This window comes from Malaclemys terrapin, chromosome 10 (genome assembly GCF_027887155.1).
Source record: "Malaclemys terrapin pileata isolate rMalTer1 chromosome 10, rMalTer1.hap1, whole genome shotgun sequence".
Classification (NCBI taxonomy): domain Eukaryota; kingdom Metazoa; phylum Chordata; order Testudines; family Emydidae; genus Malaclemys; species Malaclemys terrapin.
The window spans coordinates 26599237-26743415 of NC_071514.1; the positions used below are offsets into that span (position 1 = coordinate 26599237).

General features: G+C 42.5%; 1 protein-coding gene across 1 annotated transcript; it reads left to right on the top strand.

The window, feature by feature from the left end:
* The first annotated feature begins 18043 nt into the window (after nt 1-18043).
* On the top strand, nt 18044-115459 carry MYZAP (myocardial zonula adherens protein). The gene is made up of 15 exons (XM_054041419.1): nt 18044-18237; nt 26322-26411; nt 52445-52603; nt 58496-58588; nt 61837-61950; nt 62893-63045; nt 65446-65571; nt 66470-66598; nt 69190-69275; nt 70209-70314; nt 93210-93293; nt 93806-93906; nt 110090-110800; nt 113401-113623; nt 114740-115459. The coding sequence occupies exons 1-15, from the start codon at nt 18154-18156 to the stop codon at nt 114878-114880; spliced, it is 2400 nt and encodes a 799-aa protein (XP_053897394.1). The 5' UTR covers nt 18044-18153; the 3' UTR covers nt 114881-115459.
* The last annotated feature ends 28720 nt before the right edge of the window (nt 115460-144179 follow it).

Consider the following 144179-nt stretch of genomic DNA (forward strand, 5'->3'; position numbering starts at 1 on the left):
ATACCCAAACATAGTGGAATGATGATAGCAAAAAGATCTACAAGGGAAATTACAATGGTAAAGTGGGGGAGGGAATTTAATGTTTTTTTGTTGTTGCTTAGATTGGTTTTCCCAGTTGATGCTACAGAAAATGTTATCTGTAGCCTAAATCTTGTAAAATGTGTGATTTTTTTTATTTTTTGTATTTTAGGGATTATTGTTAATGCTCTGTCAAAGAAGTGGATTTTAAGGATAGCTTTGGCCAATAAGGGTGACCCACTGCACAGAGAGAACGGGAGTACCATAAGGAGAAAATGGTTGTAATCATAAGAGGCTGTATGGATAACCACAAAGATGAGGATGGGAGATTCATACAGAGGGAGAAATTAGTTCAGAGACTTGAGCGGAGCAAAGGCGTGAGAGGGAGTAAGGAGTGGATTTCTCTAGACCAGTGTTTCCCAAACTTGGGACACCCCTTGTGTAGGGAAAGCCCCTCGTGGGCCGGGCCGGTTAGTTTACCTGCTGCGTCCGCAGATCCAGCTGATCGTGGCTCGCACTGGCCGTGGCTCGCTGCTCTAGGCCAATGGGAACTGCAGGAAGCGGGGTGGGCCGAGGGACGTACTGGCCGCCAGTTTGGGAAACACTGCTCTAGACTGTTGAAGAAGAGGGTATGAAGTCTGAATTTTAGGAATTGTCATTGGATAGTGTCAGGGCCAGATTTAGGGGCAGGTGACCCATGCGACCGTCTTGGGTGCTGAGCTTGAGGGGTGCTGGGCTCAGGGTGCTGTTCATGTTGTTAGTGACAAAAGGGAAAATAGAATGTTTGAAGCAACATGTTTCAGGTATTCCGTATGTGGCTTCATTTTTCACTAACCTCCTAGAACAGGGGTCGGCAACCTTTCAGAAGTGGTGTCTTCATTTCATTTCTTTTTGTCTTCATTTATTCACTCTAATGTAAGGTTTTGTGTGCCAGTAATACATTTTAACGTTTTTAGAAAGGCTCTTTCTATAAGGTCTATAATATATAACTAAACTATTGTTGTATGGAAAGTAAATAAGGTTTTTAAAATGTTTAAGAAGCTTCATTTAAAATTAAATTAAAATGCAGAGCCCCCCAGACCTGTGGCCAGGACCCGTGCAGTGTGAGTGCCACTGAAAATCAGCTCGTGTGCTGCCTTTGGCCATAGTTTGCCTGCCCTGTCCTAGAATGTTCTGTACCTTTGTAGAATCTCATAGGATATTCAAAAGTTGAACAAATGGAGCAGGGAGGCGGTGACGAAGATGTTCCTCGCCTGGGGCACCATTTGGTCTAGGGTCAGCTCTGGATAGTGTTATCTTTTAGATGCCCTGGTCAGCACTTGATACTGATTTGAATGTTTGCTGTTGTTTCCGTGTTACACTTGGATCCAGTGCACTTTCTCATGGACTCACTTATCCTGTGTCTCCATCATAATAACATTTTGGAATGTGAGATGGAGGAAGAAGCTTGGTGGTTGGGAGGGCTGGGAACAAACTGAGGACATGATCTAAAGCCTGTTGAAGTCCAATAGCAGTCTTTCTACTTATTTTGATAGGTTTTAGATCAGGCCTTCATTGTTTGTTCCTGAGGCCTTGTCTACATGTTGAAATTGACCAGAATAATTACTGTTTCATTAATTAGTCCAGAATAAAATAGCTATTGTGCAATAGCTTATTCCACAACAGCTGTTTTGGTCAATTTCCCTATGTAGACAAACCCTGTGTCATTTTCAGAAAGTAATATTTTATCTATGCGTACCTCAGACTTATCTGGATCTTGTGGCATCTCCAGGCCTATGTATGTTAGAAATCCTATCCTACTGGTTTGATGGCTGCTGTTGGCTGGACCCTTATCAGAGTGTGGGATACGGCTTGAAGGTGAACGACTGGGTCTTGTACTATGTTACCTGGTCTCAGAAGCAGGGTGGTTCTACCCACAATTGGCTTCCTGCTAATTGGGTGATGCGCTGTAATGCTGAAAGAGGTAGGTGAAAGAGAAATAAACCTAACCCATGTGCTGAGGAGATGGACAAGCGAGGATGATGCACTGGAAATCCTGGGAGTGGTTGATCAGGTTTACGGGTAAAACATATGGCAAAGTTTCAAATTATTTGGGCGTGTGATCTCATTTCCTGGATCTCTCATTAAAGGTGCATTTCCCCATGTAACTTGTTTACTCACTAAATTGCACTATTGGTAAATTATTTGTTGATTATTTAGTCTCCCTTCTGACCATGCTTCAGATTACATTGCAATCAAACACAAACTTTTTCACAATTGAAAATATTTTTGAAGGAGACCAAAACCATGGCATCAACCCCACCTTAACTTTGTGCAAGTCCAGATATGAATTTGGGGGCTAAGCCCCATCTATGTAGTGGGATGAACTGAAATCCCAGCTACATATCCAAACATCTCCAAAGCTTGGGAGCATTTGTATCTGTTCTGTGAGGCTCCCCATATCTCTGCTAAGTACAACTTTGAAACTGGGTTATAGTGTATGGGGGAAATAAATGCCTCAGTAGGCAAAACTCTTGCAATGGAAAGTATTTCTAGTTAATGCCTCTCCAGACAAAGCTACTCGTAGGTGTTTCTCCCTGAAATTCCAAAATAAGGCAGAACCCAAACAATCCCCTGGTGAACTGCCCTCCAATTACTGCACACCAGTTAGGTCCAATGAGATATTTTCTTCTGTGATAGTCATAGTTTAATTTATTAACCATGTTCCTCTTTCTATTATTGCAGTGACTTATTTATTGGGGAAGCCAGGGAAATCTTGGTCTTGTGACCTTTTGGGAATTTTGGGGATTTCTTTGAATCTTTGATAAAGATGGGAATTCCTGCTACATTTTCTTCTAGAATCACTGGGCCAAGCTTATTCCGATGGGACTCCTGTGATATCAGGGGACTTAAACCAAGGTGAATATGGCTCATTATACTGTAGTGAATTTCTCTTGTAGGACTGGTTATTCTTTTTGGTGTATAAAAAGAGGATAAAGACAATGGGCCAGATTCTTTTGCTGGCTAAGGCCAATTTGCTTATATAGCACAAATGCCAGATTCATTCATTACTAGTGTAAGGGGGAGTAGAGGGAGGGCTGACCTCCACTATACTTGACCTTCAACTGGTGTATGCTCTGTTACAGCAATTAGAATAGGCTCCTTGCTGCTTTAACTACAGGCAGAGGTGGGCACCCCAGGAGCAGGGAGCTGCACCTTGACGCATGTGGTGGAGATGTGAACCAACGAGTTAGATCCTCAGTTGCTGTAATCGATGTAGCTTCATTGCCTGCACTGGAGCAAAGCTAGCTTACACCAGCTGAGGGTCTAGCCCAATATCACAAAACAAAGCTAGAAGGGAACTGAGGAATGCCATTCTGTCTCCTTTGTCCCCTTTCCTATGGAGAAGCAGAAGGAAAATACTTCTTCAATGTCCCTTGTTCCCCAAAACTATTACATACAGTATGTACATATAAACACATTAGCTTTCCTTCCTCACGCTATCATTTTTAAAGCATACTCTACTCTGGTACATGTGTATGATGCACGTTCCATGCCCGTTTCTGCCTTCACAACTTCCAAACCTCACTTGACAAGAAAAATACTGAAGCCATGTAGCTTTTTGGAAGTGATCTAACCTTTGAAATCTCTGAAGTACAAGGGCAAATTCACATGCTTCAAAATATATATCAAGTTGAAAAGTATGCCTTTCAGACAGCTTATAGAGTATCCACCTTATGTACTAAGTATGATGTATTGTGTTATATGACTAAGACTACAACAACCCCATCATATTATCGCTATGGAATGTTATTGCTTGTGTTGTTGTTAGCTAGTGTAGGAGTATGTTATTGTTGTTGTTGTAAAGGACGTAATAATAGTAATACGTTTCATGTCCATGCTCATCATGCATTGTTATTACATCCAATCAAAACCCCTAAGGTTGAAGCATCTGATGTAGAATCTGAATTCCGAGATTTAATGCAAATAGAGATTTGAAAATGTTTGTTGTACTAGTAGTACAAAAGAGAGGGTTGTGGAAGCAGAGGAAAAAACTGACAGGAAGGGGATGCAATGCATGACAGTTCATTAGCAAGAGTTAGGCTAACTGTAACCCTAATAACGCGACATTTGTAGAAGCGAGGAATGTGTGAGGCGAGTGGGAAAGAACTGTGTGAAGTTGTTGCGACCTTGTGTAGATAATGTGTAGATAATATGGAATGTAGACTAAGAGTCTACATTAGTGAGCAAAACAAGATATCAGAATGACCTATGTATAAACAAAATGCAGCTGTTGCTCATTATTGTCTGTAACAAAAGGTATAAATGCTTGCTGTAATTGTTTACCTGTTGAGAGACCTGTTTAGCTCTCTCCCTCTACGCAATTGATAGAGAGAAAATAAAGCATCTGACTTGCTGTACCCAAACAAAAAGTGAGAACTCTGTTATTCTCTGACATACCTAGCAGTATACTTAGTGGAGGGATAGCTTAGTGGTTTGAATATTGGCATGCTAAACCCAGAGTTGTGAGTTCAATCCTTGAGGGGGCCATTTAGGAATTTTGGGGATTGGTCCTGCTTTGAGCAGGGGGTTGGACTAGAAGTATGGGGAATAAGCAGGAAGAACTGGAAGTGCTAATAAATAAATACAACTATGACATTGTTGGCATCACTGAAACTTGGTGGGATAATACACATGATTGGAATGTTGGTGTGGATGGGTACAGCTTGCTCAGGAAGGATAGACAGGGGAAAAAGGGAGGAGGTGTTGCCTTATATATTAAAAATGCACACACTTGGACTGAGGTAGAGATGGACATAGGAGATGGAAGTGTTGAGAGTCTCTGGGTTAGGCTAAAAGGGGCAAAAAACAAGGGAGATGTCATGCTAGGAGTCTATTACAGGCCACCTAACCAGGTGGAAGAGGTGGATGAGGCTTTTTTCAAGCAACTAACAAAATCATCCAAAGCCCAAGATTTGGTGGTGATGGGAGACTTCAACTATCCGGATATATGTTGGGAAAATAACACAGCAGGGCACAGACTATCCAACAAATTCTTGGACTGCATTGGAGACAACTTTTTATTTCAGAAGGTTGAAAAAGCTACTAGGGGGGAAGCTGTTCTAGACTTGATTTTAACAAATAGGGAGGAACTCGTTGAGAATTTGAAAGTAGAAGGCAGCCTGGGTGAAAGTGATCATGAAATCATAGAGTTTGCAATTCTAAGGAAGGGTAGAAGGGAGAACAGCAAAATAGAGACAATGGATTTCAGGAAGGCAGATTTTGGTAAGCTCAGAGAGCTGATAGGTAAGGTCCCATGGGAATCAAGACTGAGGGGAAAAACAACTGAGGAGAGTTGGCAGTTTTTCAAGGGGACACTATTAAGGGCCCAAAAGCAAGCTATTCCACTGGTTAGGAAAGATAGAAAATGTGGCAAAAGACCACCTTGGCTTAACCACGAGATCTTGCACGATCTAAAAAATAAAAAGGAGTCATATAAAAAATGGAAACTAGGACAGATTACAAAGGATGAATATAGGCAAACAACACAGGAATGCAGGGGCAAGATTAGAAAGGCAAAGGCACAAAATGAGCTCAAACTAGCTACAGGAATAAAAGGAAACAAGAAGACTTTTTATCAATACATTAGAAGCAAGAGGAAGACCAAAGACAGGGTAGGCCCACTTCTTAGTGAAGAGGGAGAAACAGTAACAGGAAACTTGGAAATGGCAGAGATGCTTAATGACTTCTTTGTTTCGGTCTTCACCGAGAAGTCTGAAGGAATGCCTAACATAGTGAATGCTAATGGGAAGGGGGTAGGTTTAGCAGATAAAATAAAAAAAGAACAAGTTAAAAATCACTTAGAAAAGTTAGATGCCTGCAAGTCATCCGGGCCTGATGAAATGCATACTAGAATACTCAAGGAGCTAATAGAGGAGGTATCTGAGCCTCTAGCTATTATCTTTGGAAAATCATGGGAGACGGGAGAGATTCCAGAAGACTGGAAAAGGGCAAATATAGTGCCCATCTATAAAAAGGGAAATAAAAACCACCCAGGAAACTACAGACCAGTTAGTTTAACTTCTGTGCCAGGGAAGATAATGGAGCAAGTAATTAAGGAAATCATCTGCAAACACTTGGAAGGTGGTAAGGTGATAGGGAACAGCCAGCATGGATTTGTGAAGAACAAATCATGTCAAACCAATCTGATAGCTTTCTTCGATAGGATAACGAGTCTTGTGGATAAGGGAGAAGCTGTGGATGTGGTATACCTAGACTTTAGTAAGGCATTTGATACAGTCTCGCATGATATTCTTATCGATAAACTGCGCAAATACAATTTAGATGGGGCTACTATAAGGTGGGTGCATAACTGGCTGGATAACCGTACTCAGAGAGTTGTTATTAATGGTTCCCAATCCTGCTGGAAAGGCGTAACGAGTGGGGTACCGCAGGGGTCTGTTTTGGGACCGGCTCTGTTCAATATCTTCATCAACGACTTAGATATTGGCATAGAAAGTATGCTTATTAAGTTTGCGGATGATACCAAACTGGGAGGGATTGCAACTGCTTTGGAGGACAGGGTCATAATTCAAAATGATCTGGACAAATTGGAGAAATGGTCTGAATTAAACAGGATGAAGTTTAACAAAGACAAATGCAAAGTGCTCCACTTAGGAAGGAAAAATCAGTTTCACACATACAGAATGGGAAGAGACTGTCTAGGAAGGAGTACGGCAGAAAGAGATCTAGGGGTTATAGTGGACCACAAGCTAAATATGAGTCAACAGTGTGATGCTGTTGCAAAAAAAGCAAACATGATCCTGGGATGTATTAACAGGTGTGTGGTGAGCAAGACACGAGAAGTCATTCTTCCGCTCTACTCTGCTCTGGTTAGGCCTCAGCTGGAGTATTGTGTCCAGTTCTGGGCGCCGCATTTTAAAAAAGATGTGGAGAAATTGGAAAGGGTCCAGAGAAGAGCAACAAGAATGATTAAAGGTCTAGAGAACATGACCTATGAAGGAAGGCTGAAAGAATTGGGTTTGTTTAGTTTGGAAAAGAGAAGACTGAGAGGGGACATGATAGCAGTTTTCAGGTATCTAAAAGGGTGTCATAAGGAGGAGGGAGAAAACTTGTTCACCTTAGCCTCTAAGGATAGAACCAGAAGCAATGGGTTTAAACTGCAGCAAGGGAGGTCTAGGTTGGACATTAGGAAAAAGTTCCTAACTGTCAGGGTGGTTAAACACTGGAATAAATTGCCTAGGGAGGTTGTGGAATCTCCATCTCTGGAGATATTTAAGAGTAGGTTAGATAAATGTCTATCAGGGATGGTCTAGACAGTATTTGGTCCTGCCATGCGGGCAGGGGACTGGACTCGATGACCTCTCGAGGTCCCTTCCAGTCCTAGAATCTATGAATCTATGATCTCCTGAGATCCCTTCCAACCCTGATATTCTATGACTTCTCTTGAATAACTGTAGTAGTAGCAATGGGTGTGTCTATTGTTTTCTGCTCCGCTACCTGTCTTAATTAGCTCACTTGCACAGCAGTCATGAGACCTGCCCCTTGTTCAGTAATGTTGCTATTCGTGTCATTCATTTTTAAAATGACATGCATTCTTCTAAATAAGGCTGTTGATTAATTGCAGTTAACTCACATAATTAACTCAAAAAAATTAACTGCGATTAAAAAAAATTAATCACGATTAATCGCACTGTTAAATAATGGAATACCAATTGAAATTTACTAAATATTTTTTATATCTTTCTACATTTTCAAATATTTTGATTTCTATTACAACACAGAATACAACGTGTACAGTGCTCTCTTTATATTATTTTTATTACAAATATTTGCACTGTAAAAATGATAAACAAAAGAGATCGTATTCAATTCACCTCATACAAGTACTTTAGGGCAATCTCTTTATCATGAAAGTGTAACTTACAACTGTAGATTTTGTTGTTGTTGTTTTTGGTTACATACCTGCACTCAAAAACAAAACAGTGTAAAACTTTAGAGCCTACAAGTCTACTCAGTACTACTACTTCTTGTTCAACCAATTGCCAAGACAAACAAGTTTGTTTACATTTACGGGAGATACTGCTGCCTGCTTCTTATTTACAATGTCACCTGAAAGTGAGAACAGGTGTTTGCATGGCACTTTTGTAGCCAGCGTTGCAAGGTATTTACGTGCCAGATATGCTAAACATTCAAACATTCATTCCAAAGGACATGCTTCCATGCTGATGATGCTCATTAAAAAAATCATGTGTTAATGAAATTTGACTGAACTCTTTGGGGGAGAATTGTATGTCTCCTGTTCTAACTACATTCTGCCATATATTTCATGTTATAGCAGTCTCGGATGATGACCAAGAACATATTCGTTTTAAGAACACTTTCACAGCAGATTTGACAAAACTCAGAGAAGGAGTTGTGTGAGATTTCTAAGGATAGCTACATCACTCAACCCAAGGTTTAAGGATCTGAAGTGCCTTCTAAAATCTGAGAGGGATGAAGGGTGAAGCATGCTTTCAGAAGTTTTAAAAGAGCAACACTCCGATGCGGAAACTACAGAACCCGAACTACCAAAAAAAGAAAATCAACCTTCTGCTGGTGGCATCTGACTCAGATGATGAAAATGAACATGCTCGGTCCACTCTGCTTCGGAGACAAAGACATTTACAAGACAAACTTTGCCTCTCTACAAAGGAAAAAGGACACTAAACTATCTAAACTGCTACATGCCACAAGGAGCCACAACAGCAGTTCCCTTAACCCACCCAGCAATATTGTTAATCTTTCCAGCTATACTCTTAGCCCAGCAGAAGAGTCTGTCCTATCTCGGGGCCTCTCCTTTTGTGCCTCCAGACCCATGAACATGGTACAGTTCTGCGGTGCCCTAGAATCCTACTTTTGATGTCTCCGACTCAAAGAATATTTCCAACATACCTCTGAACAGCATACTAACCCACAGAATCCCCCCTACCAGCACTACAAAAAAAAGGATTCTGCATGGACTCCTCCGGACGGTCGAAACAACAGACTGGATTTCTACATAGATTGCTTCCGTCAACGTGCAAAGGCTGAAATTGTGGAAAAGCAACATCACTTGCCCCATAACCTCAGCCATGCTGAACATAACGCCATCTACAGCCTCAGAAACAACCCTGACATCATAATCAAAAAGGCTGACAAAGGAGGTGCTGTCGTCATCATGAATAAATTGGAATATGACCAAGAGGCTGCTAGACAACTCTCTAACACCACATTCTACAGGCCATTATCCTCTGATCCCACTGAGGATTACCTAAAGAAACTACACCATCTGCTAAAAAAACTCCCTGACAAAGCACAGAAACAAATCTGTACAGACACATGCCTAGAACCCTGACCAGGGGTATTCTATTTGCTACCCAAGATCCATAAACCTGGAAATCCTGGACGCCCCATCATCTCAGGCATTGGCACCCTAACATCATGCTTGTCTGGTTATGTGGACTCTCTCCTCAGACCCTACGCTACCAGCATTCCCACCTATCTTCAAGACACCACTGACTTCCTGAGGAAACTACAATCCATCGGTGATTTTCCAGAAAACACCATCCTGGCCACTATGGATGTAGAAGCCTTCTACACCAATATTCCACACAAAGATGGACTACAAGCTATCAGGAACAGTATCCCCGATAATGTCACAGCTAACCTGGTGGCTGAAGTTTGTGACTTTGTCCTCACCTCACATTTGGGGACAATATATACCTTCAAGTCAGCGGCACTGCTATGGGTACCCGCATGGCCCCACAGTATGCCACAGTATTTTTATGGCTGACTTAGAACAACGTTTCCTTAGCTCTCGTCCCTTAACGCCCCTACTCTACTTGCGCTACATTGATGACATCTTCATCATCTGGACCCAGGGAAAAGAAGACCTTGAGGAATTCCACCATGATTTCAATAATTTCCATCCCACCATCAACCTCAGCCTAGATCAATCCACACAAGCGGTCCATTTCCTGGACACTACTGTGCTAATAAGCGATGGTCACATAAATACCACCCTATACCGGAAACCTACACTTACCTACATGCCTCCAGCTTCCATCCAGGACACACCACACGATCCACTGTCCACAGCCAAGCTCTAAGATATAACTGCATTTGCTCCAATCCCTCAGATAGAGACAAGCACCTACAAGATCTCTATCAAGCATTCTTAAAGCTACAATACCCACCTGCTGAGGTGAAAAAACAGATTGACAGAGCCAGACGAGTACCCAGAAGTCACCTCCTACAAGACAGGCCCAACAAAGAAAATAACAGAACACCACTAGCTGTCACCTTCAGCCCCCAACTAAAACCTCTCCAGCGCATCATCAGAGGTCTACAACCTATCCTGAAAGATGATCCTTTACTCTTACAGATCTTGGGAGACAGACCTGTCCTCACTTACAGACAACCCCCAACCTAAAGCAAATACTCACCAGCAACCACACATCACTGAACAAAAACACTGACCCAGGAACCTATCCTTGTAACAAAGCCCGATGCCAACTCTGTCCACATATCTATTCAAGTGACATCATCATAGGACCTAATCGCATCAGCCATACCATCAGGGGCTCGTTCACCTGCACATGTACCAATGTGATATATGCCATCATGTGCCAGCAATGCCCCTCTGCCATGTACATTGGCCAAACCGGACAATCTCTACGCAAAAGAATTACTGGATACAAATCTGACATCAGGAATCATAATACTCAAAAACCAGTGGGAGAACACTTTAACCTGTCTGGCCATTCAATGACAGACCTGCGGGTGGCTATCTTACAACAGAAAAACTTCAAAAACAGACTCCAACGAGAGACTGCTGAGCTGGAGAGTGGGCTGTAGTCCACGAAAGCTTATGCTCTAATAAATTTGTTAGTCTCTAAGGTGCCACAAGTACTCCTGTTCTTTGAGCTGGAATTGATATGCAAACTAGATACAATCAACTCAGGATTGAAATAAGGACTGGGAATGGCTGAGCCATTACAAACATTGAATCTATCTCCCCTTGTAAGTATTCCCACACTTCTTATCAAACTGTCTGTACTGGGCTATCTTGATTATCACGTCAAAAGTTTTTTTTTTCTCTTACTTAATTGGCTTCTCAGAGTTGGTAAGACAACTCCCACCTGTTCATGCTCTCTGTATGTGTGTGTATATATCTCCTCAATATATGTTCCACTCTATTTGCATCCGAAGAAGTGGGCTGTAGCCCACGAAAGCTTATGCTCTAATAAATTTGTTAGTCTCTAAGGTGCTACAAGTACTCCTGTTCTTTTTGCGGATACAGACTAACACGGCTGCTACTCTGAAATCTGCTTCGGATTGTTATTGAGCAAAACCTGTCATCAGCATGAACGCATGTATTCTGGAATGGTGGTTAAAGCACGAAGGGACATATGAATCTTTAGCGCATCTGGCACATAAATATCTTGCGATGCCAGTTACAACAGTACCATGCAAACGCCTGTTCTCACTTTCAGGTGACATTGTAAATAAGAAGCAGTCAGCAGTATCTCCTACAAATTGTAACCAAACTTGTTTGTCTGAGCGATTGGCTAAAGTAGGACTGAGTGGACTTGTAGGTTCTAAAGTTTTACATTGTTTTATTTTTGAATGCAGTTATTTTTTGTATATAATTCTACATTTGTAAGTTCAACTTTCATTATAAAGAGATTGCACTACAGTACTTGTATTAGGTGAATTGAAATATACTATTTCTTTTGTTTTTTACAGTGCAAATATTTGTAATCAAAAATAAAAGTGAGCACTGTACACTTTGTATTCTGTGTTGTAATTAAAATCAATATTTGAAAATGTAAAAAACGTCAAAAAATATTTAAATAAATGATATTGTATTATTGTTTAACAGTGCGATTAATCTTCTAAACTGTCCTACCACCTCTGTTTTGTGTATGCTTATGGGAGTAAATCTATTACTCATTTATTTATACTTCAGTATCTTCTATCATTGCATTGTACTCTTCAACTTATCACCATCGTCTGTGACCTTTTCACTTCTTACAGCTAAGCAGGTTGTCAGGCCTGGTTGTACTTAGAGGAGAGAACTACATGGATAATCTAAATGCTACAGGAAAAAGAAGTGGAGATGGTGAATCTGCAGGTGTTAATCTTCCTGTTGAGTCAGTACTGAAACAATGCCACAGTGTGGTGGGAATGGGCACCGTGCTGTGATGGGTTCCCCCCGAGGTGCCACCTGGAACTAGGGTACCACTGAGCCCCCAGACCCACCAGCCTGGGCTCCCTCTTACACTACTGCTGTGACAAGCTGCAAATCCCTCCAGCCTGCATTTTCACCAGCATTCATACAGGTAAGGACACACCCAGCTGCAGTTATACACAGGCTTTCTAACCACCAGCTTCCCAGCCTGGGATCCCAGAGCAGTACCGTCTTGTCCTGGTTAAATCTGGCCAATATATGGGTTTAATACCTGGTCTGCTTCTCCCTCAATGTGAAGAGAACAATGCATACTTGTGGTAACCAAGCAGAGATTTTCCCCAAACACTCCCGTCAAAGCTCACTGGTTTAGATTAAAACATAAAATAAGTTTATTAATCATTTAAAAATCTATCCTTTTGTAGTTATCAGTGATAGCAAACTGATCAAAGCAGATTACCTAGTAAATAAACAAATCCGCAAACTGAGCTTAGCATACTAGATAGTTAGGATATGAATTAGCAAATTCTCACCCTGAGTAATAAACAGCCTGGCAGATTCTTAAGGCACAAGCTGCCTTGGCGTTGCAGCTTGGGTTTCCCAGGTTTTCATACACAGGCTGTAAAGCCCTTTAGCCTGGGACCATCACTTCCCCCCTGTTCAGTCTTTGTTCTAGGTGTGTGTTGTTGTAGGGAGAGTGAGGTCCCAGCATGATGCCATTTTCCCCCTTTTATAGCTTCTTCACACTTGCTGAAAAGCTCTTTTGCGGTGACCTGGGTCAAACAGTTCCCATTGTGTAGTGCTATCTCTGAGAGGTTTCTATTGTACACAATTCCTGGGGTAATCCTTGTGCTTGTGTGCATTTCCTCAATAAGCCATTAACATTGTTTGGCCTTTTTACTGTTGTATCTGAAAGGCTACTTTGTGGGTGTTTTCAACTTCACAACATATTTCAGTAACACATACATAGCCAAACTTCAAAACTTCACATACATGATAGCACATACAATCCAACAAGATATTAATGTCTAGCAGGTCAAGACTTTTAGAATGATACTTCCCATGGCATACTTTGTATAAAACATATCCTAATTACATGATAGTGGTGAATACTGGGATGTCAGGGTGTCACACATGTCACTAGAGATTTCATCTTCTGGATAGAACATAAAACCTGAAGCCCTAAGAACTTGTAGCATTATGCTTTTTGACCACATTGCCCCCAGGAGGTGGCCACATATCCGTGATGGATGAAGTTGCACATGTATATCTATATACTTCTATAAGTTACACTTTTAAATGTTATTAAATCTATCTAACCAGTGCTCTGTGTGTATGTACAATTGCTATATACACAGAGAGAGAGTGTGTGTTAATGTCCAATAGCAAAATCTTCCCAAAATTAAAATCTTTAGTGGACTAAGAACTTTAAAGCTGCTTGATTTTTTTTCAGAGGGTGTATGCCAAGCACTGATAATTGGGTTTCTGATAATTGGGTCTCTTCAAAATATCACATATTGGGCAACCAAAAACACTAGTCATGCTTTAAAACCTTTGCTGTATTTCTTGTTAGACTGCATGTTGCTCAAGAATGATCATTAAGGACCAGATCCTGAAAACATCTACCTGATGCAGTGTTTCCTGCTCTGAGTAGTCCCACAAACACACACTGTGAAAGTGTGTACAATTACATGTACGCACAACTGCATGCAGTTGAATCCCATTTCTATTGGCATTGTCGTTTGGTTAGGTGAGTTGCAGGTGCTCAGACCCACTCCAGATGAGGCTTTGAGCGACTAATCCTTTGTGGGACATTCTCTTTTCTGGTTCCTATCTCTCACACAGGAAATCACTCACTACAATATCATTGTGTTATTATTCTTCACCTATCTAACAGAAGTGTTTTGAGCCTTTATTAATGCTTATAAAGCACTCCGAGAACCTCAGCAGAAAGGTTCTGTGTAAGTTTAAAGTAGTATGATTGTTAAAAGTACAGTAGATAATGAGAAATCATGCAATCCTGTTACACAATTCCATATTCTCATTAATATTTTCATATAAATATGAAAAGTATCATATAAATAGAGATTAACCCCAGGAATTCCTTCTTAGATTGAACCCTACAATAACTGAAAATAATTTCAATAAGCTAGAGAAGGGGTAGTGAGAACTGAGCAAAATGAAATACGTATACAGAAATACTTTCCACTATTACATTTGAAGTCAGTGGGGCTACTCACATGCTTAAATATCTTGTTGAGTTGGGGTCTTAAATACCTTACATGAGTCTATTCATTTGATAGTCTTTGCTGTAAATGAATTTCAGGGCTAAGGGACAATGAAGGCTGCATATCCTTTAATCTCACTGGCAAGTGAAGGCTCTTCAGAAACTTAAGTATAACACTTCACCCTTTGGACTTGTACATACTGGCGTTTGCTTCGGTATAACCTAAGTCACTCAGGGCTGTGGAAAAGTGATGCAAGTTACACAGACCTAAGCACTGGTGTGGACAGCAAGAGAAACTCGACCATTGACATAGCTAACATCACTTGGAGAGGTGGAGTAATTATGCTGATGGGAAAGCTGTCTCCCATCCGCATAGAGTGTCTGCTCTCACAGTGCTACAGTGGAGCAGCTATATCAGTACAGCTGCACCGCTGTAGTGATTCTAGTGTAGAATAGTCCTTTGTGTAGCAATAAAAAATGGGATTTTGTTTGGCTTCATAACCCACGTGTGTGTCCATGCTTTGATGTGGATCCTACAGCATTATAATTCCATTTGACACGGCATTGCCAAACAATCACTCCTCCTTCCACAGCTTACTTCCTTCACACCTTGCCAGTGACTTGCCTTTCTTTCCTGAAATATGGGTGGCGCTTCTTTGCTGAAGAAGAATCCAGCCTTTTAAAATGCCTACACAGACATATACACTTCACAGCATCGTAAACTCTGCCTTTGTTAATTCAAGGCTTGATTGCCCTTTCCTGCAGAAACGCCCATGGGAGGTGAGCTGGAAGGATTTCTTTGCAGTTGTCTCCTCATTAATCAGAGAAGGAAGTTTTACTTGCTCCTTGTGTGGGAAGAGCCATTGGTCTGGCCTTCAAACCTGCTTATTCACAGGAACCCAAGGCCATTTGTATGGAGGCCTTGTAGGTCCCCTCCCTCACAGCACAGCTCCTCTGATCACCTTGAAGAGAGTTTCCCATTCTGGAGGGACTCTGAAGAAGTTATATTATCTTTTTCAGGGAATATGTGTGAGGATGGGGAGAGGATGGGATGGCTCCTCCCTAGCCCACTTCTACCAACCTGAGACCTTCACTACTCCTTATCAAAAGCCTGTGCAACTCCTCTCCGTCCACATGGTTCCCAGCTCTGCAGATGGCTCTCCATATCGGGCTAGGGAAGGGTGATGGTGGGCAGGGGGACACTCGAGGCAGAAGGGGTGAAACCTTGATAGTTCACTGCAAACTTTTCCTTTTTCCATTTCAGATTAGTTCCACTTCTTTAGCATTCTTGAAATCAGAAAACACCAAATCTAATGATATCCTTAAATATATTATTACATACATCTCAAATACAGTATATTTTTCTGCAACTTTTGCCCCTCAGTGTATCATCCTATTATCATGATTACACTGCATATGGCAGACACACAGAGCCTAAGGGTAGGTCTACACTTACCTCCGGGTCCGGCGGTAAGCAATCACTCTTCTGGGATCAATCCCGGAAGTACTCACCATCGACGCCGGTACTCCAGCTCGGCGAGAGGAGTACGCGGCATCGACGGGGGAGCCTGCCTGCCGCGTCTGGACCCGCGGTAAGTTCGAACTAAGGTACTTCATTTGCGTACCTTAGTTCGAAGTGGGGGGTTAGTGTGGACCAGGCCTAAGAAAGTAACTGTGTGTATACATACACAAAGTTACATGGTGAATGAGACAGGGGTTTTGCAGTTCCCTTGTCTCATTTGCTGTGCACCCTACTATTGACAGTTAATATGTCGGTGTTTGTCCAGCCTATATAATTGCTTCAATTCTATTCTCACAAGCACAGAGAGGGAGAATAAGAAAGAAGTCAGAAAGAGGAAACAGGAAAAACAAGAATCAAAGACTTTAAGCTAAATAAGTTTAAAAGACCAAACTAACCGCTAACCTGGGATTACAACAACCCACTGTATGTATATAAACCTTATTATTGTCTCTCTCTCTTCCCTCTCCTCCTTTGTTAGAATCTAAACTCTTTGGGGAATGGGCCATATCTTATTTGTCAGTAAAATGCTATATCATTTTATGGGACTACATAAATAATTCATGAGACACAAAAACCAGATGAGGTAATATCTTTCATTGGGTCAACTTCTATTGGTGAAAGAAACAAGAGAAGAGCTCTGTGGAATCCCAAAGCATCCTCTTTCACCAAGAGATAGTGGTTCAATAATAAAAAAAAATACCTCACCCACCTTCCCCCCGCCCCCAGATCCTGGGACCAACACACCTACAACACTGTAAGTAAATAACTTATGTCCTTTATACTGTTTACTAAGTGTAAAAGATGGAATGCTTGGCTATCTGTCACAAATAAATATAATACATGCAAGCAAGTATATGCACACTGTATATATTCAAACAGCCACACAATGCATATATATTTATATACTGTGCATTCACAATATCCACATCCATACACACAAGCACTCACTCTGCATACATGCACTATGCTTCCATACTATATGCATACAAATACTTATGCACTATGAACAATCACTGTATGCAAATATGATATAAATCTATGGTAGGTCCATGAGTGGGGCTTCTAGATGCTATTGCAATACAAGTAATAACTAACAGACAAAACACATGTGCATGCTACACACTTGCATGCATCTGGCAGCACAGTAAGTAGATGCAATATTTATGCACATACTAACACTTTAAATATACACATGCAATGTCCACAATAATGCACTAATCAGTTATTAAACACACACTGACAATGTAGTCACACAAGCCTGCCATACATGCAGCATACACACTACACAACTGTTGCATACTGACATGCAGCATACACACTACACAACTGTTGCATACTGGAACACACCCATAATTGCATTACACGCCAGACATATGCATGCAGAGATGGACATACTCATCACCCTGACACCATACATGTGACACACACTGCTAGGCACACATGTGCACACACAAATACCCTGTGCATAAATGGTGTGCACACAAATAACTTGTGCACACACAGGAATAACTTGTGTACATGAGCTGTGCACACACTAATACCCTTGCAGTGCATAGATGCTATGCACATACCTGGGCACACCCAGCCACAAATATCCAGTGCACACACCTACTGACCCATGCACACCCACAAATACCCAGTGCACACACCTGCTGTGTGTGCGCACACCAACAAATACCTAGTGCGCACCCTTGCTGTGCAAACACCAATACCCAGTATGCACACACTCACACTACCCAGTGTCCACACCTGGTGTGCATGCACACACCCACAAATGCCTACTGCACACACCTGCTGTGTGCGCACACACACCCACAAATGCCTACTGCACACAAAGTAGAGCTGTACATACACCCACAACTACCCCGTGCGCACACCTGCTGTGCACAGACCCACTCATGCCCCGTGGCACCTGTGCACACAGCTGCAGTACACACCAATGCCCCGAGCACACACACACACACACACACCCCTACGCTAACACGCCGGGCACACGCCCCGCGGCATTGCTGGCTAGACACCGGCCGAGCGATAAAACGCTGGTTGCCTGACGAGTCCGGGGAGCACCGTGCTCGTTCCGCCGGCCCCTCCCCGGGGCGTTGGCTGGAGCCGCACCTGCCGCCCCTGGCCGGAGCGCGGCCGCGAGTCAGTGAGAGGGGAAGGCGGCCAAGGAAGATGCTGCGCTACAGCTCCGCGCTCACCGTCACCGCCACCGTCCCCAGGCCGCCCGCCGGCGAGAGCGGCCCCGGCAAGAAGCGGGTGAGTCACCCGGGAGCCCTCTCCCCGCTGCGGCCCCTCAGCCTGCCCAGCTCGGCCGCGGGGTCCGCCCCGGGCTGCTTCCCGTGCGGTGCTGCTGACCCCGAGCTGGGGGAGAAGCCGGGCCTGGGGCCGCTCCTCGGGATAACTGTGCCACTGGCACTGAGCAGGCACCGGGTGGGTCAGACTCCGTCTGTGGCATGGTGCGGGGGCTGCCCCCCGCTTGGCTTAGCTGGGATTTCGGGTAGAGCTGGGTGCATGGCCTTAAACTCGCCTTTGCTTAGGGAACTTTCTGCTGTTTCACCCTCATCCCACCTCAATCGGCTGCCCAAATCCTGACTCTCCAATAACCGCGAGCCCTAGAGTGTGGGGTCCGGTTAGCAACCCCAGGCTCGGCCAGCGCTGGCGCTGAGGAATGCAGAGACTACAGGCATTCTGCTCTCTGGAGAGCGCAACTGAAGTCCACGACTCTCTTCTTCTTCCCCATTCGCTAAAGGAGTTTTTACAATGTAGGGCAAAAGTCCAATTCCCCATTTCTATTCCGTGTAGCTAGCAGGCTTAGACAAAGACTACAGAAGAGAGCAAATGACAGAAAGAAGTGTGATTTGGTTTAATGGACATAATTTAATAAGGCTTGTTTTTAAAGGGCAGAACATATATTTGCCCAGCAGTGTTTGGCCTCTAGCTATACATGGTTAGAGGAAGATGTAGTTTACTAATGATTTCCTTTTTGACTAGAGGAAAAATGTGCGAAAATATATTTTAATCCACGGCAAAGACTAGAGCTGTAAAAGAAAGCGTATTGGTCTCAAGAGAAACACCCACTGTGCCCCAGATCCTCAAAGGTATTTAGGAGTATAACTCCCTTTGAGGATCTGGACCTGTGCTTTTCTTTTTTATGTTATGTTTTTTTCAAAATTAATGTTTCTACTTTAGAGAGAGAACACACTTGACAGCAAGATCAAGGTTGACAATGCACAATTTCCAAGAACAGTTCAAAGAAAATATTGCAGGATACTGCAAAATAATGGTGTGTGTTGTGTTTTTGTTTTAATCTTAGTTTAGTTAATTAGTTAATTAGTTTAGAGCACAAACTTTCCCTCTCTGTATTTTGGCAGACTTCTCTCCCCCTGCCCCCATCTGTGCTTCATCTTTGTTTCTGTTCCAATCTAAAACAGGGTCAAATTTTGTGGGCTCTACAATGAGGTTTTCTTTTACTAGTCATAATATTGTGGCTCTAGTTTTTCCAGGAGGGGAGGTGTGCCATTCTGTGTGTGGTTGTTTGTAAACATCCAGCTGGATTTAAAGAATCAAGGACTTTCACATTCAGATGACTACAGATTAAGGATGCTTAAATGAATGCCTTAGATGATGTAGCTAGCTATTTAAAAGGCTCATTTAAACCCATGAGTCTTTTAAATAGAACAATATTTAAATATGTTGGAATGTTTCACAATCAAGATAAGATCAGTAATGATGATGTATGAATCTGCTTGGCAACTCTTCTAAATGTTGTTAAAATTCTGGCAGATATAGTGACAAGAATGTTCCCACGCCCACCCTACTTTAAATAGCTTTTTCAGTAGTATAACAACAAATGTTGTTATCATGAGAGGACACACATTCTTTACCTGCTGTAGTGGCAATAAAAACAACAAGGATCAGGTGATGAGCTTGTCATTACAAACCAGTGTTGTGTGACTGTAATGTTTTTAGAGAGACAAGGTGGGTGAGGTAATGGGTATGTCTACACTACAGACCTTACAGCAGCACAGCTGTACGGTCTCCTGTGTAGCCGCTCTATGCCAATGGGAGAGACCTCTCCTGCTGGCATCATTAAACCACCCTCAACGAGTGGCAGTAGCTATATCGGTGGTAAATGCTCTCCCAGTGACATAGGGCTGTCCTCACCGGTGCTTTTGACAGTGAAACTTATGTCGGTCAGGGGGGTGTTTTTTCACACCTTTGGTCAATAAAGGTTTTGCTGACAAAAGTGCTAGTGTAGGCAAAGCTGATATCTTTTAATGGACCAACTTCTGTTGATGAGAGAGATAAGCTTTTGAGCTTACACAGAGCTCTTCTTCAAGTCTGTACTGTTTTTGGAATACATAATAGTTCTCTGTTCATCTAACAGCAACACCCACCTGTTCATCAGAGGAAAACAAAACCAGTGAGGAATGTTATCATGACACCTGTTGCATACAGTAACCAGTGAGACTGGTGAAGTTGCTGTAACAAAGTCATCTGCCTTTGTATGCTGGGAGCCAGTTAACTCTCTGAATTCACTCTTCATCACAAATATAAGGAGAACACAAACTTAGACTCATGGTGGGTGAGAAGCAAAGTTGTTAAAACTGAAAATTAGAAAGCTTTGAAAACTGCAATTATTATTATAGTAATAATAAGGAAATTAGATATTTTAATGGAGAGTTACATAGTATAATGTGGCCTTATTTCCTAATTCTTTAGAATAAAGTGATTCTCATCCTCACTATTCATAATAAGTTTCATGTTTGATATCTTTCTTCTAAACAGGTTAATAGAGAGAGTATATTTTAGAATACAAGTTTTTTTTTTTTTTTTTTTTTTAACAATCTACTCTAGCACACATTACAGGACAAAGGAAACATACGTAGTTCTGGTAGTTTGTAAGAATACAGTACCTTTTTCTAGTGGGAATAACAGAATTAATTTGCAAGTAAAACTCTTTAGAATAGTACCTTTCTCTTTTGTAGTGAAATGTTAGCTCCCAAACATGGTTATTGAAACAAGGAAATGAAAACACTTAGAATAACAAATTAAGTAAAATTACACCCAAGACAAGATGTCCTAGTCCCATCTATCACAGGAAAATGTGATATCATCAATCATATTATTTTAGAGATGAATCTAAGATGGCTATAATTACATTTTTTCCACAGATTGTCTGTCAGTTGTCCCTTATCACCAGATTAATCTTTTTGCACTGACTGAAATTAGAGACTTGTTTCTTGTCTTGTCTTCAGAAGTTTAGAATAACTTCCGACCCCATGCAGAGTGAGTGGTTCTTAAGCTTCAACCATTAAGTAAAGATTAAATATATAATGCTATGGAGGCAAGCAGCAGGCAATTACTCGACAAAATTCCAGTCCCCAAACCACTTGAGTGCCAGAAGCAATTGTATCTTTGCTGGCATAATTGAAAACCTCTCCAGCTTTTTGATCCCACACCCTCTAAAGTCAGTGGGAATTTTGCCATTTTCAGTAGCTGGGTCAATATTGAGCATCTTACTCCAGTGGGAGCAGTATGGAGATTTTAGGATAGGACAGATTATCAATAGACAAATATTAATTATTTTGCTTAAAAAAAATATCATTTTGGTCATTCTAACCCTATTGCTGGCATTCTGGCTCTACATATTTCACTAGTATTTTTCTTTTTTTAAAAAAAAGTCTGCAGAACATTTGTCAAAATAATCGTTCAGGGTTTGCATCAGTTACTCTTACTTGTGTAAAGCAGACCCCTGCTTATTCAAGGAGTATGCTGCTCAATGTGAATAAGGATTGTGGAAGTGGGGCCCTATATATTTTTTAATATACTCTAAAATTTTAAACTAACCTTCAGTGTTTTCTTTTTAAATTCTATATTGCAACAAACTATCATTGGTGATAACCTACTAGCTTCTTAGAAGCTGATAAGCATGTCTCCAATTGTTAACTTCCATTCCATTTGGCAAACTAATGTTAAGAGCTGGAGTGAACCAGTCTTTGCTTCCCTGTGTGTGCATCAGTTTCACAGATGACATCCAGAGTAGCTCTGGGAATGTCGCTCATGGGTTGGTGGTTATCACAGAGTAAACAGTGGGCACATAGTATTGGTCAAATTGGGATTACTTTAATCATTGAGTAGTTTCTTAAAACTGTGGTCACTGCTAATTATAAAGTTTATAAGTTATGGATTTTTTTTTAGATTGTTCCTGATTCTTTATAAAACCAAAGTTACACCCCTACATCTACCAGGAGTTCAGTAATAGCATGATACGATCAATGTAATTCTAACCTGTTGTTGATGACCTGGAGGTAGATGGGCCAGTGCTTCCAGTCCCTAACTTGGCTGCCTACTCAGAGTATGTCTAAGCTACAAGCTCTACAGCAACACAGTACTTGTTATAACAACTGAAAGGGTCTTTCCACATAACCCCAGTGTTTCTGTCCATTTCTTCTTCAGCTCAGTGATATTTCTCCCCCCTTCACCCAGCACTTAGGTCAGTCTCTCCCTAGTCTTTATCTGAGGTACCCCGTCCTTTTCTGAGGAATTTCTGCAACCATCCCTACAGCTGAAGAGTGCTGGGGTTGATTCCCTCTGGAGCCCATCACAGTTGTTCCTTCTTTTGGCCAATAAATTTGCGAACAAATGATGCAAAGCACTACCTCCCTAAGAGGCAACATCAGCTGAGGATCTGGCTGCATGTGTATGTAGCTGTGTGAAAAATCTTTCAATTACATTTTCTATTAAAATTGAATGGAGAGTTGGTTCAATGCTTTGTGGCATCTGGGATCCCAAGTGAAATTTGTGTGAGTATATACCCAATCTGTTTTATGGCACCATGCAGCTACTTCTTTCGTGTGCCCCTTGAGACAAACCCTCAGGCTGGTGTTCCTCCAAAAGGCTAGTGACTGGTTCTGTTTGAAAATGTGTGCTTGTTTTCTGTGGCATTTGCAGAGATGTTGGGATTGGTGCATGGGTTCTGATTTAATTGGGGATTTATGGTGATTGTGAAAGTCTGAGTACAGTCCTGTTTGGTAAAATTCCATTTCTGCAGGGTGATGACGTGCAGTTTCTTCATCTATGTCTCCTAAAGGGTCTGTAGAATTTGATGGAGGATCCCAGTCTTGTCAACTGACAAACTCTACAACAGTCTGGCCTTTAGTATTCTGTGAGCATTACAAGCTGAAATGCGAAACAGTAAAGTTTGTTTCACTTTGCTGCTTGCAGTACTCATGGCAGAAATACTGATGAAAATATGATCTCCTGGAGTGTGTGTGCATATGCGTACTGCTATGAGGCTGAGGGGATAGAGAAGTGAAGGGCAAAGAAAAGAAGGGCTCCTAGGTGTTATGGTAAGATAAATACAGTAATGTTTTGGGGGGATAATAGAGAATGAAGTATGAAAAGGGTGCTACATTGAATTTTTTTTAAACTTAAAGAAAAAGAGGGGAGGAGAAAGAAAAATATAAATACCAAAGTGGAATGGTCTCAGCCAACCAAAGAGCCAATGAAAGAACCAGTCAAAGAGCTGGGGATGCTGTACATTTGCTAACCCTAATTTATTACTCTTCCCAGTTACTCAGTTTCCTGCACTCTGATTGTGGGTCTGCATAATTATTGTTTGGGTGCAGTAACCAAATAGCATGTGAATCCCATTACCTGTACTCTGTCAGACAGTCACTGTTCACTAATCAGTGTACGGGGACTTGTACAATTTCAGTATGATTACTGACAAATAACTGTACTGTGAATATTTAAATCAACTTCTATAATCTCTCTATGCTCACTGGCGCCTGTGTTGAATGCCAAGCTCTTTGCCTGTTTCAAAGATGGTGTATGCTTCTGTTTCTCGTTCTCTTGTCAGTGAACAAGAAAAATAGCTAAAATCAAAGAAATACAGGTTGTCAGATCACTGAAAGGGAGATTGCATTCAATGCTGTCTGGTCCAGTTCTGCTCCCACTGAAATCAGTGGGAGCAAGATTTGGCCTCCTTTCTTTCATCACCTTCCCTTGCAACCCCCTAAATTCCCTTGTCTTCCCTTGTTGTCCTACAAGTTAGGAAGGTGCTTGTCTCCACAAGAACAATCATAAATGTTTGTCTTTGTTTGCTTATATTGGAAGACTGCCAACCTCTCCCTTCTGGTTCATGCTTGTAAACAAATATGTATTAGGGAGAAGAACCTTGCTAAGTTGATGGGAGGAAAGAACAGTGGAAAGTGAAAATTAAAGGGATGGGGGAAAAAGGGGTGAGAAGAAGTGTATAATGGGCTTCCTGATAATCGTATTTTGTGCCAATAAACTCCAAAGTCAAGGAGTTCAGTAGCGTAGCATATGGTTATTAACTTATAAACAGGAAGTGCCCTAAAATTCTCTGTTATAATGGCTGAAAGGAAGAATCTGGAATTCTCTTCTAATGACAGTTTCAGATACCACCTAATCAATGTCAAAAGCCAGTGTATGTGGACACAGTCAAGGTTGTATTCATCATTAAAAATAAATCACATTGTTTATTATAATTCCTTTGGAAACTGGAAATTAAAATGTTTCCTTACCAAATTTAACATCCTCCATCACATACACTTTGGCTTCTTGTTGTAGGTTTGGTATTGAATGCTGATTAATGGCATTGAGCTCTTTTTGTGTTTTAAAAAATATATATATAAATTTTGCAAATGGATCTAAAGATCTAAATCAGTGATACTCGGACTGAGGCTCGCTTGCGAGCCACAAGCGGCTATTTAATGTGTCTCCTGCAGCTCTTTGCAGCACATGATGATATAAAACACTGTGATTTAATTATTAACCAATCAGGATGTTTTTACAATATTATTAATCAACTGTAGTTGATAAAATAATACATGGTCAGTCATTTTGCTGAGAGCAAAAACTAAATATTTCCCGTCATACTGTTGAAATATGAATATATAGCACTATAGTAAATTAAACAATGAATTCACGCTACGGTGTCTCTTCTGGGTAATGTTGATTGCTAATTTGGCTCCTGAACCACTGAGGTCTGAGTATCACTGATCTAAATGGATCTAAAGGGCCTTGAAAGTGAAGACAAGTAGCTTATGTTCATAGTGACAGAGCATGGGGGGTTAATGGAGGGATGCAAAGAGGGATGAAATGGTCAAAGCAACAGTCTGGGAAAATGATCTGTGCAGCAGCAATTTCAGTGGATATGAGTGAAACAGGATTGCATTTGTCAATGCTAGAGAAAAGGATGTTGCAGTAATTGAGGCATGAGGGCCTGGAGGAACATTTTAGCTGTGTGGATGGATAGGAAAGGCTGTATCTTAGACATGTTATGCACAAAGAATTGTGAAGAATTAGACATAGAGGTCAGAGTTCAAGATGATACCCACATTATGGGCCTGAGTGACAGGTAGGACTGTAGTGGTGTCCATAGTGGCTGAGAGAGAGGGGGAGGATTTTTTAGGGGGAAATTTAAGAGCTCTCTTTTAGCCGTGTTGAGCTTGAGCTGACAGCTAGACATCCACAAGGAGATGTCAGAGAGAGTGTCTGGGATTTTAGTTTGAACAGAGTGTTTTGCATTTCAGCAGTTTGATTCCTAAGCAATAGATACCTTCTTGCTTTTTATTGTAGCACCTAAAGGCTCCAGCCAAGACTGGGGCCCTGTCATGCTAGGCACTGAACAAACTCGTAGTAAAAGACAGCCCCTGCCTCAAAGAGCTTACAATCTAAACAGACAACAAAGGGAAACAATGTGAGGGGAAAACAGTATTATTAACCCCATTTCACCAAAGAGGAAGTGGTTTTTCCAAGGTCACGTAGGAAGAGGGACCTTGATTACACTTTTTTATGAAAGAGTTTATGAACTTTTAGCCATGTTCATAATTTACCCATGTGATTAATCTCATTGAATTCAGTGGAACTAAATTCATGAGTGTTTCCAGGATCAAGCTATTGGTATGTCCTCAACATAAAAACAGGGTCTGTTCTAGAAAGCATTTTGTGTTCTTGGATACTGAATCTCCCATTTTAAAGATCAAAGATGTGCCAAATTGCAATCAAAGCAGAGAAACTGAAGAAAACTATTTTCAGTGTTAGTGTATTTCAATTCTCAATGTCATTTGGGTGAACATAGCAAAACCCCATTTCAGTCAACAGCATGTTATTATTTCAGGTATGTAATGTTCTCCTTGAATTAGTTCTTGCCAGCTAAAAAACCCAGCCATTAAAAAGTAACTTTTTCCATTGTTTGTGGCATGGATGAAAACTCGAAAGCTAGTACATCTTATTTTACAGAGGAGTCTATTAAAATGATTTTGCTTAGCATTCTTAAAACTGAAAGAAAACCTTTGTTTCCTTTCTAGATGAATGTCTGTAGATTACGCCTAACAGTGCCACCTGATGAAGGCTCATTTTCTGAACAAGGAGCAAATAAACTGGAAAGAACAAAAAAAGTAAGTGCATTGCATGTAGGCTGGCATTTACCAGCATGCAATTGGTAACAATCAGAATGTGTTAGTTTCTGTGGAAGGGATGAAACAGAGATTAATATTGATGGGAATTTCAACATCTTTGCAAATTTAAGAAAAGAAAATTGATATTTCACATAAAAGTTATATCGTGCCCAAAACTGAGGTATGGGTGAGCTCTGAAGTTGGGGGCAGCAAAATTGTGCCTGGAGATAAAAGGGTTAGAACAGCTTTGCAGCACATAGGCTCTAGGTGATGGACAGCTGAGGTACTTTCAAGATTTTATTATTTAATATTTGTAACAGGGGCCCAAATCAAAATCAGGGCCCCATTGTGTTAGGTACCATACTAGTGCATGCAAAGACAAGATCCTTGTCTCAAAGAGTTTAGCATCTTAGGGTTTGATCCTGCAAAGTCTTAAACGTATGAATGTCCCCACTGGTTTCAGTGGGACTACTTGTGTGTAAAGTTATGCACATGCTTAAGTTTTTGCAAGATTGGGGCTTTAAAAATGTGTATTTGAACTGGCCTTCCTATGACCTTTGAAGAAAAAAAAAAGTGAAGTGCAAGTTGTTAACTATATTACCCAGAGGAGATAGACCAATACTGATGGGGGAAAATACAAAAGAAGGAAATCAAGGTTCTTCTGGAAAGAAAATAGTATGAGAGCAGTGTGGTGAGAAAGAGACAAAGGGTCCAGTTCTGTTCCTACAGAAGCAGTGGCAAAACTTTGTGAGTTTAGGGGTGCAAGACCAAGCTGTAAGGGCCAGATTTTTACAGTTATTTAGGCACCTAAACACGTTTTTAAAAAGTACTTGGCGCCACATTTTTAGTGCCATAAATATATTTATCCTGTCTTAAGCCAGGATTAAAAAGGAAAGCTGGGCATCTTTTACTATTTGACCACATGAACACTTTAATAAACCAAACTGAAACAAGAAATCAGCAGAATAATGCTTGAATTGTGATGCGGCACTAGGATCACCTCAAAAACCAACTACTTAATAGTATCTCTAAATTAACGTAACTGTAGCCTGATTCAGCAAGAGACAAATGTTTCCCTACTTTCAATTTTGTTCAAAATTGTCAAAATATAAGGGGTTTATCAAATATCAGTTGAGCAAAGATACAGGCTTGGATTCTTACTTACTAAGCCCCTTGACATCACTCTGGTGCTGTTAAAGGGGTCTTAAAGTGGCTATAAGTGTGACTTACACTCACTCGAAGATGGGTTAGTGTCAATTAGAATCAAACCCATAATATTTAAACTGAGTAGTTGTAGCATGTGGAATACTTTTTGCCATTTTAAATCCTCTCCTCATTTGTATCTGATACCCAAGGAATTTCTACTAATTAATTAGGGCAATGGATGTAAGGTCCACCCACATTAAGAGTAGTTCTAGTTTGTTTTTGAGCAGGATATATGTTAACTGTAGTATGTAGGAAACAATAATGAAAAGAAGTGTCAGGGGCCCATGAATGATCAGAGCTGAGACAGTTTTTATTTCTGACAGTCTTTTTCACTGGAGGGCCTTGAATTTAAAGGAAGCAAATGAGATTTCCCACCTTCTCCCTCTACAACTGTAAATTCAAATTGCAAATTTAACACAAATTGAGGCTGTCAGTTTTATACCAGAGAATGTATTAAGGGGGAGCAACTGTATTAATCCTCTGTATAGTCTAGAAGGCAAAGTGGTAAGTTTGTTTACTCATATTCCTAAGACACTGGATTCTTCCTACATATTGTTTTATGATTTATATTAGTTAAGTTCAGAATTATCTACCAGCTGTGTGATCTTATTGCATTGAGTTATAACAGTCTGATAGTTTTTCAAAGGTAAGTAATTCTTGTCAATAATAATTGATAATATTCAAGAGTATATATCTAGTTGGCAGTGGGCATTGCAATTAAATATTTAAAAACATGAGGAGCATTTTACACCTCATGCCATCAGATTGTATCTGGTGGCCATTGTAGATAGATAAATGCATATCACCATATAAACAAACAACTGCAACAGATTATTGACTGTGAATCGATTTTCACCTAATACCTTCAAGAGAATTTTGTAATTTATTACTGATGGATTTTATTGTCACTGTAATGATTGCTTGTATAAACCCTATCTGGTTGCATATTAACTGGGAATGCAGACAGGGCTCTATTTATTCTTTTTTTAAAATTTTATTTGAAGAATGATAAGATACTTTTATATATCTCAAGATATCATGATCAAATATCTGAGATGATCCTCCCATATTGGACTGACTCAACTTTATTCTTAAAGTGTCTTACAAACATTAACTAATCCTCAGAACGCCTTTGTGAGACAGGGAACTATAGCCTTTTATAAATGGGGGATAATAGAGACAGGAGTTAGGTGACTGTTCAGTTTGCAGGCTTGCATTTAACAATTTAACAATTAAAGTATGCAAATACAGCTGTGCAGTGCCAAGAACCGAAAGGAACAGCATGATAGTCACTGGACAGCAAAGCTGTATGAGCACAATGTTGTATTGTCTTTAAATACTGGATATTGTGAAAAAACATTCAGAAAAATACTAGTGTTGGATATGAAAGTAAGGCAGCTTTTGTCGACAAAATAGGGGAGGTGTACACACTACAATGCCACTTTTACTGACAAAATTCTCCTGTTTGGCAACAAAATAAAATCACTTCGATGAGAGGCATGGAGCTTTTTGCGGCAAAGTTTTTGTCGACAAAATGTCAGTGTGGACACCGTGCTTGGTTTTGTCACTGTAATTGGCCTCCAGGAGGTCCCACAATGCCCATCCTGACTGCTCAGGTCAGCAGTTCGAACGGTCCGCTGCCCTGCAGCTAGGTAAACAAGCATCCATCCCTCCATCTTTAAAGGCCATTTTTGAAATTCCACTTCCTGTTTGCTCAGTGTGGAGAGCTCACATCACAGTCTCCCAGCTGACCATGGTGACTCCATGGGTCAAATGGTCTCCCGTTTGGACCACAGTTGGAGCAGTTGGATCTGCTGAGTATATGGGGAGAGGAGACTGTCCAGTCCCAGCTCCGCTCCAGCTGAAGGAATTTCAACACCTATGGGCAGATTTCTTATGGCTTGTGCAATAAGAGCTACGATCGGGACACTGCGCAGTTCCGGGTGAAGATAAAGGAGCTGAGGCAGGTCTACCATAAGGTGAGGGAGGCAAACAGTTGCTCAAGTGTTGCAGCTGAAGACCTGCTGCTTCTATAAGGAGCTGGACGCCATCCCCCCCGGGGACCCCATCTCCACTGCCAAGAGCCCTGTGGATCCTTCGACAGGGCTGGAGGTGGTGAACAGTGGACCTAACCCTGAGGACGAAGTCATGGACGTAGAGGTGGAGTTGGAGGATGATGTGGAGCCCATGGCAGGGTTATCTGGTGGTGCTGCAAATCAGGAACTCTTCTCCATGCAGGAGGTGTCTAGCTAGTCCCAGCACTCCGTCTCCGGCGAGCAAGATGCTGGAGAGCAGACTCCTGGTAAGTGATCTTTTTCAGCTGATGCCGCTCGCTTATTTGACATATAGGTGTCCTTGTATCCTGTAGAAGTGGGTGAAGGGATAGAAATGTGGAAGACAAGTGTGTTTGAGTGTGTTTCTCATTCCCTGTGCAGCTAAGCAGTGTGATGGAACAGTCTGTTGAGGCACACTGAGATTTCATAGGAATCTTCCAGAGAGATTGCTAGGAAACTTTCCTGAAGGTATTTGCCAATTCTCTGTCGAAGGTTCTTTGGCAGAGCTGCTTTGTTCCTTTCCCTGTGGTAGGAAACTTTCCCGGGCCAATCGACAATCACTGGTGCAGGGACCAAAGTGGCACACAGGCAAACAGCATAGTAGCCAGATCTGAAGCTGCATGCATGAAGTAGATGCTGTTGTACTTAAAGTACTGCACAGGATCTTTTCAGGGGGAATAAGGCAAAATGCCACATTTATTAGTAATACATGTATTCATTAACACTGTATTATATGCATATAATATATTACACTTACACTCACACACACACACACAAACCCATTCCGTCTTGTTGTTACCAATTAGTTGCTCCCCTTAACTTCACTGGCCAGGTGAGTTAGATGGGGGAGGGGGTGGAGCCGGGCTTCTGCCGATCCGGATCGATGCTCCCATGTTGACAAGACGAGACCCGGGGTCCTCTGCAAGACACCTCACTTTTATAGCAGCTTTCCTTTTATGCAAATCTATACTGGATTCAAACTCTGTGTCTGTGTCCATTGGTCCTTTGTGCTGCTTTCTTTTGAGTGTTGTCCCAATGCTGCAAAGAGGGTGTTTCCAAAAGAATGTGCTTGCTTCTAACCCCCGAGGCCGTCAGTATGTCTGCTTGTCTTTAATGAGCCCACTTGACACGTTTTATTGTCCTTGGGTCTGGCTCCCAGCCCCTCTCCAACAGTTGAGGCTGTCTGGAGGTGCTGCCTTCCATGCCTTCCTCATTCACACCTCACTCATTCAACAGGGCAATTGATTAAGAGTGGGGGAGTGGGGGGAGAGCTCTTGTTCTACTGCTAGCAAACAGAAATTTTTCTTCTATCTTATTCTATCCTTAGGGGCTATAATATTATACCAAGGGCAATGCAAAGTTTCTAAATGAAGCTTTGATACAAAGTCCCATGAAAACAGAGGTCACACGTGGGTAGACCCACCACAAGGTTATATGAAGAGGCACAATGTAAAGTCATATGAAAATTATCAGAGATTGATCTACATTGTCCCCCTTTTGACCTCTCAAGAACAATTCTTGAGTGGTCACCATATAAATCTTTTATATTTGTTGCAAACAAACCAAACAATTATAACCAGGTGAATATAACTAAAACCATTACAATTGACTAAACACCAGATATAACATAAACACAAATGCAAACAATTATAATTATAATAATTGGACTTAAACTAACATTCAGTTGCTAAAATGTTGTAGAATTCCCTATTTTTAACAGTTGTTCTCAGAGGTTTCTGGGGACCTGAAAGATGGGGCCCTACAATTATGGGCCAAGGTCTTACAGGTTATGGGGGCCCAAGAATTACCCTTTAGGGCTTGGGGAAATAGAACCAGAGTGCATAGAGGAAAGTGTGGAATTAATAATAATACAAGCAAATGTAACTAACAATACAAATGTATCAAGAACAAAAATCAACAACAAAATGATTATTAGAGAACCTAACAAAACAAAATAACCCTGATGCACTGGGGACCCAAGTCTTTTGGATACAAGGGGTGATTGATAAGTTGGATGGAGATGGGGGAAGTAGAGAGAGGAAAAGACATTTACCCTGTCTAGTGTAGTATCCCCTTTCATTCTGGACTTAATGCTAACACAGGACACCACTAGAGACAGACACAGAACATGCAACACAGAACACTGAACACAGACTTTGTCATGACACTATAACCATGGTATTTTATAACTCTTCAGCTGGTACCAGCTCTCCTGATGTTCTGGTTCAGAGCCTGAAAGATAGAAGCTTGGAAATAAATTAGCACAGTGCTTCCACCATGGCAGAACCTGCTTAGTCCCTGCCACAGTGTGTTTGGTACTTGGGGCTGCACAAATGCTAATTAAGTGGTGCATTTTTTGTGAGTATAAATCCTCCCTTTCTCTCAGTAAAAGGGCGTTAACACTTCATCTAGAAAAAAATTTCTATTTTAAAATCTCCAGCCATTTTGCCATGGCCTGGAGATCTGAGGCAGAAGCAGGCACTATTGTTAACTGTTTCAATGGCATTTTGGCCCTGGGAGGAGGAATTTACCCAAATATCCCCCTTCCCAATCTCCAGAGGGGTCCCAAAGGTCTGCCCCCCTTCTGGGGTCTCAAATGTTTCTTCTCCTGATGTTACTGCTGCTGTAAGATTTGAGAGTGCTGTTTTAACTCTCTGTACCCAACCTGTTTTTAGTTTCTTTATCTGTTGCTTGCCTGGGCCCGATCCTGCTTTTTTTAATAAACAGTTTCTTTCCATGGGCACAAGCCTTGTTCCACTACCAATTTAGCAAGGAGGGTGGGTTTTTTAACTAGCCCCCACCCTTCCTGGTTCCGTTTCTTAAACATTTTCTTCTAAATTGTGAAATTACCACAATATTACTTACAAAAAACAAAACAAAACAAACAAACATAAACCACACTACACTGCCCAAACTCCTATATCCTTCAGAGTTTGGTTTAACAGAACAAGATTTGTATCTTATGTTTTTAACCCACTCTGGGCCAGAGGGAGAGACGCTAAGCCTCCCTCTGTATTACTCGGTCTGCTACCACCGAGGGTTCATACACCAATTATACAAATCCTTCCCCGGATCAGAGTGAGAAACACTAAGTTCTCCTCTTTAGCTCAGTCTTGCTACGGCTGAGGGTGTATGTACCTCTATTACACAATTTAAACCTAAACTCCTATATCCTTCAGAGTTTGGTTAATTAACTGAAAGTTTACGCTCTTTTTCCTATAGTGCCAGGCTTGCTAAAGCTGGCGGTGTGCACACCAGTTTTGTAATAACTGTGGATTCTATGCTTGCTGCCCCTTTCGCATTCTCCACCAAAATGTTGTACTTAAAGTACTGCACAGGATCTTTTCAGGGGGAATAAGGCAAAATGCCACATTTATTAGTAATACATGTATTCATTAACACTGTATTATATGCATATAATATATTACACTTACACTCACACACACACACACACACAAACCCATTCCGTCTTGTTGTTACCAATTAGTTGCTCCCCTTAACTTCACTGGCCAGGTGAGTTAGATGGGGGAGGGGGTGGAGCCGGGCTTCTGCCGATCCGGATCGATGCTCCCATGTTGACAAGACGAGACCCGGGGTCCTCTGCAAGACACCTCACTTTTATAGCAGCTTTCCTCTTATGCAAATCTATACTGGATTCAAACTCTGTGTCTGTGTCCATTGGTCCTTTGTGCTGCTTTCTTTTGAGTGTTGTCCCAATGCTGCAAAGAGGGTGTTTCCAAAAGAAGGTGCTTGCTTCTAACCCCCGAGGCCGTCAGTATGTCTGCTTGTCTTTAATGAGCCCACTTGACACGTTTTATTGTCCTTGGGTCTGGCTCCCAGCCCCTCTCCAACAGTTGAGGTTGTCTGGAGGTGCTGCCTTCCATGCCTTCCTCATTCACACCTCACTCATTCAACAGGGCAATTGATTAAGAGTGGGGGAGTGGGGGGAGAGCTCTTGTTCTACTGCTAGCAAACAGAAATTTTTCTTCTATCTTATTCTATCCTTAGGGGCTATAATATTATACCAAGGGCAATGCAAAGTTTCTAAATGAAGCTTTGATACAAAGTCCCATGAAAACAGAGGTCACACGTGGGTAGACCCACCACAAGGTTATATGAAGAGGCACAATGTAAAGTCATATGAAAATTATCAGAGATTGATCTACAATGCACCCTTGTTTACCATCAGGAGTGAGATATCTGCTTCAGTGATCCCCACCTGTGGAAAATGGTGGCAGAATTTACACTATTGTCCCTACTCGCCTCCAGTGATCACCTTAAAAAAGAGCTTAGATCCTTTGCCCCATCTTGAATGCCCAACCCCCCACCTCCGGGCCAAACTCACCATGTTTAGAGTATTCACCAAGCTGTTGCTTGCCAGGGACAGTGAGAAACAATTCATATGTGAAAAGAGATGTATTTTAACGTAATGATTTAGTGCTGCGCATGCACTAACAATCATGCTTCTGTGTATTATTGTTTCTTGTGTTTATGCAGATGTGGCCTTCAGGGGAACCACCTACACACTGGCGGAGCGCCTCCATCCGATAAGGAAGTGACCAAGGTGGAGCAAGGAGAACATGTTCTGCGGGGTGCTCCAATCATCTGAGGCAGAAAAAAGAGAACACAGGGAGAGAAATGGAAAGATGGGATAGAAAGGAGAGTGTGGAGCACATTCAAAAGGCCCATGAGCAGATGATAAGTTATGGAGAAGCAAACAGAGATGCTGAAGTTCCTCATCATACTTCAGTCAGAACGGATGCGTGCTCACGTTCCCTTCCCCCCCGCCTCCCCCGCAGCCAACACAGAACTGTTTTCCATGTCCTCTCCAAACTCCTCCCACACATTCCTTCCAACTTTTTGGAACATCTCACTCCACCCCTTTGGACAGCTTCCAAAATGAAAGCTGGACTTGAGCACAGCTATGAGAGCATCCACTGCCTTGCATTGCTAACTCCCTTCCCACCAAGCCTTTTGAATATGTTAATTGGTATTTAATAAAAACAAAATCTCTGAAAGATAACCAGTCTTTATTTGTGTCCCACATGTAGTGATAGCTGCTGGTAGTAAAACATATGCATGCAGTTTAATCATTTGCTTATGGTAAATCCCACTCAGGAAACATCACAAGTGTTAGGCAAAATAAGAAAACTCAAAATAATGAACAGATTAGTGAACAGAAATATACATTACTGGTTCTCATTATCAGAATGTTGCCTCAAAGCCTCCCTGATTCGAATTGCCATCTGTTGTGCCCTTCTAATATCCCTGGTATCAGGCTGCTCAAAATCAGCAGCCAGGTGATCTGCCTCTGCGCTCTACCCCTGGTCAAACTTTTCACCCTTCTCCTCGCAAAGATTAGGTAGAAGGTAGCTATGACTATGGGAATGTTTTCCTCACTTAGATCTAATCTGCCATAAAGATGCACTTTTAATCTGCCAAATATATATATTTCATGGTCATTCTGCACCTACTCAGCCTGTTGGTGAAGTGCTTCTGGCTGCTGTCCAGGTTTCCCTTGTAAGGCTTCATGAGCCATGGGAGTAAGGGGTATGCTGGATCTCCCAGGATCACCGTGGGCATTTCAACATCGCCCTCTTTCCTCCCCTCCCCCCGCAAATCTTCTGGTTTGGAACGAAAGTCCCTGCTTGCAGCTTTCTTTACAGGCCAGTGTTCCTGAAGATACGTGCGCCATGTACCTTCCCGGACCAGCCTGCGTTGATGTGGATCACCATGGGCATTTCACTGACAAGAGCCTGCAATACCATAGAGAAGTACCTCTTTCTATTGATGCACTCTGTTGCTAGATGGTTCAGGGCCAAAATTGGAATATGCATTCCATCTATTGCCCCTCCACAATTAGGGAATTCCATTGCTGCAACGCCATCCACTGGTTCACACACATTGTCAAGAGTCTCAGTACTTTGTAGCAGGATGTGATTAATGGTCCTGTTCACTCTCATGTTAACGTGACACCCATGATCGACTTCCAAACTGATTCACGACCGACTGGTAGCAGACTGGAGTCGCCAGTTTCCACTCTGTGATCTCCATGCACTTCTCCACCGAGAGGGCAGCTCTCATTTTGGTGTCCTTGTACTGTAGTGCTGGGGTGAGCTCCGCACATAGTTCCAGGAAGGTGGCTTTCCACATCTAAAAGTTCTGTAGCCACTGTTCATCATCCCACCACTCAGTGTTTGTTTCCTGAGCTCAAAAGCTCAGGAGTCCACTGTGTGCAGCTGCTCCGTGAATGCCAAAAGTTAATCTGGTGTTTCTTTCCATGGCACACAGCAGGTCACACAACTCTGATTCCTGTTCAGATTGGGAGCTTGTGATATAATGCATGACCATCCACGATGTGTTCATAACAGTGACCACAACAGGAGCAGTGCAGGATCCATCCTTTCACACCGAGATGGCGGGCGCATAGTAAACAGAGGCCAATGAAAAATGTCACAAAATGCAGTTGGAAGACCATGGAATGCTGGGACGGAAATAATGCATCATGGGATGTTGAACCTGCCCCCATGATGTGCTGCGATCCACTCCGCCTTCCCACAAGTCCTAGCTGCAGAAATGGGATAGCTACCCACAATGCTAGAGCACCAACTGTGGACGTGCTCTGATGACAGAGGGAGTGTAGTGTGAACATGCAATAACAATCTTGTTTATAGCGCTTTTTGATCGCCAACAAACTTCTGTTGGCAAAACTCTATAGTGTAGACAAGACCTTATTTTGAGCACTTACTGAATTTTATACCCATCTTTGTTCCATACTGTAGCATCTAAGGGTTTGTCTTTACTGCAGTTAGTACACTCAACTTGCTCCACTCAAGCCTACTGAGAGTGATCACACTGCAAAACAATACCTTCACAGAGGCTATGTCTACACAGTAATGTACACCGAGTGGGACTTAAGTCAGCTGACCTGTGGCAAGGAATCCTGGGCTTGACCATCTACATTGCATTTTTAATCCAACATCTCAGTGACAGGGAGCCACCTCCTCCCTGTCAACTTTGCTCCCTGTTCGGGGCAAGCTCTACACAGCAGTGAGGAGGAGTCAGAGCCGCTGCTGCGGGAGGAGCTGAAAGGGGTAGCATGCTTGGCCAGATAGTAATGGCGCTCCCTGGCTGCATGCTCCTCTGCTGCCAGGAACTCTGGGATACGCAGGAGCACTTCTAGGACCCAAGTCAAGCTGAAGCCATATGCACACAGGAAACCAATAGGACTCAGACCATAGGTCCCAACTTACTATGGGCTCAGACCCTCCAGCCCTGAAGGGTCTTGGCCTGTGTACCCTCTAAGCCGCGCAGCCTCCCAGGAGTGATTCAAGTGCCGCGCACTTGATTAGCAGAGCACGTCTGGCAGTGTGTGTTCAGATGCCCCTCCCCGCTGCTGTTTTGCAGCCACGTTGCTCATGCAGCTGCTCCTGGGACCCTCCTGCTGGCTGTGCAAAGTGGGGGGGAGGAGGATGCTGATGTCAGGGTGTCCCCTTCCCCCCTCACCCCTGTACCCCATCACCACAGAGCAGGGGAGAGGGGACAGGGCTCAGGACTCAGAGCAGGAGAGAGTGCTGCGATCTGAGGTCTCAACGAGCCTTCTGGGTGGTGTGAGTGCCTTAAAGAGACAGCACATGGTGTCTCAGAGACTTCTCCAGCAGCCAGTGTGCGTGTGCATGCACGCGTGCTCTCTCTCTCTCTCTCTCCCCCTCCCTTGCCCGTGTCCCCCAATCTCTGCAGAGCCGGGGAGAGGGGACAGGGCTCAGGAGCAGAAGAGCTTTTCAGTGAGTGCTTTAAAGAGACAGTGCACAGTGTCTCTCAGAAACTTCCTCAGCAGCCAGCACATACACTGTGTGTGTGTGCAATTTTACTCTTTCAAAGTGTGTTATTTTAGTTTTTTGACTGGTCTGTGCATTTCATAATTTTTATTTCTCTGACACTTAAATTTAATTCTTTGAGTAGTGAGATCTAAAATGCCTAACCTGTCCTGGCTGGAGTAATTATACCTATAGTAACTTTTTAAAAATATATTTTTAAATTTTTTGTTTCTACTAGTGGCGCACATCACCACGGTGCACATAACAAAATTTATTCTGCACATGGATGGAAAAAAATAGAGGGAACATTGCCTGGGACCCTGGGAATGAGCCCTAGGTTAGCACATTTGCTGTGTGGATACAAGGTGGAGGTTAGATTGATCCTGGACTTAAATTGCTGTGTAAACATACCCAGAGTGATTGGATTAGTAGTTGATGACTTGTTGTAATTCAAGATACTGCATTCCCATTCTAACTTGCATGAGCTTCAAGCACCATTTAAATTGAGCTAGAGATTTTTGTGTGGACTGTAGTCAGGTTAGGTGCAAAACTCAAGTTACAGCTCAAGCTAACAATGCAGTGAGAAGGCCTAAGAACCTGTGATTAGTTTAAGGTTGACTCATCCCTCTATGCAATTTGCAAATATCCCCACATGGGCCAAATTGAGGAGATAATTGGTTAGGGACTGGATGACTAAACAACTAACAAGGTGATTCAGCTCATCAGCTGGGACATTTAAAAAAACAGGAAGAGAGGGGCAAAGGCTGGAAGGAAGGGCGAAGAAGATCAGGATCTCAAAAGTGAGACAATCACCCCTCGGTCAAGGAGTACATTGAAGATTGGGTAAAGCCTTATGGTGATGGAACATGAAACTGCATGAGACATAAATAAAATATGCTATTGTGAACTTAAGAGTGTGTGAGGACTGCTTGCAAAGAGAAAGGGTGAGGTCGCATGCCCTGTGACACTGCCCTACTCTGATCTATGAAGCTCCACCTGACCGTTGAACCACATGTAACTCTTGTGGAGTCTACAGATCTGATTTGGAGCTCTTAGAGCAAACACAACAGTTGCATCAGCAGAATGCTTTCCATGTGACAAGGCAACAGAAATATTGATGAGCAAATGGATAATTCCCAGGTTCCCTTCCCATCTCTGCCAGCTGCTTGGGAATGATAAGTGTTAGAGGGGTAGTATTGTGTCAAAGGCAGTGCCAGAGAGTTATAAAAATACCGTAGGATGGCACTGGGTTGTAGACTTCTCTACCTGATACTCCTTTAATAAGAAGTGGTTTTGAGTTGCACTAATATGATCTCATGATGTGTCTCTGACTATTTTTGGGTTTTTGCACCTCCTTTGGATGAGACATAGACTCTCCAGGGTTGAGCACCACTAAAGTAGACTTTGTGATGCACTTTGAGATCTACTGATGACAAGCAGTATGTAATAGCTAGGTACTACTAGGCTACAGTATATGTTATAAAATCAGCTACTTCACTGGTAGATAAATATGTGATAGTTTTTGCTAATTGTGGTACTCTTTGAATTTTCAACAGTTCCTGGAAATGGTATAGAATCATAGAAGTTAACTTGTATATTTCTTTCAGTCTATATTTAATATAGGCTGCATTTCAAGAAATAATGCTTGAAGAGATATGTATTTGCACATTTTCCATATCAATAATGCATTTAAAAATATAATGTAGCATCTGCAAAGGAGGCTGAATGTAACATGAGTTTCATGAACACCAAAGTAATATCAAGAAAAATAATAATCTCTCATCACAGTAGAGCAATGTTGGCTGATGGAATAGATATATTAAAGATGCTATTCTTCTTTACAGGAAATCTGTAACTTAATCAACTGTGTGAACATTATCACTGTCCTATATCATTGGTAACTTGTATTATAAACAAAAGGGAGACAGAACTGATATAGCAGATACTCTGATAGCTCTGGGAATAGGAAGAAATAAGAAACATATCTTAACTACTTTTACTAGCTACCAAAGGAATTGATTTGAGATATTACAGGTAATTAACAATTAGGTTTTGCTAAAACTTTTAAGTTCTTATTTACCCCACCCACCCCTACATGATTCTGTTGTTGTTGTGTATCCAAACCAGTGGTTCTCAACCTGTGGTCCATGTGACATCCTCAGGGCCACATAGGTAGCATTGGATGCAGCCAACAATGATAAATAGGTTGAGAACCACTGATCCAAACACACCAAGATGTGTCTTAATCATTAAATTAGATGGGTTTACTCTTTTTTAAAAAAGGATGCCTAGAGTGTACTTTGAGCTCTTGTTTAGGAGGAATGTGGAGTGATAAGAATGTCTTGAATGTATCTTTTGATTTTAAAATGGAATATTGGATATGGATTGGGGGAAAATCTCTCCTTGGCACGTGTTTCTTATTGTACATGTAGATTAATAGGCATCATGCCTGCCTATAAAAGAGGAAGCAAAAAGCAGTACTTATGCTTTGAGGAGAACTTTATTGCACCTTGTCACGGAGTATTGGGGGACTCAGGGCCCTGCACCCCCGGCTTCCTGCGATTCACCATGACTCTCAGCCAGCCAGTAAAGCAGAAGGTTTATTTGGATGACAGGAATACAGTCCAAGACAGGTCTTGCAGGCACAGACAACAGGGCCCCCCTCAGTTAGGTCCAGCTTGGGGTCCCAGGGCATGCCAGCCCACCCCCCTTTGGGGGGTCAGAGCCATCTCTGCCTCCCAGCCATCTCTCCAGCCTCCCTCCAGCCTGCTTCCAGCCCTCTGCCTTCAGCGACCCCTCCCACAGCCTTTGTTCAGTTTCCCGGGCTAAGGAGTCGCCTCGCCTTCAACCCCTTCCTGGGTTCTCATGTTACACACTCAGGTATGCGCCCTCGGGCAGATCCCATCCTGCAATGCAGACTATCCCAGCACACTCTCCTGTCAGCATTCACAGACCACAGTGAGAACAGGCCCAGTTCTTCACATCTCTCCCCCCTTCGAGACCGAACTGAGCGGGGCCACTTTAGCCAGTGACCCGGGGAAGTTCGAACCTACCCCCGTTCCCCTGGATGCCCCCGCATCCCTCCCATTCCTTGGTGAGAATTACACCAGGCCCCTCCAGTTTCACGCTCCCCCTTAGGTTGGGGGTGCTTGATGGCACTCGCAGTTCGCATGTGGGAAGGTTTATGCGGCCTGCGCCCTTTTCCCACCCCCATACCTCTGGGGCTCCAACTGGGCTGTGGTCTTCTCCCAGCGCTCCAGTCTGGAGGTCTGTGCTTTGGGCTCTCTTGGTTTAGAGCCGCCCTTTTTACCTTGGCCACCCTCCGAAAAGGCTCCTCTATGCTGGGCAAGGGTCCTAAAGCTGTTTTCCCCTTGTCCCAGGCCTTCCTCCCCCTCTGACAGGGGTCACAGGATCCGCAGTACTGTCGGACAGTAACAAAGACCCCAGGCCAGTAAAAGCTCCGTAGCAGCCTCTGCTGGGTACGCCAGGTTCCCTGGTGCCCTGAGAGGGGAATGTCATGGGCCCGGCACAGCAGCTGGCGGCGATACTTCTGGGGTACCACCAGCTGCCTCCTGATCCCCCCTGACTCCATTTTCCCTGGGGGAGCCCATTCTCGGTACAGGAACCCCTTCTCCCACAGGAATCTTTTCCGGCCACCTCGTCCCATGGTCTGTACCGCATTGAGGTCGGCCAGGTCCCTTATCTTCCGCAAGGAGGGATCTCTCTGTAACTCGGCCTGGAACTCAGCAGCTGGGACAGGGATGGCCACCTGCTCTTTCTCGCCTGCTGGGTCCGAAGCTGCAGCCTCCCTGAGCCGCGTCCCTGGGCGTTCCCTCCCCACCAGGTTAGGGTCCCGCGCCTCAGGCAAGGCACCCCCCCCAAGGCCAGGGCGCAGTGCCCCTCGCCGGCTCTGACCGCGGGTCACAACTAAAGCGGTCTGGGGGCTGCTGGGCCAGTCCTCTAGGTCCCCCCCCATCAACACCTCGGTGGGCAAATGGTGGTGCACTCCCACGTCCTTGGGGCCCTCCTTGGCCCCCCATTTCAGGTGTACCCTCGCTACGGGAACCTTGAATGGGGTCCCGCCCACCCCGGTCAGGGTCAGGAAGGTGTTGGGCACCACCCGATCTGGGGCCACCACCTCGGGCCGGGCCAGTGTCACCTCTGCGCCCATGTCCCAGTAACCATAAACTTCCTTCCCATCCACCTCCAGGGGAACAAGGCACTCGCTCCGCAGGGACAGCCCCGCGCCAACCCTGTAAACGGAGAACTTTGAATCCGGAGCATCTGGCCCCCCAGAGAAGCTAGCCTGGGGCTCTCCTCCCTCCTTAGCAGGTGGTACCCTGCCAGCTCCCCTTCCCTGGGAATGCTGCCTCTCGCCGGGCTGGGTCTCTACCCAGTCAACCCTCTGTGGGTTCGGCCTGCTCAGTCTGTCCCTGAGCCTGGGGCACTGGGCCCGTATGTGGCCCTTTTGGCCACAGTGGTAGCAGCCCATGTCCCATGGGTCCCCTTGAGTGGGTCGGATGGTCCTGATGCCGGATGTTCCCCTCTGATGGGGTTTTTCTGTATTTTCCCACGGGGAGGTCCCATGGTGACTCTCTCTCTGCGTTGTGGTGGGATTGCTCCTTTGGGACTCCTCCCTTTTATCTCCTGACCGGCTCTTTACGAACTCATCGGCCAGCCGGCCTGCCTGTCGCGGGTTCTCTGGCTTTCTGTCCACCAACCACAGCCTCAGGTCAGATGGGCACCGCTCATACAGTTGCTCCAGTACCAGCAGTTTGACCAGGTCCTCCTTCGTCTGGGCCCCATCAGCCCACTTGCTGGCGTATCCTTCCATGCGGGCGGCTAGTTGTAGATATGAGATCTCAGGGGTTTTATCCTGACTCCGGAACCTTTCCCGGTACATCTCAGGAGTCAGCCCAAACTCTCGTAGCAGGGCCTTTTTGAATAGTTCGTAGTCCCCTTTCTCTGCCTCTTCCAGTTGGCGGTACAATGCCACGGCTTTGGGGTCCAGTAAGGGGGTAAGGACCCGGAGTCTGTCCGCGGGATCAACCCGGTGCAGCTCGCAGGCCGTCTCAAAGGCCTCCAGGAAGTCATCCATGTCCTCCCCCTCCTTGTATGGGGCCATGATGCACTTATCAAAGCTCCGTGCAATCCTGGGTCCCCCCTCACTCACCGCAGCCGGGGGTTCGCTGCCCTTCAATCTCGCCAGTTCCAGTTCATGCTGACGCTGTCTCTCATTCTCCTGTCTCTGTCTCTCATTCTCCTCCCATTCATGCTGTCTCTGTCTCTCTTCACGCTGATGCTGTCTCTCTTTCTCCTCCCGTTCACGCTGATGCTGTCTCTCTTTCTCCTCCCGTTCACGCTGATGCTGTCTCTCTTTCTCCTCCTGTTCACGCTGACGCTGTCTCTCTTCATGCTGTCTCTGTTGTTCACGATCCTCCAGCTCCCTCAGTTTTAGCTCTTTCTCCCATTCCAGCCAATTCCGCTCCCCGGATGCCGAACGTCGCCGGGAGGATCCTCTGCTGGCCGGCGGCCTTCGCCGGGGGGACCCCCTGCTGGCCGGGGGGGTCACGGCGCCTTCGGTATTTGCTGGGCTCCTCCCCACCCTTCCCCTAGGCATAGGAAGGAGGGGTCTCGGGAAGCCCTCAGCAGCCGGCTGACCACTCCCAGCTGGGACAGACACTGGTGCCTGCGCTGCATTTGCCAGGCTGCTTTCCTGAGACACAGGGATCAGTTCATTCGCGCGATCTTCCGCCTCCAGCTGGGCAATGAGCTGTTCTTTGGTGAGCCTCCCAATGCGCAGCCGCCTCTGCTTGCACAGCTCCACCAGGTCGCTCTTAAGCCGCTTGGCATACATCTTCCTGCTGGCCACTCACCGGCCTGTGTGCTCACAGCTCCCCACAGTTCCCAGGGGGACCCCTAGTGTGCCAGCCCTTCTCGAGGTCACCGCCTCTCTGCCAGGGTCGAGCTGCAGACTCCTCCGCCCCTGGGACCACTCGCTGCGATCCCCCCGGGGGACCCTGTTACTGCAAAAGTCCTTCTCGCTGGTCACACACTCCCAGGGGTAATAACCGTCTCTCTCCCACTCTTCAGCCGGCCTGGTCCCCGTCAATCCCCCTTCGTTTTACTGCTCCCCAGTCACTTACCGCAGGAAGCGCCGTCCACGGGGTGCAGTACATCCCACCGCTGCCACCAGTTGTCACGGAGTATTGGGGGACTCAGGGCCCTGCACCCCCGGCTTCCTGCGATTCACCATGACTCTCAGCCAGCCAGTAAAGCAGAAGGTTTATTTGGATGACAGGAATACAGTCCAAGACAGGTCTTGCAGGCACAGACAACAGGGCCCCCCTCAGTTAGGTCCAGCTTGGGGTCCCAGGGCATGCCAGCCCACCCCCCTTTGGGGGGTCAGAGCCATCTCTGCCTCCCAGCCATCTCTCCAGCCTCCCTCCAGCCTGCTTCCAGCCCTCTGCCTTCAGCGACCCCTCCCACAGCCTTTGTTCAGTTTCCCGGGCTAAGGAGTCGCCTCGCCTTCAACCCCTTCCTGGGTTCTCATGTTACACACTCAGGTATGCGCCCTCGGGCAGATCCCATCCTGCAATGCAGACTATCCCAGCACACTCTCCTGTCAGCATTCACAGACCACAGTGAGAACAGGCCCAGTTCTTCACACACCTCATACTGTTTTTTATGGTGGCTCTGCTTCATACCAACTGTCTATTATTTGGGTTGAGAGATAAACTGGACATCTGGTAATTAGCAGGAATTTTGCAACATCTTGGGTGTCTGTCTATTTAAAATAGTGCAAGGAACTGAATAATAATAAATAATTATCTGCTTTTCTTTGGGATATGCTATGAGACATAACCTGACGTATTGTGTCTGTGCTACTGCACATTGAGTCAAAGCACGTCCCTGGAAGCTACTGTAGATAGATTCATGTAGCATTTGCTGTGCATGAAAATGGTATATTCTCACTACTAACTTACATTGCAGCACAGACTCAGAAATCACTCAAAATAAGCCTGTAATTTTAAGTCAGCAGCTAGCATGTTAGAATAGTTTTTAAATAAAATTCAGCGCTTTTTCTGTAGTGTCTGCTCAGGGAAGTGCTCTGATATCACAGTGATGAGTGTGTGGCAATGCCGTGGTAGCTAAAACTCTTTCCTTTACATTTCTCTAGCAGTAGTTGATGATTTTGAACAGAAATGGGGGCGGTTAGACTGGATCTTGGCTTTAAAGTCCACTAGCATTGACAACTTTGCTTAGCTAGCTCAGCAGCTGAGTGCAATGATCCTAGCCAGTGCTCATCTGGTCCTGAACATTTTGAAGCCACTCACTGACTTTTAATATCACTAACTGAGAGATCTATCGCTTGCCTCACCGTTGACCATGCAGCAGAGAGAGGTGGTGATTACCATTTCCACCCCTTTATCACTGAATACATGAACGGGGGAGAGGATCTACTAGCCTGGCTCCCTTCTGCATTGGAATAGGGAACAGGTGTGGCTGTAAACACGTGTTAAACAGATTTTACTGCCTGTGAAGGCTCTAGTGCTCTATGAGGCTAGGTTGGGGAGTGGGGGACACTGGGGATTTGGGAGAAAGAGAATATGGTAGGGAGCAGGTATGACAGGGCAACAAGAAAGAAAGGGGGAGAAAAAAAGATAAAATATTGATGGAGAAACACAGACCAGAGGTGGGGGTAAGTAAGTGATCAGAGAACGCAAATTGGAAGAGGTGTTTAATGTCAGGTGCATGCTGGTGGAATAACATGAGGAAAAAATAGTTGCAGTCAGCAAGATCCTCTCCTTTAATGTGGCAAGTGTTTATAGCAAGAATGTAAAATAAGTCAAGATAATCGGTAAGACATTCTCTGACCCCTGGGTGTGAACCTGAACTTCCCCAAGGAATTTTTTCCTTTCTGCCTTCCAAGTGGCCACTCCACTAGCCCTTCCCCTGAGTAGCTGTGCAAGTGAAACAGGCAGCTGAATTGTGATTAACACAATGGCCAGGTAGTGCCCTTATACCCTGCTACAAGTAGTTTAGAAAAAATAAACTTTAAATGATAGAACTACCAACTTCTTTGTGGGAGGTGGGAAAGGCAGGGGTGGAAAGAGATTTGAGTGGAGGGAAAAGACCAGAGAAAAATGACAGTAAAAGAGAATGTAACCTAGATAGTGCTGTCAATTTGTACAGCATTGAACAATGGGAAAACTGTGCCAAAACTGTAACCGATCCTTGCCCTTGGGAGTTCACAATATGAAGGAATTACATAAACCAAAACAATACAGTGTAAAGCAGAGAACAAATGTACAATGTCATGTACTTATTAGATGTGGAATGCTTTTCAAATGAGGGGAATTTTTGAACTCTCTCTTGTGAGAGAGGGAGGAAGCTTGGGACACTCTTCTAAACTTACAGAACAGCCTGAAAGGAGGCACAATTCCTGGAGCAGGTGGTGATAACAAAAGGCATGGTTAGAGGTGTAAGCAGTGATTGTGTAATATATATACCTACATGTCACATTTATATTTACCACACAATGGAATTGTACATCTACTCTCCTGTGTGTTAATGGGAAATAAGTGTATTTGGGGGACCGTGTGGTTTGAATGGATATGGATCTTGGTTAGTTTGAATCTACTAGATCTTTGCCAGAAAATATCTTCCCAAGGCATTCTGCACAAATACATTGCCTGGCATTGGAAAAGCCCAGTTGTGGCCAGAAAGTTTATAATTAGAGCTGGTTGAAATTTTCCAACTGAAAAATTTTTCTGCCAAAAAATTGACATTTGGATCCACCCAAACATTTCATGATTTTATGTTGAATTTGATGAATTGTTTCTGTTGAAAACAAGGAAGAAAAAAATCTAAACATTTTGTTTCCACATTTTCAAAACAAAATATTTTCATTTTTTTTCTATTCAAAACGACATTTCATATAAAGGTCCTCATTTTATTTAATTTTTAAAACAAATCTTAAAATTCAGAGCAATTTTTTTTAACTTTTCAGTTTGTCAAACAATTCTGTCTTTTTGGAACTGCCAGAAAACTGGAAAAAATCAGTCATTTGTACAGTTCTATGCATAATCTCCATGTTAATGCCTATAAGCGAGATTTTAAAATGAGGCCTGTACCATTTTGGATACCGGTAGAAGTTTGTTGCTGGGGCTCAACAAGTTCAGCTACTACAGTGCCATTAAAATGATAATGAACTAATTGTGTGACTTTGAAAGCTATAGTTGCTAGGCAGTAGCTATTACATAGATAATGTTCAGGTCCTTAGAAACATATTACTTTCTGAAGTAATTTGCCACAATTGAAATGATTACTGTCTTGGGCGTCGGGGAGACGGAAATTATTATTTAATGCTCTAATGCAAGTAATTATTTTAGGGTGGAGTTCATATGAAACTACCAAATGAATTGTACAACCCAGGAAATGAAAAGCCAGTGTTGAATCATGTCCCACCCAGTTCCTGTAAAACAAGCTTGCTTTCTCTATGTTTTCAAAAAGCAAATGGCTTTTAAATGATGGGTAGAGTAGTATGTGATTATGTAGCTTTGATTACTGGGATACAAAAATATGCCTGTGATATTTTTTTTTAACGTGGAATTGTATATTTATAGTTGCGCTATACTGTGCATTTGCGTTTGTGTAGTAGATGAGGTTGTTAGCACCATTTTTTATTAAGGTTGTCCAACATTTCCCCTTATAAGACTCTTTTTACAGTTGCTTATAAGTTGGTGAAACTTTAACCATTCCATGCTCTGGGTGTTTGCCGCATGCTGAATTTACATAAGTAGGGCCATACAAGGTCAGATCAGTGGTCCATGTAGCCCATTATCCTCTCTTTTGATAGTGACCAGGGCAGATGCTTCAGAGGGAATGAACAGAGCAGGACAATTTATCGAGTGATGCATCTCCTGTTGTCCAATCCCAACTTCTTGCAAGTCGGAGGTTTAGGGACATCCATAGCTTGGGGTTGTGTCCCTGATCATCTTGGCTAATAAACATTGATGGACCTATACTCCATGAATTTACCTCATTCTTTTTTGAAACCAGTTATACTTTTGGCCTTCACAACATTCCCTAGTAACGAGTTCTACAGGTTGACTGTGCTTAGTGTGAAGAAATACTTCCTGATAGTTGGTTTTTTAAATCTGCTGCCTATTAATTTCAATGGGTGACCCCTGGCTCTTGTGTTCTATGGAAGAGTATATCACATTTCCTTATTCGCTTTCTCCACACCATTCATGATTTTATAGAACATAACATTGGCCACTGTCAGAAGACAGGATACTGGGCTAGATGGACAATTGATCTGACCCAGTATGGCTGTTCTTATGATCTTATTGAAGATAGACACATCCAAAACAGACCGTGAAGTGTTACAAAGGGATCTGACAAAACTGGGTGATGGGGCAATAAAATGATGTTGAAAATGCAAAATAATGCACATTGGAAAACAATCTCAATTATACATACAAAATGATGGGTTCTAAATTAGCTGTTTCCACTCAAGAAAGAGATCTTGGAGCCATCTTGAGTAGTTCTTTGAAAGCATCTACTCAACGTCCATCTGCAGTCAAAAAAGCTCACAGTGTTTGGAACGATTAGGAAATGGATAGATAATAAGGCAGAAAATACCACAACGTCACTGTATAAATCCATGCTATGCCCACACCTTGAATACTGCGTGCAGTTCTGGAGACTTATCTTAAACAAGGTATATTAGAATTGGAAAAAGTATGGAGAAGGGCAACAAAAGTGATTTTTAGGGGTATGGAACAGCTTACTATAAGGTAATTTTGTATTATTGGCAAACTTTGCCACCTCACTCTTACTCCCTTTTCCAGGTCATTTATGACTATGTGGAACAGCGCTGATCCCAGTATAGGTTCTTGGGGGGGACCCTACTATTTACCTCTTTCCACTGTGAAAACTGAATGTTTAGTCCCACCCTTTATTTCCTATCTTTAGGGATCTATGAGAGGACTTTTCCTTTTATCTCATGACTCCCTAATTTGCTTAAGAGCATTTGATGAGGATCTTGTCAAAGGCTTTCTGAATTTTTCATACGTTTCAGTCATTTCTCAGAATGAGGTTAGACAGCATGGAGGAGGAATGCAGAAGGGAGAAGAACTGTACCAGGGAGGAAGGAAAGGAATAGTTGGGACAAGGAGACTTCCTGGGACAGGAGGAGGAAAGGGGGAGAGAGAAACTGACTGGGAGTTGTGAGGTGGAGGTGGGACTGGGATTGGGAGGCTGGGGTTGGGAGAAAAAGGAGACTGGGAGCTGGTGAAAGAAAATGGGGGAATCTGGGAGCCATTTGGGGAGGAATGACAACACTGAGATCATTGCTTAGAGGAGGCGGAGACAGGAGGTGGTTGAGGGAGGAGACTGGGACTGGAAAGCAGTGGGGAGTGAATGAGTGCGGGGGCTGGGGGAGAGAGAGATGAGAAGGAGCCAGGATGTGCATGGCGGAAACTGAGGCTGGCTGTTGGGCAAAGAGATTGCTACAAAAAGCCAGGGAGTGGGGTGATTGGGGCAAAAATACAGGGAGGGGAGAAACGGGGCGGGGAGAGAAGAGATGGACCAGATGAAGAGAAGGGAGGGAGGAACTGGGAATGTCTGGTCAAAGAGACTGGCCCTGGTAGTGAGGCAATGCTCAATTAGGGATGTTTAAGATCTGATTTTTTTTTTTCAAGCACTTAGCAGTATATAGCACTTGATAACAGCTCCTCTTGACTTCAGTTGCAGCTGTGAGAGTTTAGCAAATCAGAGTGTCTGTTCTGTACATCAGATCCCAGGTTCTCAAGCTGGGCACTCAGAAAATGAGAAACACAACAAGAAATGACTACCTGTGAAATGTTTTGATTTTTAAGTGTCTTGCCTAGCATCACACCGGAACTCTCTGTGCCAGAGGTAGGAATAGAATCCAGTTGTCCAGGGCAGCATTCAACTGCTATTAGCATGAGACCATCCTTCTCTTCCCACCTTGCCTTATTAACTACATACCTTCCAACTTGTACAATAAATGAGGCAGAGGTCTTATAGACAACAGCCACCTTTACTACACAATCCTGATTCATCCCCCAAGCACGTCCATCTTGTACAATGAATGAGGTAGAGATCCTGTTGAAAAAAAACAGCATGTGAGCATGTAATTAGATAATGTATTATAATGCGTATGCACAAGGGTCTGAATTAAGGTTACACAGGCAACCTTATTTCTGGCACTTCCTAACTTTGGAGGGCTTGACCGTGTAACTTTAATGTTCTTTTAATGTGGTGGGAGGGGGTTGGGTGATAGTTTGTATACGATGTTGGGGAGAAAATATCAGGGTAACAGAAGCTTGGAAATATTTCACAGTTATGTAATTTTTTTTTAAATGTCAAAGCTACGGCAATATTTCCTTTTCATTTGTGTGGTAAATATTGTTGTTTTCCCAGATACATGCACAGCTAATGTAGAGTATGATTATCTAATATAGACAAACCAGCTTGCTCAAAATCAGTACAAGATATCATTTAAAAACAGTCTCTAAACAGAGAGATTAACTCATGTACTGTGACTAAGGGCAGGTCTTCACTACGGGGGGGGGTCGATTTAAGATACGCAAATTCAGCTACGCGAATAGCATAGCTGAATTTGACCTATTGGAGCCGACTTACCCCGCTGTGAGGACGGCAGCAAAATCGACCTCCGCGGCTCCCCGTCGACGGCGCTTACTCCCACCTCCGCTGGTGGAGTAAGAGCGTCGATTCAGGGATCGATTGTCACGTCCCGACGAGACGCGATAATTCGATACCTGAGAGATCGATTTCTACCCGCCGATTCAGGCGGGTAGTGTAGACCTAGCCTAAGAATACAGTACAAATTGATTATGTATTACAGTTGCCAGCTCATTGTCTTGTGGAGTGAATAGTTCTAGGAGATGTAATTTTGGTTCCTTTAACATTAGTACTTTAAAGGTGAACTCCAATCATCCCCTTTGTTCTTCATCCCCCACCAGCATTTTAGCTTTTTTACACTAGAAATAGCATGCTGGGTTGGTCTTTATTTCTCTGTGTTATCTGAAGAACTGGAGAGCTAGTGGGATGTGACATCATAAGAGATTGAAAATTGAGCTGCAGCTTTCTCATCCCTCAGTTGATGGGGAAGGAGAATATTTACTGTTGAAATGTGATGAAGGTGTTAAAAACTTAATAGGTTTCAACACCTAAAAGCTTTAAAAGCTTTTATTGTTGAATGGGAATATTTATTTAGTTACAAAATCTTTATCTGAGGGACTGAGGGCAACCTTCAGGAATGTTCCCAAATCTACCCACGTCCTGCTAAGTATATAGAGAGGGGAAAAAAACTAAAAATGTATGTTTGTAATTTTTAATGATTTATGCCCCAATCTTGCAAACATTTACATTATGTGCGGAGTTTAATGAGACTGTTCATGTGCATAGAGTTAAGCAGATGCATAAATATTTTTCAGCCGTATTTTCAGCAGTGTTCATTAATTTTGTGCACTTCAGTTTTGGGTGCCCAATTTGTGACACCTTGTACCTAATTCTTTTCAGAGGTGTTGAAAGCCTGAATCGGGGACACAGTGTTCCTCTGAAATTGGGGCACACACATGCATATCTATTTTTTAGTTTAACTTTCTCTGTACTTTTACCTACCAGGACCTGAGTTCCGAGTACTGTGTCCCCCTTACAAGAATTGATAACATTCCTAACACCTACACAAATATGTGCAAATATCATGCAGCTCATTGCCCTACTTCAAGTCTTCCAATGATGTTACTAAATCCTGCAGGAGAAACAGAACCTGAATCTAAAGTACTGGGATACCATGAAAGTATGCCATCTTTTTTTTTTAAAAAAAAAAGCTTCAAATGTGAACTGAACTGCTTAAAATCTAAACAAATTATAGTACAAACAAGTTCGGATTTTTGTTTTTTTGAGCACTAAATATCAAACCACTATAATCTAAAATTCATGTTCTAAATGCAGTTAATGTATTCCTTTTTTAAATTGAAAGTTTCAATTTCAAATGTTTCCTGAGAACTACGTTAAATAAGGGTTTGTATGTATAAATGACCCACGTTTATTCATAAGTTTCTAAATATTTTGTACTGTAATTCTTTCTTGCACTGAACTCGCATAAGAAAGGTATAAAAACTGCATCTATCATGTATTTCTTCATGAAAAAGTTTTAAAATGAACAATAAAACATCTTACATGTCGTGTCTCCTGGTTTTTCCTCCAGGATATTTTTATTTTAAAGGGTGCTAACTAAACATTTTGAAAGTAAATTATAAACAAAAGTTGAGAGCAGCTCCAGGCAAAGGAAAACAGCTGCTATGGGCTGTGCCTACACAACTACTTACCCCTAGCCTCCAAACCCAACCATACATATACACAAGTGTAAAAGAGCAAATTCCAGTGATGAATTTAAGTAAGTCAATGTCTCCTGGTTTTTCCTCCAGGATATTTTTATTTTAAAGGGTGCTAACTAAACATTTTGAAAGTAAATTATAAACAAAAGTTGAGAGCAGCTCCAGGCAAAGGAAAACAGCTGCTATGGGCTGTGCCTACACAACTACTTACCCCTAGCCTCCAAACCCAACCATACATATACACAAGTGTAAAAGAGCAAATTCCAGTGATGAATTTAAGTAAGTCAATGTCTTGAACAATTAATTTTTTTTTAATAACCCCATTACTTTCTCTCACCCAGAAATCCAGTCTGTTGTCCTCTAGTTGTACATACACATGTAATTTCTATTAAGACTAATGAAACTTCTCTCATTCCTTGATGATGCAAGTATATAAGACCTAAGGAATATCTGTGTCCTTCTGTGCAGGTCTGTAGCATGCCCCCTTTTCTGTTTTGAATTTGTTATTGTGTTTAGTATTAGGGTAAAAGATGTTTGTTTTTTTTGTTTTTAACTAGCAACCCTACCATGTACCGAATGGAATGTCTACAGGGAAGTTCTCTGATGGCATGGTGTATGGTGTGGTGCACAGGACTAACAATAACCATAAGAAAGAAATGGTGGTTTATGGGTGGTCAGCTCATCAGCTGAAAGAAGAGATGAATTACATTAAAGATGTGAGTTATATATTTTTTTAATTTAGAAGATGTTCTCAAATATCCTTTCTATAATGTTGTTGTTTATTGAGTCTCTACACCCTGAGCAAAAAAACCTCTGTTCTGTAGCGGGGACTGTAACAGACTCTCATTCTCCATGGGTTGGGAACGAGGGGGAAACCTAATGCACACACTGACCAGAGCATTACATTCCTGCTTCTGTTCAGCAAATAAGCTGCCAAACAAGTCATAGGGTCCCTGTTCCAAAGCCCTTATAATCTGGAATCAAATACATTGAAAATTGTTTAAGCAGCACTTGAAAGACTGATCAAACCCATCCTCTCCAGTTCTGGGTGGGCTACTAAAAATGGTAAAGTAGTCAATTCATTTAAGGACACTTTGGGGCAATTTAAAGGTAAGGGATTGCCTAATAACTGGCTTCTTGCACAAATTTTACTGTACAGATAGTATTGGCTAATAAGAGAAACTAACATTTCCAAAGGTAACTATAAGTAACAGCTCTCCTGAAAGAGAAATGTAAATTCAGCAGCCTTGGTAAGACTGACTTTAGCTCCTGCATGATTGCGGCACTGAACATTTCATCTGTTGATTTTTGACTCTCTAAGCTTAGTTAGTAATTCCGCTAATTAGCACAAAGCAAATAATCCATCCTTCTCTCTTTACTCCATCCCACCCATGAAGCCAGTTTATGGAAGCTGGCCAGTGCAGATGATGCTCTACTGATTTCAAGTTCAAGAGATCACGTTACGGAGTCCCCGGACGATGCTTTGGAACTGCTCCCCACAAAGCCAGTCAGGATTCTGGGGAGCCTCCTCTCCCTCGGAGCAGACTGTCTTCAGGGCAAGAAGCTCTCACGGCTTCCCCTTCCTGGGTCTGACCTTGGAGCATTCAGTATATGCCCCTCTGTGCGCTTCCCACAGCGAGCCCACCCAGGTGGGGTCCTGGGGAAGCCAGAGGGTCCTGCACCCCCACTTCTCAGTCAGACGTGACTCTTAACCAGCCAGTAAAACAGAGGTTTATTAGATGATAGGAACATGGTCTAAAACAGAGCTTGTAGGTACAGAAAACAGGATCCGTCAGCCGGGTCCATCTTGGGGCCCAACCCTGTCTGCACTAGCTTCCTGTCCCCAGCCAGCTCCCAACTGAAACCCCCTCCAGCCCCTCCTTTCTGGCCTTTGTCTTTTTCCTGGGTCAGAAGGTCACCCGATCTCTTTGTTCACCTTTAGCTATTCCCTTGCAGGGGGGAAGGGCCTCAGCCAATTGTTGCCAGGATACAGAGTGTTGGTCATTTATGCACACTGGAGACTTAAGCAATGCATAGGGGAAACTGAGGCACCCACACAGTATTCAGAGGAAACATTAAGAACAGCCCCATTTCATCACAGATCAACTTTCATATAAAGGAGAGGATCGCTGTGAGTCAGGCTAACAATTTAAGGGGATGTAATAATGTTGATTCCTAATACCTGCTTGTTTTTGCTTACAGACACTTGCAGGCTATATCTTCATATGGTATTAGGCCATTTTCTAATAGTCAGGAATCACTGACTCTCTCTTACCAAGTGGCTTCTTGTAGTTAAGGAAACTTGCTCTCTTTCTAAATATTCTGGGCTCAATTCACCATTGACTTGTCCCTTGTATGGTCATTTACACCAGTAATAAGTGAGTGAAAAGCAAGTGTCAAATGCTCTCATTCTGACTGGTGTAAGTGACTACACAGGATGCAGGGCAGTGACAAGTGAGCAGAGCTGATCCATTATCAGCCTACTGCCTTGATATTTAAATGCTACAATGATGGGAGCCAAAATGGTGGTGGTATTGTTATTGCAGTAGCACCTAGGGCAGTGGTCACCAACTGGTCAATCGCGATCGACTAGTCAATCCTTGAGAATTTCCCAGTCGATTGCAATCTCTGGCGGCTCAGCGTTGCAGCAACTAAGGCAGACTTCCTACCCTGGCCCCACGCTGCCCCCGGATGCAGCCAGCGCTGCCCCGGGGGCGGGGGTCTCCCTCTGTGTGCTGCTCCTGCCTGCAAGCACCGCCCCTGCAGCTCCCATTGACTGGGAGACCTGTGGGGTCAGTGCTTGCAGAGAGGGGCAGTATGTGGAGCCACGTGTCCCCCTCCCACCCAGGGGCTGCAGGGGTGCCTTCCGGAAGCGGTGTGGGGCCAGGGTAGGCAGGGAGCCTGCCTTAGCCTCCCTGCACCCACTGCCGACGGAGCCACCGGGGGTAAGTGCTGCCCCTAGCCCAACCCAACCCCTAGCCCTGAGCCCCTGCCTGGAGCCAGCACCCCAAAACCCCTCCTGTACCCCAAACTCCCTCCTGCACCCCAACCCCCAGCCCTGAGCCCCCTCTCAGAGCCATCACCCTGTACCGCCTCCTGCACCCCAACCCCCTGCCCCAGGCTCAGCCCAGAGCCCCTCCCACACTGCGTACCCCTGGGCTCCAGCCGAAAGCCCACACCCCCTCCTGAATGCCAACCCCCACCCAGTGAAAGTGAGTGAGTGTGGGGGACAGCAAGGGATGGAGTGAGCGGGAAGGGGCGCCGCCTCGGGGAAGGAGCAGGTTAGATCCTGGGTTGCCCTTAGATTCAAAAAGTGATCTTGGGTGTAAAAAAGTTGGAGACCACTGACCTAGGGGCTCCAATCTTGGATCCAGACTCCATTGTGGCAGGTACTGTACCTACACATAACAAAGACAGATGCTGCCCCAAAGAACTTTGATTGGACAGTTATACAGCTTGTCTTTGGGTTTGCCCTAGTGCTGTCAGCGTTGTTGGCCTTTTTTCTCATATAGTATGCCAGCTCCCAGACATGTCCTTTTAAAAACTTCAGATCCCTCCCCATGGCCCCCTCTCCCCCAGTCATTTTGTGCCTATTGAAGTATGATACTATGTAAATGCACACTTATTATTTGGATCAAAGCCTTAGGTCCAGACAAGTATTAAAATGAAGAGTGTGTCCTCCAATCAAAAGGATGGCAGCAGTGTTGTCCGAACAGATTCTCAAAAACAGGCAAAAGGGCTGGCCTGTCTATCTAGCCAATATAAAAGGCTGACAAGAACAAATTTTTAGGCTTTGATTCTGGCAGTATTTTATGTATAGAGGTTGGGGGTAGGTATGATCCTCCCTCTCTCTTTCTCTGTAAAGCTGCATTCAACTAAACTAATTCATTAGCTTCGCTCCCCCTCCTCCCGATGACTTGCATTTTTGCAGCACAACGAGGTGTTAAATCAAAGTCTGTTTTCACTACATATATGCATATAAGGTGATGTTGAACATTTAAACTTAAACTAGACTAAAAATATTGCGTCAAATCAGAGCTCTCTAGGTAGGTGCACTAGTGGGGAGAAACTCTGAGTTATGTTTTGAGAACAAGGAAGGGTGTGTGGCAGGGGAAGGAGAGCGCTCCCTGTGCTTTCAGCTGTGCATGTTCCAAAGGAGGCAGGACTACAGAGTTTGGGGCATGGCCATGCAGCACAAACTCCTTTCTGAGAGTGCCCCCCTAGAACAGCGTTTCTCAAATGTGACCACCATGGCCAAATGTGACCACCAGGGACATTTCTTGCAGCCACAGCCTCCCTCCCCCTCCCTATTGCTCCTGGATGCCCTCCCTTGGTGTTGGTTGCTGGGGTCACCCTGCCCCCCTCTGGAGAAACCTGGGGCACAACGCTGGAGGAGCAGGCACCCAGTGAGTTCCCCACCTTCCCAGGGTGGTGGGGCTCAGGCTTTGGGGTTCACCCCTGGGGTGGCAGGCTCTGGTCACAGGGCTTCAGGCCCCAGGCCTGGGCTCTGGCTGCGCAGCAGCAGGCTCTAGTCCCCTGTTGCCTCCCCTGGCCCCAGGCTTGGCAGGGCTGAGTAAGTCTGCTGTGAAAAGTGACAGTTGTATGTTTGTTAATATACCTTTTCACAACAGACTTACTAGCTAGCAATAAATAACAATGATTTGGACACGTGTATGTGCATATTCATTTTTTTCCCTAAAACTAATTAAGTATTTTAGGAAAAAAAGTGTGAGACCGGCCATAAGCAAGAGTTGGTGGCCACACTCTGAGGCCACCAAAAAATTTGTCCTGAGAACCCCTTTATTACATACACACTGTAATCAGGCACAGACTCACTCTTGCGGCACCTCCTGCTGGACATCCATGGGAATTAGCTCACCCAGCATCCAGAGCGCCCTCTGCAGGTCAGGTGTCCCGCCTGTCATTGGCCCCCCATGTCCCTCCCCAACCCCGGTGCCCTTACATGGGTGTTGCCCCCCTGGCAGTACCCCACTCTCTCTCTGGGTCTTCCCACCCAGGGGAACCCCCACCCCTTATCCCAATGTTACCTTAGTTGTGGCTCGTGCCAGTCACCATCTAGCCCCCACACCTTGGGGCAGACTGCAGTCTATCAGCCAATCATCACAGGCAACTCATTTGGGGTTTGGACTGGCTGCCTTTACCCATCCTCAGGTTGTCCCTCTGCAATCCCAATACCTATATGAGCCTAGGACCAGGCCCTACAGCCTGGGGAGTTGCTGGCCTAGGGCTTCCCAGCCCTGCCTTACTCTAGGTCCCCAGGTGACCTTCCTGTAGCCAGGCCTGTCTCTCTCTCCTATCAGAGGGAAACTGCTCAGTTCTGGCTACCCAGGCCTTCTTATAAGGCCCAGTGGCTCAGTTTGGGGCGTGGCCCCAGCTGCAGCCACTTCCCCAATCAGCCGGGGTTTTGCTCCTTTATTCAGCCCCAGTCCCCTGCAGGGGTTTTCCAACCCATTCAGGGCTGGAGTGGGCCTTCACCCTGCTACACGTACACATGAATGCGGCCGCCTTTCAGTGCCTCCACACCTGACTCCAGCTGTGCATAAGCCCAACTATGCTCACTGTTGTACTATACCTAATCAGTCTGATAGGTAATCATATGACTGAGTGAAAAGGGCAACCTCTAACTATGTGTCTGGAAGGTAGCATGTAAGTGAACATTTATATATTTAGATGTGGCCTTTGTAAACACTAGTTAATCCTGAGCTAGAAAGTTGCTTCTGTTCATGTTTGATTAATGTAGCTAACTCAGTTTTGTTTCCAGTGTTAAAAATACATAAAGGAAATAACAATTTATACCTGCAGTTATGTTTAATTTTTGTATTAAAATCAAATTGGTGAATAGCCTATTTTTTAGAATCTAGTGATGAAATTATGTTTCTAAATTAATGCAAATGAGTGTTTATACAGATAGATGCCTTAAAAGGTAAATTAACCCTCAGCTACTACACCCTGGTATCTAAGACACTTCTGCCAGAGAATTACAAATGTCACAGTGAGCAAGCATTGGCTTAGCAATGGTGATCACTGTAGGTGATCTTGGTCTTTGGCAGGGCCGGCTCCAGGCAACCAAGCACGTGCTTGGGGTGGCACCTGGTAAGGGGCGGCCAATCTTGAGGTGGTGGGGGGCAGGGGAGGGGGTGTCTGGCGGCGCAGCGCTCGGTGGAGGGTGTTCGGTGGCGTGGCGCTCCGCGGGGAGGGGTTCAGCAGCATGGCACTTGGCGGGGGGTGTTTGGTTGTGCTCCGTGTGTGGGGGGGGTTTTGGCAGCTCGGCGGGGGGGGCAGAGGCTGTTCGGCGGCACGGCGCTCGGCGGGGTTTCATCGGCGCGGCGCTTGGCAGGGGTCGGGGGTGTTCGGCAGCACGGCGGGGGGCGGCGGCTGTTCGGCGGCGCTTGTCAGGGGGGTTTCGGCGGCACGGCACTCGGTGGGGGGGTTATGGCGGGGCGGCGCTTTTTTTTTTGTGCTGCTTGGGGCGGCAAAAAAGTTAGAGCCGGTCTGGTCTTTGGAGCACATTGTTGTCTGGTTTCTAATCTAAATTATATTTGTAATAAAGGCTGAATAACAAAGGCTTATAATTTGTCTGACTACAGGTAAGAGCAACTTTGGAAAAAGTAAGAAAGAAAATGTATGGAGAGTATGGTGAAATGAAACGGAAAATACAGCAACTTACAAATGAATTGACAGTAAGTTCACATTTATTTATAATGATGTCATAAGAGGTGAACCAAACAAGGTTACCTATAAACATTTTTTATGAAAGACCGTATGTAGCATGAAACAATCATGTTTTAGAGCCATTTATGTTCATTATTTTTCATGCCTTCACAGTACTTTGTATTTTTCAAGCAAATGAAAACAGGGCAGAGGCTTTTTCTGTCTGCAAAGGAGCATTAGAGAGTTAAGTTGGGTGAGGTAATATCTTTTATGGGATCAACTTCTGTTGGTGAGAGAGAGAAGCTTTTGAGCTTACGCTGAGCTCTTCTTCAGGTTTGATCATGTAAAGGAGCATGATGGAACCACCCCATTACCTACTTTTTGTAAATAAAGACTACTGTTGATTACATTGCCTGTGTGATTATGTATGATTAATATTCCAATACTGACTGAAGGATGGTGTTTATCATAGAAAGCTATTGTCCTGTGGGCTGACAAATTAACTGATTGTGGGTTATACAAGAATCTGATGTCTATTGCTTACTGGAGGTCACTTTTGCAACTCAACGGGTCATTCCAGTAAACTAAATTCCAGCCTTTGTAACTTACTACAGTATTTAAATATATTTGATTGCCATAAAAGTGCTGCAACCTCAGTTCTCTGCTGAAGCCTCTCCATGGTAGCTCATGATGACCCTTTCAGTCATAAGCTCCACTGCAGCAATAATAGTGACAGGTGTCAGGAAAATTGTCCTCCCCCCCCCCCCCCCGACTTTAAAAATTGTTCTTACCTGAATCATACAAACTGAGTTCTTTAGTTCAAAAATCTGGTTGGTTCAACAATTATGCTATAGATGCCAATTGCAACATTTCTTTCTATGACCCTGATTCAGAAAAGCCTTGTTAATAAGGATAGCACTTAAGCATATGCTTAACTTTATGTTAGTGGGACTTAAATATGTGCTCTAATGCTATCCTGATGGAGCCTTTAGCTTCTGCAAGTCATTATTCTAGAGTGTGCATAATGATCTCTGTAGGTTTGGAATACCCTTGAAGCCAATGGGAGTTTTTGCTTTGACCTCAAAGAGATCAGGATTTGGTCTGAAATATGGGAGAAATATAAATGTCTCTGGGATCTATTATTGGATGGATTTATTTATTTATTTATTTGGACTTCTACAATAATATAAAGGTTGCCTTGGGCCCTGGACAGCCCTCTTGACACACCACTTTTGTCTTTGTAAAGTGTGTCAGGTGTGCCATGGAATTCCATCTATCCTGTTCTGAGCTTCTCCCTTCTAGTTAATGATTATAGGATCATTTCTCAGGTAAATCTAGCTTGTCAATAGATCACAATGCCATAAATTGGGTAGTTAGGAAGAGCAGTAACATGTAGCTCTTTTCAGGTCATGCGATCCTGGCTCAGTCAAATGAATTGTGTGTGGCATTTCAAGGGAATGGCATAGTGATAGTTAAGTGCGTAGTCCAGTGTCTCTTCAATAGTTCCTTCTGGGTGTTTAACCACCATTTTACATTCCCCAGACTGAACTTTTTATCCCTAAACCTCCTTTTCTCCTTATCTTATGTGTGGATTTGACACCCCACCGTCTTCCCAGACACTCAGGCTCTCATACTTGGCAACATTTTAGAATCCTTTTATTTCTGCTCCCATCACCTTTGGGCCCTGGCTATAAATTCTCTCTGTCATATTCAAAAATTGCCCCTTACTTTTATCCCTATTGTTAAAACTCTTGCCTATGCACAGGTGAAATCCTGGCCTTGGTCACTGAACCTTTCTTCTGGATCCTCCCCATCTCCCCTCTCATCTGCAATCTGTCCCAAACAGTCTTTCTTTGGTCACTTTTTACATTGTGCACACACACCTCTCTGAAGTGAGCCTTGAGCACTGGCTTCTCCTGTATGCTCTGGCCCAGTTGGTGCATGGCTTGGCTAGTAAACGCTAATTGTCAAATACTTATGAAGGTTGGTTCACAATGCTTGTGTATTTTATCTAGAGGTAGACCTTTTTTGCTTGTGTGCGTGATAAGGTTAGACCTTGGTTCATAATCATTGATACTGTTTGGTCTGTTGTATCTTCCTTTATGTTCTTAGACACCTTATGGTTGGTTGGTTGATCAGCTTTTCTTCTGTAAAGTTCAAACATAGTAAATATTTGTGTTGGCTCCTCCTCACTGCTCACTCTCACATTTAAACTCTATGCTTCTTATCTTCAAAGCTTTTTACTTGCTTCCCTGTGTTCCTGGTCTTGTCTCCTCCTATACCACGTCGTGCTCCCTGCACTCCACCCAAGCCTCTTTCTAAGCTGCTCCATTTCTTTCCTTCACCTACTCCTGACTGTATGTCCTCTTGCACTCCACCCCGTGTGCCTAAAGCAGCTTTCCCAGTTAACAGCTGTCAAACATCCTCCTACTCCTACCTGTTCAGTTGTGCACTGAAGACACAGACAGCTAATAAACAGCTGTCCTGTATCTCTTTGTGTGTGTTTGGTTTGTGTACTGTTTAGGGCAGAGACTTTGTCAATTTGGGGGTCAGTATATTTTAGCTACTCTAAAGTATTGTGAAAATTTACCATGCTATCTAAATAACAATAAATGAGTACGAGTATTGTTGCACCTGCTGGAATGCTCTTATATGCATTTTCAGTTCTGATCTTTCATGGAGATCCTCACTGCAGTTTCTAGAGATGCACAATGTTTTCTATAAACCAGAACCTTTTTTCTTTTTGAAAACCGGCAAAATTTAAAAATATGCAAAGTACAACTTCAAGGTGAGACAAACTCTGCAGGAGTTCTTATTGGGTGAAACTTGCCTCTGTGCACAGGTCAACACGAGGCCCATGCACCGGTTAAGCCCCAATTAAGCACCAAAAGGGATGAATTCCTTCTGCACAAGGATGAATTTCTTCTACCAAGTTTAGCTAGAGGAAAGTTCTCTTTTCATGACCACAAGAGTTAGAGCCTAAGTCCTTGCTGTGGTTAACGTGCATGATGGCACACATTGTGAGAAGACACTGAAAAACTGCTTCTATATCTCAGCATAGCTTGCTTCCAAGGCCAAAATTTAAGCTTTTAAAATGAAGTTTTGGTTAACACAAGATTTCCAATAGAGAATTTTACCTAGAGATTAAAACTCCTTTTAATCCCATTGTTTTTAACCTGTTGTCTCTCCAGTGTTAAATTAGTGGCAGCTATCATCCTTTTGAAATAATTTTAAAATTTGAGGATTGTTTTTTAATATCTTTTCTTAATCTGTTCAGATAACAAATGTTGAAAAGGAATCCTTAGAGAGTCACATGCAAGTGCAGGCTGCAGCCTTGGACAGCTTCAGTGAAATGAACAGCTCCTTGACATCAGCATCAATTGAGTTGCAGGTATGCTGTTAATAGCTCTATCAAAGAGGATGGCTTGATCCATCAGCCACCATCCTAGACTCCCTCTTGTGCCATCAGTTTAACAGTATACATGAGGGATGGATGATGGTTAGATACACATTCGGATCTTAACCATCAAATGTCACTAAGAACATTTAAAACAGATAAATGATGAATTTAAGAAAAATCCAGGAGTTTTGCTGGCTAAAAGGCTGTACTATAATATACAGTAAAGTGTTGTTTCACTCCATTGCAGCTGGTGAAAGCCCTTGGCCTTTGCTTAATAAAAAATTAAAGGTGAAACTGAGACTCTTCCATATTTTACAAACCAATGACACATCGAATGATTTTGTCCCACTGTTTTCTATTGACGGAAATTTCAGTGATTTTTTTTTTTAATTTTACAAATATTGAGTAGCCACTCCTGTAAACATACAAAAGTCATTTTTCTTGTTTATAAAAATGTTTTCAGCTTGGCATCCATCCCAGCTAGCCTCCTCAACTCTCCTGTCCCCTGGTGTCAAACTTCAGTGTTTTCAGGTTTATTATCTTAAAATTTGGCATTTGGAGAGGGGAAGAATGGAGGGGAAAATCCAACATTTCACTTCAGTTATATTACAGTATAAAACAGAAGAGGTGTTTGCACTGTAATGCATGCATGTCTCTTCCTCTGGATCACAGCTCTCTGGGACTGCATTTGAATGAACATGCTCCTATGGAGAGAGATTTTTTTTTTTTTTTTTTGGTAAAGCAAATAATTGGAAACCATAATTTTAAAGGGCTAGAGCTATTAACTATGTTAATACTATGTCAACAAAAAAGTAAACTCTAAAATATTCTAAATATTGCAGAAAGCCTCTTGTGGTAGTTTGGTCAAATCCTGATTTTTGTTGTTGTTGTTATTACTACTTCAAATTGTGTATTTCATTGTGTGTATTTTAGAAAACTTTAGTGGATGTTAGTTTGGAGAACACAGATATAAGGGATCAAATAAGGAATTTAAAACACACACATGAGCGGTCCATGGAAAAACTGAAAGAAAAGCAAAAACAGCTGGAAACAGCCCAAGTTGAAAATCAGCTACTTAAACTAAAGGTACAGTATGTAAACTCCCCTTATTCATATTGTGCAATAAGGACATTGCTGAAGCAATGAGATTAATTGCTTGGAAAAAGAGATTTGGCCTCATTTGTGTGGAGTTCTTCACCGACCATCCATGGAGTGTTATTGACAGCCAGTACTGTACTTTTCACAGTTTTTCATCAGAAATCTGTTATGTTTTGTGCACATGTACAGTATTTATTGGGCAACAGAGGTGCACCCTAACAGCAAATTACACTGAAAAGAGAAGTTAGTTGTGGGACAGCTTTTCAGGTAAGCACAAGGGAATGAAATGCAAGCTGGAGTTATCATATGGGCCTTTTTTTATGAGTCCAACTGTCTTGCATTTGGAAGCTTCAATTAAATCATATCAGAGCAGTTAACAGCATTTCAAATAACTTGGAACAATCGTGCAATATCAGAAATATTTAAAAAAAATACATTAAATCCCTTCCGTGAAATTAGGTGACCACTAACTTACTGACATTTAAATAAGTCAGAAACAGATGATTATCTTAGGGGCTCTTGTATCCTACATTGGTGCATAGTGATAGATGGCCCAGATCCATCACACTAAGGGGGGAGGATACGAGCTTACTAATGTATTTTTATGTTCTAATTCCTTTCAACAATAGTTTTACAAGGTTTGTGTAGAGTAGATTTGTTGCTTGCATCTGCTGTGGTCTGTAGGGAATAAAAAGAAGGAAAGGATAATCAAAGGAAGAGAGTAAAGGAAAAGAAATCAGGATTTCAAAACAGAAATTTGTAGTTTATCCTAATCTTGAGGACAGGTCCTGGCCCAAACATGAAGTGAGGGAAATCTATGTGTGATGACTCAGGACAAAATTCAGCCTTGTAGGCCTCAATTCAGTGAAGCACTTAAGCATGTGCTTAACGTCAAGCAAGTTGGCATCAATGGAATGTGATCATGTGCTAAAAGTTAAGCACATGCTGGCATAGTGAAAGCTGATTGTTAAGTCATATGCAGAAACATCCACAGGATCTGATTTTTAATTTTTTTTTTGGCGGGGGGAGGGGCACGTAAGACGAGGCTGTGACATTGTGGGGGTTGGCTGTGAAAAGGCAAAAAATACCAACTTCCCTTATTCCCTTATTACTGTCAGTCGGGTCTGTTTCTCTCTGTTTACTTGAATCATTTCTTTTATAATCTCACCTGAGAACGTTGTTAGTTAGTGCAGTGGCCACCCAAATTGTAAACAAAGGAATGTGGGAGAGGTGGCACAAGAAATTATACTCCACTTTGACACTTTTTAGGGAGGTTAGGGTTGAACTGTTTCAACTCTGCTTTCCTAGTTTGTTGTTTCTAATCACATTACTGTAACTCTGGAGGTTCAGTGTATACTTTAATGAAACTTGATTTAATTCCTGTTCCTTTTGATTGTATTGGCAGAAACTTGCTCTCTGTCCTAATGTAGCGATTTGGGTCAGATGCCATAGAAGGCAGCTACAGTGCAAATGGAATCCCTCCGAGAGATCTGTCCCCTTTCAGAAGACAAATATCTTTTTATTTTTATGCAGAGCAATAAGCTTTGAACAGTTTGTTCCCATTGAGTAAGACAGTGTAAGGGTTTGATAAATCTTGCAGTCCTTGAAACAAGATAACCCAGATGCTCAAAAAAGAAATCTTTTATAAGCATGAGCACTGAGAGTACCAGCATTAAACACTAAGTGCCTGATTCTTTTCTTATTACCATGATTAACACCAATGTAAATAACACTAAAAGTTAACAGCTTTGTAGACCTAGATTCTCCTTTCACTTAGATCAGGGTAACTCCCATGACTTTAATGGTGTCACTCCAGATTTGCAGCAGAGCAAGTAAGAGGAGAATCAAGTCCTAGCAAAGCTATTTTGTTTAGTTCTGTTTTATTTAGCTTTTATTTCAATCTACAGCACAGATGGGCTCAAAGTGTAAATATTGGATCTGGATTTTGATCACTGCAAAGTTCATGGGCATTTGAATATGTGTTTTGGTTCAGGCTCATTTCTAAGCTACACTCATGTAAAATTAGAGAATTTTTAAATTATTCTTCATACCAGGGAGCAAACTTCAAGTATGTGAGCGGGTTTCACTAATAGCACTTTAACTCGGGCAGTGTGAAGGGGTTCTAAAGTTGGTGTAATTGTAACTTACACCCCTTTGAAAGGCCCCTTTACACTGCCAGAGTGCTGTAATGTGGATTTGGTGTAAATGAGACTACCAGGCTTAGTAGTAGAGTATATTTTTGTAACAATACTAGGGGACGTCTCTAACTATAAACATCAGTTACATCTCTACCTTTTGGTTTGTTTGAGCTCCATTTTTCTTGTCTCCAGCAATGCTTCACCTGGAGATGGTTCAGCTGTAGAAGTTCTCTTTTGTTTACTCCTATAGGTAGAATGCTCTCAGGAAGCCAATGCTGATGTAATGAGAGAGATGACCAGAAGACTGTACAGCCAGTATGAAGAAAAACTACAACAAGAAGAACAGAAACATATAGCCGAGAGAGAAACTCTAATAGTATGTAGAGCCCGTCTGTAAGAGTGTTCTTCAGTTCAGTGTTTGAAGTTCAGTCCTTAAATTATATTGACAAATGTAACACCAGAATCGAAGTCTTACATTTATTTGTACGCCAGTTTCTTTTCCTTTCATGCCTTGTTACAGCAACTTTTAAACTTTCATAGTCATTAGAGCTTTATAGCTGAAGAAAGAGGGCGTCTAAACATAATGGACAGTAAAAATTTAAATTTCAAAAGGAAAATGAAGTGGATGTTTTTCTACTCCTGGTCTAAGAAAATGCAAAGCACAAATCCTGTGACTTTAGTGAAATCTCAAGAGAAAAAAATTAATTTCAATAGAGAAATCATCTCAAAACCTTCCTCTGATCATGTTGTTTTGTATATTTCTGGTCAATCACAACAAGATTATCTAACACCAGATAGCCACCGAGACTGAATTCAATCTCTCAAGCCTTAATGTGATACAGATATAAATGCAGTTAAAAGTGACAGGCTTTGGTAACTAAACATACTGTTCTTGGGAATAGCACATTTTCTTCTCTCGGGACTGAGTACTTGTGTAGCCACTGAGGAGAGAACAAATATTCATGTGGTGTGCAAACATTTTTTGTTTTTAAAGCTGATTGCTGAGTAGGCTTACAGCCCTATATTAAAAGTAACTCCACAATTTTGATCACCCAAATTTTGTGTGCCACAAAACGCATATTTGATGCTATAAGTAGATGTTTGGTTTGCAAAAACAGTCTGTTCTTAGGCACCCAGATTTATTGGCTTTATTGAGTCTACTTTTAAAAAACAAACAAACCCCATTGTTATAGCACAGAAATCAGCTCCTTACTTTTCATTCATCAATTTTATTGATTGTTTGTGGATATGAACATAAATCTGTTTGTTCAAAGGCAGAAACAAATCGACTTCTAAAGGCCATTGAGGAGGCAAATAAGAAGATGCAAATTACAGAGACAAGTATACAGGAAAAAGACAAGAGGATTGGAGAGCTGGATCGGTTCATTCAGCGCATGGAAGAGGTAACTTTCTCTGCTCACAGAATTTTAACGTATGGGTGCCAATATCTACGCTCTGTTTAGCAGAAACACAAGACTTGTATAGGAGTGCACCTGTTTCTTCAGTCCTCTGTGGATCAACATCCCTCTCCTCCAAAGGCCTCTCCCCCACTCACCACTTCTATCTTCTTCCTGTTAATAAAATCAAAAACCCTTTATTGCATCCGTCCATGCTCTTAGCACTTGGACTGCTGAGGGCACATGATGGCAAGTTGGCACCTTTGCCCACTCTACTGTTTGTAGGAGCTGTCACTTGCAAAAATGTTCAGGGCTGCCTCGGAGCTGAGACACACAAGGGCACGTAAGGGACCAATCTTTATTTTGAAAGGACAGTTTAAAAAAACCCCACATTATATCTCCTAATAGCCTGTACAAGTTTTTCTGGATCCTTTATGGTCCTTTATTCATTACAGTCATAAAATCTTTGAAATGTACAGCTTACCTGGCTAACAAATGCATATATATAAAAACATTTTTATCTAAATGCATCGGGAAAAAACCTATTCTTGTAATTCGTTTTAACTGGAATTGCACCTTGAGGTTCATGCATATCAGGATGAAACTCTTAAGACTTCCGACTAAAATTCCTTTTGAATTTTGATGTCAAACTTTCTGTGCATGTAATAACCAACTATGTTTCCATGCACATCACTTATTTTTAGATTATTTTTCAAAATACTCTGACAGTGACCCCAGATTTTCAGTTTTTAGTCTACTTCTGATCTATAAAAAGGTTATTCCTTACTTCTCTGCACTCAATATTGTCAAATGTTTTTCTCCTTGGCTCAGACAGGGTCTACCATGCTGCAGCCTTGAGCATATTTTTACAATTGACTTGTAACTCCCTGGAAGCAGAAATGCTGCCAGACACTTATCTCTTATGACGTTAGCAGCACTGCTGTAGAACGAGTTGTAGCAGTTTTTCTGTCACTTCCTTATATCTCCTGCCCTGCCTTCTTCTATTTTATGGACTTTGTTCCAGGGCGAAACTCATACTGGTTTTGAGATAATTGTTCTAATGTAAGTCTAGTAGTAGTGCAGTGCCTCTACTCACACATACAGTTATTATCTGAACCTTGTCTGTTGGAAGTTCCCTGATATCTGAAACGGGTTTATTCCCTCAGTGTCAGCTAAAGGCAATTTCATTGTAATTATTAGTCTGAGATTCCATTATATTCAGTAATGGAGTCTGCAATATTATTTGTTTAGTGCCTTCAGCATGTTTGGCATTGTTCAGTATATGAAAATGAATACAATCCCTGCCAAAGAATTTACTGTCTAAAAGACAGAAATGCAGAAGTAAGGACTCACTAGAAATCCTGAGTGGTGACAAGAACGTAGGGTTTTGGTTATTTTAATCCTAAAACATAATAAAACTCAATTCTTAAAAGCTATGTTCTTGTTGTGCTTTAGGTTCAATTTAAATCTAACCACTAATTATTTGCTAATACAGAGAAACAAACATCACCACCCACACATGCTGGCTAGATGGATTTACTAACCCTTGTTTAAACTATATGTAGTATATTAATGTCCTCTTTGCCCAACTAACAGAAGTGCATTGACTAGATTATAACTACTTAGGTGGACTCTTCTCAGTTTAAGATCTAGCTGTGACATAGCTTCATTTATTTTATATTAACAGTTAGCAGTAATGTTGGATAAATCACTTTGGGCCAGATTGTAATTCCTTACTCTACAAGTCGTCCCACTGAGATTAGTGGAGTTATTCATAGTTACAAAGTGGTATTCAATGAGTAAAATTGTACATTATGGTCCTTGGTGTTAGGAAATACATTTGTACTTTTACTTTACTTTAGTTCATTAATTTATGCAGTCAGTGCTAAACACCTGCTGTTATGCTTGTGTTGCTCTTTAAATATTTGGCTGTTATTTAAGGCCCCAATCCTGCTCTCATTGACATGAATGGCAAAACTCGCTTTGACTCTAGTGAAGCAGGATCAGACCCTACATGTGCACGGATCCTCTCAGCACTCATGCTGGGTAACATTTGAACAGTTTAAGTAGGGACATTTTGGGAGAAAAATAGGGAGACGCTGCCTATCTCTGCCAAAATACATTGGATCAGGAGATCCTTTTGGAGGAACAATATAGAAAATTTGATATTCATATAATCAACAATGGTCATGTGGTTCATTTAATCTCTGCATCCAAGACCTTAAATGTAATCATATCTTTGACCTATAATAATTTTAGAAGGATGGAGTCCCTTTGTGGGTCAGCTCACATGTCTTTATCCTTCAGAGTCGCACTTACCTACAAAATTGCAAGCAAAGCTGCCCCTTGACACTGGCAAACTGGTGCTGAATACTGAAAACAAAGGTTCTCTTTATTCAAGCTTTGTTTTTTCCATTCTGTGCTTCTTGGCTGTTGGAAATACATGCTCCACTTGTAATATAGTAATAACTTGTAGCTGAATCGGCCTCTGTTTTTGTTTAACATATTACGGGCCTTTTTAAATCACAATAAAATATACTTAATGGAGTTTAAATTTACAATGTGAAGAAATGGAGAAATAACATTTTCTTGTTTAGGAACGCCACCAGCTACAAAAACAACTGGTACAACATGAAGTCCAGATATCTGGAGCAAAATCTCAAACCCATTCAGACAGACGGAGGTGAGCTTTTACTCCTTCCTGAGATTTCTAGCATTGTTAAGTTTTCCAAACCTGAATCTTTGGTTGTAATATATTCCAGCTGGATAATTCCTTCCCAAATTATATTTGCCTTATTTTATGTAGGAAAACTGCAAGAGAATTTATTTTGCAAAAACTCATCCTTCTCAGCTTTATTTGTGAGAGAAGTTGATTGCAATCAGGATGGATTAGGTAGAGTACATTGCATTGCTGAGAAATATGTGTTTTTAGGTCAGTATAGTTTCATGCACATCTGTGATGCTTTTTAAAAATAGATATAAAAGACAAAGGCCTGACTCTTTTCAGAAGGGCTGAGCACCCAAAATCAGGCTGCTAGGATCCTTGCAATCAATATCTTAATCACCTTTTTCTCTAGTATGTATATTCACAACATTAAAAAAAAAACAAACAATTTCTGTACCACATCCTATGTTGGACTGTAGGACAGCTCAGTGAGGACATTCTGTGAACTCTAACTTTTCTCATTCGTAACATGGGGTTAATATCTGCCTCTTGGTTATGAAGTGGGGATTTAATCAGATAATGGTTTGTAAGTGCTGAAACGAACCATAATGTGCATGCAGCTCTCCAGGGCTGAGTGCTTAGAAGATACCAGATCATCATTCTGTTTGAACAAGTTTGAAACTTCTCTAAATGTTAGCAGCTCTGATATGTAAGGTAAAGGTGAGCTAAGTGGGTGGTGTCTGACAATGACTAATGACCAAACAGATAACCATAAAAATGAACTTTAGACAAATATAGGAAATGACATTTGTCAGGGGAATTTGGCTTATTTAACGAGGTTCCTTTTCTTGATTTACTTTGGTGTTGTTTTTTTTATTTTTTGTTTGGTTGTTTTTTGTTTACATTGCATGGCTTCCTACATATTTACTTAGTTCTTATATCTTATATCAGGTCACAGCATCTGGAAGAGGTTGCAGCTGGTCTTAGAGAACGAATCAAACATCTGGATGACATGGTCCATTGCCAACAGAAGAAAGTCAAACATATGGTTGAAGAGGTGAGCTCTAGCAAAACAATGTATTCCCTAAACAGCTGCTTGGAGGTTTTAACTGTACGCCATAACGCTGAATACATAGCCCAGGAGGGAGCTCTCTAAGTCCTTCTGCCTGTTCCACTACCAAAAGCCCTGCATGTTGTTTGCTGCTTTATTTAGCACGTTACCTTCTTACACCATGATACTTACTGCATCAATAGTGGATGAGCTATGCATTTGTATATTGCAAAGCAGAAAGAGGAAGTTAAAACAGTTTATACTAGTGATTCTCAGGCTATACTCCGTGTATCAATGGTAGTTCTGGATCCCTTCGAGGTGGTCCATGGAATGAAACTCTTTCAGAATAAAGCAGTGAGTAATGGAAAAGTGCTGCACACAAATAGTGGGGGTTGGGGATTGGGTGGGTGGGTGAGGAGGTTGGTTCCTTCTCTAAACAAGTGGTCTGTGGAATGAAAAAGCTGAAGGATTATTTGCTTTTAGTAATATATCTATGAAACATGTTGTGCAGAAGAGGTGGCTTTAATACACCCTTATGCTTCTCTAATCCTGGAGCCAGCTGGGGATGGGTTGGTCTCCAATGGAAGGTAAAGCAGTCTTCCGTGTGAATTCCGCTCTGATTTACCAGAGGCCTGTGCCCCAGTACTGTTCCAGCAGCCAGGCCAGCTAGAGTCCGAGGCAGGCCAGACTGGGATGGTATGGCATAGGGTTTTGGACTTTAAATTGGAGTGACATAGGGCAGCCAAATTGCACTAGTGTATTGGGCCCAAATGTTGTAGTCAAGGAGGACTCTGAAGATTCACCTTCAATTAGATTTGGACAAACATTCAACGTGATGGAGAATTATTATGGATGCTGTTGCTGATTTGAATAGGAATTCCTCCCTTAATTCAGTATTGTGGTACTACTCCTTTGGTATGAAAATTTCTCTATCCTGGTTTGTTTTTCTAGTTCCAAAGATGAGAACATTCATTTTAACTTTTTTTTACACTGCTGCTAAAAACAGTGCTTAGCGTTGCTGCTAATCGGGAGTTGACACACAATGATTACATAGGTTTCTGGATAGGGATGTTTTGCCCTTGTTCTTGGAATGTTAGCTGTCTGTCAAGTCATAATTTTAAATGTCTGAACATTTCCTCACATCAAATGTAGAATTTAATATTTATATTTTGACGTTACATTCAAAACTGCAAATAAAAGGCATTAATATACAACATACATATACATCATGCATACATATGTACGCACTTCATATGGTATTGTGAAACTCGTATGCTAAATTGTAGAGCATTTGCTCATTTGCATTTATCATGTGCCTTTGACTGCCTCACGTGCTCTTCTCACTGATTCCTCTTTTCCTCAGATTACTTCTAACGTTCCCAACCTCAGAGCAGTTTCAAAAAGCTGTCATTTTAAAAAACATGCTGCTAAATAAATGGGTCCCCTCCTTCCCTGAAATGTGGACAGTGTTCAATCTCAAGCAGTGACAAGTGTAAGGTCCAGCATTTCACAGGCCTAGGTATGGAAGATTTTTTGGCACTTGAAAGAGGAAATGATTCCCTGTGGAATGATTCTTGGTTGATTTCCATGGGCCTATCATGATTTATACCATCTGGGGGTCTGCCCTGCAGCACTTCCTTCTAATCATGAATGCCCCCTAACTAAACTGGTTCTGATGCAATTTTCACAAAAATATATTTGAAAAGTAAAAATTGACAAAATTGGAAAATTTTCAACCCATTCTAGTCTTGAGATGTTTGATTTTAAAATGTTTGATAGTGTTAAACGTGGAAAAGATGTTTTCAGCCATTTTTAGAGATGTTTTAATTATTAGTTATAATTTTCCTATATAATTGTACATTTAATATTAAGGGAGCCTAGTTTTACAGGCAGAGGGATACAAAAATATGTAGCAAGGAAATGAGTAGGCATAGGGATACAAAAATATCTATTTCTGGGTATAAAATTTGTGGCATATACTGAGTGCATAACACCGTGGTATAAAGGTTTTATTGGCACTTTCGCTTGGATGACCTGCCTAACTCATGGCTTCACCACTTACACATCAACCAACCACTCCAAACATGTTGTTAAAACCTTTATACCACAGCATAGATAGGATTCATTTTCTCCCTCTCCAGTGCTCATTTATTTAATTGATTACTGGCAAAACATATTAAGAATTATTACTAGAATTTTATTTCAGTATAGATAAGCAAACCAGCACCCTGCAGATTCTTTTTTCACAAAACTACTAGAATTATCTCTTTAGCCATGACATGCAGGGCAGGCAAGGTGATTCCAGGAATATTTGTGAAGAAACGCTAAATAGGATGAGCTAATTTTTGGTCTTTAATGCCAAATATGTACTAAATTGCATGGGTGCAACTTGTTAGTAATTTGCCTCAACATAATTGTACCTACTTGGTTCACTAGAGGTTCTACAACTACATTCTTTCCATATTAAGTGTTTTGGCAAAAACATACAAAAATATTGGACCAAATTCATTCCTAGTGTAACTTCATAAACTTCAGTAAAATAACTGAAGGGTGAGTTTGTCTGGTTGGATCCCTATAATATAGAAGAGTATATTCATCTTTGATTCAAAAAGGTATTCTCAGAGCTTTTAAACAAGCTTTCTGCTCAGATGTATAGCTTAATCACTGTAGTCATCCTAGAGACTAGAAAGTCATATGACACCTACCAAGTCATTTCTTGGCCCTTGTGCAAGTCTTCACTTAGTTAAGATAAAAGGCTGTTGCCTTGAATTCTTTTTTAAAATTATGGCAATTGGGAAAATTCATATTGTCCCACAGCCATAAGGAATGTAAAACTACAAGAAACTATTGGCATCTTTGTTAATCAGTTTCATCATGAGCTTCACATGGACCTTTTCAGTGGCACCTTCTTCTTCTTTTTCATTTTCTTTTAAGGTGAACCAATTTCCCTTACTTGTTTCTTCTTTTTCACCACTAACAGTTTTTGGCATTCCCAAGGCAGGAGTTTGTGATTGGTCATCCCTCATCAGATCAGATAATGCCAGATACAAGCTTGGGTCCTGAACTTACAATGAGCTCTGTGTGTGTGGATTGCTGTGCCCACATAGAGTTCTATTACAGTCAGGGTTCTGTGCACATCCCAGAGCACAATTAGAGCTGTATTCTCCACTTTCTGCAGTTCTTAATGGATTCCCCAATAGATTTGGGAGCCCTGTTTCCTTAACTGCATAAGGATATGGGTTAATTTATGCTTTCCCAGGCATTCTGAAGTACTGTGTTTCAGGCTACATCTAAATTGATGTTGTGACAAACTGGGACTGTTCTTGCTGGGGTGTGTGAATGCTGACAGGGAAGTGTGACTAGGATGGTCTGCATCGGGGGAGGGGAGTCTGCCCGAGGGAACATACCTGAGCTTGTAACATGAGAACCCAGGAAGGGGTTGAAGGCCAGGTGACTCCGGGGCCCGGGAAACTGAACAAAGGCTGTGGGAGGGGTCGCTGAAGCCAGAGTCTGGGAAGCTGGGCTGGAGAGATGGCTGGGAGGCAGAGATTGCTCTGACCTCCCAAGGGGGGCTGGGATGCCCTGGGACCCCAAGATGGACCTAACTGAGGGGGTCCCTGTTGTCTGTGCCTGCAAGACCTGTCTTGGATTGTATTCCTGTCATCCAAATAAACCTTCTGCTTTACTGGCTGGCTGAGAGTCATGGTGAATCGCAGGAGGCCGGGGGTGCAGGGCCCTGAGTCCCCCAATACTCCGCGACAACTGGTGGCAGCGGCGGGATCTACTGCACCCCGTAGACGGCGCTTCCTGCAGTAAGTGACTGGGGAGCAGTAAAACGAAGGGGGATTGACGGGGACCAGGCGTGCTGAAGAGTGAGAGAGAGATGGTTATTACCCCTGGGAGTGTGTGACCAGCGAGAAGGACTTTTGCAGTAACAGGGTCCCCCGGGGGGATCGCAGCGAGTGGTCCCAGGGGCGGAGGAGTCTGCAGCTCGACCCTGGCAGAAAGGTGGTGACCTCGAGAAGGGCTGGCACACTAGGGGTCTCCCTGGGAACTGTGGGGAGCTGTGAGCACACAGGCCGGTGAGTGGCCAGCAGGAAGATGTATGCCAAGCGGCTTAAGAGCGACCTGGTGGAGCTGTGCAAGCAGAGGCGGCTGCACATTGGGAGGCTCACCAAAGAACAGCTCATTGCCCAGCTAGAGGCGGAAGATCGCGCGAATGAACTGATCCCTGTGTCTCAGGGAAGCAGCCTGGCAAATGCAGCGCAGGCACCAGTGTCTGTCCCAGCTGGGAGTGGTCAGCCGGCTGCTGAGGGCTTCCCGAGACCCCTCCTTCCTATGCCTAGGGGAAGGGTGGGGAGGAGCCCAGCAAATACCGAAGGCGCCGTGGCCCCCCCGGCCAGCAGGGGACCCTCCCGGCGAAGCTCGCCGGCCAGCAGAGGATCCTCCCGGCGACGTTCGGCATCCGTGGAGCGGAATTGGCTGGAATGGGAGAAAGAGCTAAAACTGAGAGAGCTGGAGGATTGTGAACAACAGAGACAGCATGAACGGGAGGAGAAAGAGAGACAGAGACAGGAGAATGAGAGACAGCGTCAGCATGAAGAGAGACAGAGACAGGAGAATGAGAGACAGCGTCAGCATGACCTGGAACTGGCGAGATTGAAGGGCAGCGAACCCCCGGCTGCGGTGAGTGAGGGGGGACCCAGGACTGCACGGAGCTTTGATAAGTGCATCATGGCCCCACGCAAGGAGGGGGAGGACATGGATGACTTCCTGGAGGCCTTTGAGACGGCCTGCGAGCTGCACCGGGTTGATCCCGCGGACAGACTCCGGGTCCTTACCCCCTTACTGGACCCCAAAGCCGTGGCATTGTACCGCCAACTGGGAGAGGCAGAGAAAGGGGACTACGAACTATTCAAAAAGGCCCTGCTACGTGAGTTTGGGCTGACTCCTGAAATGTACCGGGAAAGGTTCCGGAGTCAAGATAAAACCCCTGAGATCTCATATCTGCAACTAGCCGCCCGCATGGAAAGATACGCCAGCAAGTGGGCTGGTGGGGCCCAGACGAAGGAGGACCTGATTAAACTGCTGGTACTGGAGCAACTGTATGAGCGGTGCCCATCCGACCTGAGGCTGTGGTTGGTGGACAGAAAGCCAGAGAACCCCCGACACGCCGGGCAGCTGGCCGATGAGTTCGTAAAGAGCCGGTCAGGAGATAAAAGGGAGGAGTCCCACAGGAACAATCCCACCACAACGCAGAGAGAGAGTCACCATGGGACCCCCCCGTGGGAAAATACAGAAAAAACCCATCAGAGAGGAGCATCCGGCATCAGGACCATCCGACCCACTCAAGGGGACCCATGGGACATGGGCTGCTACCACTGTGGCCAAAAGGGCCACATACGGGCCCAGTGCCCCAGGCTCAGGGACAGACTGAGCAGACCGAACCCACAGAGGGTTGACTGGGTAGAGACCCAGCCCGGCGAAAGGCAGCATTCCCAGGGAAGGGGGGCTGGCAGAGTACCACCTGCTAAGGAGGGAGGAGAGCTTCAGGCCAGCTCCTCTAGGGGGCTGGATGCTCCAGACTCAGGGTTCTTGGTTTATACGGTGGGCGCGGGGCTGCCCCTCCGGAGAGAGTACCTTGTTCCCCTGGAGGTGGATGGGAGGAAGGTCAATGGATACTGGGATACGGGTGCAGAGGTGACGCTGGCCCGGCCCGAGGTGGTGGCCCCAGATCAGGTGGTGCCCAACACCTACCTGACCCTGACGGGGGTGGGCGGAACACCAGTCAAAGTACCCGTGGCAAGGGTACACCTGAAGTGGGGGGCCAAGGAGGGCCCCAAGGATGTGGGGGTACACCCGTATTTGCCCACTGAGGTATTGATGGGGGGGGACCTGGAGAACTGGCCAAGCAACCCCCAAAAGGCACTGGTTGTGACCCGCAGTCAGAGCCGGCGAGGGGCACTGCGCCCTGGCCTGGGGGGGGGTGCCTTGCCTGAGGCGCAGGACCCTAACCTGGTGGGGAGGGAACGCCCAGGGACACGGCTCAGGGAGGCTGCAGCTTCAGACCCAGCGGGCGAGAGAGAGCAGGTGGCCATCCCTGTCCCAGCTGCTGAGTTCCAGGCCGAGTTACAGAGAGATCCCTCCTTGCGGAAGATAAGGGACCTGGCCGACCTCAATGCGGTACAGACCATGGGACGAGGTGGCCGGAAAAAGTTCCTGTGGGAGAAGGGGTTCCTGTACCGAGAATGGGCTCCCCCAGGGAAAATGGAGTCAGGGGGGATCAGGAGGCAGCTGGTGGTACCCCAGAAGTATCGCCGCCAGCTGCTGTGCCGGGCCCATGACATTCCCCTCTCAGGGCACCAGGGAACCTGGCGTACCCAGCAGAGGCTGCTACGGAGCTTTTACTGGCCTGGGGTCTTTGTTACTGTCCGACAGTACTGCGGATCCTGTGACCCCTGTCAGAGGGGGAGGAAGGCCTGGGACAAGGGGAAAACGGCTTTAGGACCCTTGCCCAGCATAAAGGATCCTTTCTGGAGGGTGGCCAAGGTTAAAAGGGCGGCTCTAAACCAAGAGAGCCCAAAGCACAGACCTCCAGACTGGAGCGCTGGGAGAAGACCACAGCCCAGTTGGAACCCCAGAGGTATGGGGGTGGGGAAAGGGCACAGGCCGCATAAACCTTCCCACATGCGAACTGCGAGTGCCATCAAGCACCCCCGACCTAAGGGGGGGCGTGAAACTGGAGGGGCCTGGTGTAATTCCCACCAAGGAATGGGAGGGATGCGGGGGCATCCATGGAAACGGGGGTAGGTTCAAACTTCCCCAGGTCACTGGCTAAAGTGACCCTGCTCAGTTCGGTCTCGAAGGGGGGAGAGATGTGACGAACTGGGACTGTTCTTGCTGGGGTGTGTGAATGCTGACAGGGGAGTGTGACTAAGATGGTCTGCATCGGGGGAGGGGAGTCTGCCCGAGGGAACATACCTGAGCTTGTAACATGAGAACCCAGGAAGGGGTTGAAGGCCAGGTGACTCCGGGGCCCGGGAAACTGAACAAAGGCTGTGGGAGGGGTCGCTGAAGCCAGAGTCTGGGAAGCTGGGCTGGAGAGATGGCTGGGAGGCAGAGATTGCTCTGACCTCCCAAGGGGGGCTGGGATGCCCTGGGACCCCAAGATGGACCTAACTGAGGGGGTCCCTGTTGTCTGTGCCTGCAAGACCTGTCTTGGATTGTATTCCTGTCATCCAAATAAACCTTCTGCTTTACTGGCTGGCTGAGAGTCATGGGGAATCGCAGGAGGCCGGGGGTGCAGGGCCCTGAGTCCCCCAATTCTCCGTGACAGATGTCAGCCTGCTTTTTTTTTATTATTATTACTGTATTCAAATGGTTGTATTTATTCAAAAGGCTAGAGTAAAGCAGTCTTATATATGATAGAAACTAGAGCTGCTGCAAAAAAGGAACAGTCCATAATGGGGAAGAGGTGGGTGTTAATGTCTCCACCCAGTTGCTTGTGTACCCCCTTTAAATACTTGATTTACCTATAGATAAAACACAATAGATGTCATGCTTTTATGTCCATTCTGAAATCAAAGCTTCAAACAGAATTTCTTGGAGTGGATTCATTGCGTAAGCGAATCAGTGCTGCTGACAGATACCTGAGATGTCAGCACCAGAATTTCTGCTTTTGGTGGGGCGTTGAAGAAATGGACACCATGGAAATGGTGTCTAAGACGACTGTGGCACCACTGGTTTGGAAGTAAATTAAATGATGGCAAACATACTTAATGTATCTCCTAAATATGGGAGATTTTAGAGCTCCATAGTTAGGTAAGGTTCAGAAAATGTGTTCAACAGAGTATACCCTGAACTGCCACTTCTGTTAGTCTTTTAAAATATTTAGATAATGGAAAAGGAAATAGCTAGTAACTTGGGAAGGTAAAATGTATTAAGGTACTTTATTAGTCATTATTGCAGTACATTCATGGCTCGTCTCTATTCAAAAACAAAAACCCATCCTACTGTTTATAGGGATGTGTTCATCTTATGAAGAATGATAACATCCATTTAAGTAGTATAATTAAAAAAGAGTGACAAAGTATTTTACAATTAGGAAATTATTTTATAATGCAATTTGACATCACTATGGCAGGACTTTAAGAAAACAGGTTACTCTAGGAACCCCAGAACAGCAATATGTGGTATTTAAATTAGATGGATTGTTGAAATATCAACAGTGCTTCTATCAGGTGAAGGAAAATGTTTTTTTAACAAGAAGCTTTAATCTATAGAGTTAAGTTAAAACCTCAGGTAAGCATCTGCTTGCTTGACTACAGAATAAGCTTTTGTTACATCTCAGCACCCAAATGTAGACTTAAATGCTATGAGGATTCATTCTTTCAGTGTAAAGAACACTATAAACTCAGTTTTTTTTAATTTATTCTGATATAAATTATTTTCAGCAGTAAAAGTGAAGGAGCAACAAATCTGTGTGGAATAGAAGTGGCGAGAGGTTAAGATGAATGGTGTCCTTTAAAATGAGGGATAGTTGAGGTCTGAATTGAACATCTTTATGACAGTATCAGCGGGGTGCTGTGAGGATGAATACAATAAAGTTTGTCAGGCACTCAGACACCCTCGTAATGGGGGCCATAGAAGTATCTTAATATGGCACCATCCCAACTGGATGATTGTTAGATCCCAGGAGACTGTACAGCTTAGTCAGCCAGGTAGTGCCTCATCTCTGCCTGATCCAATTCCTGTAGATTCTAATAGGAGATAGATCTGGTACCAGGTGCCCCAAAGTTGGAGTGCAGTCTTCCCACCAGACCTATCAACCCTGTGGGGATCTGTTTTCACTGTTCACACCAGGATTTGAGGGACCTTGAGAAGCAAATATCAAAACTTAGACCCCCTCTACCCAATTTCTTTTCCTATTTTCCCCAATTCTTGTTCCCTCTGCCATAAGATTTTCCTGTATGAAAAAGTACAATTTTTCAGCCTAGCTCCATTGTTATTCCTATATAGAGGCAGCTTTGTGCTAGCCCTTACCTTTGTACCAAGAGTTTGTGTGAAATCCCATAGACACCTCTACCCCAATATAACGCTGTCCTTGAGAGCCAAAAAATCTTACTGTGTTATAAGTGAAACCACGTTATATCGAACTTGCTTTGATCTGCCGGAGTGCACAGATCCGTCCCCCTGGAGCGCTGCTTTACCGCTTTATATCCGAATTCATGTTATATCAGGCCGCGTTATATCGGGGTAGAGGTGTATTCTGTGTCCCACCTGTAGAAGGTGCCAAATAAATGAGAGAGAAGCATCCAAAACTGAGCAAGCACTGACTGGAAAGGAGTTTTTATGGCTAGAGTGCTCCACATAATAGGTAGATTTTCAGTTCTGTTGTAGGAGGAGCCTGAGGGCACTCGGCAAACAATAATGAAGGGGATGCTACAAGCGTGAAGGGTTGCATGAAACTAGAAGGGGCTGACGGAGACGCTGTCTAGATTAGGAAATATGCTAGCTAGTACACTTTCCCTAATACGTTTTTAAACACAAGTGTAGACAGTGTCCAAGATTTAAAAGAAAGTTTTAGCAGGTTGTGGTCAACCCTAGTCTAGACATGTCCAAAAGGAGCAGTCAGAAGTGAAGCATGGATGTAGGAAAGCAGTGAGGGAAGATGAACAAAGTGACTAAGAGTTGATGCAGAAGGAGTCCCATAAAATAATGCTATTAAACCCTGCTCTTCACAGATGCCCCAGTCTTGCTGGCATTGAATTCAGTGGTAGTTTTGCCATTGCCTTCAATAGGACCAAAGATCAAGCCCGAGATCAACTTCTGTGTTGACATGCCAAGAGAGTGTTTTCTCCAAAGTTCTCCCTATCTTAAAATAAACCCTCATCTTACATGCTTTAGTAAAAAGTTTGGTCAGCTTGAGCTAGACAAACTACTAGTAGTTTCAAGACATAAATTAAACAGAAGCACAGAAACTGCGAGAGGAAAATAAATGTTTAAATTAGAGATGAAATGAAAGTTTACTGGAGTCTGTGACCTTCTACATCTCTTTGCATTTGATCCCACACAAAGCCATTTTGCAGCCTCATAGGGTTTCTTTACTGTGTGAGACACAAAAAAGATAATTGTTGGTTAGAGAACTTTCTTGCCAGCTGTTGTTGCATATTAATAAAGTCTGGTGTTATAAGTAGGGAAGAATTGCAGATGATTTAACACTGACAGATTTTCTCAAAGCAGAACTTACTTGTTAAATAAATGTGTTCCCAATTGTGACAAACCTCCAACCTTGTCTCAGTGGGTCCCACATTTCCAGGCAGATTACACTAGCCTCAGAGGCTCACTGTAACCCTCCATGTAGTCCTTCTCTCTCTAGGGAGAAGGGTCACAGCCTACTGAGCCACTTTCATCATAAGCCAGCAAGGGAGGTGGGAAGAAGCAACACAGTCTCTGTTGTCTCTCAGTCTCTGTGATTAATCAGGGAGGAGGGGGGGAGCCCGGGGCCATCCTCTACTCCAGGATCCAGCCTAGGGACCCTAATAGTAGTAGCTATTTGTAGCTGACTTTTTGAAACAGGACAAGTACTATTCCCTGGGCCACTTCCTCACAGCAGCCCCCACTTCCTCAACATCTACTTCACCCTTACTTCAGGGCCTCTTTCCTTGTGCCTGATAGGGTTTGTCCTGCCCAGTTTCTCCAGCAGCACAGCTTCCTCCTACAGCTGGGAGGCATTTAACTAGTTCAAGTCAGCCCTTTATTGGCTTCAGGTGTCCCAATCAATCTAGCTGTCTCCACTGCTTTCTAGAAATATCTTAATTGGCCCCAGGTGTCTTGATTAACCTGGAGCAACTACCATTTGCTTACCATGGTAACAGGGATTTGTTTAGCCTGGGGCTAACATACCTGTTTCTCACTACTTTCCTATAGTCCTCTGGCCCTGCCCCCTCACACAATACACTGTACTTCCTTTTTACTTACCATGCCAATGGCTGCATGTGAAAGACCCCACCACCATGGCAGGTGGAGAATCTCAATGTTTGGTGGCATGGCATATTCGTATTTTAAAAAAGAAATTGTACCAACTTTAGGAAGTTTACAGTGCAGGTGCTTTTAGGAAAAGAAGTGAAAGGAGACAGACTGTCAGAGAAGGTGGATCATCTGGATCTCGGTGAATACATCGAAGTGAGCATTAATATGGGAAAATTGAGAGACTCTTATCAATAGTCTGTTTCTTGCTCTCCTGTGTATACATCTTAAAATAACAGGGCTCCTGAATGCAGTGAAAGAAAGGTCAAAGGTGATGAAACTCTTAGGCAAAACTGTCACATTGAAGTGGGCAGAAATATTTTCTTCAAAACACTTTCACTGGAGAGATCAGCCACCAATAAGATGACACAGAACTGGGCACGCAGATGCAAACGTATGAGACCTGAGGCAAGATGATAGCAGTGCTTCTGACCTGATAATGGTGTTGCTGCCAAACCTTTGTCTCACTTTTTTTTTCTACTTAAAAACTGAAACAGGTGTCTAAGGGACCTGGGTGAAATCTTGCTCTTTAAAGTGATCTTTTATTTCTCTTGTATTGGTGGAGGATAGATGTAATTGCCTTCATCCCCCAAAAAACCTCATTCAGGGACTTAAAGTTACAAAAAACAACAACTTAAAATAACTTAAAATGAGACATAAAAATTTAAATCAAATTATTTTTAGTTTTTTAAAACAAACACTGAGTGACTATGTGCTAAATTTCAACCTGGTGAAATTTAAAAGATCTGAAGTTTCTTTCCTTTGCTTTTGATTATTATGCTGTAAAAACAAGATCACCTTTTCATTACACAAGGGACTTTATTAGACATAATAAAGCATTTCATCACTGAGAGGAATAAATTTGAAATTTGAAACTGAGCATTTTGGGAAAGAGAGATTTAAAGGGGAAATAATTGGTTTTTTTCCTTGGCAAGAAATTATCTGCAGAATAGAAATTTTGAATGACATTCCCCTAACCTACTGAATTGAACTGTCTCCAGGTCATGGCACACGAGCTGTTCTCCACATTTAGTCTCAGATTCATTGGAAAATAAGTGGCGGCCAGGCATAAGAAAAAGAAGCTATATCCTTTTTTTTTATTGTAGCAGATATTGGCATGAAAGGGAGAATATTTGTATACCATCTGCTAAGGAGTGAATCCTACCCCGAATAATGAAGATACACATTATATTGCACAAATGGAAAAGAGAAGGAATCTTGACAAAAAAGGCTATATAACCAGCTGAAAACTGTTTAATCAAGACATTTCAGAAGCTTCAGGCATATTACATGGTATCGCCGGTTTTAATATGGAAATACTTTTAAGACTGCAAAAGAAGCAGCACTGAAACATGGAAGGGGGAGTCACCATCCAAACGGGGATGCTGTATTTTTATTAACAAAACTCTATACTTGTGTGGGATACAACATCTATATATTTTTCAACAAAGAAGCCCACACATAGAAAGAAAAGCCATATGGGAACATGGCTTAAGAAGAGCAACTGCAAAGCAGAAATGGCAGAGAATCATAAACATTTGGAATTCCTCAGTGAATCTAAGAAATGAAGCTATACAGTCCAACATCCTAGGGACTTTCTAAATTAGTGCAATAACTTACACTAAACCTAGTTTGAGTAATAATATCTGTTACTACAACTATGTTAAATCTGTTTTTACTGATATATGTATATACACAGAGAGACACAGAGAAAGAGAATTAAAACTGTGACGTTAAAAAAAGTATAAGATATTATCTGAGTCTGGAGAGAATAAGATGCTCATTCTTATTGATTTTTGATAGAGCCCCTTGAAAAAATCTCAGCTCTAATGCCTAGAATACAATAAACATGGCTTATTTAAAAATTAAAGTTGAATGAAACATCAGACTCTAGAATGAAATCTGGTCTTTCCTGTACAGCAACTGTCTTCCTAAAAAGATGACAAAGGCTGAGCATTCTAGTCAATGTTATAATGTCTTGTCAGTCCTGTATTGTTTAGTCCATTGTGTGTTTGTAATGTAATAAGTTTCGTCATGTTTATAACTGGTTTGTCCATTTTTGTTTGTCATGTATCACCATGTTACTGCTGTCAAATTCACTAATGGCAGATGAACAGTAAAATATAAATGGCTTTTATAATATACAATACTCATGTAAATGTACAATGTGATGTACTGAGAAATAACTTCAACTGGATGATATCATCATGTGGTAAATCTTGGGTGAATTTAAATAACTGCTGGATCTAATCCAGCCTGATAAATCAATACACATGTTCAAGCCTCCAGCTCTAAAATGGATTATATTTAGTCAAAAAGAAAATGTAAAAGTTGTGCCATTTACATAATCCCTTTTTAAAAAAGGCAAAGATTGACATGATTTTATCATTCTCTTAAATATTTTTTTTTGTCATTCTCATTTCCTTGACTTTTTGTTGCTTTGTACTCTCTTGATTCTCCTCTAACCTCACTGTTAACTCCTTCAACATTTCTTTTTGCAGATCTTCTTCTGCTCCTTCCCCACATCTTTGTCCCAGGGCAATGTTCTTTGCTTTCGCTTCTCCTTTTAATGATCTTATTCACTCTCATGGGTTCAGATACCTAGCTTTATGCTGATGATGCCCAAATCAAATTTTCCACCATTAACCTTACATTTCTGGCTATTTCCTCTCAGATGTCTCTCACCATCTCAAGATCTAATTGTATAAAACTAATATTAACTTTTCAGTACAGACAGGGCGCTCTGGGAGACCCAGGGGAAGGAGTTGTATTAGATTGTTTCTTTTAAAATATTCTCAACCTTGTTTGGAGCTTCAGATAGAGTGGGTCTGTGAAAGACATTGGGAAGAGGAGAGAATGAGAGCCTGATGCACTTAATTTGAGAGTTTGTTTCATGCACAGAGGGCAGTATAGAAAAGGACAGGAGAGGGCAAAAGAAATTAAGTAGATGTCAAAACCAGCATCTTTGTTGACATGAAAGAGAGCAAAGTAGAGTTCCAAGATGTAGACCAGAGTGAAGTTTGGTAGAGCCTTGAAGCAAAAAGTGAAAGGTTTAAACTTGAGTGTCTAGGCCAGGAGAAGTCAGGGGAACAATTTTTCAAAGAGAGGATTGACAGTCTGTTTTAACAAGGAAGGGAATTTGAGGAGTCATTGTATCTAAGGTGAGAGAGAAGAGCATGGTCAAGCATCTTCAATGATGGGATGAAATGGAAGGGTTGGATTTTCTAAGCATTGTGGAGAGACACAATACAAGATTTGATGATGTGTGGTGAGAGATTGAGAGTTAAAGATGACCTTGATGTTGCAGGACGGGGAGGATGGGTGTGTGGTCAATGACAACAGAAAATGAGGTAAGATGGCGAGCATTGAGAAGAAGAAGAAGAAGAAGAAAGGGCTTTAGAGTGGCCATATTAAAGTTGAGCTGATGACTAGCCATCCAGAATGTTTTAGGGGATGCACATCAATGAGGCTTTGAGTTCTGATTAGGATCTCTAGGCTCTACTGTAATACAAATCAGTGTTGGAGAAATAGTCAGATATGCTTGATGGGCTAGTATGGGTCTGAAGAGAGGAACAGTTGTGACTCTGTGTAGAGATGTTTGTGGAACCTGTGAGAAAAGATAAGAACAGCTGAGAGAAGGTGTAAAGGGAATAGTGTCAAGTGCTAGGTTAGAGCCCTCTGGGGCTCCCCCAGAGAGGGGCTATGGGATATACTGGAATAAGTCAGAGAAGGAGGAGGAGAATGGTGAGAGAACAATCCCATGAAAACCACCTGGGGGGACAGGATGTCTAGTAGGGAGTGACCAACAGTACTGAAGGCTAAGTAAAGATCAAGAATAAGAATGGATTAGAGGCTCCAAGTCTTAGCCAGAAAGGTGTCCTTTTAGACCTTGTTGATAACACTTTCAGTGGAGTGCAGAGAATAGAAGCCAGATTGCAGTGGATCCAAGAGTGAGGCTGAGAAGAGTTTGAGGATTATTTTTGTCCCAAACTGCTCCACACTTCTCACCCACATCTTTCATTGTGGATAATTCTGCCATTCTTCCTGTCAGGCGCTCAGCCTGATTATCATCTTTAACTTGTCATGCTCCTTCTCTCCCCGTACATATTCACCTATGCCCTGAACAGGCTGCTTAAAACCCACTTCTTTCTGCAAGATATCCCTACTCTAAGGGCAGGTCTTCACTACGGGGGGGGGGGGGAGGGGTCGATTTAAGATACGCAAATTCAGCTACGCGAATAGCGTAGCTGAATTCGACCTATCGGAGCCGACTTATCCCGCTGTGAGGACGGCGGCAAAATCGACCTCTGCGGCTCCCCGTCGATGGCGCTTACTCCCACCTCCGCTGGTGGAGTAAGAACGTCGATTCGGGGATTGAATTGTCGCATCCCGACGAGACGCGATAATTTGATCCCCGAGAGATCAATTTCTACCCGCCGATTCAGGCGGGTAGTCTAGACCTAGCCTAAGACTCTGACTTCATGGCTTTTTGGTCTTTTGCCCCACATACTGTGTGTCTGTTTTACGCTGCCAGTGCTCATGCCAAATACCTTCTTTTTCTGTGTGTTGGGATGTTGTGTGTGTGTTTTAGATTAGTTTCCATGAGTTAATGTTTGCCTAGCTCTTTGCAAAATGTAAAGCACTATGGAAGATTGAAGTATTACTGCTGTTATTTTAAAAACATTTTACCAGAAAGAGTGCGTATTTGAGCCAATATCCTTGTTACATTCCTCACATAGTGAAGATCACACTTTCACTTTATGCAATGTTACTTATGTCAATGTACTGTACCTACGTATTGTGTTTAATTTAATGCTTTATTTAATATATCTTTTATACTCATCCAAAGTTGTTGCTTCCTTTCTCATGTTTCCTTTTAAATGTAGCATCTCCTCATCAGGGGTATCATAGTCCCCTAAAGCTTTTATACAATCAGGTTTGATTGCTTCTTAATGGCTTTTCCCAACATGAAAGGCCATAGGGTGGGAATTTAACACCTTTTATCCAAAGATGCAGTGAATGGCCTCTTAGTGGAGAATTCTACCCAGGGGATGTGGAGGTCTAAATCCACTATCAGCTCATGGACAAGGCTTCAGCAGCTCTGTAGCCCCTTTGTGGTGGCCGTGGCTCCTCCAGGTCCTGGACTGCAGCAGTTGCCAAGACCTGACTGTCCCCTTCAAAGGGTCAGAATAACTGCAAGCTCACTGGCTACATTCCTGTTCATCCTCCATGCTGGCCTCTGTGCATTTGGCACAGAGAATAGCTCTGCCACAGTTAGGGGTCCCTCTGCACCTCTGTCCTCCTCCCTGCACCGTGGAGAGACGTCTGTGGCTTGTCCACTGCTGGGTGTATTTCGCCCCTACTGGATTAGGATCATTTTAGTCAACATAGCTAAAATCTTGGGTTGAATTAAGTGTTTCTTATATATAATATATAAAATATCAGTGTTATAGGATTTGAGGAATTAGGTATTTTGTGTAACAACTCACTGCAAGTGTAATCCACATGGTCCAATCAGATCCTCTATTGATCTTACCCCATATTGTTTTTACTGATATAAACAAGTATGCTTTTAGGCCATAGGAATCTTTGCTTTTCTTGTACACTTGTATATTTACTCATCTACAATTTTAGCACAGGTTTCAGAGTAGCAGCCGTGTTAGTCTGTATCCACAAAAAGAACAGGAGTACTTGTGGCACCTTAGAGACTAACAAATTTATTAGAGCATAAGCTTTCGTGGACTACAGCCCACTTCTTCGGATGCATATAGAATGGAACATATATTGAGGAGATATATATACACACATACAGAGAGCATGAACAGGTGGGAGTCCCACCTCAATATATGTTCCATTCTATATGCATCCGAAGAAGTGGGCTGTAGTCCACGAAAGCTTATGCTCTAATAAATTTGTTAGTCTCTAAGGTGCCACAAGTACTCCTGTAATTTTAGCACAGTCCTCCAAAGGAACTGAAGAAAAGGATTAATAGAATTGAACTGCAGCCATAAAGCCATATTAAAATGAGCCAAGATATGTTGCTGTTGGTGTGTTTAGTTCAGTCTCCAGAGCCATTAGTGGCTCCTGCGTTGAAACACAAATGCAGTAAATCTGATGCCAAATCATAGAATACCATGTTGGGGAGAGGTGGAAGAGTCCATCAAGCTTTCCATTTTGATGTTCCATTCTGGATTTCAATATGTTCCTTTTAATTCTAGATGTAATCTCCCGAGACCATTTTCAGATCATTCAGATCTGTATATACAGTGTTAACTCTGAATAGATGTGGAATATATATGAATATATACGTTGATTCCATTTTAATCAGACTACATCTACTTGTACCTGACTGTGTGATACTGAACCAGCTTCTTTGCTCAATTTTATCTTTCATGGTATAAAGCTTTTGAATTATAATCACTCTATGTAAACCAGTAAGATAAGCTGTTATGAAAAGTTAAAGATGTAAGGCCCTAGTTCGCTTTCAAAAATGTTTATTGGTGTCTAATTAGATTACTACTCTAAATAAAAACATTTGTTTTCCAAATTAATTTAAAAATCAGAATTGGCACCAACTACTGTATAATATCTCCAGTAACAGGATCTGCCTCAGTAAGGGTAAAATTGTCCTCTGATTACACAGCTGTACTTGGTTTCAAGCTGAACCTCTGCTCTCGCTACACATACAGATCTCTGATACCAAAATGATTTCCTTCTGTGCATGGCAGGGGAACAGAATATTAATGCCAAATACCACCATATAGTCCACTTTCAAAACTGTGAAAAGACTAAACCCACTTATAATAAGAATGCTGGCTGAACTATAATTATAATTATAGTGTTAGACACAGCAATAATTAAAGACCAGGATCAATAGCTGTTAAGTGTCTGCAGGTGCTATAAACATTACTTTTCTATGAAGATATGAAAGCTGAAAAGATCACTTAAATTCTAGTTTTAAATGACAATGCTAATGGAACTATATTTTAGCCAGAGAAGAGTCTGCTATTTAAAGTGAAAGACAGATGAAGGAGCACTAGCTTGAACTGAAAATAAACCCCCTATTTGCAAAGAAATGGATGAGTTGATCATAGCATTTCTTTACTGCTATGTATTTTATCATTATCATTTAGTTGAAAAATTTACAGTATGGAATTTACTCATGCCTTTTTTTCAATAATAACTGAATTGGCACCTCTTTTTATGACACGTTTATTGAAAATAAATGATTAAAAATACAAATTAGACACATCACTTTTATTAAGATAAATACCCATGGTGGCTGTACTTCTTTTTATTATTGTCTTCACAAATCTTATGCTTTAAGTTCTTTGCATTTTTGTTTTTGTTTTTGTTCATCTGTGTTTTACTCTAACCTTTTCCAGGTCTTTCTCTTTAGAACTGTTTTGGGGTTTTTTGCACTCATTGATTTTTTTTTTTTTTTTTTTTATTGGCTTGCAATGGATATTTTGTGAAAGTGATGGTCATTGTATTTAATATTTAAATTGAATTTTTCAGATTCTTTTCCTCTTTCTCTGAAACTTTTTTTTTTATTATTTTCAGATATGTTAGAGAGTTTTACATAGAAAGGTGTTTTTCATTGCAAAAAACAGTTTAATAAAAAATAATGTTAAAAAGGGATAAAGATGAAATGAAGAAAGAGAGAGAAAGCTGGCCAGGCTTTTGGAAATTGTTTTACTCTGATGCATGTTAATGATATTACCTCAAACACCTTCTCTCCAGTGTACCACAGTGACAGTTATAAGTGGGAAACTGAATTATTTGGAACTTCCATTGCCTTCTGATTGGCTGTTTTTTAAATTTAATTAATTAAAATAAAACTTTACTGCACTTCTATGAATAAATAGTTTTTTACCTTTTTTTTTTTCTCTTAAAAATTTATATGTAAAGGTCACGGCCATTCAGCAATCTGACAGGGTAAAATCCATTTAGTTTAATGAGAATTTTATAGAAAATACCTATTTTTATTACTCATGGGTATTTGTATAATTTTCTTATGGCAACATAGTTATAGGTATTTATGTAATTTTTCTTGGCTCACAGCCCAAACTATTGAATTAATTGGGGGGGGGGAATGTTTAGGTTTTTGAGCTATGGCATATCCAGCTTTGCTGTGCGGCAGATCCTGTAGCATTCCCCTTCCTTCATCTGCACAGTGCTAGGTTGTATACTAGTATAGCCGGTCTAAAGAAGAATCTGCATGCATGACTTTTTTTCATATGTTGTATTCCAGCATCTGTGGTTAACAGTAAAATCACTTATGTCAATGGGGCACTCCATGAGCAGGAGGACATACTAAATGCAGAAGTAGGCAGGAATGGGGCCTAGGTTTGCTAAAAGTCTAAATTGATGTCTGATTCTGCTTCCATGGAAATCCAACATCAAAATTCATCCTGACTTCAGTGAAACCAGATTCCAGTTGTTAATGTGATCTTTTGATTTTTTTTTTTAAGTGGTTGATTATTCAGTAAAGGTGGACTGGAACTTAATTGTTTAAGTCCTGACGTGATTTAGCTTCATACAGAGTGCAGAATCCAGTAAATGCTATTGGCTATCGGCCCTTTTGCTGCACATTGGACATGACTTGCAGCCTTTAAAATATATTCTTTTTAGATTAAAAGCTATATTTATACCAACAATTGTATTTTATATTAGAGGGGCACCATTGACTCAAATTCCAAAATATAGTTGGGATGTAAACAGAAATGTGACCTTTCAGAAAACCACTAGAAAAGGTTGTTCTTAAGTATTTCCAGGCAGTGGAAACAAAACATTACAGCATTCAGAAGCTGAAAGCAGAGCCCGTGAAAAAATGTCACTAATTATTTTTTGTTTGTTTTGCACCCAAAAATCTTTTCGTTGAAAAATTTCTACGAGCTTTACCTAAAAGTTAATCTGACTTCATCATTATTGTCTGTGCTGGAAAAAAAATTAAGTAAACAAAGTATATATATAGCAAATAATAAAACTAGATTTAAAAGAAATTTCAGTTTTAATAATATAGGGGAATGGTTCTAGTAACATAAAACTTGTCAGTGTCCCTTCATCCACACCATTAAGGAATCCTTAAACAGTTTAGAAAATATCACTAATAACTTAAAAACTAATTTTAAAATATTTGTTAATAGGATGAATGAATAAGTAGTGTCATTTTGTTCTTAAAGGGGTACAGTCTCGTGTATTAAGTCATTTATTACTAATACATATTAGTGTATTACTAATAACCTAAATTTCAGGCCTAAAGTCTAGACAATGGCCCTTTTAAAACAACATACAAATCTGGAGCAACAAAGTAATTCATATACTTTGAATGTAGCATTGGTTTTGCATTGCAGCACTCTATGTACAGTGTTCAGGTATCACTTCTTACATACGTGTAGTAAATGCGGTCTTGGGATGTATTAGGCGAGGTATATCTAGTAGAGATAGGGAGGTCCTGCTTCCGTTGTATAAGGCGCTGGTGAGACCTCATTTGGAGTACTGTGTGCAGTTCTGGTCTCCAATGTTTAAAAAAGATGAACTCAAACTGGAACGGGTGCAGAGAAGGGCGACTAAGATGATCAGAGGAATGGAAAACCTGTCGTATGAAAAGAGATTAGAGGAGCTTGGGTTGTTTAGTCTGACAAAGCGAAGGCTGAGGGGGGATATGATTGCTATCTTTAAATATATCAGAGGGGTTAATACAAGGGAGGGAGAGGAATTATTCCAGTTTAGTACTAATGTGGACACGAGAACGAATGGATACAAACTGGCCGGGGGGAAGTTTAGGCTAGAAATTAGACGAAGGTTTCTGACCGTCAGAGGGGTGAAATATTGGAACGGCCTTCCGAGGGAAACGGTGGGGGCGACGGACCTGTCTGGTTTTAAGATTAAGTTGGATAAGTTTATGGAGGGAATGGTTTAATGATAAAACATAGTAGCCAAGGAAAACCAAGCAATGGTACATGAACAACATAATGGCCAACAAGGGTCAGGCTAGAGACTCTTGCCTGTATGCTCGGGGTATTACTGATCGCCATATTTGGGGTCGGGAAGGAATTTTCCTCCAGGGTAGATTGGCTGAGCCTCTGGAGGTTTTTCGCCTTCCTCCGCAGCATGGGGCAGGGATCACTAGCAGGAGGGTCTCAGCCAATTGAAGTCACTAAAACACAGGACTGGGGACTTCAACGGTAGAGTACAGGGAAGGGTCTTGCGGCCTGCAGCATGCAGGGGGTCAGACCAGATGATCATAATGGTCCCTTCTGACCTTAATGTCTATGAGTCTATGAGTCTAAATACTGGAAAATGTCCATTGCTGCTCCTCTCAGGCCTCCCTCCAAAATTCCCTCTTTGTACTAGCCTATACTACAGAAACTGTGTACTAACAACCATCACGACTAGTACGGTTCAGCCGTATCATGAATGGTTTTAAAACAATGTTTTAAAGCTATGACAGGTCCACTGTAGTGGCACAATTAGTTAATCTGAAACTGTTCTTGAAAAGTGTAGTTTTTGTAAGGTACGTTGTAACCTGGGCTATCTTTTGTCACTCTTAATGCTGTGTCTCTGTCTCTCTCGTGCCTGAAACTACATCATTCAGTTCATATTCACACATGCACAACAAGCAGCGTTCCTTTTTCTCCTTTAGATTTTTAGAATGTACTTTTGCAAAGCCTTCAGTGCTCATCTCTTCAATCTTGTCAGCTCAAAACACAAAATGGAGTAGTTTACTCGTGTTTTGTTCTAAACAACATTCAGATCGACTTCAGTGGAACTCACTTAAGCAATCAGTCAACAGGTTTCTTAAAATACTCCTTCACAAGAGACAGAAATGCACATATTGGGCCAGAACCTCAGCTGCAGGCAAGCAGCATCAGCACAACTTGGCAGAGAGACAAAAGGGGGGACAATAGAAGCTTTCAGAGGCTACTTGAGTCAAACCAGCCCCCCAGTTTAAGAACAGCCTTGAGCCAGCTACCAATGACCCCAAGGGACTGGTACTGCAACTGGGGAGCTCTGTGGCATCCTGGCTATGCCCATCTTTCTCTGGCCACATCCATTGCATTGGTGGCTGGGAGGGACGTGTGATAAAAATTGCTACAGTGGCTCTAGAATATGCAAGGATCCCACTACTCAAGGGAAATAGTCTTGTAGCTAGGTAAATTAGCTTTAGGACAAGTTTGCACAAATTGAGTGGTGAAAGGTTGCCCTAATGAAGGGGAGAATCTTAAGTTATTAACACTATATCAGTTAATGTTCCCTACAGAGCACAGAAAATGTCACACTACTATTGAGGAGGCCTCTTATTGTTATTTTATCATCACTCTGACAAGCAATTATTGGTAATGACTTTTTCCCCCAACTATGAAATATAAAAGTTTTCATATAGAAATATTTTAATTTTCATGCTATGCCAAATAAATGCCCCCAAAAAGGGCAAGAGATTAGCAACCATATAATAAAAGTTTTGGGTGAGTTCAAAACCCCTGAGAGCAGAGTCCTCTGAACCCCGTAATGGAGTTCCTGTTTCATTTTGTTACATATTTTTATATCAGCTAGTTGTTACTTGAAAACTTTTGTTTACTTTCCATATTCTAAAAATGCACAAAGTGTCAGAAGCCATGTTAGTACACATGTATGATCATGGCATCTGCCATAAGACATGTTAGTGCACGTCTGTGATCATGGTATAAACCATCCAAGCTGACCCTTTTGAATTCAAGCTGTTTTGGAATATATACACATTCTAGAACAGAAAGTACAATATTGGCTGCACACTGAAATCCAATGACTTTTGGTTTCTGTTTATGGAATAAAGTCTTTTTTTTTTACCTCTTTGCCTTAAGATCTTCCTTATTTTTTTTCATTCACAGATCGAAATACTAAAGAAAAAGATCATGCAAAAGGAATTGTTTATAATGCAGCTTCTAGAAAAAATCTCTTTCCTAGAATGCGAGGTAAGGACTTATATTAGCTTTAATCTTTTAAGGGTTAAAATAGTTTTGATGTGATTTACAAGAACTGTTAAAGTTAGAACCATGCTGTCTGATATTTTCTTTATGTAAATTCACTGTATGTAGTAACTGGTCTTGAATATGGAAACAGAAATAGTTGTGACATCAGGATCATCATGAATGCATGTAATAAACAAATAATCTTTACATTCATGTTGAACTTCTGTAACATAGTTATGCATTTACACTATAGAGACATTAAAAAAATCTAGCATTCTATATGAACGTCATTGATTGACTTATGTTTTACAGTCACAGAAACTTTATTTTCCAAAAATAAGTAAATTTTGTGTATTCTAAATAATATTTTTAGAATGTTGATGAAGAAAGCCTTATACTGGACTTCATAAATTAAAAGAGAGAATACAATGTTAATGAGCTGAAATCATTTAAACTTCTTTGTCTTCTCGGAAAATGCAACTTGAAAGGTCATGCAGAAAATCCTTCTTTTCCAGAATAAAGAATTACAAGACAGGTTGGACTACTTAATGGAAACCCACCCAAGGACTAATGTAGAAACAAGAGAGATTGGAGTAGGATGTGATCTTCCATCCAGGTATTCAGAGTTTCCACTAATTTACTGGAAAGGGTTCTCTGCAGAAAATCACTCTGTCAATAAACCTATCCATTAAAACAGCATGTGGATTTGGAACAATAGTTTATATCTCTACCAACAGTAATTTCTCAAGAACTTATCCGCAGTCTAATAGTTAATGTACCTTTATTTAATGATCTTTTTCTTCATAGCATACAGAGTGGTGTGTAGCATAGAAATGATATTTACCATTGACTTAATTTCTGACACCTACAACAAACATGTTTTTTTCTTTTAAATGATGGAGCATGATAGAGACTCCTCGAGTATTTAACTACAAAAGGTTGAAATGAGCAGGGAGTTAAACATAGACCCCTAGAGTTCCACCTTTTGGGGGATATCAAAGAATTGTTCTTGTGACCTATAGGAAAAATAGCATTCAAGTTTTCCTACTGTGAGTGCAGCAGAACATAGCAGCGTAACTTTAGCACTTCAGTTGGGTTGCATAAAGTATCTAGTATGTTGGGCAGTACTGGAATTTGGCTGATCCATAATTCAAATTAGGCTAATGTTGTGTGTTCAAAACATACATGGTCCATCACTGTTTTAAAAAGTCAGTGTTTGCTTCAAATTGCTAGATATTATCTGAAATACTACAGGAACCTAATATAGGAAATAACATATTGTTGACCACTGTTTGCTGTAAGAGCGCCTCTGAAAGCTATTACAATATAACTATTAACATATTAACTGTTGAACTACGTGTGTGTAACTAGGTGAATCCTGTTCCAAGCCTGACTAATACAAGCTTCAGGGGTGGGAGGAAAAAGTGGTGACTCCTTCTAAAAGTTGAGTAGTGGCAGTAGAGTTCCTTTTAAGGCTGCTGTAGTTATTGTACATGCTCCCAGCCCTACATGGGGACTGGCCAGTGGATCTGCGTAGTTATGTTTTATCTCCTGAGCCTTTATCTAAACTGCTTTCTTTGCTTTGAGGGGAAGGGTGTCTTCACAGCCCATTTGTATGGGCTACACTCTCTCTCTTACATGCTTCAGTGGAACCATGTTTGTTCTGCTATAACCAAGGCTCTGTGCACTTGCATTAGGAGGGGGATAAAACTCGCTTAAAAAGTAGTAATTGTCCATGAACAATAAACCCCAATAGCTTTGCCATTTTTAAAACACCCAGCAGTACATTAATCCATTTTAACAGCCCTGCAAAATAAATATTTAATTTTGAGAAATGCAGGTAGACACATGAAATCAGTAAATTATCTTGTATAATATAATTTGCCCTCCTAATATAAAAACTACCATGTCCGTTTTTCAATTTGTTTGGCAACTTTGAGCTAGAGCATAATTTAATGGCACCATGAAGCTGACAAACCCTTCTTTGTGGTGCTTCTTGGGGCCCCTTTAGATCTCAAAGCAGCCTTTGCATAGCTATCAGATTTCTCCCATTCTCGAAACTTATCCGTGACATCTACCTAGTTTAGTTTTTATGAAACATTTTATAGTCAATTTTATTTTTTAATTCCATGTTATTAGTTTTTATGGCTTTAGGGAGACTCAAGCATGCTAAATTAGAGCACCTGTGTTGCTATATAGTCTAATACGTGATTTGTTGATGCTCACATCTCAAACTTGCTAGTATCTGGCATAAGATTATCAAGAGTTCTTCGTGACATTTAAAAAGATATCTGGCGTGTATCTAATGTGCATTACAGCTTCTAGAGCCAGTATCAAAAAGAACCTTCAAGACAAAAGTTCTTTGCAATGAAGTTTACAGTCTAGCTGCGCAAAATGACATGTCAAGCAAAACAAGTTGAACACCACAGACTTTGACAGTTAAAATGTCTTTCTCCTCTCTTAGTAGTACAAACATCGACAGCAGAGGGTCTCCTGAAACTTCAAGACCTGTGAGGACATACACCCCATTCAAGAGAGTCCTGGAGTTTACTGTGAAGAATAATACATCTTAAACACACAAGTCAATGCTTTCCTTACAAATAAGCAAGTGCCTTTTGCAGCTTATAAGAATTAAGCTAAGCAGCCACAGAGAAGACCAGCAGCCGAGAGTTTTGCTCAACATTTTTTGTGTGCAGCTTTTTAGTAGCTCCATATCTGAAGTTGCTGCTGACGACAGTGTTTTGCATGGGGTTGTGGAAGAAGAGCAGCGTGAAAATGCAATATGTATTGCTTCTTGAGAGGAAGCTATATAGTGCAATTTGTCATATTTCAAACACATTGAAGGAGAGACTGTTGTACAGTTGTATAGTTTTTCTGATTGTGTGTTGTAATTCTTTCTGTAAAATTAAACTGTAATTTATTTTATTTTCAATCTAATATAATCTATAATTCTCCTGTAAAAGGGAATTGATTTGCAAGCCACCTCTTTTCTTCTTGGATGGATCACCTGTTACAGTCCTAAGGGTTCTGTTTGCCCCAAAAAGGTGCACTAGTATCCAACATTCTTTTGCAGAATGTTTATAGCGGAGCTGTGTACCTTAGGTAACTATCAAAGAACTTGATCCTACAAACATTTGCTAGTGAACATATTGCTTACTACTCAGTAGTAAGCACTAAAGCTTCACTGCTTTGTTGGACTGAGACCTTGGTTTGTACTACAGTTAGCTGTAAGCAATTATATTCAGTGATAAATGTTTGTAGAATCAGGACCAAGTCTTGTAGTCAAGGCCCTACATTTGGATTTGGATTTGTTCTTGGTCCATTTTGCCCTGGAAAGAGGAATGGTTAACTACAGAGCAGAATTTTGCCTTCAAAGGGCAGTAGCTGCATTATTCTATTATGTGATTTTGGATTTTGATTCAGAAGCCTATTTCTTCAAAATTTGGCTTAACATCTCATGCCCAACTTCCATGTGCCAGCAGAAATTACTCTATCTACTCTACACATGAGTATTTGAATACAGGGATGATTTTTCAGATCTTGTTTATAATCCCAGAGTTTAAAAAATAATGCTAATTTTATTTTTAAATGTTTTCTTATGGTTTTATTAAAATGAGTTTTTAAAGAGAGTGACTTTATATTAGTCACAGCTGCATTTATTTTAAAAAATGTACTGTTACTTAATGTTGCTCTAGCATTTCATATTATTACTGGAGGACACTAGGCATGCCTCAGGGTTTCTCACAATATGAATGTGTTCCCCAACCTTAACCCAAGATTTTAAACTTTGGCACCAGCTGCAGAAACAAAGTAAGAGATCGTGTTTTAATTAAAATGATCAATAATCTACATCTAATAAATGTCTTGCTTACTCCCAAGTTTTTCATGTTTTTGGATGCTTGTTAGAGAAGTTTGTCTTGAAATTGCACTTTGTAACTGGCAAATAAAATAGCACATTTTTCAGGACAGAATCACAAGTGTCTGCACTGGTGTGGATAGTTTGGAACACTTGCAGAAACATTAATTGTTCGAAGAGATCAAAGCAATGGAATGGAATATCAACTAAGGCACCAATTCTGCAAGTTCATATGCACAGTAGATCTCACTGTGTGTGTGAATCTGCAGAGTTAGGGCCTAGTGAACCTGGACTTCAACTTCTGAACACTGAAAATGTTCATTTTCTAAAAAGCAAAGTTCAGTATTATACTACTTTCAAAATTCAAAGTATTTGTTTGTTTATTCCTCCCCCACCCCCGCCACCCAAAAAAAATTAAGGAATGTGTAAATTACTTCAGATACAGTTGGATGGAGATCTGTATAGTATCTGCTTATCTAAAGTGTTTTATTATAATCTGTGCTACCATAGAAGTAGCTCTTAAATGTTTCATTTAAAAAAAAAAACCTAAAATACTGATTCTGCATTAATACCAGTGAAGGCATAAATCTTTCTCCTAGTGAAAAGGCATAGAAATTGCTCCACTGGGAAAGGGCCTGAGGACAAGGCCCCCTACTTTTGATTAAAATGGGTTACTTTCTATAGACCCCTGAAATGAGGAGCTATTTTTATATTGCAAACCAGAGGAATTGTCTTGTGACCAGGTAGCAAGTACACTGAAACTACTCACACCCTGACATCAGTGGTAACTGTTGTTTAACCTTGTGTAGAGGATCTTTCCTTGAATTACACTATGGTGCCTGAGACTTGGTGCCCTGGTGGTTTCTGAGAGACTAAGCTGGCTGAACTGGGATTCCAGTTTGAGTTACAGCCAGTTTGAAGTTTATCAGAATTATAAATGAGAAGTGAAACTTGGCAGGATCTTCAAATTCATTAATATGTGCCAGAGATGATAGTGAGAGACAAGGTGGGTGAGGCAATATCTTATACTGGACCAACTTTGGTTGGCGAAAGACAAGCTTTCGAGCTACACAGAACTCTTCTGATGGTGGTTGATTTTTGTATACCCAGTGCATATATGGTATGCTTGCCTAGTGCATGTGATCATGACTCCCTCTGGTGGCTGATAGCAGCAACCATTCAGACTATAATTTAGCCTGATTTACACTAAAAAGTTAAGTTGACCCAGCTAAGTCGCTCAGGGGTATGAAAAATCCACACCCCTGAGAGATGTATTTAAGTCGACCTAACTGCGGTGTAGACAGTGCAAGGCTGATGGAATTCAGTTATTGCCTCTCAGGGAAGTGGATCGCTTATAGGAGAACCCCTCCCATCCGCATAGGTAGTGCCTACACTGAAATATTACAACGCTGCAGCTATGTCACTGTAGTGTTTCAAGTGTCGATAGGCCCTCATTGTTTTTACTTTGTTCAAGTGATAGGTGCCTGTGATCTTGATGCTGAAGATTTTTGAATTGAATCCCACTTATGATTCTAGTGTCCTCATGGGTACGCAGCCATAGTTCATTACACAAGCATCTCTTTACATCTTACATGGCAAGATGGCTCCACAAGCAGTTTATCTTGATCATGTGATGAGGCTGGTTTATTATATGGGAGCAATCTTTAAACTTCAGGTGGCTGGATAAAGACTGAATTAAAAGATGGGTGAAAGGTGCATGGTTACAAAAGATGTTAAGCTTTTTCCCCCCTAAGTCATAATGGAGCCCAATGCAGTTAGTTACATAGGCAAAGGTTCAGAAACAACAGTCATTTTGTGGAGTTTCTCAGCAAATGGCATTTGCTTGGAGATTGTGAGAGAATGGGGGAAACGTTGGGCTGTATTTTATTATAAATATCAAAAGGAAATTCATTATGCTTTCAAAGGGTTCAATGGAATCTCTTCTGAAAATGTCATACAGGCCTCATTAACTCTGAGTAAAGCAAAAAATCAAGCACTCTGACTGTGAAACTGCACTGGGCTTGCTTCACAGCAACTGGATCTTGGGTCTTCCTTGTAGAAGTTTCCTCTTAAAAAATATATTATGATTTATAGAATAATTTGAAATATAGATTAATTTCTAAACCAAATGAGAAGGACTGAAGAAACTATGTACTAGTTAAGGACATCTTGATATCTGATATACTGCATAGAAATCACTGACTAAAAGAATAGACAAGGATTTTATAATTGAATTTTGTTCAGACTTGATTGATGGATACTGTGTGGTCTTGATGACGAAGGAGGGAGAGGGGAAAAAAGTTTGTTACTCAGAGAACAGTTAAAGATTTAAGGTCAGATCATCAGCTGGTGTAAATCAGCATAGTTCCACTGTCAGGAGGTCAAACTAGATGATCAGTGGGTCCTTCTGGCCTTTGAGTATATATACCTAAGTCAAACTGTAAAAGTGTTTTCATATTTCAATATCCTGTTTGTCAACACTGGTTTGGATACATGTGTCTTACAACACTGGAAATTAGGGGGTTTCTGGAATAGTCAATGAGATCCATGTAGCTAGGTCCTATAAAGTGCATTGAATATGTAAGAGTAAATTATATCATTTGATTTAGATCACAAAACAGTGTTCATACCCCATATTCTTTTGTAATTTAAACCATGTTGTCAGCTGTCTTGTATTTAACTCAGAAAAGCATTTAGGGATTCAGTTTGCATATACACTGTATAAATAATAGTTACATTGTACATTTTAATATCTATGGTATGTAGGATTTGAAAAGGATAAATGCAATAAATACTGTGTATTTTATATGAATTTTTAAACTCTAGTTTCTCAACACTAATTAGAATATAACAGAAGTTTACCATAAAAATCATAGAAACAACTTATCCTACAAACCCTTCTAGGTGCAAAACATGTATGAATTTGAAAGTGATTTGTTTGGCTCTTGGACTTTCTTGTTAATGTTTCCTTTGGCAGATGTACTCTTGAGAACAGGAAATCACTCCCTTGTTTAGGACTGAAAACTGCTCTTTGAGCTAAGGATCAAGTAGATGAGGCTCTTAATTAAAGAAAAGAGAACTGTAGACTTGTTTTGGATACACAACAACTGGCATAGTGGTCCCTTCTCCCTCAAAAAACAAACACAAAAAAAAAACTGTTTTAAAAATGACTATCCATTCTGTTGTCTAAACCGAGGGCAGATGAAGATAGATTCCGAGTACATCAGAGATGATGCTCCATTGACATCACTGGAGTTATACCACTAGAATAAATTGGCCCATTTTTTATAACTTAAATTTCCATTATTAATCAGACATATTAATGTGTATATTGTCTTCTAAAAACATATTTTAAATAACGCAAATAATATGTTGACTGCATCAAAAAAGTCTTATAAATATGCAAGCAATAGCAAAGATTAGAACCAGGGACTAATCAATGATGAGCAGTGTTATTAGTTTGCTTTCTTAAGATGAGTTCTGTAAAGTGTTATAGCTTAGCTGATACCTTCTTAGATGTACTTTTATATGGGCATTTTTGATAGCTTTGGGGTGCCTCTCAGACTTGGACTCTGGTTTTCCTGTAAATTGCCAAAATGCACTAATAAAATCTTTTTAATATCTGGAGGTTTTAATGCTTCTAAGCTTTCATGAAGAATTCCAGGATTTTCTGAGTGGGGGATTGGGTTTTTTTGGGGGAGCAGGGGGGTTAAGTCCCTGATTTGATATTTGGGAGTTTTTATGAGTGGATGGGCAGGTTAAAAAGTATACAAAGTTAGGAGTGTAGGATTTGGCCCTTTACTAAGCCCATAGGCTGTTCAGGAGATCTCACCATCATCAGTGTAGGAACATACACCACCGGGGGTGGGGGAGGAGGATGGAAACATCTATTTTAATTTTTTTAAGTAGGAGATACCAGAAAAAAATAGAAATGGAAAATTAAAATGTTTGTTTCCAAAACCCAAAAGTCAATGGCATTTTGAGTCAAAATTTAACATTTTTAGTTTTGCTTTGAAATATCAATTTAAATTAAGATGCTTTTTTATTTTTTTAGAACTTCCCAGTTGGTAAATCAAAAACTTCAATGCATCCGCATTTTTCCGATAAAACTTTTAGTTGAAAAACGTTGACCAGCTTTAATGCTGTAGCCTTTTTCCTATATATTTCCCCCCCTTTCCCCCTCCCCCCCCAAAAAAAAATCTTTTGGTGTGGATAGAGAGAGAGCTTCAGTCTGGTACCTTCCAGAAGTATTAAAAATTCACACATGCAAACATCTATCTCTATCGGAATGTCCCGTATATCGGTATTATGTCAAACAATATACTTTAGGATACATTGCCTAATTACTTAAAAGCCTAGTCTCCCTATATAAAGAGCAATATTCCTCTCTCCTATCCTTGTCTCATCTGTCACCTCATTTATTCTAATTTATTTATCAGAAGTGTGGATTTTCTTCTCTTTTGCTCTTGTTATAATTGGATCTTCTTGTAGGTTCCAAGATGTTTGCCATACAAACAATACTGAATTGCATAGCAACTGTTCTTATACTATTGAGGAATAAATTGCATTTGGCTTCAGACATGATGGAAAACAGACTATCGCCTTCTGTCAGCTGTTATTAGATAGTACCCTCTCTTGGGACAATAACCAAAGTGGGGAGCATAGTAAAGTCTACCACTATAAGAAACAAAGGGACCAATCCTGTGAAATACTAAGCACCTTATATGAGTGCTGATCAAAGTGTTCAAGAAAATAGTAGGTGAATGGAAGATTCCCCTCTAATGTGGAGGCAAAACATGCTCTAATACAAAGAAAACATTCTTCAAGACAAGCTGTGAAAATACTATTGATATGTAGGGTTGCCACCCTCCAGGATTGGCCTGGAGTCTCCAGGAATTAAAGATTATGTCATGTGATGAAATCTCCAGGAATACGTACAACCAAAATTGGCACCCCTACTGATGTGCAATGTAAATATGCTACTTCTGAACCCCAGTAGAAAAAGAAGTGGCCAAAGTCCCTAGATTGTATTAGGCTGACCATGTTCAGTCTGATGACATCTACTTGTCTTCAAAACAGGGCTGTTTGGGGCATTTCGTTCCTGCAAAACAGTTCTTTGTACTCTCAGCTGGCAAGGCCTGAGAATGCATGACCTTCCCCTTCCCCACAATTGCTCCGAATGCCAGTTCATAGCAGGGAGGTAGGGGTAGGAGTGAGGAGGGGGTTTCAGATCCACTTCTACCTTTGAGCATTTGCGTCTGCTTTCCTAGGCATCCATAATGGCTTCTGCTGAATAAGTGACAAGATCAAACTCGACCAGGAATGTATATTCACCCTATTCTTTTCTATAGCTGGATCACTTGATGACCTTCACCTAAATTGCTGATCATACTTAAACCATAAAGGGAATTCTAAATCTTATCCTAATACAGGCATCATATATTCAGTATTCTTCCTAATGATGATAGCTAAAGACAGATGAATGTCACAGTCTGAGTGATTTTCCTTATGAGTGATGCCATAAGGGAACTCTCACATGTTTTGTATCCAGCACGTCATTGCTGATGATTCATGTTGGTAATCTGCAACATGAGATTTCATCCCCATCACCGTTTTTCCTACTTTTGCATGGTGGTGTTGCAGTTTAGAGTTAGAAATATAAATTGTAAATGCTATTACATTTCTGCACATGTAATAATGATTGAACTGAAGTTACACAGCAGCAACTCAATGTATAATAGTGATAGACCTATAGATCATCCTGGCTAGACCTGTGCATGAAAAGAACCCTCTGTATGTGTGTCTCCCTGTTCCCCTACAGAAAAAGGAGGCATTCTCTTTCCATGACATTGCCACCTCTTTCTCTGTGGTTTGCACAAGGAGAAGAGGCAGAGATAGGGCAGCAGGGGGTGAGCTGAGGGATATGCATCATCCTGCCTCTGGCTGTGTAAAGAGTAAGTTAAAAAAGTTCCACTTATAGGTCTAAAGGGTTACTGGGAGTTGTTCAGAGGAGGGGCTAGAATTCAGAGCAGATGCAGGGGACTAGAGCCTTCATTTGGCCTATTACAGCTTCCATGGGATCATCTAAATTGGGGAGGGGGAGTATTCTTGCCTATTTGTCAGAGCCAAACCTGCCTCCCCTGACAGAATGATCAGGAAGAAATGGGGCAAACAGAGATTTTTTTCCTTCTCCTGTAGGATTTTCTGCAGGAGGGGATGATCTGGGCTGGGGGCAGCAGGCACTGATACAATCCACTCAATAGTCACTTAGTTGGGTTTTTCTCACCCTGATCATGTGTGTTTTTTTTTTTTTCCAATGGGTAGCTGCCGACTTGATTAATCTCATTTCCCCTGGCCCTCAGCCTTTCCATTCACCTTCCAGCTGAGCAAACAAAGGGGTGGATAGTCATTTTAACATGCTTCCTCCCTCAATCCCTCTGGGATTGGCCTTTAGTTCATCCTGTTCATAAAACAACTGTTTTAACAATCTCTGAGAAATGTGTCTCTTTACTAGTACTTGGACCAAGCGGCCTCTATTGGGATAAGCTTTAAAAGACCCAAATCTGCCACCTGGGAACCACCATTCAGCTAATGGCTTTATTATTTCTACTAGATGGAGTGGATTTAATAAAGATCATGGCACTCATAACAACCAGTTGAGAAAAAACAAAATAAGCAAACCAATGGAGTCTGAAGTTCTATATTTACCTTGTGTATTATGCACAAAGATATTTTAAAACAAGTTTGACATAACAAGGACACTGTCTTGTGTTCTTTGTTTAGATTTTGCATTTCTCTGTTTGAAAGTCAATGGAGTCAGTTTCACTTTTGGTTTTTTTTTAGTGTTGCAAGGTTTAGCTCTTGCATTGTGAAGAGGAATGTTTATTTACTTCAAATCATCTGTTCTCATTTGGGAATTTTTTTTAAAAGGTAGAAATGTATCCATTGTCACTACATTTTATAAAAACCTGTATTTTCACACGGTAAATTTGTGGCCAAACTAAAAATAGTCAATAGAAAATATCAATTTGCAAAAATCCCTGTAATCTCCACCTTTATCCTTACTAAGCAATCCCTGACAATTAAAAATCTTGAGTCCTAATAAGTTCCTATAGTCAGCTACAAGATAATGTCCATTGAAACAAATGGAAATGGCTAGATTTTTACCAGTGAAAAATGCAAATAATCAATTTTTGTAAGAAATCTAGACCCTCACTACTTTCTCAGTAAACCGATTGTTGAACACCAGACACAAGTATCTGCTTCTGTTCTCTACCATTTCTTTCATCCAGCTTACTACAAAATGCGTTTCTTGCAATGAACATAATGACCACTTTCAAGAATGCAGACTTTATGACACGGGGGATCCATCTTGAGTTGAACTCTGATGGGCTCAGGGCCCTTTGCCTCAATTGGGTCGCTTGATTTATTTAGTGCAGAAGTCAGCAACCTGTGGTTCACAAGCCACAGATCTTTTCACACATCTGCACCGCTCAGCTTGAAATAGGAAACTGGCGCCACCCTACCATCCTCATTCAATTCCCTTCCTTCTCCTCTCAATCCACCCCTCTCTTCCTGGTTCCTGCTGTTTAAGTCCCACTCCCTGTAGTCTTGAGTGCATTTCTCCTATTTTGCTGGTTGTCTTGTGTTAATGTTTTGGGGGAATAGAGATGTATTTGAAAATTGCCATTTTGAGTCTCATCCTGGTATCTGTTCTCTGACACCAGTCACTTTACAAGAGGTGCCCCATTGCACAATAATTGAGTGAATATGACAACATTATATAAATGTTGCTCTGGGGGTGGTAGACAGCTAATTTCTATTATTCTTGTTTGTTTATTTAAAGTACTACTAGAAAGTTTAACAAAATGACTTGCTTCAGGAATGAGGAAATTTTCTATCCAGCTGTAGGGGTCTGCTTTCTAACTGCAGAAGCACCAAGGTTGGGGTAGTGAAAGGAGCAACTTTTCCACTTTGATGCATGTGGGCTGCTAAGAGTGCAGAAGGGAGGGTATAGATGCTGTCCTTTCCCATCTTTTTTGCTTTTTAAGCCATTACCAGAAGCTAATTTGGGAGGTGGAGGGACTTGTAAAAGTCCCCACAATTCAGACTTGAGTAACCACCCTGATCCTGCCCTCTGAGCAGTGAAACCACCACACTGATTCTTCTCTGTCTTCGTTCCTGCAGTCATGGAGGAATGAACAGGATTTGTCCCTAATGAATTAAAACACTACATGAATATCTAATTGTTGATTGTCTAGGTTGAAAAATGAGACATCAGGATCTCAGTAGAAAAAATATTGCAGACCCTGAGCTGGCCGCATCATTGGTCTGAACAGATAGAACACAATTGGGTGACTGAGGATTGCATTCACAACTGGCTTTGCTTCCAACATCATCTGTGACAACGTTTATTTTTAAGATACAGTGCTCCACAAAGTTTTATCTATGGTAGAGAAAAACAGTGCATTTGCATTATAATGCATGACTCTATACACGGTTGCCTGGAAGGTGAGTGTGAAGTTCTGGGCAAAGCAGGAGTGCAGTTGGCAGGGACGTGGGATATTAGACCCCAAAGTAGTTGTGGGTAGAGATAAGGGGGCCTGGGAGGAGGAGGTGCGTGAGGCTTGCTCAGGAGTTGGTATATTTGTGTATATGGGATCCAGCAAGGGTCATGTAGAGGGGGAGGCGATCAGGATTTGGAGAAGGGTTGTGTGGAGAGTTTAGTGGAGGGAGGAGCCTGGGGCTTGTGTGGGGGAAGGGACTAACGGGGGATGCAGGAGTTTTATGGAGAGGGGGGTGTCTGGTCAGGCAGGGGGGAGGTGGGCGGAGGTTTAGGGGCAGAGGAGGGGGATTGGGCACGTTTGGGATGGTGGGAAGGACGGGGGGCGGGAAAGACACGGGTGGGGTGATGGTTTGTGGACGATAAGCACTGAAGGCGCCAGGGATGTGGGGGGGCGGGGCCCATCCGGCCGGGGGAGGGTGTGCGCGCGCGTGGTAGAAGAATGGGACCTAGAGAGGGGCGGGACGACAGGCTACGGGCCTAGGGAAGGGGCGGTGCCTTCAGCAGCGCACACACCCGCGTTTCAACAAAGTCTGACCCCGCTGCCGTACCGTCCCTTCCGGTAACATGGCGGTCTCCTGTGGGCAACGGAAGCAGCTGGCGGAGCCGGTGTTGGGGAACCCCCCGCAGTGGCACGTGCCCATTCCCGGCCGGCTGGCAGCATGTCATTGCCGCCAGGGGAAGGCGGGGAGCTGCGGGGCCGAAGCCTGCAAGAGCTGCAGGAGATGCTGAGGCGCCAGGAGAGGCTGCTGGCCGCTCGGTGAGCCCGGGGCCGGGGGGAGCGAGACCATCCCGGGGCTGAGCTGAGCCCGTCCTGCCCCGCGCACGGTCCCGCGCGGCAGAGGGGGGCGGTAACCGGCGTAACTGCTTCCCGCCGGGGACCAACTGCCCGCCCCCAATACACTCACCGCTGCCCTCGTGCATCTTCTGTTCAACACCTCGCTGTCATCCCTGGCCCGCAGACACAACTGCCCTGCCTCCTGCCCCCCCCCCCCCCCCAACCACCACTTCCAACACACACACTCTGCTACCCCAACACTCCGATGTCATCCCCGCCCCACACACACAGGTGCCCTGCCTCCTGCCCCCCCCCACCTCCAACACACACACTCTGCTACCCCCAACACTCTGCTGTCATCCCTGCCCCCCACACACAGCTGCCCTGCATCCTGCCCGTCCCACCTCCAACACACACACACTGCTACCCCCAACACTCTGCTGTCATCCCTGCCCCCCACACACAGCTGCCCTGCATCCTGCCCGTCCCACCTCCAACACACACACACTGCTACCCCAACACCAACACACTGCTCTCATTCCCCCCCACAACAGAGCTGCCCTGCCTCCTGCCCCCACCAGCCACCACTTCCAACACACATGCTCACACACACAGAGATACACACTGCTACCCCAACACACCTCTGTCATCCCCACCACACCTGCATGCACACACCAGAGCTGACCTGCCTCCTGCCCCCCTAGCCATCACCACCTATAACACAGACACATGCGTGTGCGCACACACTCACCACTACATACAACATCAATGTATCGCTATCCTCTCCCAACTCACATGCGCACACATACAGAGATACGCACTGCTACCCCAACACCAACACACTATTGTCAACCCCGCCATACCTGCATGCACACACCAGAGCTGCCCTGCCTCCTGCCCCCCCCAGCCACCACCACCTATAACACAGACACACACACGCACGCACACACACAGACTCACCACTCCCCAACACCAATGCATCGCTATTATCTCCCTTACACCTGTGCGCACAAACACAGAGCTGTCCTGCCTCCTGTTCCCCCCCCAGCCACCACCACCTCCAGCACACCCAGATAGACACACTGCTACCCCAACATCATTGTTATGCGCCCCCCCCCCACAGCTGTCCTGTGTCCTGTCCCCTAGCCCCCAGCTTCCACCACCTCCAACACATACACACAGATAGAGACACCGCTACCGCAAGACCAACACACTGCTATCATCCCCCCTACCTTAACACATGCACACACACATAGCTGCCTGCCTCCTGTTCCCCCCGCCCCTCCCAACCACCACCACCTCCAACACATGCAGACATGACACAGTGAAGCCTGATCCTGCCCGTGACTTTGCATGAGCACCCGTCCCCCCCCGCTGTCACTTTGGACAGTGGATACCACGGTGACAGGAGCTGTGCCCTTCCGAGAGGGATAACAACCAGGTCACAGATCGGACTCAGTGGGCAGAACAGGCCCAATAGTCATAAGGATTTTCCCCTATTGAAAGGGCCACCTCACAGGGGCTGTGCCAAGTACAGCGAGTGCAGTGATAAGGGACAGAAGGATTTGGGAGTCCAAGCACTACAGGATCAAACTATCGTAGAATTCAGTGCCAGAAGGGATGACCGGATCATCTGGTCTGATTCCTGCATATCACAAGCTATCAACACCTCCTAGCACCCACACACTATACCCAGTGACCAAAGTATTACAGTCTACAGGAAACGAGACTGTTAGGTGCCACAGGCAGAGAATAGGTGGGACTGAGGTGCACGAATGCCGAAAGCACCTGCAGTGGCAGGGAAATGATTGTTAGGTAGACCCAGCTAATCCTGGCAAGTAACCTGCACCCACACACTGCAAAGGAAGGTGAAAAAGTTTGTTACTGCCAATTTGACCTGGGGGGAAATTCCTTCCTGAGCCTGGGAGCAAGAACCAGTGAAGAACAATAGATAAATGATGCTTTTGCTTTAGTAGGACCTGATCTTGCAAGCACTTAAACATGAGTGACTCTATTCAAAGTCAAGGGGGTTCCTCATGAGTAAAACCACCCCATATGTTTACATGTTTGCGGGGTCAAGGCTTTAATGATTTGCAAATCTGACATGTTACCTACAGAATTACATTGTTTTTAAGGAGGCTTTCTAGTCTCGTTTCAATAAAAGGTGTGTGTGGGTGTGTGTGTGTGTGAATTAATGAGTAAAGGCCAAAGTGGGGAGGAGAACACAATTTATGGGGAGAATATAGAGAGGTGTATCTAAACTTAGGCTATGTCTTCATTGTAAAAAAGATGTCTTGTTTCACATCGAGATAGCTAGTTTGATGTAAAATTGTAGTGGAGACAAGACACAAGTAGTTTTATACCTCCGCATAGCTAGTTGAGGTAAACCCCAATTAGTGGGGCTATGATTGATTACAACTAGCTATGCTGAGGTAAAAACTCCAGTGCCTGGTCCCCTCTAAAAAATGACAGTGAGGTAGCTAACTTAGTATAAAGACATATCTTTTTTTTTTCTTTTTTTCCCCCTTCCAGGGAAGGAAGACTAAAGAGTGGGGAAAAGGAAGAACTAGAACAAACATGCATCCTGCACAAATGTGCAATTTTAGCCCTATTCTCTAAGGCAGGGGTGGGCAAACTTTTTGGCTCAAGGGCCACATCTGGGTGGAGAAATTGCAACCCGGGCAGGGGGTTGGGGTGCAGGAGGGAGTGTGGGATGGGAGGGGGTGCGGTGTGCAGGAAGGTGCTCAGGGCAAGAGGTTGGGGCAGAGAAAGGGTTGGGGTGTATGAAGGGGCTCAGGGCAGGGGTGCAGGGAGGTGTGTGGAGTGTGGGAGGGGGCTCAGAGCAGGGTGCAGAGAGGGGTGCGAGGTGCAGCACGGGGCTCAGGGCAAGGAGGCTCAGGGCAGGGAGTTTGGGCGCAGGTGGGGTGTGGCAGGGAGCTGTGGTGTGGGGTGCAGGAGGAGTTTGGGCTCCGGCCCGGCGCTGCTTACCTGTTAGTAAGTTAGTAAAACTTCCTTGGACCCAATTTACTGGTTGTGGATGCTACTCATTTGTGTCAGAATCACATCAATTTCTAGGTTGAATTTCAGACACATACACTTCTATGATTAATATGCTACAGATAGCTTTGATAACATAATAGAGTTGTGAAGAGTATTTTGGGTAAGGCTGTCAAGACAACAGTTTAAGAAGTATACTCAAATTTTACATATGTTCACAGTTCTAAAGTCAATTGATAAATATCTTCAGTAATTATAGCACAGTTCATTTCTGTCTTGTATTTTTCCCCTCCCAGTTCTGTGATCTTTTAAATGAAATCACTGTAAAATATTTGCTATCCATTAATTCAGCTCAGAATAATCTTCACTTGTTTGGCAAAATAATTACTTTTTTTCTGCTATAGTCATGAACTTATAAAACTACAGATGTCATGTATTTATGCAAACTTTAGAATCTAATGTTTTCAGAATGTTTTATGTCATGGAACCAGCAATGTTTTAATATTTTCATGAAACTATTAAATTTATCCATCTGATATTACATATGTGAATATCAGAAATAAGACTTGAGGCTTGTCACGTAACTATTTCTTTCTTATTTTTAGGATGTTTATTTATAGACTTCCAGATAAAGGTAAAAAGATCTCTGATTTTGTTGAAAAGCTGAAGCTTGCCATAGCACAACAGGAAGAATTAAGGAGGACAACTGAACAGTTGTCTGTTGTTAGATTAGAGTTTCAGACAAAACAAGAGGAGATTAATACAAACAAGCAAAGAGTTGCCCTGAGTGAGCACAAATCAACAAATAAAGTTTTCTCATCTATTTATGAAAACTCTGCTACTAATGTAAACAAAGCTTCTAAAACTGTTTTGCAAGACAAGGAAGCTGAATGTACCGAGAAAAGAGACACACATACGGCTTCTGCAAAGGGCTATAAAAAACGTGATCAAATAGAGAGTATGATAGAAGACCATGCAAAATCTCAGGAAAGTAAATCCAATTTGAATTCATCCTCAATCAGCCTGAAGAAAATTGATCAGCAGATACCTAAATACAGTTCTCTGGGTGAAACAGAAAGTGCAGTGGATGCTTCAGGCAACAGTGGTGACATGCTGGTTGATGCCTTTGAAAGAATTGCAGTTGGAGATGGGAATAACAGTGAAAGAAAATCAGAAAAAGAACAGAACATTGCTAAATTTAAGAATAATCCCTTTGGAAGCCTTCCCACCGTGACACCAAAAAAACCACATTATATTGAAGTTCTAGAATCAAGAGCTAAGAACCCAAGATCTAAAAATAAATTTAAAACCAACGTGTAAGTATTGCAGAATATAGAAGTTTCTCATAAATAGCGGGACTAACTATTCTCTATATAAAATTGGCGACTGTAAATGCTTTTTGCTTTGTTTTGACAGAATTAGATGATCAAAAAGACATATGGCATTTAGTGGCATGCTAGTTTAATGTGCTAGTCCCCCACATCTGGGGACTGGGGCTAAAATCCTGATTCAAAAGTTATCTTAAAATGTGTCACTTAGTCGCCTGATTCCACAAGTAATAAATAATCATCATCAACCCTTAAAGGTTTTTTTTGGTCCATGCTACAAAGCTATTACTTAACTGGCAAATATTCCTTTAGGATTACAACTGAACTGTAATAGCAGGTGGCTTTTCAGGATCACTCTGAATTTTAATTTCTGTATTGGCAAAATTGTCTGGAAACTTCAACAGTGACTACCTGAAGTTTCCCTGACTCCCAGCCATTGCCATTTTTATGGGCAGAAAATAAGCAGAAACAGAGAACTAGAAGTATAACTTCTGGCAGAGATTTTTTTTTTTTTCCCCCGAAAGAATATTTGCTACAAGTTGGTGATCTGATAGCTTTGCACCTTTTCTAGGTGCCATACTGGAAACGATTGATATGCATGATGGAGCATCATCACAGTGTCTTCATGTAATTGAAAAGATGGACCTATTGTAGCTGCAGATCACTACAAAGTATATTGAAAGTATTAGAAGATTACAAGCTGTATGAAATCACTAGTTCATTTTTTTCCATTGATTAAAAACTTCAGATATCACAGAGGAAGTCAGGAAAGAGTGACTCCAGGTGTCTGTGTAGTATGTGATTTTTATGGTTAGTATTCGAAACCTGTGTGTAGAGACAGATTGTACTTAAGTAGGGCACAATCCTTCAATGTGCTGGAGCATTTCCTGTGAGAAAATGAATGTCCTCAACCTCAGGGAAGTTAATTGAAGTAGATAGTGTTCAGTAGATTGAGAGAGGCAGCATATTGTAATGGACTCATTGCTGAGCTGGGGACTCCTTCATTCTAATCCAGGGGTCGGCAACCTTTCAGAAGTGGTGTGCCGAGTCTTCATTTATTCGCTGTAATTTAAGGTTTCACATGCCAGTAATACATTTTAATGTTTTTTAGAAGGTCTCTCTCTATAATTCTATATATAATATAACTAAACTACTGTTGTATGTAAAGTAAACAAGGTTTTCAAAATATTTAAGAAGCTTCATTTAAAATTAAATTAAAATGCTGATCTTAAGCCACCGGCCTGCTCAGCCTGCTGCCAGCCTGGGGTTCCGTTCACCTAGGCCGGCAGCGGGCTGAGCGGGGCTTGCAGCCGGAACCCCGGCTAGCAAGGGGCCGGCAGCCAGAACCCCAGATCGACAGCGGGCTGAGCGGGGCCGGGACCCCGGACTGGCGGGGGCTGAGTGGGGCCGGCACCCCAGACTGGCAGCAGGCTGAGCTGCTCGACCTGCTGCCAGTCTGGGGTTCCGTCCGCTGGCTCCTGCCAGCCAGGGTCCCGGCTGCTGGCCCCGCTCAGCCCGCTGCCGGTCTGGGGTTCTGGCTGCTGGCCCCTTGCCAGCTGGGATCCCAGACACCGGCCCCGCTCAGCCTGCTACCAACCTGGTGCTCAGGGTGGGGATGTGGGGGGTGCAAGAGTCAGGGCATGGAGTGTGGGGGGCTGGGTATGTGTGGGGAGTTCAGGAGTCAGGGATGGGGTCATGGCGGGATGTAGGGAGCTGGAGTGCAAGGGGGGTGCAGGGGTCAGGGCAGAGGGCTGGGGTGGGGCTGGGATCGGGCGGGTGCTTCCAGTCCCCTGAGCGACTCATGGCAGGGGGCTGGAGGGATACGCCCCACTCCTACCCCCTCTTCCCCCGCCTTTTCCCCGCCTCCTTACCGGTCTGAGCAGCGAGGGCGCTGGGGCTGATCTTTTCCCCTCCCTCGCAAGGGCCATCGGCGGCAGGGAGGGAGAGGAGGCGGGGCTCCACGCAGCACGCTGGGGGAAGAGGCGGGGGAGGGAGGGGGAAGCTTGGCTGCCGGCGGAGCCTGCTGTACGGCAGCAGCCAGCAGGACCAAGCTTGCTTCTGCCCCCGCCAGAGAGAACGGTAGGCGGGGGGGGAGAAGAGCGGGCTGGGTCGGCCAGGATTTTTAATGGCACGCTGCTGCCTGCTGGGGTCCGGCTCAGCCTGCTGCCGGGGTTCAGCAGCGGGCTGAGCAGGACCCCGGCAGGCAGCAGCATGCCATTAAAAATCGGCTCATGTGCTGTCTTTGGCACGCGTGCCATAGGTTGCCGACCCCTGTTCTAATCCTTGCTGAAGCAGTGATTTACTGTGTGGCCTCGAGGAAGTCACTTAACCTCTCCATGAATTTTTCCTCATTGGTAAAGTTTCCTTCCTTTTAAAAGTGTTGTGAAAATTAATTACCTTTTTACATGAAGAAGCACTATGAAAGTTTGGCTTATTGTTCACTTATGTGGTACATTATAATCTGACCTGATTTATACTGTCTCTTTCTTAGTCTTTCTGTATCAGATATGACTATTTTCTAGAATTAAAAACTGTCTTAAATTCACATTGCAAATATGGGTCGCAACTTCACATTTGATCCCTTTTAGATTACCAGCTGAGTGGAGTGGCTCATCTCATGATTCCTCACCTAGTCGTTCACCTAGGAGACTTGGGTCTTCGATTTCTGAAGAAGAAAGACATCTTAGAGATAAGAAACATCTGGATGACATCACAGCAGCCCGGCTGCCACCACTTCATCATGCACCTACCCAATTGTTATCCATAGAAGAATCAATAGCAATTCAGATGCAGCAAAAAGAAATTTATGAGGTATGAATCAGTGGTACTGTTTGGTCTGGAAAATGTAATTATATTGCTGGGACCATTCTGGAAAGCCACAGTATAAAGGCTATGCCTTTCATATGTTAGTCAGTTGAGACTTCTAGACTCTTTATAAGGTCAGATTAATTTTTCTATTTGATTCTGTCCGCTTTTTGGTTTTTTTCCAAATTCATTCTTTAGGGCTGTTTATCAAGCAGTGAATAAAATTTAGCATTATTCTTTGCATATAGTAATGATCAATTCATTACAGTGTTACTTGTCACTTCTGTGATTTGAACTCAAAAAGTATACTCAGTAACTAGCATACCAGTCACTAGCATATGCTGGATACCCCATTCATACTAATGAAGGCAAAAGAAGTACCCAGTGTTATAGATCTGAAATGTGTGCAAGTAATTGCAGTTGATTTTCTTCCCACAGTAACTGGCAATGACCAAGTTCTTTGTAGTCACTGGAAGTTAAGGAAGTTTCATTTTGAACAGAGATCTGGCACTGGATTTTGGCATTGAATTCCATATGATGACAGACTGATAATGTTGAAAACTGGACAGCTAGTTAAAACTTGTTGGTGTTGGGCTATTTAATTTCAATGCGGTACTGCTTAATATTTTATAAGCACTTACTAATTAATAATCTCAGCATTCCTGAGAGTTAGGTAAATGTTATTTCCCCTTTTTACGGAGGGGGAAACTGGAACTGGAGAAATTATGGGAGTTGCCAAAGGCCACAGTTTTTGTCAGAGCTGGGTTTGGAGCATGGGAGTTCTGTTTCTCAGTCATGTGATGACTCTAGTAGGCCACATCTCTACATAGGCCTGATCTTGCTCAAGTGGAAGCAGGTCTTGCGTAAGAATTGCAGCATGAGAAGCTGCTGCTCAAGTAATAAAATGAAATAATTTCTAAATCAAAATGTTAAAGATATTTTAAGGAAATGTCCACTGTTTCTTGCAGATATTAGGAATTGCTGGGATGAGACTTAATGTGATCATGCGAGTTACTCTGTAATGTTTCTGTTTTTCAGCTAGTAGATTTTTTGATACCCAGGATGAATAACAAATTGTAGTTTAACTTGTGTCTCTCTCTTTCCTGTGTGTGTTTGTTTTAGGAAACACAAGCCAAACTTGCCGCGCAAAAACTAGCAGAAATGTTGAATATCAAAATGGTCAGGTATGAACCTGAAGGGGAAACCTCAATGAAATACAGAGAAGTGAGGGATGAGGAAGACTACCATTCATTGGAAGACTGAGTTCAAAAAGGAAAATATCTGGCAATGGACAGTGGAATTGATTTCTTGTGCTACCCTTTTAAAAACTCGATAACCCAGGATTCTTGACCATGTAGATTGCTGTGTTTGCTAGAGGAGATGTGGCACTGGAGCTCTGGGAAGGGATTAATAGTTTGAGTACAAACGATATTGGTGTTTGTGGCCTGATTTTCATAGACCGAGAATGTGCTCAGTGCCTCTGAAAATTGCCCAATGGGCTTTATATAGCTCAGCTAAAGTAGCTGTTCAGCATCCTGTGGTAAGCAGTGACAAAGTGTCTACAAGAAGATGCTTATAGTTGGAGGAAAAATGATTGTAAAAGGAATAATATATTTTTCCACCCTTAAACCTATTGTGAATAGATAAGAACTCTGAGTTATAAAATAACTCAAATCCTCTTCAGGCTCTAAGGGACGTTCTCTCCAGTTATGGTGACCCTTGTTAAGCAAATCTAGAGATTTAATTAATTTGAAGACTAATATTTTCTATTAAAGGCCTGGGTGGTTTTTTTTTTTTTTCTCCATACTATTTTTGTACATTGATTAAACTTTTGGAATACCATTGTCTGCTGAAATTAATAGAACAGATCCTTCCTCTAGTTTCATTAGAGGAAATAAAGTCTTGGGTGTTTTTTCAGTAATGCAAACTATCCAACCATTGAAGATCAAAAATCTCTCAAACACAGTAGCATTTTTTTTGTTTCAACTGAAGTTTGAAGGTGGAGAGCACCAGTGAAAAGCTTTTCTTAATTACAAAGAAATACAGCTCAGATGAAAAATAATAGAAAATTCCTTATTTTACTTGCCAAGACCTGGGTTCTGAGATTCCTCTGAAGCATAAGGAATACAGCTCCCTGCTGCTGACTTAGTTATTGGCAATAGCATTAGCTGTTGTAGGAGAACTCAAGCCATAGCAGGTAAAAAGACTTCCGTTCGTCCACTGGCGTTAAACATACTTATAGTGTAGTCTGCTTTGAATGACTGACATCTGGAAACTTAAGGGCCTTTCCATAGAAGTGCCATACTTGTAAAAGTATGCTCACACCCATAAAGCACACTTTGTGCAAATCATACATAGCTACCTGTCTTGTGTACAGATGCATGTTGCTGAAGCCTCAAGCATTGTGTCCTTCAAATATGTGACCCTGAACATCAGATTCCTTTCTAGCTTCCAAACATAAGTAACAAGCTAAATCATAGCTAGCAAGGTTATTGTCTAAAGGATAATTCTGAAATTGTGTTGCTGTTTAAGGGAACTGGAGCATGCTAATTGAAAAGAAGAAAAGGGCCTTGGCTTGCAGGATGTAGTGAGAATAGTTGTTTTGTACATTCTGGAATAATGAAGCATCCGATTAGATCCAAAACTTTCAGCATTTTGACTTCTGTTATGCATGTTTTTAAAATTTGATTCTGCTGGTGACTTTAGTACAAGAATAACCTAGTTGAACTGGTTAGGAAAACATATGTTGAATCTTCAGGTTTTTAAGATTATATTAGAATGCAAACTGGTTGAAAATTGGTTATATTTGTTTAAAAGTTGGGGAATCCTGTATATTGAAAGATTGAATAACAGACACTCTGCTCCTCAGTGTCTCATGTTTAAAGGGATGGAACTGTGGAAGCATGTCTAATTTGTGACCCTGTGGGTTTTAAGAGCAAACTTGCCAGAAGAGTTTGGATTTTGCTCCTGTTTAATTATGTAAGCCCTGCCCACACTAATCTTAAACCTACTTATGCATTAGTTTCTGGTGATTCTTGGAACCATACCACTTTAAACTGTGATCTTGTTTGCTTTTCTAAGCTCAGTTCGTGACTGGGGGGGCAGGCAGAGAATCTCCCAAGGACAAAGCCAGGTGGTGTAGGAAGTGCTGGCGGCTCATAAGTGGCACTCATTCATTCATGAATCAATGTCTGACTGTGCTATTAAGGGATACTGCTGAAGTTTTCATCTTTTAGGTGGGACATCCCGTAGTCTTGACCATTTAACATCTGATTTTTCAGAATGTTAAAACTTTTCAACCTCAGTTGAAGTCAATGAGGTGTAGCAGGTGCTCAGAAACACCAAATGTCAAGCTCTTAGTCAATGTAGATCTCAGGTCTCTCTTAAGAGTAAGGATGCTCTGATGTTAGATTTTGCATATCTGAAGTCCCTCTTCAGTTTCTGTTGGATACAATATTTGTCACTTCAGGTTCTCAGTTTAACCTATTAAATCTCAGCTGCACCCTATTCAGTATTTGCACTATGAAGAGGCTTCTGTCCCAGTATACTCCTCACCCCCACTGTCCCACCCTGACTCTCCCAGCTGTGCAGCTCCCAACAGGCTTGCCTTCTTCCCCCTCCCTTGGGCAACACAATATAGCTGCCTGGAAGGGAGAGCTGCTGCAAGCACCAGGGAGTCTCTCCTGGCCCAGTATCTCCCCCTGTATCTTTTTATTTTTATTTTTTGGTAACTTTATCCATCTGCCACCCAAGGCTCCCATTACACTCTTCTGCATCATAGCATCCTTCTTCCTCACCCCCTGCCCCACTGCCTCCATTTCCCCATCCTTGTTACCATCACCTGTCTACAGTTTCTACCGGCTCTACCTGCCCCTCTTCCCACCAGCACCAATCCAGCTCTCACGTCCACTCGCTCCTCTGCCACCTCATCTCTGATGAGATTTGCTCCAGCTCTGGTCCTTCCTCATCCTCTCCAGCTCCCACACACATCTGTACCACTACTCTGCCCCTCTAGTCAATCATTCCTAACCTCACATCTATCCTACTTCTTCCCTCCTCTTCTTGTTTCTGGAACACCCACTCCATCTCTAAAAAGATCACAGCCATCTAGGACCTCTCCATACCTTGCCCCCTCCAGGCTCCTGTCCCTCACAGAGACCAGAATCCTTCACCTGACACTGGCTCTGCAGCTGCCCTCTCTTAGAGTAGGTCTACACTGCAGCTGGGATTTCCAGCATCAGTAGACAGACTCACACAAGCTCATTCTCCAGCAAGTGGCTAAAAATAGCAGTGTGGATGTTGCAGCATGGGCCGGAACTCAGGCTAGCCACCCGAATCTAAGCCTGCCTGACCCCCTTGGTCCAAGTTCATGTACCTAGCTCAAGCTGTCACCCATGCCACTACATCCACACTGCTATTTGTAGTGCACTAGCTTGAGCTGAGCTAGCGCAAGTTTCAACCAGCACTGGGAATCGCACCACGGCTGCAGTGCAGATGTAGCTATAGAGGCCTGACTTCCTGCCCTGGATCAGACATGGTGAGGGAGCTGAGTTTCTCCCCTTCTGTTCCTGCTGCTTCCAACTTCTCACTACTTCCCACTCTCTGTTGTGAACAACCCTGCATCTGACTCTTCCCTCTCCCCTCTGTGTTGCTGTCATATACCATCCACCCAATTCTTCCCCATCAGCTTCCTTCTTTGATTTTGACTCCTGTTATCTCTCTCTAGTGACTTCAGCTTCCACGTTGATGACCCACCTGATTCTTCATCTGGAAGTTTCCTAACCCTCCTCTCTTCATTGTACCATGCAGCCCTGGTTCAATTCTCTCACTCACTAAAAAGGCCGTTGAGTTACCTAGGTCTTCAACTAGCAGTGCTCTTGCTCTGATCTCTCTGTTGATAATCATGTGGGAAATCAGCATCTGGTCTCAGCATCACCCATCAGCTCCTCCAGTGTGCCCTGTCTCTTGGCCTTTCTGAGATATCCAGTCCATCAGCTTTAATGAGTTCTCGTCTGCTTTCAGCCCTTTCCTCCTTGTCCTCTCGTCCCTTTCTTTCGTCGATATGGTTGTTGATTCTCTCCATGTTTCATGCTCCTCCACCCTTGACTCTTTTACTCCTTTCTCTTCCATCACAAGGTCTGTTCTGCCAACTCCTAGCCTGGCTTACCCTCAACATCCACTTCCTCAGGTCCTGCTCTTGCGCTGTGGTGTGTCTCTGGCTGAAATCCCATGACCAGGCTGACTTCCTCCCTTACAGATTCATTCTCTGAGTCTGAGTGGCCAGATGTTGAGTGATCACCTCTGGGTGAACACATTTTTCACAAAGTGATAACTCTACATCTGACCTCTCAGACCTCGCTCTCAAAGGAAACCTGCACTACACCTTCAAATGATGAGCCTAGGAGCTTAAATTCATAACTTTGCTAGATACTAAAAATCATGGACTGAATAGATGCACTGGATTTCTGGCTTGTTACAAAAATCTAACAATCTGTTCCACCGTGTATTTAACTGTGACAGAGAGTACCTTTCCCAGACCTGAAGAGCTCTCTGTAAGCTCAAAAGCTTGTGTATCTCACCAACAGAAGTTGGTCCAATAAAAGATACTACCTAACCCACCTTGTCTTTTTGGGATCAAAATTCACCAGGAAAATGGAAATACTCATATTTAAAACTGCAAAATACAACTGGCATGGTTGATACCAGTACGAGGTGAGAGTTATTTCTTATGGGAAGTTACAGGAATTTGTACTAAGTAGTATCCCTCCAGCTTACATTTAAAATTTGACATTATGGACTGGGTCCTCACATAGTGTAAATCAGTGCATATTCATTGAAGTAATCACTGAGGTCACTGAAGTCCATAATGTTTAATTTAGATATTGGTATTTCTTCCCTCTCTGTGTACACAGATGGTATTAATGTAGTTAGTTATTAGATCAAGGTGTCCAATATAATGGTGTATTTGTAACAGACTTAAATAGTTGCAATCCAAAATCTAACCTTAGTCTAAAGATGAACACTTTATAAGACTCCCTTTGTATTCTTTTGCTGACTGCCCATCTCGTTGAAATATTTCTGTTTATACTTTTGCTGTCTATCATAAAATGTCTTAAGAGAAACCCTCATGGTAGTGACATCATACCCTTTTATTTACTTAAAAGACTGCCCAGTGGCGATGGGATTAGCCTAGAGCTGGTTATAACATAATCTCCTCTTCTGTACCAATATTTGAACTGCAGCTCTACCATCTCCCCCACTGCTACAGTAAAACCGCAGGCCCTATCTAATCTGTGACACAAATTCCAATTCTGTGGCAGGAAACACACAATTCCATGACAATGTTACTTAGATTTATGATTTGGTGATTTTTTTTTTTCATAATACGTTGCTGAGTCCTCCCTGGAAGTGCAGTGTGAAAGGCCTGAGTAAGGAGAAATTTATGCCTACCTAAGGCTTGACATTCAAGGTCCCTGTATAGACAGCGTCCAGCTGCTGGGGGAGTACGTGGCAGCTGCGTAAAGCTCTGTCCTTCCAGGACTGGCAGTGATGGGAGGGTCTGAGCCAGACTGCAGAAGGCTGGCAACAGCCATGTCCTGAGCTGATGTTCTGTGGCAGCCATGTAGAGCTCCAATAACTCCTCGATTGTGAAGTGGATGAGCACAGATTGAGGGGCAGATGATGATAGTTTAAGATTTTTTTTGCTAAAAAAGTCTGTATGTGATTTATCCCTGTCCCTGCAGTTGTCACTTGCTTTGGATTGTAAGCTCCTTGTCATAGGGACTGTGGATATAATTTTCAAAAGTGCTGAAGTGATTTAGGAGCCTAAATCCTGTTGACTTTGAATGGGACTTAGAAAAGTATACAGTGCTCACTTTATATTATTTTTATTACAAATATTAGCACTGTAAAAATGATAAACAAAAGTAGTATTTTTAAATTATGTGAAATAATAAATTCACCTCATACGAGTACTGTAGTGCAATCTCTATCATGAAAGTGCAACTTACAAATGTAGGCTTTTTTGTTACATAACTGCACTCAAAAAGAAAACAATGTAAAACTTTAGAGTCCTACTTCTTGTTCAGCCAATCGCTAAGAGAAACAAATATCTTGCGACACTCGTAAATATAAACAAACTTATGTGCCATATGCACTAAAGATTCATATGCCTCTTCATGCTTCGGCCATCATTCCAGAGGACATGATTCCATGCTGATGACACTCAATAAAAAAAAATAATGGGTTAATTAAATTTGTGACTGAATTCCTTGGGAGAGAATTGTGTGTCTCCTGGTCTGTTTTACCCGCATTCTGCCATATATCTCATGTTATAGCAGTCTCGGATGATGACCCAGCACATATTGTTCATTTTAAGATCACTTTCACTGCAAATTTGACAAAATGAAAAGAAGATACCAATGTGAAATTTCTAAAGATAGCTACAGCACTCGACCCAAGATTTAAGAATCTGAAGTGCCTTCCAAAATCTGAGAGGGAAGTGGTGTGAAGCATGCCTCAGAAGTCTTAAAAGAGCAACGCTCTAATGTGGAAACTACAGAACTCAAACCACCAAAAATGAAAATCAGCCTTCTGCTGGTGTCGTCTGACTCAGATGATGAAAATGAACATGCATCGGTCCGCACTGCTTTGGATTGTTATCAAGCAGAACCAGTCATCAGCATGGACGCATGTCTTCTGGAATGGTGGTTGAAGCCTCAAGGGTCATATGAATCTTTAGCTCATTTAGCATGTAAATTTCTTGCAATGCCAACTACAACAGTGCCATGCAAATGCCTGTTCTCACTTTCAGGTAACATTGTAAACACGAAGCAGGCAACATTATCTTCTGCAAATGTAAATGAACTTGTTTGAGCGATTGGTTGAACAAGAAGTAGGGCTGATTGGACTTGTAGGCGCTAAAGTTTTACATTGTTTTCTTTTTGAATGCAGGTTTTTTTGTACATAATTCTACATTTGTAAATTGCACTTTTACAGTAAAGAGATTGTACTACAGTACCTGTAATAGATGAATTGAAAAATACTATTTATTTTGTTTTTTACAGTGCAAATATTTGTAATAAAAATAAATATAAAGTGAATACTGTACATTTTGTATTCTGTGTTGTAATTGAAATCAATATATTTGAAAATGTAGAAAAGATCCAAAAATATTTAAATAAATGGTATTCTATTATTTAACAGCATGATTAATCGCACGTTTAATTTTTTTTTAATTGCTTGACAGCCTTAATTGCAATTCATTTTTCATAACTAGGGCCCTACCAAGTTCACAATCCATTTGGTCAATTTCATGCTCAGAGGATTTTAAAAATTATAAATGTCATAATTTAAATCTGAAATTTCATGGTGGTATAATTGTAGGGGTCCTGACCCAAAAGAGGGTAGTGAGAGCATTGCAAGGTTATTGTAGGGGGGGTCGTGGTATTGTTGTGTTCTGCTCCTGGTGGCAGTGCTACCTTCAAAGCTCGGCGGCTGGAAAGTGGCATCTGCTGGCCAGGAGTCCAGCTCTGAAGGCAGCGCTACTGCCAGCAGCAGCATAGGAGTAAGGATGGCCTGGTATGGTATTGCTACCCTTACTTCTGTGCTGCTGCCTTCAGAGCTGGGCCCTCGGCCAGCAGCTGCCACTCCCCGGCCGCCCATTGCCATCCTTACTTCTGTGCTGCTGCTGGCGGTGCTGCCTTCAGAGCTGGGCGCTTGGACAGCAGCCACTGCTTTCTAGCCACCCAGCTCTGAAGGCAGCACAGAAATAAGGGTGGCAATACCATGAGCCCCCTATAATAATCTTGCAACACCCCCCCATGACCTCCTTTTGGGTCAGGACCCCCAGTTTGAGAAACGCTGGTCTCCCCTGTGAAATCTGTGTAGGGTAGGGTAATAGTACACAAAAGACCAGATTTCATGGTGGAGACCAGATTTCAGGGTCCATGACGTGTTTTTCACTGCCGTGAATTTGATAAGATCCTATTTATAACTCACATGAGCCAAAGGAGCTGGCTGATCTCCAAGGGGAAGAAGAGCATAAATGAGGTTTCAAAGAAAGCTGTTAGCCAGCAAGACAGTAATTATTCATATTTGCATTTGAATTTAGGAAAGACCTCAGGACTGTGTGTAAGATGACAGCCGTGTTTAAGTCTCTGTTAGATTATGAATGCTCTGTTGCCTCCTGGTTACTATGAAAGTCCCACAGTTTCCTAAGTGTCTCAGGAGAGCTTCTTGGCGCAATTGTGTTTTCTGGAGTTACAGAGCCATCAGAGCCATTCCTAATTATGTGTGAAATGCCTCTGTCTTCAGCTGTTTTTTTTCCCCCCCACATAAGGAAAAAGATAGATATATGGGTTCCCCAAATCCTCATTATGTGAAATAATATTTTCTTTACTGACTTATGTTGTCTCATATTAGTTATAAATTCTCAGCCCCTAGTTTCATATTATTCAGCTTAGCTGTTTCAAAATGGCACTGTACTGATTATAATACTACTTAAATGATAGCTGATGATAAATATTATCCTTGCACAGACATAGGGCATCATCATATGTCATGTCTGCAGACCATTTTTTTGCTAGCACGGCAGATTTTTGTGGCTGTAGGCCAGGAATTTTAATGAAAGAAAACATCAAAGATGCAGAAGAAATGAGAATATTAGTCAAGGAAGATACACAGTGATGCTCTCTGATAACCTCTGGTAATTGACATTAGAACTATGTGGGAGCAACTTAAATAAACATCTGGACACTGAGTTTAGACATTTCCAGTGACAAAACCCAGACAGATCTTCTGGACTTGCAATAATAAATATTTCAGCACAGTCTACATGAATCACCTTAAAATCCTGTTTTCAATTATTCTAGTTTTATAAATACATCATAGTTAATCATTCAAGTATATAATTTCTTTTGAAGATTACAGAATTTGCTTTTTGTTTCATTCACATTAAATGCAGTTTTTTATTCATATCAAATTTACTTCTGTTTGTACAAAAACAATAGTGTAAGCTTGCCAAATGCTATTAAAGCAGAATGCAACTGAACTTTTCCTTGGGCGGAAGGGCCTTTTCTGAAAACCCTGGCTGTGCACTATAATTCATTCCAGCCATGCAGCCCACTAAAATAGTGGTGAAAGAAGATTACAGTTTTAAAAAAAAAGGCTGTTTCCCAATATCTTTTTAAAGGGGTCTTTTTGTTTTTTGCTTAGTTTTGTAAAAGTAATCGTGTTAAGAATATGGTCTGTGCTCGCATGGCTAGCCCACGCTAGCAGAGCTAGAACGAGTCTGTCTGCCCATGCTGGGAATCATGCCTCTTAGTTGCATTGTACGGATGCATAAAGTGGCCCTCTGCCATCAAAAGTGTGCTGAAAAGAGGGAAAAGTCTGGTGTCCTGTGTGTGCCAATCATGGGGGTGAATTAGTGAAATGCAGGTTTGCAGATGTATGTACTATGCAGAGAATTTGTTCCATGTTATCACAACTCTCCAAGATCTGCAAAATACATTTTCTGCTTTGATATCCTAAAAATAACCAGTATCCTGGTTATTCTGACCTGAATCTTTGTTTAAAAATTCCATGTTAATTAAAAAAAATGTAATTTGTGCTTTGTAGACCTTTTCTATATACTATAAAAATGATGGCTAGGGAAGTATAGAGAAAGCTACAAATCAACCTTAAGTATGATAATCTAAAAGCTTCACTCTTGCAATTTCACTTCTTGCTAATTGATCTATAGCTTATAAGTAGGGGAAATTAATTATAAACCTTAGAATACTTGATTTCTTACTGCTAACGCTGTGCACTAGAAGCTGTCAGCATTGTAGCTGATGCACTGTAATTTATTTCACTCTCGTAATAACACTGATGAGGGAAAGGAAGTATTGAGTGTGGTGTATTTGGGGAGTGAGGAGGAATAACTAAGAGCAAGAGGATGAAATTAAGAAAAGGAAAATATAGATTGAATATCAAGCATTACTTCCTAACTCTGAGGGTGTATTAGCTGTTGAATAGTCTCCTAAGGGAAAGTCCCATCTTTTCATAGAATCATAGAAATGTAAGAATGGAAGAGACCTTGAGAGATCAGTCCAGCCCCCTGTGCAGAGGCAGGATATAAAACTAAATTGGACAAAGTACTAATAAATGCACTGTAGAGAACAATTCTGCATTGGTAAAGGGTAGGACTGGAGGAGCTAACCGATGTTTCCTATGGCTGATGTCTATAATTCTACATATGTCTCATTCCATAATTGTAAAATACTCCTCTCTTATGTGGCACCGATACTCTTCACTTCTATATGTGGGGGAAAACTTAGGGCCTGATCATGGTGTCTTGTAACTCCCATTGGAATGAATGGAAGTTGTGCTTAAATGAGGACTGCCACCTTAGGCCTTTAATTTGAAATGCATTGACTGTCAAAGTTATCCTGGCCATTTTTGCCGTCCAATCTCGCCACAGGGACTGGATTCTCTGGGTAATTGTCTTACTTATTAATAGCATTCTTCCCAAGTGTTAATTACTCATTCCTGAAGAAAAGGAAGATAATTCACTGAAAAGTGCTGATGGAAAACAGTAGTAAAAGGCCCACTTCAAACTGTTTGTAGCTCAAATAATTTACATGCCTGCATTTCTTTTAATGCTTTCTTTGTATATAGGTGAAAACTGTTCATATTGGTTGCCTTGACCCCTCTTTTGACCTGCAAACTCCCATGTAGTATAGCGTACGTCGGTTTAATGATGCTTTATAGTTTTAGCCTGATGAATAATAAGATACTGGATAAAAGCATATTTAAATTTTTAAATCATTCCTAAATGTGGTGTTTCTACTTTTCATTTCTAAAGTGACATTTAAAGTTTTGCAGGGGTGTAATTTTAATTAACTATTTTAAAAATACGCAGCAATCTGTTCCATATATTGCTTTGCCATCTATGCCTTTTAAAAGCTGCTTGACATACAGTATAAGTTAAGATGCAAAAAAAATATCTTAACCTTGTTAATATTGATGTAAATCAGGGATTCAATCAAGAGAAAGTTCTACAGTTTTTCAGTGTTTAAATGCAACTTAAAATATGTTTATAAAATCATAGTAGTAAACAGATATTATACTTAAGATACCACAGTTCTTATCTAAAATAAAGAAAATGGGCCAGATCATCAGCTGGATCTTCAGTTAAGCTGTTTCCCCTTTCACCAGCTGAGGATTCGACCCATAAAGTCTATTGCCGTTATGAAGGGAATCTGCAAAGCAACATTACAAGGTTTGCCCACTAGTGTTCTTTTATGAAGTATCACACTTTTCTTCCACAAAAATGTTTTTCTGTCTGCTTCTTCTTTCTCATTAGAAATATCAGATCCCCCTTTTGCTGGAGGACTCTGGCATCTGTGAGGGGATCCAAAAGGAGATGTCACATAGACTGTTACCTGAACTGCAGCTCTTCCAACTCCCAAATGTAATTCCTGGTTCTAGGCACATGGAAGGTCCGTTGAACTCCTTCAGTTGGGGGAGGAGGGGAGAACAGCAGCTCAGGTTCTAACCTTGTATGACCACAGCATTCCACAGATGCCAGAGTCCTCCTGCAAAGGGAAGGAGGTTAAGGTCTAATATGTCTGATTATATCAAACGTAACAAGCAGAAAAGTATCTTTTCTTTTCTTTTTAATTATAAAGCTGTCGATAAATCAAGGTGCAGAAAAGGGCAACTCCAAAAGGTTCTGGTGTTGTGCAATTTAGTACTGCCAGAGACCAGCCTATGCCTGAGTAAGGTGATCTTTGGGGCATCTCGTCTAGCTGGCATTCTCTTAACATATGTTAGGGGCATGAATCAGTAATGGGACGTCTCACATGCTTCAAGTTAAGTATTTGTCTAAGTTCCTTGCTGAATCAAGGTCTAAGTAAGTAGCTTTATTGCTGAGGTTCAATTTGCTCTTCATCATGGAACTTGATATGAAATTCATGCGTTGTTACCTAGAAGCTATGGTGATTAAATCTTTCTAGTAATAATGTGTGTCCTGAGGCTGCCTGGGATCAGGCACCCAACTAAGAGGCTGAATGTTATACACCAGTTTTACATGAGTGAAAGTTCACTGATGTCAATGGAATTATGCCAGCATGAGAGGGAAATCCTTCTGTGGAACACAACAGACCCAAGCCCTGCCACCTTTACTCACAGGAAGACTCGTACTGGTGGACTGTATCTATGAGGAAGGGTTGCAGGATCGTACCCCACATGAGGCATTCAAGCACAGTTTCCTTCTCAGGGTGCAGTCTCTGAAGTTGACACCATAGCTGGCAACTGAATTCATGGGGAATGACTGGAGGGACCTGGGGAGCCACAAGCTCCTTCACTGGCTGACTGAGCCAAGGAAAAAATTTCAGTGACAGCTGAGAAAAACTTCTAAATGGCCCATAGCCTGAAGGTATGCTCTCCCAGGCTGACAGCCCTGATCTGAATTTCAGTCAAGGTGAGCAAGAATGGGGCCCTGGAGCCTAAAGATATTAACAAAATAAGTAAATAAAACCTCAGCACCTCCTTCTACTCCCATCAGCACATTCCATTGATGGAGACTGAAGCACCCCTTCCTTGCTCTGCTATATTCCGTGGGGTAAATAAGACCCATTGACTGCTCTTTATTAGTAAACAAAGGAAATTAAAAAACAATGTAAACCCTAAAAAAAGAACAGGAGTACTTGTGGCATCTTAGAGACTAAACCCTATTCCACTTGCTACAGAAATTGGATATCCGAGTATTCAAAAGGAAAAACTAAGCCATTAATACATGCCATGTGTGCCTTCACATCTTATAATTGTGAAGAGGATGCATTTTTTTTCAGTTGTAATATTTTAGGACTTGATTCAGCAAAGCCCTTAAGCATGTGTTTAATTTTAAGAATGTGCTCAAATCCATGTCTATTCAATGAAGCACTTAATTATGTTCTTAAATTTTATTGCCTTCAACTGGATTTAAACTTCTGCTTAAGTGCTTTTCTGACTAGGGATGGATTTAATTTGTGTTTAAGCTTCTCTGAATCGGGCCCTTGTGTTTTTGTAAACAGTTTTTAATGTGATGTGCAGACCCCTGAATGCTTCTGGTGGGAGGATTGGAGTGCTTTACAGATAAGTGATACTCTTACTGTATCTTTTACTCACAGTGGTATACGGTTAAAGCTGGAACAACAGCGTTAACTTTAAAATGGCTGGACTTTTTTCTGTATCAGACCCTTCATTTAGTTTAAGCTCTATGTATGTGTGTAAGAACTTACAGTAAATTGTATCCCTGTTCAGCTTTGCTTGGTCAGGAAAATTGAAGCCAGTGGGAGATTTTGCTGAATAAGGTTACTGAAAATGGCCACAATCTTGTTGCTTACTGTAATCTATATCAAACTTTCTGCAGGCCAAAAGCATGCCAAGTTGTTGTGTTGGGTTTACTTATTGGTTATTGACTTAAAAAAACTCCTCCAATGAGAAATACAGTGCTGCCCACTCTGGTGATTTTACTCTCTTGGAATATTGGAATATGGAAGATGGGGTGACACCCTGGCTGTGGGGTGAGGACAAATCAGGGGGCTGGTACTCATTGGAGAACAGGACACCACCACTCTCTCCTGGTTCCTGTCCTGTGGGCCTGGTTAGGCTCGGCTCGGCTCTCTACCCCCAGCATTGTGACTTCCGAGGTTGCACTGCTACTCAAGTTTGGCCCCGCCTTCCTGTTGGGGGGGGGCGGGGCGGGGCTGGCTAGGCCACATTTGTGTAAGTGACATTGTGACCTGGTGCATGGGATTGCAGCACCAGTCACTCAAATTTACCCCCACCAGCCCCCACGTCGTCATGATGGAGGGGCAGCTTGGCTAAATCTGAGTGGTGCTGTGACCCCGTGCACCAGATTACAATGCCTGGGTCGGAGAGATGAGCCCAGCCAATACTGCGACCACTTGATGCATTCTGGTGATCCAATTTTGGGTCACAAAACCCTGGTCTAAATGGCCTTTTGTTTTTAGCCTCTATTATTTTTTTTTAATGCACTAATTACTGTGAGTAAGGTTTGCAGTCACTCTTCTACTGGGCCCCTTTCACTTAGGTATGTAGAAAAAAACTGTCTCCTGGTCATTAGAGGAGTAATTAGAATTTAAACAGCTGGATGGTGATGGATAGTTGAATAGTCTGATACATTTTCTCTAAAACAGAGCTTGATGTTTTGAATAACAGACAAGGAAAGGTGACTTTGTTTATTTATTTGAACTGTTGCCGCTCAGGACTCTTAAGGGTTAGAGCCACTGCCAAGAAAAGATACAAACCTTCTTTTCCACAATGGTGTCATCAAGCATAAATTGTTTTATAACAACTTACAGGTATTTGGAAGGAATCTGAAAAAAGCTACATTAATTTTATCTTGTATAAGTTTTCATACGTCTGGCCTTGTGCAGTACTGAGAGAGTATAAGTATTTTCTAAGATATCTGTGACATCTGGTCTTAATATTCTCACATGTTTCTTCTGTGTACATTTGATAGATAACATATTTCTGGCAGTCTTTTGTTATTAGAATCTCCAAAATGTTGATATTAATCTGAGCCCAATCCAGCACAAGCTCTTTCAGGGACTCATCTTTGGAACTGGGTTATTTCTAACAAACCAAATCTTTCAACATTCTCTTTAGGTAATTTGAAATTGATTTATAATGCAATAAGGAAGTCATTTTTGTTCAGTGTATAATGAAGGGCTGCTCAGCTATGTCTTCATCTTTCTCCTTCTTTAATTTTTAATCAATGTAATTCTTATTTGAGACATTATATTGGAATGTTATAGAAGCTAAAAGGCCAGGCTGTAGGATTTCACTCCACTAAATACTTAAGTGCTCTGGAATGTAAGGGCTGTCCTTTAAAATTGGATGGATTTAAGAGTATAAATGTATAATATTTCTTTAAGAGGCTTTCGGTCAGTCACTGGAACAGTATATGTGAAAAAGGCAAGCAAGATTTGGCTCTGCATGACTAAAAATCTCTGAGTGATACATTTATGCAAATAGGATATGCAGGATATGGATCTCCATTAATGTATATTTCTATTAAACAATATGCAGGAACAAAAGCGAATTACACACATAGAGAAATATACATTGGAGGCAGTGGGTGAAAATCCTGGCCCTATTGAAGGCAATGGGATTTAGGCATTCACTTCAGTAGGGCCGGGTTTTTTCCTAATGAATGTAAAATCACACATTCAAATTAGTGTGTGTGTCTGTGTGTGTGTGTGTGTCTGTGTGTTTTAAAAGGTAAATTAATTAAGCTGTTTTGTTAACAATGTGACTTGTCACTCTGTTCTGCTAACACTTACTGGGTCAAATTCTATTTTCATCCACACTCCTGTAAGTTCATAATAACTTCAGTGATAAGAGTTTTGCCCAGTAGAAAGGATAAACACAAGTCTGATCACAGTCATCAAGATTCTCAAAGACTTTTCAGAGCTATTACACTTTTGCATGATGTAGTTGTCATTTTTTAAAACAAGGGTTCATAATCATTATCACATACTGAGATAGATACATAGACCTTTTGTTTTATTTTTTGGGGAAATGAAATTCATAACTAGATAAGCACTGTAATAATGGATAATACTAACTTGTTCCATATTCAGACTGGGAAAAATGAACTTCATGAGATACATAATCCTAGAAAAAACATTACTACTTTCCTGAATTGACTGAAGGCATTTAATGATCATGTATCATGAGCAGCAGATACAGCAGACAATTATCTTCTACCCAAAAGGTCCCCTTTGTTTCATTATTTGAATTAACATTTTCACAATGAGGATATTTTTATCCTTTTTAGTTTCTGGTGCAGTTTATCTGAAATTCCCTTTTCACAATGAGACAAATTATATTTGAATGTTCATCATGTTCTACAGGTATTATCAGCTGTGCAGCCTGGTTTTCTGCATTCACTGTTTTGCACTCAGGGCCAGATTCTGCCTTCATTTGCACTAGTCTTTTTAAGCCCTTACCCTGCAAGTTAAGTTGTTCCAGGCACTCGGACTTCTGCACCCACAGAAGAACAATTTGCAGGATCAAGGACTTAGATTATAATCTCTTCAGTGTAAGGGTCGTTTCTTAGTATGTGTTTATATGGGACCTGATCCTGATTGATACATCTGAGTGCTCAGAATATAAATATTAAACAAATACGTGATGATAAATAATATAATGCAGATTTTTTGAAAAACAGCAGAGTCCAACTCCCTCCCTCTAATCAACTCTTTAAGAGGTGCTATTTCACTTTTCCTCAGTAGATGTCAGCAACACTACAACCATTCCAAGTATTCTTGCTTCAAGCAAGTCCTTCTGTTTGTAAAAATAATTAAAATTGTAATTTCACTTTTGCATAGGAGTAGCAATCTAAACCAGTCAAATCCATTGGGCTCTATGTATAAGAGAGATGAGATTAGAAATTACAATTTAACATTGTAGAAGAAAAAATATATTCTCCATAAAGCAGCAATCATACAGAACTTGGTGGAAAGGGCTTATTGCTACATTTTTAGAATTTTCTGCAAGTTTACCTCACATACTGCCCCCAAGGCAAATGTGAAGTAATATAAGATGTCTAATATTTTGCTTCTTTCTGTGAAGTAAATCAAAACCGTGGGAATGTTTTCACATAATTTGATTTACTCCTGTCTCCTACAATATAGCTTCAACTACATTCAATTAACCCTCTGCTACAAAAAAGGGGCCCAATCCTATTCCCAGTGAAGTCAGTGGCAAACATCCTGTTGACTCCATTGGGAATAGGATTGGGCCTTTGGGACTACACAGTTGCAAAAGAAGGATGTGGAATGAAATCCTTTCAGTATAATTTTTTTTTTTTTTTTTTGCTTAACAGAAGCATTTAATTCCACTTAAGTTTTATGAGATAAGCAAAAATATTCAGAAATGTATCTTTTATATTAAATGGGAAGGAGAGAGCTTTTGCTTTGATATTTACTTACTTGAGTGAGTGACTGGAAGGGTCCCATTGTTTCCTGGACTGCCTGAATATAGTACCTTCCTTCACACCCTCTTTTGACACTGTGTTTCTGTGTTCTTTGGTTTGGACATTTCTCTCTTTCCCACTCCCCTTTTCTCTCACCAGTTTCTGGGGAGAATTTAGAGGTTTTGAAAGGTGAGATGAAGAACTGGATTAGCAGTTCTGGAGAACAAAATCTTATTCTGTCACAGAACAGGTACAGCAAAGGCAGCAGCAATGAAAGCTTCCCTACACTGCCCTGCCAATGTGTCCCCTCAACCATACCCTGGAGAAATCACCTCTATGGATGAACAGTAGCCAAGTCTCCATGGCTTGTTTACACCTTGCTCGCATTGTGCAGGGTTGCTACTTAGTCCATTGGTGGTGTTTGCTTGCTTGTTTCTTGTGATGTGGACACTCGTTCATTGGGAAGTGGGCTGAGTCCACCTGACTCACCAAATTCACCTCCCCCTGGCCATCCCAAAACCATCAGATTGTAACAACCTTTGTTCATTAGGGATGGGGATAGAGCCAAACTGGTGACCTTGGGTCAAACAGCTCCAGATCCCATTAGCCGTGGTGCAACCACAAAGAATGTTTGGGGGGGGGAGTGAACAAGTGGAGTAATTCTGACCCAAAATATACAAAGAACTACCTCCGCAGCTGAGCTCAGTTCCTGTCCTCCCAAAAGCCTCCCTGTCCCCCCCCCAGCACCTTGTATATACTTACACCATAAAGTTATATGCACCTGTGTGTGTGCGCATGTAGATATCTTTCTGTTATAGTGTCACCCAGTGCTCTGTATCAGGGCTGTATCCCAAGGTGTCTCCGTTCTCTATTTCTTCCAGTGTTCCCCGTGCTTGGTGGCCCTTGGCTGTTCCCATAGTGCTCTTCCCTCTATCCCCATTCCCTGGAGTTCTGACACTTCCAGTGTCCTGTCTCCCACAGTACCTAATATTGTCTCCCCCATTAGTGTCCTCTGTTCCCATCTCTCCCCAATGCTCTTTGTCCCACTCCCCTCTCTTTTTTGGGGGTGAAAGGGTCCAGTCTCCCAATAGGGGCATATCTTTAACCTTCCCAGCAGTTCCTTCCTCATCCTCATTGGGAGTGGGTCTGATGGGTGTTCTTTGCCTCTGACAAAGTGCTCTAGGGTTGTGAGGAGAGGACTCTTCGTCCCCCTTCCTTTGTAGCCAGCAGGAGGGAAGCAGGCTCTTCCTCCTTGGCTCTGTCTGTTGGGTGAGTCTGGTGCTACTGCTGTCTTTCAGCTGGTGAGCAACTCTGCTCATGAACTGGTGGGCGGTTCCACAGGGGAGGGAATGGAGAGTGTCAGGTCTGCTGCTGCTTCACACAGCAGTACATCTGGGACTGGAACTGACCTTTTATTTCTTCATCATAGATTAAGGGGGAAAAGACACTGCTGAAAGCTGTGGGGCAAATATCCTCCCAACCTGCCCAGTGGCTGTGCTGATGCCATTAATGATCATATTTAATGCTTTGAACTTCCATAGCACTTTCCATTGGAGCTTATTAAAGTGGTTTGCAGGCTTTAATTAATTAAACCATACAACCCCTATGAAGTTGGTAAGGATTATTCCTGTTTTACAGAAGGAGAAACCGAGGCACAGAGAGATTAGGTGAGTTAGCCCAGGTGTTACAAGAAGTCACAGTAAGCCAGAAGTAGAGTGGTAACAGATCTCCTGGTTCCCATGCACTTCATGACTGAACCAAAGGTACTGAAAAGTGCAGAGATGCTGCACAGTTTGGTTCTGTTTCGATATCTGCATGTTGCTCACCTAAGATACCTCTGGAAGATAGTCTTTGGCTATGTTGCCAGGCAGACTGCCATATTGGTGGGTAGTCTGGAATGGTAAATGCTTACATGTGAGAGTAAATGCTGGACCATGTCTGCTTTGTTCATAATATGAAAGGGGAGCTCTTTAACTTTACATAGGTTATGCTTGTAACAACTTTTGTAAGTTGGACTGGACTAATGGCTTAATGTAGATGTGGGAAATTTGTTCTGGCAGCTGTGAAGAGAGGGTGTGTGTGTGTGTGTGTGTGTATATAATGGACGATTTCAGTGGAAAGGCTGGCATAAGCTTTTACTTTTACCAACAATACTGATATAACAGTTTCCACGTCAAAGCTAGGTCCAACTACTATACAGTTGCATAACTAAACATATGATTTAAGTCAGCAAGTCTTTCCAGCTCATGCACTGTTTCCTGAATATGAGTTTCATGCCTTGTGTGCATCAACAATAATGGATCAATCCAGCCAAAATTTCCTTCCACAGCTGCTGGCCTTAGGAAGTTCTCTGGGCCTCCTGTGCTCTGCAGCTGTGAAGGCTGTTCCCTGTTCTAAGTGTACGAGTCTCCTGTGCCTGCAGAATGCTAAACCAGGCATCCTGTAGCACCCTGTTCTGAGTGGCAGAGTCCCAACTGATTGCCAGTTTCTGCAATGAGACCTTTGGCGATGACAACATGACGTGTTAGTATGTGCAAGGAGTCACTGATGTTCTAAAACTGTGAGTTCTGAGGACCGAGTTTTAAAGATCTGTGGCCTCAAGGTCTTATGCTTTTCCTGTTCCAGAGAAAGCACGGAGGAGATCCACTGAGCAGAAATTTTAAAGGAAAATAATTTGGCAAATTAGGGGATTGCAACATCTTTGGCAAGTGAGGGGAGAAAATTTCTCCCCCCACTGCCAAAAATAAGCCCAGAGAATTGCTGTGTGAAATGTCCCTGACAGAACCACATGAAACTTGCCTGCTTTCAAATTTTGTTATAAACTCAAAAATGAACCCAGAGCTGTTGACGGTTCCACTTAAATTCCTTAATCTGCACCTTTCAAGCAACCTGGAGCCCATTTATGGTTTTGAAAATGAAACGTGGTGGTTTCAATTGAGTTTCTATTTGAGCTTTTAAATTTTTTGTTCAAACCTCAAACTCAAAGTGAAACTCAGGGAGGACAAAACCACGTAAAATCGAGAATCAAAGGAAAGGTTCACATGAACCCCTGAAAACCAAACATGTGTGAGATTTCTCACAGCTCCTGGCCAGGCTCTGCTTATCCATACAGTCCATAGGCAGAATAATTCTTCTCCTTCTGTTTGCTATGTCGCTGGGGCTAGGAGGCCCTGAATTTGATGTCAATCAGGTGTGCTGCCCCAAGAAAATTAATGAAGCCCTTCCATGTTTAACACTGGGAGATGCTGCTGTATTTATCTGGGGTGCAATCTATCCAAATACAGGTTTGAAAGATTCCTTACATGAGGGGTGGGAGTGGGAGGAGGGGCGGCAGTTTAAGCTCTACCGATAAGGGAGTCAGAATTTCAGGTCTTAAATTGTGTGTGTAACTGAAGGTGAGGAAATAGAGTTTGAAACCTTTTTCGAACTGAGAAAAATATTAGTAACTGAACTGAAACAAACAGGTAATTACAATAGAGAGTGAGGGGAAAAACGTGGTGAATTATGAGGTTTTATCTAATTTCAACCCCTGCAGTGTTTTTGGTTGAAAACCAAACACTGAGTGTGCCTCGTTGCTGCATGAGCTAAACAAACTCCAGAATGCTGTGGTGGCTTCTTGAACTGCAAAACTATAAAACCACCATATACAAATGAGGGGAAGTGCAAGCTGAAGGGTTTTTGATATACGCTGTTTGTAATTCACATAGGTCCTGCTTAGCACTAGTTGTATTCTTGTGAACTTATAGGGGAAATCCTGGCTCCATTGAAATCAGTGGGAGTTCTATCATTCACGCCAAAGGAACCAGGACTTCACCCATCTTGTGCAATATACTGTTGCTACACTTACAAACTTGGCAAATGTCCCTTTTGGTTAAATAAGTATTGTAATTAGATAACCTCAGTATTTGTCGTGTTCAAGGTATTCTGTGTAGTAAGTGTAGGGAATGCAAGGCAATCCCTTGTCTTTCCATTTAGCTCATCCTCTCCTAACTAAATCCCACCTCCCTAAACCCCCCCCCACCTCCGAATTAGTGGAACTAGCGTGACACTTGCCACCATTACACTGATCGCTCTGTGTGTCTGTTATATCTTTTCCCTCTATCCTTTGTCTGTCTATTTTGCTCTTCAGTGCAGGGCCTGTCTGCTGCTCTGCGTTTGTACAGTGCCTCGCACAGTGGGGTCCTGACCTTGGTTGCCCCCTAAGCACTAAAGTAATAAGCATGACTATTATTAATAATAAAAATAACACAGTAAGGTCACCTAAAGTGATGTATATTAAGCAAATTGACAAGTGTTAAAAGGCCACCATGGATTGCAACTCTGAAAGCAAAGAAATTCAGCATGCAAGACGTGGAGAATATTGAGACCTCGTTCTGACAGGAGTGTCTCTGCCCGGTCCTCCCTTTCAGGGGAGCACTTGAAAGCCATTTTCTTAAGCCAAAATTTCTCAGCTTTAACTGTAGAATGCTGCAAGGTTGCCACTAATGTTGCCAGAGGATTTATCCCCCTCCTTTCCCTATCCCCCCACTCCTTGTCCCCTGACTGCCCCCTCCTGAGACCTTCCCCCCATCCTAACTGGCCTACCTGTCCCCTGACTGCCCCAACCCTTATCCACACCCCCACCCCCTGACAGCCCCCCCCAGAACTCCTGACCCATCTAAACCCCTCTGCTTCCTGTCCCCTGACTGCCCCCTCCTGGGACCCCTGCTCCTAACTGCCCTCCAGAACCCCACCCCCTACCTAAGCCTCCCTGTGCCTTGTCCCCTAACTGCCCCCTCCTGCGACCCCCCCACCTGTACTCTGACTGCCCAAAACCTTACACCCCCAGACAGCCCCCCCGAACTCCTGACCCATCCAACCCTCCCCCTGCTCCCTGTCTCTTGACTACTCCCTCCAGAACCTCCCTGCCGCTTCTCTGACCCCCTGGCCCCCTTACCCTGCCGCTCAGAACAGAGTGCTGCAGAGCAGCGCGCTCGGCAGCAGGGGGAGGGGAGCAGGGTCGGAGCTCCAGACTGCCGGAGGCCGGAGGCGAACGGCTGGCCGGCAATCTGCAAATGCAGGGGGGGGGGGGAGGGAGGGAGAGAGTGGAGGGGAGTGGTCTCAAGTTGCAGGGGAGAGGAGGGGGAAGTGGAGGAAGGGCTCTGGCTGCCAGAGCCCCGTGCGAGTGGCAGGATCCGGCCGGCTGCCCTGTAAGCCGCGCACGCTCTGCATGGGGGGGAAATCCGGACATTTACAAATTCCCCCCGGACGCTATTTTTAACTCAAAAAAGCCGGACATGTCTGGCAGAATCCGGACGAATGGTAACCCTATGTAACAAGCTTGCACAAAGCCTGTTGGAAAGGTTTTAGAGGGACTTTGCTGGATATGGGCCTTATGCGGGCACTATGTACATGGGTGAATGTGACCCATCATGCCCAGTCCAGGAAGTTATTTTCTTATTTCGTAATGTTTTAAACCAGGGCTGTTCCAGTGGTTCCCTTCACTCCTTCTCCTACAGAAGCTCTGCTAGGGTGACCAGATGTCCCGATTTTATCGGGACTGTCCTGATATTTGCTTCTTTGTCCCGCGTCGGACATTGGTCGGGACACTGGACAAAAAAGAAATTTTGCCCTCCGCTCTGGCGCTCACGGCCCCCCTCCCTCCTCCGCCTCCTCCTTCCCCCCATTGGCTCCCTCCCCAAATCCCCGCCCTGGCCCCTCCTCTTCCCCAACCACGCAGCATTCCTCCTCCCTCCCAGGCTTGCAGCATGGCGGTGCAAGCCTGGAGGGAGGGGGTGGCGGCGGTGCCTGGATCCTGGAGCTGGTGAGTCAGCTCCGGCACCTGGGCACCGGGCGGGCAAAGGGGGGCTGGCAAGGGAGGGAGATGGAGGGCTCAGCTGTGAACCCCCCCACCACCGTGCCAGAGGGCTTCTGCACCTGGGGCCGGGAGCGCAGTCTGGAGGCTGCTCCAGCCCTGCAGCCCACGGGGCAGCGCGGTGGGTCTGGGCGGGGGCAGCGCAGAGCGGGCAGGGGCCCGGTGGGCAGTGCGGGGGCGTGGGCTGAATCCCTGCTGCTGCCAGGGAGCCCCGCGCCTCTCCCTCCCGCTCGTGGCTGCAGCTCATTCCCGGCGGGACGCGCCCCCCGGCCTGCCCTGCGCACATGCGGCGCGCGTCCAGCTGCTCCTTCCCGGTGGGAGGGAGACTAGGCGCGGGGGATGTGTGTCGCATGTGGCCGGGGCAGCGGGAGGCGCATCCCGCCAGGAAGGAGCCACAGCCGCGAGCAGGAGGGAGAGGCGTGGGGCTCTCTGGCAGCAGCGGGGATTCGGCCCCTGCCGCCCACCCCGCTCCTGCCTGCTTCGCACTGCCCCAGCCCGGACCCACCGCGCCCCGCATATGCCCGTGGCGGGCCGGGGGGTGGGGGGCTCCGCTGGGACGGCAACGCGCGGGGCCGGGGCCTGCTAATGCCCCATGCCCCTTTAAAACTCTTTTTGTTTTTGCTCCGCCCCCCCTTTTTTGCTCCGCCTCTCCCTTTTTTTTGCTCCGCCCCCGTCCCGATATTTTATACTACTAATCTGGTCACCCTAAGCTCTGCAGAGCTGTGACAAGAGAGGTTTATGTAGGTGAAGCAGCCAGGGTCTTGAAGGCAGAGCTAACTAGCTGCTCAGGAGACTATAAATACAATGTAAGGTACCACAACAAGAACTTTTCCTTTAAGGAAAAATAAAGATGTTTGTTCCTGCAGTGATCTACCTGCAGGGGCCCTATTTACTGTACTGTAGATGTAGGCAGCTGTAGGTCCTGAAACACAACACAAGATAAACAGAGTGAGAGAGGACAGAGCAGATGAGTCAGTGGTAGAGGGAGGGAAAACAGCCCGTTACTTTAATTTATGAAAGAAAAGTAGGGAGGAAAATATTTGCAGACAGCTGATCTCTAAGCACATGTGAGAATCACCTGAAGTAGGTACCACTTTGTCAGTGCTGTATGCAGCCACTGCGCACCGTTTATGAATGGTGCAAAGTGGGCATGCTGTGTAGCTGTGCATGCTGGACAGATGTGAGGCCAGCTATGTTTGTAGGTATTCCCTAAAAATCAGGAGGAATGGGGACTTTATTGGGCTCAGAGAGCTTTCAAACACCCAATGCTGTGATCCATCAAAAGAACCCCAACTCACTGATCTTATTTTTTGTAACAGCCCAGAAAACTCTGCTTCAGCTGCCTTATAAGTCCACCATGAAGATTTATTTATTTCATACTATCAATGTAGACACAAAATGACCTCAGCGAAGAAGCCAAAATAATTCCTGGACTTAGGAGGGAAAATGTTGAAGATGATTCAATGCCCATCCTCCTCCCCTTCCAGGTGCTGTGACCTTGCATTATGCTTCATCATGGAAACATACTTTTGGCTGAGTTGAAATCCCTAGAATGTAAGACATTACAGGTATATTGGAAGGGTTTATAGTGGATCTGATAAGCTTAATTAGGGAAAGTACTAAATTCTAAAGCTTCCTATAAAAATGACTGTTACCCTTCCTCTTATGTTGCTTGTTACTTACTCCTTGTAACTTCATAACACTCCCCCTGGTACTGCAAATATAAAAGAAAAATGTACTTCCCAAGCTGTGTGAGGTGAATGTGGGACCCAGTTCAGTTCAGTGGAGGCCAGAGCAGGTTGTTGAGAGAAAAGCACTATAAAGTAGTCTTCATTTTCTTTGTTTCTGCCAAACAAGCTTCTGCAGCCTTCTAGAGTTTTATGTGAATAGGTAAGCAAGGTAGGGAAACATGGTCTCTTAACTTTGAAGTGGTGGTTTCTATATACAGAAGGTGTGCCCTGAGATCCATTTATAGAAATGAATATTATAATTGGAGGTCATCTGATAAATTATCCATATTTGATGTCCTGATCAATAATGCTCTACAGGTAGAGATCCTTACCAGCTGAACTCCATCAAGTTAGAAAAAGGTTGGGCAATATCTTTGAAACTCTCAATGGGCTCTCAAATGATGAATAGGAACAGCCACTTGTAGACAAGAAGAGAACAAGAAAAAAACTGGAAAAATTACTCTCTCTTCAGATCAGGCTCAACTGTGGTGTTTGCTGGTGCCTGTTTAGTAGCTCTCCTCATAGGTCAAACAGCACTTCATAAGGGATATGACTCCTTCACCATGCCCCACACCCACATCCATTGTATGGTAACAGTGTGCTTTCATATTCACATAGCTGCAGTATCTTCTGGAGCAAATAGGATATTCTATGTAATTATTTATAAATAAGATCCACTTATAGAGCATTGTAAATATAAATAGCCCTTAAAAATCACAGTAAGACATTTTCTGCCTTAAACAGTTGACAGTAGACAGGACGAAGACAAACCAGTGCAGGACATAGGGCAATAGTTCAAGAAAGGGAGAATGGGTATTGCAGGAAAAGGGGAGATTCTGACAGCCTAAATTTTCAAAAATGACAAGTTATTCTGGGTGTCCAGTTTGAGACACTGTAAAGGGTCCTGATTTTCAGAAGATGGGTGTTTTGTACTCACTAATATAGTGGTCAGTAGGATGGAAGGAACAACGCGGGAGATGGAGACTAAGGGAGCAGTAAAATGAGAGGAACAGAGAGGAGTGTAGAGGGGGAGCAGGAAGAAATAAAAGCAGAGAGGTAAGTGTGGCAAGATTGTTTAGGGCCTCAAAAGCAAGAGTGAAGAATCTGACTTTGGTATAGTGCAAAAGAAAGACTCAGTAGCTGATCTTAGGAATACAGTGCAGGATCTCGGACAAAGTTCCCCAGTCTCTCCTGAGGAGCCAACCCTTCTAGAGAGAATCTGGACTCGAGCATCTGACAGTTTTCAGAGCCCAAGAAGTGCAGCTTTCCTTGACCAAGCCTAAAGTGGCCTTGAGAATCACCAAGGAAAGCTCCTCAGATTAGTAAAGGATTTCTTTATGGCCATAAAGTACCATTCTATCCAGTAGTCGGGGCCTTTGGCTAGTACAAAGGCATCCACTGCTTCTTCTAGGCCTCTATCAGATTTTTCTACTAGTGCTGAGTTTTCTTGTGGCATCTCTAATCTGAGACATGAGGCTTGTTTTAACTTCAAAACCTTAAACATCCTGCACGTATGGAGGAAACACATTCATTGCAGCCAAGCACTGGTGATATCCTCACACAAGAAGAGGTTAGCATGATCATTTTTTGTGATCCTATCACATGCTTGGCCTTGGTCAGAACTGAAATGGGAGTCTTTTAAAGAACACCAAAGTGCTGCATAAAGTGGTGTTTTTGATTCAATAGGCTTAGTTTAAAACCCGATGACGCTTTCAGATATTTCTACTGCAGTAGATCAATCCCTGATGCACTAGGGAAAAAATGTGTTTTCTAGATACCTGTAAAGTTTTATAGAGCTCCATATTTTTGGAAGTGGAGGCACTGACATCCCATTAAAGGGCATCTATCGCTACCATCTCTGCAAGACTGTAATAAATCAACTACAGAACTAGATGCTAGGGCAAAGTGCCAGCTGTCGCTTTAGTTTTTCCATTTATTTCGAACTGCCAATGCTATTTTCACATAAACTTTTTATATTTATTTTTCTAATTCCTTTAGCATCAATTTATTCCACAATTAAGCAGAAATGACATAAATATTCTGAATAAAGCATTTAGATGGACTGGCACTGCCTAAATAAAGGGAATATTTGACATTTTCAGTTTAATTCATTCTTATTAACATTCCCACAAACACATTTATTAAAACCCTTTTTAAGTCCCCTTATCATTTGCTTTCCACTCTGAACACTCAACCAAGGGAGACATCTTTCATAAACTATGATAGTTTTTGTTAAAAAGACTTTCTTAACATACACATGGTGAAAATCTTGTTGATAAAATGTCAACATGTTACTAGTGTAATCAGAATGAAATATTATTCAAAGAGGAACTTATAATAAATATTTCCTAATTTGTAATAGTGGAATTCAGCAGTGTATGAAAATAAATACACTGCGTGGAAATGTATATATACGTCAATCAATGTTTTATGTTCTTTGGTCAGGATGAGTTGTACCTTTGAATCCCACAGAAAACTAGTGCACTATTTCTACCTCAGAAAAAAACTACTTTGCAGGTAGAATTAAACCAATGACAACTTTTCTCCTTTTGATATGTACTTCACCCAGGGTTCATAAACAGAAGACAAAGACAAACAATGCCCAAACTCTTTGTTTTTAGCCAGATGCTACATTTTAGAAACATCCATTGCAATGAAAATAAAATAGATTCAAGTTATGGAAAAGCAGATTACCATGAAAGAAAAATTCTGGAGTAGTTACAATTGAAATTTAAGTTCTTCCTACTGAAACAAAAATGATACCAAGGGGGCTTTTAAATGGTGGAATGCGTGCTAATTGGCTGAAATTCTTTTTTTCATATGCTAATATTTGCGCAGCTGTGTTTATAATATACCCTGAAAATTTTAAGATAGATATATTTCCATGCTTCTTGTGGTTTTGGGAGGACTCCACTGGAAAGAGGGGCTTTTGTTCATGGACTTGAACATGCTACTAATTCAGAGGGAGGATGTCAATGTTTTTCATAATGCTTCCTCTTTTACAGCACTTGTGGAGCCCACAGTCACAAAGTTTACATATTGGCTGAGCACAGTAACATCTTTTTATGTGTAATTTCTCTTATGTGTGGGTGCTGCAGGTTTGAGAAGTACAGGACGGTGAAAAATAAACATTTTAGAACTTATAGAAGGAAGTTGTGCACCCAGATAAGTGGGCATTACACTATTGGCCAGATGATCAAAGTTATATGCATACAACTATGTCCTCATATTTATATGTACCTAACTTATGCACACTGCAGTCTTATGCAATCTGCTATTTTTATACACGTCTCCCCACTTGGGTCCTAAACTGACCAATGCATATACATCTATCTTATTTGTGTGTGTACCTTGAGTATTTCCGTGCAGATGTGTGGTAATATTTCCTCACTGTATATTCAACCTAAACATTCTTTCTTACGTTCATCCCATTTCTCCTGATTATTATTCTCATTGATTTCCATGAGGCCAGGATTTCATCCTCTTTGTACCTGTTCCTCTTTGATGTGCTGGTAGAATGGTATGGGCTCCTTTAGTTGTTGCTTAGCCAAGCTCAAGAATTACCATTAAATAGTCAACAACCGTTAACAAAATAAATCAACAGCATTGTGCACATATTTCTGTTTTGGGTTTCACCTTTGACAGATGGGTTTTGAAGGCATCAAGGCTGAATGGGTATAGAATCATGCTATCTGAAAATGGCAAATTAGGTCATGGAAATCCATCTGAGCCACAATCTCAGAACTGGCTGGGGGTTCCACATAGCTCAAGTTTTAATGTGTTTCTTTGTGTTAAAAGAATGGAACTCCAATGAAAAATCTGTAGCCACTGACTGAAGGATAGGTCTAGGTAGGTATGAACTACCCAATGAAGAAGGAGCCTCTAGTGTAGCTCATGAGTATTTTCTTTTGTTTTTTAGTGTTCTATTCCTGTCAGGATCTGGGAAGTCCACATGTTAAATACCTTTTGAAATAGCTCTTCTTTCTTTCTTTTGAAGATTTAAAACCAAAGGGTGCCTGAAAATGCTTTTAGAGTGTTCATTCGTCCCTCAATTTAAACCAACCTGGAAAAAATCAGCTCCTGAAATCATTGGTACATTTGCGCAATCTTTAAAGAATGTTATCACACGTTCTCCCTCTCAGTTGATTGCAAAAGCTGTGATTATGAATTTCCTGAATGGAAATGCCCTAACAAATTGAAACACTGACTCTGCTTTTAACTCTGATAAATATACTTTAATCCAAGAGTTCTAAATCAAATCTGCAGCAGGCTGGAAGAGTTAACCTTCCAGTCTAAAGGCCTTAACTTTGGCCTTATTTTCTCTTGTCTCCTTCTCTCTGGCCTACCTTCTTGTCTGTCTCATTATCAATCTATTCAAATGCTACTGCTAAATTAATCTTCCTCTCCCCTTCTTCAGACCTTGTCAGCCTACTTCTCAGACCCCTCCATCAGCTTCCTCTCTTTCTCTGCATCATCTTCAAGCTCGTTATCCTCACACTTTCTGTCATGCTGCTCCCTTTGGTTGGAGTTGTTTCACAATATAATACATCACCATATAACTCTGCACATTCCTAGTCTGGATGTAGCTGGGGTATTTTATATGCCTCTGATCTCTGCAGGGTCCTTGTATACCCATAGCACTGTATTAAAACTCTAATAATCAAACTGATTGCAGCAGAGCTTAGGGATGACCCTAAGGGGCCTATCTATGCCTGTAATGTTTGCACATTCCTAGTAGTGATATCGTCTCATCGCTCTGCAAGTAACACCTAGACTGGAATGTAGTAGGGACAGTATTAGCATCAACTTTGCCTCTTTGTTGCGTGACAGCTATGTGTGGGAGCCATGGGCTGGGCACTTGCACTGGTTCAGTGTGAGGAGGAAGAACAGAGGCCAGTCATTATAGGGTTTTTTAACTTTAGAAAAATAGCAGTTTTTAGATATACACTTGCACTAATTCAAACGGGTGGAAGGGATAAGCAAACATGATCAGGTTGCTAGTAGCAG

Bases quoted from the DNA above. Each gene is read 5' to 3' on its own strand.
- MYZAP (XM_054041419.1), top strand. From the start codon at position 18,154: ATGCTGCGCTACAGCTCCGCGCTCACCGTCACCGCCACCGTCCCCAGG. The intron at 18,238-26,321 runs GTGAGTCACCCG...TTTCCTTTCTAG, and splicing joins GCGGCCCCGGCAAGAAGCGG to ATGAATGTCTGTAGATTACG. The intron at 113,624-114,739 runs GTATGAATCAGT...TGTTTGTTTTAG, and splicing joins AGCAAAAAGAAATTTATGAG to GAAACACAAGCCAAACTTGC.